Genomic DNA, 135,461 nt, shown 5'->3' with positions numbered 1-135,461 from the left:
GCACAGCCTGATACCCACTGCAAGGCGTAATTAACATGAATACTGGGCTGCAAAATATCTGCAAAATTCCAATGCATTTTAAAACTGCATTTTCAATTCATACTTAGTACAAGTCAAGTGAATGCAAGTGAATTCTCCACAAGAGATTAGTGCCTAATGAAAGCTATAGCAGACCATTACACAACAAGAATAAGTCTCTGAAGAATTTGTTACAATCAGTAACATTTTTCCACATTACAAGATATGTTTGAGCTCTTCTCTTGCAAAAGAGGACATCAGAGGAATCTGCTGTTTGTTAAATAAGAGCATGTGGCAGTAAAATGAGACCTTCACGGTCAAATACAGAAAACAACATTACTCACAGTACCTGATTTAGAAATTGGCTCATGTTAATGCTCCCTGGCTCTTGCTTGTGCTCAGTTAATCTTTACTGCCCACGGCACTGTGAAAATTAACAGTTAAGGTCTATGTTACGTATATATGAAGCACAAGTGCATGCAAAGCCTTCACACAGATGTTTACTGTAAAGACCATGCATGGTTTCACACAAACCTGACACGTTACCTTCCCTTATTGCATAAACATCTGTTTGGCCTTCAGAAGTTTTTCTTTTTCTTTTTTCTGCCATCAGTCAAAATATCATAGGTGAAAAAAAAGTCATGAATAATGTAGGGAAACATTGCAGATGTAGGACGATGATGACAAATAAATATTGTGCATTAAAAATAGAGAACATTTGGCATTTGAATAAAAATAAGAAGAATGTTTGAATCAAAAGCAACATAAGGTTAGAGAAGCATGACATACTGTGGTTGTTTTGAGGCAGGAGGGATCACAGAGTGAGTCAACGTAAGCAAAAGCATCATGCTGGCTCCCGCCCAGTCACACTTCCAGCCTGATTACACTTGATCTTCTAGGATTAGGAGCCTGTGTGGGTTTAGGAGAAATGGGTTTATGTACATCATCAAATGTTACACCTTTGTTTCTTTAGTCAAGGGATTAGACTCATCAAACAAATGTGCCCTGCAGGAAACAATATGTGCATTGAGGGAGTTCTTTTTTAATTCACACAGGCGGAGATAGCGCCATTAGCAAGTCACAGGGATGCCTGTCTTAAGGAAAGCAGTGTGTGAGTGGTGCCCCCCTTGTGAGATGACAAAATATCATGCTAATCCCATTAGAAGTGAAAAGTGCTCTGTGTACTCAATGACAAAACTAGTTTTTGTATCAAGAAAGACTCTGAGGCCATTTGGCAATGCTGATGATTTGCTGAGATTTATTTCTGCCAGCGTCAGGTCTTGACCAGAGATCGAACAGACAGGTGGGGTCACAGCAGCACGGCACCATATGGCGGCAAGCGAGTCACCCCAGCAGCGGTGGTTTGATGCCCTGCAGGCTGTCTAGGAGGTGTTGAACTACACCACATGTCAGCATTGCAACTGTCCCCCCGGCTAACATCAACTACTTCCTCATGAGCTGAATATTATGGCCCTGCAACAGAGCAAAAGAAGACCATTTAAACTTTTGAACTTGATATTTAAAGCTGCATTAAACTGGGTCTGAAAAAGGTTTTTCTGTTGCCCTTGAAGGCTTGGTTACCAAACAGAAAAAACCACCATACTGAAATAATTACATTTAAAATGCACAGCTACATGTTTTCCCAGAATTTGTGTCCCAGTTAGTCTGAATAATCCACAGAACTGTCAACCACTTTCACAGGGACTACTTCTTCAGTAGAAAGTAGTTTAAAACAATGAGGTTTGTGGATTATCCAGGTTTCTGGAAAGAGATATGTTTAAAGCAGCTCAAACTAAATTTACTCCCCTCTATTGTATTGGAGTGTTGGCAGAAATCTCAAGATACATATATTTTAAAACCTTGGGCAAATAAAGCTGCCATATATCGATATCTATCTTTTTTGTGATTTCAGTGGCAGTGGCCTCTAAACTAGTCTTTCAACAAAGGAAAAATGCCTTTCCTGGTGTGTAGTGGTAACTGAAAACAGGAACCCACACTGTGATTCGAATTACATGTTGGCATGGCTGAAAGTGTGAAAAGAAGCTACTAAGAGACACTCAGCGACAGATTTCCCAGAAGAAAAACGTGCAGAAAGATGAAACACAAATGTTTAGAGAATTGGCTAAAATTGGTTGTGAAATGGTCAGAAACATTGCAGAACAGCTGCCTCCAAAATTGCAAGCAGACGGGTCTGGGAGTGTAATGCAAAAATCAGAAAGAAAAGTAATTACTTGAATTAAATTTGAATTTAATTTGAATTTACTGAAATAAATGATGAGAGCTGCTGATAGACATGTTTGCCGTGAACTCACACATTGCACACGTAAGACTGCAGTATGTCCTTTGCACACTTGCTAAACAGTGTTTTTGTTAAAAGCTGTAACACGCAAAGTGGAATTCTCCATGATGCTGTTGAGTACAAAGACGATACACTTTTGTTTCTGATAGCTGCTAAGACTGAAAAACTCTTCAGAGAGGACAACACCATATGCTGAAGAAGCCTCAAGAGAAGATGGAGAATTAACAACAGGCTATCAAACACAATTGTTTGATATAAAGTTAAATTAATTCAGGACAAACAGAAGCTCCTCTCACCAGGCTCCAAAGACAGAATCTAGTTTAAGAACCAACACAAATTCTATGCTTACCAGGGAGTTAGCAAATAGGGAGGGTCCTAACAATAACAGCTGTGGACCCCCGATTTCCATATGTGCTTAAGGTGTGGGGCTCCTTGCGGGTTTGGGCTAGGCCCCTTGTTTTTATTTTATAGAATTTTTAATGTCACAGCATGCCGTGATATTTTTTCCAAATGGGGACGGCACTTTCCTCAACATGACAATGCCCTAATGGACAAACTGAGGAACAACAAAGGGTAGTTTTCACAGTTTAGTGTGGAAGAACTTGGCCGGACTGCACAGAGCCCTGACCTCCATCCAACACAACAGAGGAACGCCTACTGCAAACCTTATCGTCCAACATCAGTGGTCGACCTCACCAAGGCTCCTGTGGCTGAATCAGAGCAAAAGTCTGCATCTAGGTTCCAAAGAGCAGAGGCTGTTATAATCTCAAACTGATATCTGTATATGAATGCAGAATCTGTAGACAAGATTTTGATAGCGGAAGTGTTCTGGTTTCGGTAGTCTGAGTAATATTGACCAATCGCATTTGAGCCGGCTTTGGTTGCATGCAGGTAAACAGTCCGTGTGAAAAGCAAAAGATGCAGGACGCATTTGGCAAAACGTAATCTCGGATCCCATCGGCTATCGTTTGACAACGATTTAGCTTTTTTATTAGCTTTTTGAAATGTATTTATCTGCATTCATATGCAGATATCTGTTAATAGAGACATTATTCATACATCTTATCTTGTGTGCCACCATGTCAGCTATTGATTTAATTAATTTTCCAGCAAACTGGAGTGTTTATTATACTCTCATTTACACACACATCTGTCTCTGTAATATTTCTGTTCTTAACGCATGCAAAAAGTGTTGTTTAATCCACACAGTGCATTAAGTGTTCTGTATTTTCTGTAAAACTGCTGCCAACCTGTTAAAACCCCTTTAAAGAAACCAGCCTACGTCAAATGCAGCTCCTATCTCCATGTATGCGCAGACTAGTATTAATATCAGCGTGCTCCACTTCTGTGCATTCAAATGCATGAACTTGTATTAGTGTAAGTAGCTCTGGTGGGTTTAAACCTTTTAAGCATTGCAGCTTTATTGCCATGCTGTACCCGCTGGGCTACAAAGTGGGCTAAATTGCTACACAGTTAGACAGTCTGTGATATAATTTGTGTGCTGGACGTCATATAATTATGAGGGGATTTTTATCCACATTTAAATAAGTGGTTAAAAGGACCCTTAGCCACAGCTGATATCCAGCAGAAGAATTACAAGCAACTAGTAGTAGAGAGTGAAGATGAATGACACTTTAGTGAAAGAGATGTTAATATGTTGTATAAGAACCTTATAGTCATTTAACCAGAGACATTTTTAGTTCAGTAGACAGGAAAGAGAGACAGGAGAGGGAAGATGGCAAGCAGGAAAGGTCATGGGTGATATTTGAGTCCACATTATGAGCATATGGCTGGCTGCTCAGCCCGCTCAGGCGCTGTAATGTCTCTGCTTGTTTAGCTTTTCTTTCCCTTCGTACTTCTTTTACACCTCTCCCTCACTGCTCTCACACATTTGCTTTACTCTGCCTTTCCCCTCTTCTAACCCTTTCTTAGTATCCTCCTTCCCCCTCCTTCCTCACCCCCAGCCTACTTCCTTCCCTTCCTCCATCCTTCCATCCCTCCCCCGTCATCCCTGCCTGATTTAGACCTTTTGCCTGAGAGGAACATCAGAGCACAATGGGTTAGTGCTGGCTGAGCTTAAATGGAATGAGAAAACCGGAAAATTTCATGAATAGATGCAAACAATCGGCAGTGTGAGGGTGAACGAAGGAGAGGAGGATGAGATAAAGCAGGCTGGGAAGTAAGAGGAGTGAGACAGGGATGGAGAAAAATGGCTGCTGAGATGGCTGGAGATGGGGCGAAGGTCAATGGAGAGGGGGCGGCAGGGAGTGACAGGGAATGATGAAAGTTTATAATTCCAAAAAGCCATTTCAGAACAAATTGTTTCGTGACATTTGTGGTTTCATAATATACTGTAGATAATCCCATACTTGTGTACGCCTATGTGGCGTTTTTAGGAGAAAGGTCCTCAATTTGTAAAAACTTTAAATAACACTCTGCTTTGAGTTTCATATTAAGAGAGTACACAGTATCTTACTAATTTCTACACCCTGCAGTTTTAATAGTGTACACATTTAAAAAAAATCCATCCACTTTAATGTAAAGCTAACAATGTATTTCAAATATTTAGATGACACAGCCATACTTGCAGTTCTTAAGGACAATAACTCAGTCATGGTCTATCAGCACTTCATCTCCCACTTCACTCAGTGGTGCACAGAGAACCACCTACTCCTGAATGTCACCAGGAATAAGGAAGTCCTTATCGAAACCTGCAATAAACCCAGTACCCCCCACTGCCACATCTCCATCAACAGTGAGCCAGTTAAGATGGTGAAGAGCCTCACGTACCATGGAATCACACTGCCAACATCCACAAATGTTGCCAACAGAGCATCAGGTTGGAGGCTATTAGTGTTTAGCTAGCTGGTAAATGTCTTTAATGTCCTTTAACATGTGATGCGTGTTTGGCTGTGTTTGACACGCTGTCCTTAATATTAGGGCTGGTAAAAAGTGAGACTATGTTTTAAAAAAACTAGCTAGTTACCTAATGTTAGCCAACTTTAGATAGCTATTGCTAAGTAACTGACATTATTGAGTCAAGTTTGTTGACTTGTGACTCTTCTCTACTTGTGCTATTGTTACACCATATTTTAGCATGTCACTGATAAGCATTTCAGTGGCTTTATCCCGGTAAACCAAGAAGTAAACATGTCATATCTCACCAGAAGACATGTTTGTTTCCTGCTTTTGGGTCCATCCATTTGCTATGGTGATGTCTTTATTGTGAGACTTAACTTAACTTAAGAAATAACTCAAAAGTCCTCTGACAAAGTATGGAAAGTGATATTCATAAGCAATAAACCCCCCCCTGATCAATTAAATACTCTCATGGATTCTGCTGCTCCAGCCTTACTTGGTCTGGTCAGAGTTTATGGTGGCTAAAGTTAGCAAACACTATAGCCTTAGTATTACTAGTATCACTGTGTAACTGGCATAACTGAATAATAATGATAATAATATCTTTATTTGTAATGCACTTTACATTTGGAGCAAATCTCAAAATTCTACAGTTAAGATCATAAAAGCATGGTAAGAACATCAATATAAAATACAAATAGACAGTGCAACGACTTGCAGGGTTAATTAAAACTCATAAGTTCTGCTAAAAAGAAATGCTTTAGTCCTTTTTTAAAAGTCTCAATAGTTTGAGGTGCCCTCAGATTTTCGGGGAGGGCATTCTAAATCCAAGGAGCGGCAGAACAGAAAGCATGATCACCCATGGTGCTGAGCTTAGTCTTGGGGAGAAGGAGGCGGTTTGAGTTTGTTGAACGGAGGGATCGAGTTGTAGTTAGAGGGGTGAGTAGTCACCTGAGTCAGTGTTATGACTTATGACTCTTCTACTTAGCAACTGTTACACTACATTTAGCATTAACCTGCAGATGTACTTGGGGCCAATATGGCTAGCTAAAGTTACATAGGCTTGCTTAAATGATGCTTCCTCAGTTTGGGTTATTGGATTATCTGACCTCTTCAAACCTCTGTCTTGATGCTACAAATGAACATCCAAGTGATATGACTCAACTTTGTGGAAGTTTTTGTTTCATTAACTTTTATCAGAATGATCAGTCTGATTTTCATGTATTTTGTCTACACCTATTAGGCTAAACTGATAAAATGAACTCCTGAACCTTCAGTACAGTGCAATTCTCAAAGGACTCATAATTAGACACAGACTTCATATTTCCCATGATGCAGCATGCCCTGTCTTCTCTATATATCTTGTTATCTTGTTGTGACCCTGAGGTCTGCCTGAAGCCTCATACTCCATCTGTTTCTGTGTTAAAGAGATACAGCTTCGTTTCTAGAGCGCTCTCTCGCTCTCTCGCTCTCTCTCTCTCTCACACACACACACACACACACACACACACACACACACACACACACACACACACACACACTGACAGACTGACAGTTGCACACAAACAAGTCTCAAAAACATCTTCTGGCATCAGCAGCTACGTAGGGGGTGTTGGTGTTCAGAGGATACTCATGTCTTCATCTGCTGCCTTAAAACACACACACACACACACACACACACACACACACACACACACACACACACACACACACACACACACACACACACACACACATTTCCCCTTTTCCTCACATGCGCAGTCATGCCAGCAACATGCATCCCTTTCTCTTCGTTACATAATTCCCCTCCCCCACCAGCACAATGAGAAGTTATGAACCCAAGTCTGTAACATGCTCCTCACTCCTGTTTCTTCTGCAAACACGCACGCACGCACGCACGCACACACACACACACACACACACACGCGCACACGCAAGCTTTGCAGTCACTGAAACAATGACGTTTCCCAGCATAGAGTCACATGCAGTTGAGTCACAGCAGAGTTCAGCTTGTATTTACATTTAAATAAACACAGTCTTGGTGTGTTTACACTATGAACACCAACTCCCGCAGTCTGACCTCAGAAAACCTGCACTCTGGCCTGTCTTAGCCTCCCGCAAAAATGGGCGATTTCAAGGATTCAAAGAAAACAACAGAGAAGAGGGCAGAAAAGAGAGCGTCTGCCTCAGGAATGAGAACGATTTTCTGGAATTGTGAGACCCTTATGGCAAAGACATTCCGCCTGCAGCCTCTGCAGTCCTAACTGTCTGCCACACTGACCCAACTCCCGCCAAAATATCCTCAATGACCATGTGTGTATGTTTGTTCGCCTTTGCGTGCAGCTTCTCTGTCCATTCACTGGAAGGTTTTGAGCACTGATGTTTACACGGTCTCAGCGGACACAACCAATCTGAGAACAGCTGAACCACTGCAAACATGATCCTTGTGGAGTCGAGACAGATCGGAACTGGGCATTCTTATGCGCTATAAATAGGTGTCTGACATTTCCAATCATGCAAGTGCTTTATGAGCATATTAACAGCAGCATGCAAATTGTGTGTTTTAACTCTAACTCGTTATAGTGGAAAGCATGTACACTGTCATTTTCTGTCAATGTCAGGCAAGACTTCATGGGATAAAAGAAGATTAAATTCCCATCTCCACCTGCTCAAACTACCAGATTTATCTGATGATTTTCTTTTTTAATTATTTTTGGGCATTTTTAGGCCTTCATTGACAGGACAGCTGAAGACATGAAAGGGGAGAGAGAGGGGGGAATGACATGCAGCAAAGGGGCCGCAGGTCAGAGTTGAACCCGGGCCCACTGCGTCGGGGAGCAAACCCATACACATGGGCGCCCACTCTACCAACTGAGCTATCTGGGCGCCCAGTATCTGATGATTTCTATATGTGATCTAAAACATCCATTTTGTGTTTTTCACACGCTAAATGTTTGGCAAATCGTGTTGTCTCTACTTTCACTAAAAATCATCATCCTGACATACTAAGAGCATCCTCTCCCCTACTCTCAAAAACACACAGCTGACATCCTCACAGAGCTGCAGCTCTGGACACACTCCTCTAATCTCGCCTTGCCTGATGACCTCGTTTGATCTCAGCCCTCACACATCACTGCCTCTGAATCCCAGTTATCCTGAGAGACCTCATATCTGTAAACACCAAATATTAACACACACACAGTGATTTAGTGAGAGGCGGCATTGTTCCCCATGTGAGGAGGGAGTACGAGTCAGTATGGGTGCGTGTGCACGTGCAGTGGGGTGGGTGGAGGTGGGGCTCGTCCTCATCCTGTCACTTCCTCTGTTCCTCTGTCTGTTCAGGTTCTGGGACGACTGTGCAGATAAACAACAGACTACAGACACAGAACAGGTTATAGCCTGACTGACAAATGTATAGACTTCTTCTTCACATCACACTGATGGTCACAAAAAGTATTTGCTTTTCCAAAAGGGATACCAGACGTACAAAAAAACAGAACAGCAGAGCAGGCCTCATTTCTCTAAACAGCACCATGATAAACAAGTGCAGTGGATAGACCTGTGCTGCTCCGACAAGATTGAAGAAGAAATATACATGACAAAGAGAGCAGGTAAATGCATATTTTTATATATGCATGGACAATGTATTACTGGAGATATCAGGTCTCATTAAAGGGTCAGTTCACCAGAATTACAGCAAAATCCTAGTTGCCTTTCGTGATATTTTGCCATGCAGATATAGTTCTGCTTGTATTTGAGATTTCTGTGGCCACACCATAACAATGAACATGAATATCTCAAATCTCGAATACCCCCCCCCCCCCACCCACCCAACCCAAACAACATGAGGCCAGACCTGATGAAACCCACTGAAAACAGCTCATATGCTCTACTGAATCAAGCCCTCACCCCAAAGGCAAACTCATCATCTTCATCCCTGCTGGAGTGCTAACCTCCCTTCCTCTCCTCCCTCTTTCCCCATTTCAAACCTTTGCTCACCAAATTCAATTAACTCTGGCTCAATCAGAGCGTCTCTGCACACGTCACGGCTGAAGGTGAAGAAAAGGCGAGCTCCCAAACTAGGCCGTTGACATCTGTGAAGTCAGGGCCGAATGCTGGAGCCTTCAAACTTCCGGAGGCTGGACAGGATCTGGGATTTATGTGACAGGCTGCCTGAAGATGTTAGCATTCCTGAGTGTCATGGACTTCACCATACACCCCCCCCCCAGCCATGGAAGAGTGTCCATCACGGCCTGTCCCCGCTAACCATGCGACCTGTCACAGCCAACACCACACACCTGGCTGACACATCACAGGAAACACAACAGTTATATAAACATCAGAAGAAGACAAAGCACTTTGGTTATGTTTAGCTGCACGAATAATCAAAAACGCCGTCATATAAACTGTACCAGTGAATTAAAAAAAAACACTCAAAAAGAATGCGAAAACAAGAAAATGAATCACATATTAACATGGAGTAAAGTACACAAGAGAACATATTCACACAGAGAATGAGATATATGGAATAGCTTGACTAATGCATTCTTCTTCAATGTCTCCAATGCCACTGAGGGACCAAGAACAGGATTAGAAAGCCTTTAATCGATTATACTGTAGATCTGTGATGATGCAAAGGGCACTGGTGTAGTTTTACACTGTGTGGATGTATGAAATGACACTCCAGCGAGGACATCTCAAACTGTACAGTATGTACGCACAGTCACAGGCATAGAGGAGTACAGGAGTAACACATCAAAGTATTAGTGGTGGAAAGTAGATTGACTCAAGGACTACACTTAAGTAATAATTAATTAACTTATTTACCCATAATTCATTCTCATTCCCTCACCCTGCCTTTCATTGCACATGCATTGATTCTAGTTTGTAGTTTTTTTGTTCAGGGAATTTGATACAGTGGTATTTCTGGCCTGTTCCTATCAGTGGAGTGTTCAGGTGGATCAGACTGATGCAGGGCAGCATAGGAAGGACTGGGTATTCATACAACCTACATTAAATATATGACACACTTCAAATATCAAACCAGGCTCGCTCTTGAGGTTCTGAGTGTGGTGTATGCAATTTTTTTAAGCTTCACTTAATTCTAACTAACTAATGTTATGCTGTTATCTGTACCTGTGTAATGTCATATTTGTATGTTTAATATATAAATGTAAGGAAAACAGCCGCCTGTGTGCAGCAGAGCTGCTGTATGTAATGTGATTGACAGCAGCGCTTTCACAGCCTATCTTGTCACATGTTATCTGGGATGATGGACGTTCTCTCTCTCTTTCTTTTTCTTGCCATTTTTCTCTCAAAGCTGAACATTCGACCCATCGCCTGTCATCATCCTTCAGGATACACAATGGTGCTTCAGGCTGCAGCCAGTGAATATGAGCTTTTACATTCGTAGCAAACGTGCTGGGGAAATGTCCCGTGGGACAACAAAGAAGTCATGTTGTGTTTTAAGATAGACATTGTGCGATAAAAGCTACCATTTGGATGAGGGCTAGACAGTCAAATATTGTCTTGAACTCCTGAATGCCTCTGAAAACTTTAACTTTAAAACCCCAGTTTTGCTGGCAAAACCTGGAAAGGGAACATAAAGTCCGTCACCTGTCTCTTCTGACTGGGAGGTGCTCTTAAGCAAGACTAAACCCCTTGAGTGCTCCAGTGGTGCTGTTGACATGAACTGCTTGAATTGGGCAGCTCTCAGTGAATGTGGATAAATACGGGTCAGTATACAGCAAGGAAAATAAGTATTGAACGCGTCAACATTTTTCTCAGTAAAGATATTTCTGATGGGGCTATCGGCAGGAACTTTTCACCAGATGTCAGTAACAACCCAAGTAATACACACATACAAAGATATCAAAACAAATAAGTCCATACATTACGTTGTGTGTAATAAAGTGAAATTACACAGGGAAAAAGTATTGAACACACTTGCTGAAATTTATTTAATACTTAGTAGAAAAGCCTTTGTTGGTAATGACAGCTTCAAGACGCTTCCTGTATGAAGAAACTAGTCGCACACATTGCTCAGCTGTGATTTTGCCCATTCTTCCACATAAACTGTCTTCAAATCTTGAAGGTTCCGGGGGCATCTTCTATGAACTCTGATCTTCAGTTCTTTCCAGAGGTTTTCAATTGGATTTAAGTCGGGTGATTGACTGGGCCATTCTTACAGCTTGATTTTCTTTCTCTTCAGCATCCTGGTGGATGGCAGCAGATTGTTATCAAGAATGTCACGGTACATTTCTCCATTCATCCTTCAATTATATGAAGTCTGCCAGTGCCAGATGCTGAAAAACAGCCCCACACAATGATGCTCCCACCTCCAAACTTCACTGTTGGTATGGTGTTTTTAGGGTGATGTGCAGTGCCATTTCTCCTCCAAACATGGTGTATGCTATGACAGCCAAAGAGTTCGATTTTGGTTTCATCTGACCAAATTATATTCTCCCAGTATGTCATTGGCTTGTCCAGATGTTGTGCAGCAAACTTTAAGCGAGCTTCCACATGCCTTTTCTTGAGCAGTGGTGCCTTGCGTGGTGTGCGTGCATAGAGGCCATGGCGGTTGAGTGCATTACTGATTGTTTTCTTTGAAACAACTGTACCTGCTTCTTCCAGGTCTTTCTGAAGATCTCCGCGAGTGGTCCTTGGTTCTTCGACAACTCTTCTAAGTATTCTATGGACTCCTAAGTCAGAAATCTTGCGAGGAACACCTGGTCGTGGCCTGTTAATGGTGAAATGATGTTCTTTCCACTTCCGGATAATGGCCCCAACAGTACTCACTGGAACTTTCAGAAGTTTAGATATTTGTCTGTAACCAATGCCATCTGTATGTTTTTCTACAATAAGCTTGCGAAGGTCTTGGGACAGCTCTTTGCTTTTACCCATCATGAAATGCTTCTTCAGTGACACCTTGGTAATGAGAAGCCTTTTTATAGGCCATCAATTAGGACTAATCCAGCTGATATTAATTTGCACTAATAGGGGGCAGGATTGCTTCCTAAATACTGACAGATTTCAGCTGGTTTATTAGCTTCCCATGCCTTTTTACACCCATTTTTTCTTCATGTGTTCAATATTTATTCCCATTATCATTCCACTTTATTACACATAACTTTTGTCATGGACATACATGTGTTGATTTCTTTGTATGTGTGGATTACTTGGGTTGTTATTGACATCTGGTGAAAATTGCATTCCAATTACCCCATCGGAAATATATTTACTGGGAAAAATGTTGACGTTATACTTATTTTCCCAACTGTATGATTTACAGCGAGAGCACTCACCAATAAAATTGCTCAAGGTAAGGGTAAATGGTACTGTAAATATGTGTGGATTTAGCATATAATCTCACTCAGACTGACTCATCACTATGAATGCAGGTAAAGTGAGTCACATTGGAATTTCTCCAAGGGCCATTCAGGGGCCCTTTGTGTGCCACAGAGATCTTACATCCTTTTCCAAGTTTTCACCGTGGCCACAACTAATGCTCCCATCTCTTCTAGCCAGTGCAGAGTTAAAATGAACATTCTTGGGAGCCACGTGAGTCATGCACGGCGTCACTGCCCACGTCTGTGTGTGGGGGCTGATGAGTAATCCAGCTTGGACTGAAGCAGGAGGCGAGCTTTTGAAGCCAAGTCTCAGTGGAGTTGGGGAAATATTAAAGCACAAACCAAGCCAAACACAATTCTAATGCTAATCTAATGCCAGCGATGGCAGAGATGAGTGAGTAAGTCACCTTGGTCAAAATTCAACTGTCTGATTTAGATTTGATCCCATTCAGGGTTTCAATGACATATTATACCGTAATAGGATAGTAGTTCATTAATACAGCCAGCTGAGCAGGAACGAACTCCTGACTCTTGACCGATTGTTGTGGCAGGAATAATCCGCAGCAGAGCGGCTGCAGGAACACGAAAGCACTGATGTAAAATGGGCCTCAGGCTGCATGATCAACAAAGGTTGCATGTAATTCTTACATAAAGTGTATCAGTGGACTGAGGTCACTACTATCAGCTGACCCAGGGTCAGATGGCAGCCAATCCAAACCAAGATTGTTCACTGAGACCGAGGCATGTGGAAAAGAGCGCCTGAATGGATAACTCACTGGTGTTTTCCATTTTCAGATTCATTTTAATTGAACATTTATGTGCACAGAGATATTCATCTCAAATTAAACACAACAATATATATATAAACACAACAATATATATATATATATATGAGAGCAGCACTAAAGAGCTGTGTGTGGATAACTGGGCTGACTCAGCATGTGATGGAGCCCGCCAGTGGTGTAGTCTAATGTATTTTATATATATATATATATATATATATATATATATATATATATATATATATATATATATATATATATTAAGGCGCTGGCATTAATATCACATGCTGAGTCAGCCCAGTTATCCACACACAGCTCTTTAGTGCTGCTCTCCTGGGGGTCGTCAACATCAATGTTAAAGTCACCAACAATAACTACACAGTCAATGTCAATGTAGATGATAGACAGCAGTTCAGCAAAAAAAGTTTGCACTATATTTAGGGGGCCTGTAGATGTTCAAGACTGCAGCTCGACATGAGGAGTTCAAATGAAGAGCAACATATTCAAAATAATAGAAAATTTCCCATAAGACATCTGCTGGCACAGGATAGAATTAATAAACAAAATGGCAACCCCACCTCCTTCCTTATGCTCTTTAATTTCGCTCATAAAACTGTTGGGAGGGGTTGACTCAATACTGCTGCACTGATATCTGATATCTAAGTCAAGATTGGGCTAAAATATTATTCATTCAAAATGATTTACCTGCCAAAGACCTGATGTTTAATAAAGCTACATTTGTTTCTTTTTGTCGTCTTTGTTATCAGCAGGTTTGGTGTTACAAAATGTGCCTGTTTGTGTGCAGTAACTGGGGCGGTAAATTTAATGCCAGCGCCTTAACTGGCGATTTATCAGTAAATCCCAAAAGGGGTAAGTATGGGTGAATAGGGAGAGTGAAGGGAGGAGGAATTACGAGACTGATCCACGAAATAGTTATCAACACGCTGACATTGAGGCTGTGAGGTTTTGTCTTCTTGGCGTCGAAGCTGCTGTGCGTCAGCGTGCATCACCAAAGACCTGGCTGATGTGTGTCGCAAACTGAACCAAAAATGGTCCATCAGTACTACAGATCTGGGTGGAGGCCATCTGACCTGAACACATGCATACTTCCCCGAGAACAGATGAAGTTAGGAATGTTGTTGATCCCTTTCAGATCACAGGTTTTACTGAGCCACGTCGCTGAGTCCCAAGAGTCTGCTGACTCTCTGCTGACCATTGGTCCCACTAATAAAAAAACAAACGTCCAGTTTGTCCTGACAAACAGATGAAAATTAGTTAGCTGGCCAACACTGGAACATTAACAGAAATGTTGATTCATATGTGTTGTCTTAATAAATAGATGAAATTAAAATAAAACAAAATCCTGCCTTAGCCCTTCTGATGGCTCGCTGCAAACATTGGCCCTCACATCTGTAGAATAATTTGATTTGGTTATTGTCTAGCACAACCAGAGTTACAGGTTAAATCCTCTCTTTAGATGGGTTTTTCCCTTTGCTCCACATAACACACCTTTATAATACGCCTAATGTCAGAACATATTGGTAGTAATCTCCGCTTCTGTCTCGTTGTGATGTTTTAGTAGTTCTAACCTGTTTTCCAGTTGTAATGTCAGCGTTAACTGTGGTCTGTGTTGATGCCCACCTTTGGCTGTCCACCACATGTCCGGTGTTGAAGTTGGCTGAGATGAATCCATACATTTTGCCCCATGTCGAAGTACAATCTTGCACTTATCTTTAGGTTTAGCAACCAGATAATCCCAGCAGGTAGAAATCCCATGCAAAACCAGCACATGACTTCACTGGTTTTGTTTCAGTAGTTAAATCTTAAATCTAGTTAAATATTGATTATCTAACTCACCGGCAGAAGACGATGGCAGAGTGTCTTGGAGTTCAGAAGACTTCTCCAGTGTGAATATTCTTGTCTCGGGTGCTGCAATCTGAAAATGTTTGTGCACTTTATCGATTCTGATGAGCAAGGAGGGCAAAGTGCAGTCAAGTCTGTCTGTAGTCCACTAAGCTACCTGTTTGGGTCATGTTAACATTGTAGACAGCAGAAGGCAATTCAAAGCAGATAATTGCGACCCGGAGTTGTCATAAGTTATCCTCCCAAGGATTTAGTTGTTAGACAAAACCTCCTTACATGTGTTGCAGTTTGAGACAGGTAAAATATAAAGTAGTAAAAATAACAGCTAAGCAGAGAGCAAGCAAAAGGAGTGTCTGCACTGTAGCAAAGCAGAAAGGGCATATTGGTAACACTATGTTTTTCATGTCTGTTTTGGTTGAAAATTGTCAGGATGTGAATAGAAGATTCCCAAAAAATAATTACAGTTGGTAATCATAATCATTATATTTCACAGAGTAACGAGGATAGCCATAATCATGCAATTATGCAACATCTACCGCGCACAAAGGCGATGGTGGTAGCATGCTGTGATGATCAACAACGTGATTTAAACAGCTGCTTTTTAATGATCACATTATCACAGTTTCCACACAAAGCACCCTCTAATAAAGCAGCAACGATTTAAAAGACCTACAAATCAGTACTGAAATACATCAGCCATTGCAAGCCACTGAAGCAGAGTGAAACAAAAGTGAAAGGGTCATGCACCGCCCTGAGTGTAGTTCATGTTAGACCTACAGAACACGGCAGCAGCTTCCACATTAACACAAGCTTTTATTCAACTCTCAACGAAAAAGCTACTGTATTTTGCTGTCTGTTTGGCGATCATGGAGAACATGACTGTGTGCTCGCTAACAGCTTGCTTTGCTGTGTGCTATGTGATTATACATGTCTCTTCACATGTGAGTTGCCACGATGCATCAACTTAATTAAAGTGAATGTGCTCGGAGCAGCCCAGAGTCATTCCTGCCCACGGTAGAGAGGCAGTTACATCACTCACACCCAGGAACACACACACACACACACACACACACACACACACACACACACACACACACACACACACACACACACACACACATAGTGCATTTCACTATCTTTGTGGGGACCCGTCATTGACATAATGCATTCCCTAGCCCCTTACCCTAACCTTAACCATCACAACTAAATGCCTAACCTTAACCCTTACCCTCACCCTAACCATAACCTAATTCTATCCCTAATCCTAAAACCAAGTCTTAACCCTCAAACAGCCCTTTAAAGTTGTGGGGTCCAGCATTTTGGCCCCACAAAGCTGTCGGGACCCCACAAGTATACTGGACTCCCGGTTTTTGGACCCCACGAATAAAGTTAAACAAGACCACACATACATACACGCATGCACGCACACACACACACAGCTATTTGAAGACATTTTCCTGCCTGTATATGTGGAATAATATTCTCCTTGTAATATCAAAGACAAATCCCTATTCATTTGCTGTACTTGGTGAAACTCTTTTTATTTTTATAGAGCATTTTCAGAGAGCAGCTTCAGTGGGTTATTCTGTGCTGTGGAGCTGCAGCTGCTGACTTCTGGCTGCATTCATTAGCTCCTGTGTTTCTAGGAGGGTCTTTGGCTAAAAACCGTGTGCAGGCTTTCAGCCCTCATCTGTGTTTCTCCTCCCCCTGAGCTCTGTGCCAGGCTGTAGGAGTAAAGCTCAGACGGTGTGTGTGGTCGCCCCCCATGGGTGCCAAGGGGCACTGGGTGGGCAAAGGGAGGGTGTTTTGGGTGCTCACAGAGCCCGTGGCCCCTTCCTTATAATGTTTTTGCACAAATTTGTCCTCACAAACAAGGGAAATCAATCTTGGTGTTTACAAGTTCTAATTGTTTTTTCCTGAAAGCTAATGTTCCCCCTCTCAAGAATGTGTCTGTGAACGTACAGTTGTGACAAGCCTTTGACTGCACGGTTTTATTTGTAGTCTCCAAGGCATGTCGTGAACCTTAACATTACTCACGGTTGGCTGCAGTTCCTCATGTGTCACAACAGTTTACGGTCTGTCCACTGTGGATGCTCGGTAAGTCGGCAAGACAAAGCCTGGATCATTTGCGAGGGTGGAAACATCGAGACTGAACATTCATTTTCATTTCTGCGACAGGAAATGTTCAGATGTCTTCTCCTCACTTTATTATTACATCTCTACAAATGTCACACCAGGCATGTCAGTATATGGACAGCGTGACTCTTTGTGGCTACAGTGAATTACTTTATGTTTTTCTTTTTACAGATAACTGTGATTATATTAATTATAACTGTGATGAATGCTAACAAACGTGCATGTAATAATAATAATAATAAAAAAATCCAGTTTCTAGGTCCTGTGTGTTCTTAGTAGCTTCTGGTATGGGGAGATGTAGTGTAAAGTTTAGCACTCCTGCTATAAATGGTACACAAGGATGTTGTCTGCTCAGGCAGCCTGCCACCCAGCTTGCCGCTCGTCTATAAAAAGTGATAACAAACAGCCTACTTCTGAATGACAGCGAGCATGACGAGCCTTCAGTGTCAGACTTTTGCTGTGACTCATACAGCGAGGATTCATCAAACCTCACATCATCTGCCAGGCCCCGGCCTGTCAGGAGAGAAGATTCTTTCAAGCTGAACCAACAAACTTTGCACACTAGCATCTCCAAATGGCTGAAAACAGTTTGAACTTCAAAACCCAGAAATAATTTTAGGTAACGTCAGTAATCCAAACCTGTGTGTGTTGCTTTATACCGCAGGATACATTAGTTAGTAAGTCTGTAGACAGAGATGGCTTTTGCTTTATTGCGGCGTTTCATTTGATCAATTCCTTTGGACGGTGTTTTTCAATGTTGATATGTGACATGATGGATGTGACAAGGAGGGTCTGGCTAATCCACACACAACATTCCTGGACAGGAGAAAAACGTGCTCTGGTTTATTGGCATTTCTTTAAACCAATCATAATCGTCTTGGGCGGTGCTAAGGTACGGTGCCGCTGCAAAATAGCCTCGGGAAGGAACTTGTTTTGGTGGAACGTGCACATAGGGAGGCAAGCTCTGGAATTTAAATGGCTGTTGAGTGTGTGATGAAAAAAGATCAATGTAATTTGACTGTTGGTTCTATCTCGGAGGGTGTTTCCCGAATCGACCGGAGTTTAGAATGCCAACATAAAGAAAGTGGAAGGTGAGGGACATCTGGCCGAAAATAAGGGCCATAATAATATAAATGAAAATGTTGTCAATATAGACTAATTTCTGTGCCAGCATTTATTCGCCACGGCCAGCTTAGATCTAGCACAGTCTAAAAGATTAGTGACTTCAGCACAAGGGCTAGCTAACTTGTTTGCCCAGTGCACTAAATAGCCTCATATGGAGAGTTTAGCAATGTGTAATGCATTAAATTCCCTTGTTACACTTCTTTGTGGCATTTCAATAAGTCACAACAGTACAGCATGTTCATACAGTGGACACACTTACTGGATATGAATTTGCTACATTTGTGCAAAGCACTGAGCTAAACAACATACATCAGGCATATCTCTCATGCACTGGCAAAGCTACACAGCCGAGAGAGGGCAACCAGGTCGATGAGAGCAGTCAGACGGAACCAAAACATAAAGTTGCAGACCGTAAAACCCAAATGATGACTTGTGAATAATGACATGAAATGCAAAAAAAGCTCCACAGAGACAGAGCGCATCGCATCATACTCTGAAAGCCACGCCCAACGGAGGGGAAAACAACTCTCCATCTCTCCATTGACTTGTATTGTGTGAAGGAGCCTCCTCTGCAATTCCGTCTGCATGCAAACAACAGGAAAATGCCTAAAAGCTGCTGTGTGGTGGTATTCACTACCAACAGGGTAAATAACCATAACTTAAAGTGTAACTCTCGCCAAAATAAAACCTAGGGTCTTTTTGTGAATGTACCTGAGTCAAACTTTCGTTTAAAAGCATAATTAGGATGGTAAGATGGCGGCGACCGGAAAAACCAACTGCTAAAGTGAGTTGTTCAAAACCTTTCTTTTCAGTAAAATCTGTGTACACAAACAATGTTCTCAATGCTCGAGTTGATGTGTAGAGCCCCTGGTGATACTTCAGCAAAGTTTCATGTTGTGTCGAGCCTTGTTTTAAAAATAGCTATTTTGATGTGATCATAGTAATGCCCCTAGCTCTCCCATTCAAAAGGCCATTCGACCGAAAACGAAAATACGGTCAATATTAAAAGTGGCACTTCGGTCCTAATTATGCTTTTAAAACGGAAGTTTGACTCGGGTACATTCACAAAAAGACCCTAGGTTGCATTTTGGCGATAGTTACGCTTTGAGTTTTTATAAGCTGCCAACCTGAAAAACTGAGCTTTTATCATAGACTGTTAAAACTAGGCTTTTATGAAGACAAAATTGGATACAGACGTGAGGAATCAGCAGGGAGAACGTCTCTATCCACTTTAGCCTTCATCAAAGCTCAGTTTTTCGGGTCGGCAGTTTACAAATACTTAAGTTATGGGTTATTTACATTGTCTGTAGTGAATATCATCACACAGAGGCCTTTAGGGATTTTTCTGTTGTTTGCTAGCAGATGAAATTGACGAGGAGGCACCTTCAAGCAATACAAGTCAATGGAGAGCGGAGAGTTGTTTTGCCCTCCTGATGGGGCGCGACTTACGTGCGCTCTGTCTCTAATAGTGCTAATAGGAACTGCAGTCACGTAAGAGATCATTCTTAGCAGATTTGTCAGCGACCCCTTCCACATTACACGTAATCATTTGATCCATTGTTAAGATTAAAACATTGATCAGAGCAGCTTTAAAGTTAAAGAGAGCATCTTTAATATTTAAATTGAGTGATTTTACATTCTACTCTGATGCGTCTTTTTGTAATTATTTCTGGTAAAGTCTTTCCTGGTGCTGCTTAAATGTTTGTTCCTCTCTTATGCTGCCATTGTCAGCATTTTGAAGACAGTCAGGAGGATAATGTCGGTTGGAGAGTTACTATGTGGAGTGATATAATGGTGGCTCCCAGGGGCCGCGGGGCCCTTCACCCTCTCCTTATTGGGATGTGTGTTGGCACAGTCCCCCCCCTGCTGGCACCAGCGGGCAGGGGCTCGGGGCCCAGGGCAGGGGGAGGTGAAATTTCAAGAGCAAAATGCAAATTCATGCTGACAACCAGTGCAGAAAACATGTTCTCTGCGACTCGGGGAACCTTGATATTTCACAAAGTCAAATGAACATATCAGCCAACACTGCAGGGCAACTATTGGGTTATATAAAGAGGAGGTTCAGAAAGCAGGCCGGTGTTACATCACAGGCAGCAGGGACTTTTTACGTGCAGCTCAGCAGACAAGGTTTGCCTTTGTTGTGGTTGTCATCCTGCTTCTCCAGTCTCCCTCTGTTACTGAGCCATCACCGACTCTCAGAGTGAGACACTGTGAGGGTGAGCCCATAGAGGAGACACACACTGGCTCACATTAGTCCGTCTTTACATCACTGCTGCGCTCTCATCCTCCACATCTGCTGTCGGACCCAGTCCCCGCGTGTTATCTGTCTCCAGCACTGAGCTCCCAAAAACACTATGTGTCTTACAGCTCGGGCTTTGATGAGCAGCAGGACACCGTCAAGGCTTAAGAAGCAGATTCAACCTCAAACTTTATTAATTCAGGCTGCTGCTGCTGTTGAATGCTGTTAAAATGGCTAACCTTGCTTTGTCGGTGGCTTTGCCAACCGTGAACATGAGCAAACTTTTTTTAGATCACGTTATAAATATCACAACACCCTCTACTGTGATAATGTCAGAGTTGTTCACAAGTCATTTTTTGAAAGTCCAAGTCGAGTCTCAAGTCTTTGAACTTGAGTCCAAGTCAAGTCTCAAGTCTTTGAGGGGAAAGTTCAAGTCAAGTCTCAAGTCTCTGGCCAGCTTGTTACCTGTGACGATATATGCTAAATTTAACCTCTCTTTCACATTAGCAAGTGACTGACCTATCTTGGTGCGTTTTGAGATGCCTGATGAAGTTCGACGTTGTTGATCCGGCATCATTTATCTTGGTGCCACACACATTGCATGTAGCTGTTCTCTTACTGCCACTGTTTACAAAGTTATTGAAAGCAAAACTAATGACAAAAGGCACAACTCCAGGAGGACTTGGTGTCGCCATCTGCAATGCATTTTTTGATAAGTGAGTGCGCGCACATAGGCATAGCGCATGCGTTACGTTGCACATTATGGCAAAGGGCAGGGGACATGAGGCTCCTCATACGTTTCCCCAACGTATATGCGCCAATAAAAGAAAATAGAAATACATGAATGAATTTAGATTTAAAAAGCAATAATTGCATGAAAACAGGTTGTTGACGAGTCTCGAAGCTCGAGTCAAGTCTGAAGTCACAGGTTGGGCGACTCAAGTCCCCATCTCTGGATAATGTTATAAAGGATAGATTTACATTTTTTTAACTAGCACTTTGACTTTTGTCGCCCATCTATGACAAATAATTGTGTTAGGAACGGAATTTCTTCACAGCTTATATGGGGAGGAGAAATGATCACAACTGCCAAAAAACTGTTTCAATGCACATATATGCTTGTGGATATTATTTTAAGATAGACTGGAAATTTGTAATCATCAACTATCCTGTCAGGGGTTGGATTAAAAAATGTATGTGTTAAAATAGACATTTTTATTTAAAACATGTCTGAATAAGCCATGAGTTTATTTTGCCTTTATAGCTGAAGATCTATTCCTTCAGTCTTCAGTCCTGATGACGCTCTCTGACTCTGTGACGTCCGAGGTTGGGCTCCCTTCTGTCTTCAAGTCAATAGATCGGCGCTGTGCTAATGAGTAGCTCTGTTTGCGAGGTCATGCCTCCTGCAGACAGACATGAAGAATACACGAGCTCTCGGTGCAGCTCAGAATGAGAAAATCCAAATGTGACGTTAAGACGTCAACCTTTACGTGGCAGACACAACTGATGCTGTATCAGAGTAAATAGAGCATGCAGTTCAATAAACTCCATATGCTGCACATGGCCAACAGGGGAGTGATTCAGCTTGCTCAAACCACCGACAACCCTGTGGCACAGCACATGAGCCTGAATGCAGTGCCCCACACAAGGACAAAAAAAGTGGCACCCATGTCTGAAAGGCTAAACTCCCTGTCTGCGCAAAAGTCCCCAAATAGCTAATTGCGACAGGAAACTGTATATTTTTAGGTTGTTCAGCAAAGTGGTGAGCACGGACAGAAAGAAACGCGACCAAGTGATGAAAAGATCCGTCACTGAGGAGGTGCACATTTGACACAGCCAGCTGCACATTGGCCTGATAATGTCAATATAATTTCCTTCATCTCCCGTCAGCTCGACGCCCGCTCCTTGTCACTGAAACGAGCTGGAAACGGAAACCTTCCACACTCACTCAATGACAGTGCTGGAGCTGTAAAAACAACCCACTCAGTGTCACTAATTCTAATTCAGGGGAATCCATACTTTCTCCCCTGCAATGTGTCACCAACCTGTCTTTAAAGGAATAGGTTAACATTTTTGTCTCACACACTTATTCCCTTTCTTGCGAACAACGCTCACGCCTCAACTAGTATCTACTGTTGTGGTGCACTTGAGAAAAACACATTCAATGTTAGTATTCAGTGTGAAAAAAGTGGTTTAATAATGGATTCACATTAGGGCTGAACGATTTTTGAAAATAATCTAATTGCGATTTTTTTCCCAAATATTGCGATTGCGATTCGATATTCGATTATTTTTTTAAGCTCTTTGTCTTCTGTATTATTCAACAAAGAATAATATAATTTATAGTAACACACAATTACACACTAGACAGTTAAATAAGTAAAAATGCATTATATATCTACACACACACACACACACAACAGTGTATTTTTTTACAGTGCACAGAGGAGCTGCCTCCAGCCCCTCCCCCTCGTGAAGTTGCGTGCTGCCGTCTTGCTCAGAGAGGCTATCGTTACGTTAGCATGTTGCTGGTGTTCTTGCCATGGGATTAACTGTACTAATAAAACTGTTGAAACACCGCGGCCACGCTGCTGTGAAAGCTCCCCTAACGTCATTTATCAGAGTCTGGTTGTTACCCCTCTCAGTGGCAGCTCCTCCACTCATATCTTTATAACGGAGCTAACCGCTAACCGGAGCTAACCGCTAATCAGAGCTAATCGTTGCCAACCGAGCCTTCAGTTCTGTGTGCCTGTATCCATTAACTGCATGTATAGACTCAAGCCCGAATAAAACCCTTAAATTTATTAAAATGGCTGTAAAAGTTTTAAACTACAACTCAGAGTTGTTTGAATGACAGAAATCAGCTCAAGGTACGGCGTAGCGTTAGCGTGCTAGTTGATGCTTTCTCTGCGGAGTGCAGACTGATTTGCTCTCGCGAGTCATGTGACCAAATCGCAGCCTTTGCGATTAGGAAATCGCGTTTTAACATATCGCGATATTATCGCAAATGCAATTAATCGTTCAGCCCTAATTCACATACCGGTGTTAAAAGCCTTAGAAGCCTGGTAAAGTGTCAAAATGACTCCTTCCTGTCATCATGTACTGAGGTGCCCTTGCTCTAGTGTAATGGCGTTTTTCCATTACATGGTACCTGCTCGACTCGCCTCGACACACTGTGCGTCCGTTTTCCATTGCAGATTTTAGTACCGCCTCAGCGTGGCTGGTCGTTATGCCGTATCGATGCACACACCAGCGCACAAGTATAAACATCAGGCCACTTGAGTTTGTTTTACAGTTCTGTGGAGGCTCCACGCAGAGCTTTCGCCGTAGCCTATGTAAAAGTTGCCTGATGTTTATACTTGTGCGCTGGTTGTGCGCTGGTTGTGCGTGGAGCCGGCTGTGTGTGTGTGTAGTTAGGCTATGGCGAAAGCTCTGCCAGAGCCTCCGCAGAACTGTAAACAAGCGGTGCCGCAGTAAACTACTGTGACCTAACGCGACGCACACACAGAACGTGGAAGGTGTGTGTTGCCAGAAGACACATTTTGTTTCAAATTAAGCTGGAGGCAGCAAAAAAAACAGCTGGCTAAACTGTTACAAATAGCGGGTTTGTTCAGGACACCCCCGTCTGTCGCTTTCACGTCACCTTTTCGGCTCGCCTCAGCTCGCTTGGAACCTCGACTGAGGAGGTACTAAAAAAAGTACCTGTTAGCAGGTACCAGGTACTTTTTTTCGTAATGGAAAACCAAAAAAGGCGAGTAGAGTCGAGGCGAGTCAAGCTGGTACCATGTAATGGAAAAGCGCCATAACTGACTGGTTTTACTGGTTATTTTCCAGATGGAAGTGGTTCATCTGTGCAAATATAAAACAGGGTTGTGCTGCAAAAGCTACAGTATGACGGTGAATTAACTGTTAATGCTGTGTGATCCGGGCCCGAGACAGCACACAGATTTGTGTGTCTTTCTGGTGAGTCATGTGGCTTCAAGAAATCTGCCATCATGTAACCCAGCAACAGCACATGAAGCCAAGGCTGGCTGAAAGCAAAAAAAATAAAAAATAAATAAATAAACAAACATGACCTGACACCCTCCTACCTCACCCTCATTCTGTCATACATGTAAATGTGTCAGGTCCGGCTTCACACACAGGACAACAATGCACATGCCAACTCCACAAAAACATGTGCAGCCCTCAGCATCTTCCTTGGGCTCACCCAAAAAAACATTGTGTTGGCGTAATCAGATTAATTCAGGAGCTAATTTGTTGCTGTCAAGTGTGCTGCCTGGCCACAGTCAGTTGCACAGATCCATAACTTATCGAAAGCTGATTAACACATCAACCCTCCTGCTTTTGCCTACTAAGAACACGGAGCCGTGCGGTTGTCAGGATTACTTAAGTGCGAACGAAAGACCAAGGCATCCAGACGTGAGAGCTGTGTGTTAACTCTCACTCCTGTCACCACAAGCTCTCATCAGTGATAGCTCTAGTTGGGCTTTACATTTTAAAATGTATCATTATAATTCAACATATTATATAAAATGACAAGGGTTTACTATACTATGGATATAATATATGAAGGGCTTGGTGTCAGATGGTCTGGAGGCGAGAGAGAATGATAAGATTGTGTCTGTCCAGCTTTGACAAAGCGTCCTTGAACAAGGCATTATGTCAATAAATGATGCAGCTGGCCTGACCTTTGACCCCTCTACTAGAATGTGCACCTCTCCAAAATCGAATGCCTGACACTTGAGTAACTCCTTCACAAATGCAATTCAATCCAAGATAGAAGCTCTGTGTTGCTCCTTTTCAGCTCCCTTGGGAACTCAGACTATACTATGCCTCCCGGTGGTGATTTCTGGCAGTCAGGCGACATCCAAAAATGTTCCCCCAATCGGCTAATGAGCTGTACTTTTTGCCAGTGAGCCGAGGAGACAAGCTGAGTGTGGAGGGGGAAGAGAAGGGACCTCTGCGGCAGGCCCGTCTCGTGCGGCCGTAGCAGGATGGCAAATTGGAGCTGGCGTGATAGGTCCTGACAGCATCACAGCCTTGGCCATGAGCACAAACTGCCTTGCTTACGTAACCAGCCCATTGTTACCGCCCTGTCACGGTCATTAAGATTCCTAGGAATCACATGAATTCCCGTCCACAAACACTTGTTTGCTGCAGCAGCAGAAGATGCAGGGTTTGGGCAAAGTAAGAAATGACAAATGACATTTGAATGAGTTAAAGTGGAAGCACAACACAAATTCAGCGAGACTAAAAGATTTCCGCTCTCATCCCACCCTGTAAGTTACACTGGGGGCGAGTGGACACCCTCCAAAGAGCAGAGCACACAGGGCACAGACAGTTGAATCCAGCATCATGTTAACCACTGTGAACTGCTCAGCTGACATAACACCAACACTCATTCACACTCCACCACCTGTTAATGGCACTTCTGCTATCAAAAGATCGTCACAGGAGGATTTATTTTTAGCTGCACATCTGTAAAGAGATTGGGCTTTGAGACAGGCGAGACGCACTTCTTTAGAGCATCAGTTCACAGTCACTTTGTCTTGTGATCCTCTTCACAGATTGTTCATGAAGTGCTGCTGAATAGTTAGTTTTCTCTTTTCAGGCTGTTTGATGTGATTCAAGGGGACAGGGACGCTAAAAACTAGTCAGCGTTTTATAAATAAGAGAAAACCTGTTGAGAAAATAGGTGTAATGACAGACATCTCAAACCCCAAAGGGGGGGAAATCTACAATTCTTGCTTGGTGCAAAACTGCATTCAAAATTAAATGTTTGTTCAAATTCCCTCAAACCAGGACTGTAGATTTTGTCCTCCCTCCCAATTTTTTCCATTAGGATCACATTGGTAAGGAATCTCTGCATGGCGAGAATGAACAGGAGAAATGATTACAGCGACCAAAAACGATTTCATGTACATATGGGCATGTGATTATTATTTTTAAAAAAACAAACTGTGAACCTATCCTCTAGCATTTGCATTCCATCCATTCTGATCTCGAAAAGGCTGCAAACCATGTTGTAGTTTGAAGTGTTCTTATGGTCTCCATTTTCAAACGTGGATGGGCCAAGAAAATCTAATACTTAAGGGGATATAATATGTTATTTGAAAATCCAGTGTGTTAAACCCTAGGGCACTGTGCATTCGGAACACACACACACACACACACACACACACACACACACACACACACACAGCGTTTCCTATCTTTGTGGAGACCCGTCATTGACATAATGCATTCCCTAGCCCCTTACCCTAACCTTAACCATTACAACTAAATGCCTAACCTTAACCCTTACCCTCACCCTAACCATAACCTAATTCTAACCCTAATCTTAAAACCAAGTCTTAACCCTCAAACAGCCCGTTAAAGTTGTGGGGTCCAGCATTTTGGCCCCACAAAGCTGTCCGAACCCCATAAGTACACTGTATTCCCGGTTTTTGGACCCCACGAATATAGTTTAACAAGAACAAGAACACACACACACACACACACACACACACACACACAATGATGCAGGTGTTCCCACACTGTTCAGATGGAATGATTTATTCATAATCATGATAGCATAATAAAACAATGAACATTGAAAGCACTGACAGTTGAACCCAAGGCCTCTCACACAGCATGCACCACCCCGACCCCAGCGTCCATAGACACGCTGAACATTCCAACGCCAAAGGACTCCCGGCTTCTGAAAGTCCTCCTTTTTTATTCTCTGCCAAAGTCAGTTTTTTCTTGTTTTTTTTTTTTTTTTTTTTTAATCCTTTAAATATATTTTGATATAAAAACAAGCCCATGTATGATGAATCAACCATGTTTGTGAACTGCCTTTCCCCCGACTCCTGTTATTGTCCTGCCCCCCTCCCCCCCCCCATCCACTTCTTTGACTGTATTGGTTTGAGGACGAACATGATACTGGCCCCCAAATCCTCTCTTCCTGTTCACGCTCTCTTCAGGGACACGTGAAAAAAAAAAATCCCAGTCTGATGGGGTGATGGTGGAGGTGGAGGTGGAAGAGACGGCACTAGAAAAAAAAACAAAAAACGGTTTGATAACCTCCCTGAAAAAAAAGAAAGCAATAAAAAAAGATTTCTTAAAAAAGTAATAAAAAAAATCAAAACTACAACAGTCCAGTTGAAAGACGTGCTGGAGGGAAGTCTGGAGCTCTGAAGACTGGAGGCACTTTAGCACAGAGCGAAGGCCCCACACCTGACACCACACCGAGGGGAGGGAAGGAAGGAAGGATGGAATGACAGAGAGCTGGGCTGAATTCATGCAGAGCCACAAGGTGATACAGAGATCTGGGAATGATGGAGGGGGAGGGGGTAGAAGAAGAAGAAAGAGCACCTGACAAACGTGGAGGAAAAGGCCAGCCTCCCCTCCAGTTAATGTCATGTTCAGGAGAGGAGGAGGGGAGGAAAAAAATAAGAAAAAGGATCTTCCAAGTAGGAAGAGGAGAAACTTGGACCAAGAGAGGAGAGAGACAGAGAGAGAGAAGGAGATAGAGAGACAGAGATAGAGAGACAGAGAGAGAGTGAGTGAGCAGCGGCAGGTATAGAAGGAGGAAAGAGCAGTGGCCCATCAAGAGAAGAGGAAAGTGTCCGGCAAAAGCTATACAACACAAACAGGAAAACAGTCCTTGTATGGAAGCAGAGGGCGGCTGGGGGAGGGGGCACAGTATGGCAGTCTCACAGGTCAACAGGCTAGGCAGGCAGGAGGAAGATGCTGTGGTCCCTCTTCTTCTTCTTCTTCTCCTCCTCCTCCTCCTCCTCCTCCCCCCACTTTACAGCTGTGCTGGGCTGTGTCTCGACCCCCTCCTCTCCCCCTGTCACCCCCCTCTGGGCCTCCTCTTCACAGGTAGAGCTCCTTGGCTCTGATATGCTGCAGCTTCTCCCTCAGCATGCGGAAGGAGGGCCGCACAACAGAGTCCAGGGTCCAGCACTGCTTCATCAGGTCGTACACCACGGGCGGGCAGCCGTCCGGGGCGTCCATCTTGTATCCCTTCTCTACCCGGGGCACGACCTCTTTCAACGGCTGAGAGACAAGAGACAGAGTGATGTTGACATGGACTCTCTGCATGATGATTGATATTCAGCTTATGCAACTGACAACGGGACTCAACTGCCACCACGACATCCCAGGGAAAGGTTATTCTTCACAACATCAAATTACTAAATATGTAACTACTGGTGAAGCATGTAGGAATAATTACATTCATAATACAGTACACATTTTCATCACCTGCTCCAGCAGTCTAATGGCACAAATCTAATTATTTTGAGGTCAGCACTGAAGGTACAAGACATCTCACTAATTCTGTACAACAAAAAAATAAACACTGGTCCCAGCGATGAAGCCTGCCACCTGCTGGTATACCTCAGACCTCAGGGAGCCACAGAAGTCTGGTGCTCAGGTACTTACAATTCTAGGGTAAGGCACGCGCCCAAAGGAGTAGATCTCCCAAAGTAGGATTCCATAACTCCAGACATCTGACTTGGTAGAAAACCTCTGTCGGGGAAAAAAAAGGAGCCCAAATTCAGACATTAAATAAAGGCATTCAGGGAGTGAGTCTTGGTTTGTTATTACTATTTCAGGAGTTCAAGTACGGAAACATGAATAGTACGACAAACACAAAAGTAACACCAAATGTGTTCAGTGAGTTGAATCAGCATGTAGGCTCCAAACAGCATGTGCACATCCAGATTTGAAAGATTTTAAGTGGAGAATAAGGAGCAGCAGGCTGTCTCTTAGTCAAACTGCTGCTGCTATCAAACCAAGTCCTGAATGGGATTCCAATCCATCTCAACTGGTAAACAAAACAGGAGCTAAACATTAGATAAAAGCTGTTAAAGCTTTTCTATAAACACATTGGGCCTCATGCAAGAACCTCCTGGACGAACACATTTGGTCTTAATTGGCACGTAGGAATGATTTACGAGAATTTGTTGCATCCGCCAATTGTTTTCGTGCTTAGAATGTTCTCTTAGATATAAAGGAAATTCACAAGTAATCCAGACCTGTTGTACGGGTCAGGGCTCCAGACTGCGACCAAATGGTCGCATTTTGCGACCAAAATTTGAGAGTGTGCGACCAGTAAATTTGCCCCCTTTTTTACACGTTAAACGTCGAAATTTCGGTACCTGAGAGCGCGTAAGCTCAAGCTTATCTGTCCTCTCTGAAAATTGACAGAGAGCGGAGCTCTGACACAAACACACACACACACGCATAGCTGCGGACGGTGCAAACTACGTCGGCTCTGCAGTTTTGTTGAAGTCACAGTGAGTCACGGAAATGCCGATGAAGTGGTTTCAAGTGTGGTTACAGTTTTTCAAAAATTCACGCAGACAGCGTTTGCTGCGATATGATATTAATGGAGAGCCGAAAGCGGTCGCGGTGCTGTTGACTTTTACACTTCCTAAGCAGGCACAACAGTGGTTTCTGGGCCCTGGTGACTGACTGACAGGCTGAGGTTGTAAGGCAAGGCAACTTTATTTCTACAGCACCTTTCAGCAACAAGGCAATTCAAAGTGCTTTACATGAAACATTAAAGAGCAATTAAAAACGGTCATGAAAATAAAACAGGCTAAAAAAGAATATACAAATACAAGACTAAAAGTTACAGTGAGTAAGAAATGAATAATTATTCAATTTAATAGGTTGTAGGGACGGTTTTGGGGGGAGGAGGATTTTGTTTAATTAATAAAATAACAATGTTCTAAGTACATAGGATAAATAGGTTTGACAATAATTTTTACAACTGAAATAACGGTTTTGTAATTATAGAGGGAAAGTACCAAAAAAAAGGTACCGTTGGGTAACGGAACCAAATTTCAGGTATCGGTACCAATATTGGTTCAGTAGTAGCCTAAACAATGCATGTTTAATTTTAAGTTGAATTCATTGTAATTGTAGACTAGAGCTGGTATATATATATTTTTTGTTTTTCATGACAACGATGGTGCTGTCAGTTAACCTATGTTGCATCTTCAAAAGTGACACTGAATTTGAAACAGCACATTGTAATTTCTGCATCTATTATCAAAGTATTTATTAGTAATACAGTGGAAATTAGTAGAAATGTGAATATTTGGTTAGCATGTTGATTTACGGTGTGTGCCCCTAAATTTTCTGGTTGCGCCCCTAAAATTTTCAGTTGGGGGCCACTGTGCTCCTAGTGAAAAAAGTTAGTCTGGAGCCCTGCGGGTCATGTACAGATTGTCGGCTTCTTGCTAAATGTGATGTCAGAGCAGTGTCAACTTTGGTATCAAATTTAAAAAAAAAATATATATATAGTTATCATCCCTGCTTAAGAGTGGTCCAACAACTTACTTACGCTGATACTCAAATTAAATGTAAGTGAAGCAGCTGAAAAGCAACAGCACATTAGCTCAGGTCTGCTACCCGTCCGACCCCTTGTCATCTCTCACCTTCTCTCTTAGTGCTTCGGGGGAGGTCCATTTGACGGGCAGCTTGGCAGTGTCCTGTATGGAGGAGGCCTCCTTGGTGAGGCCGAAGTCGCTGACCTTGGCGATGTTGTCGTCAGACACCAGCACGTTACGAGCTGCCAGGTCTCTGTGGACAAAGTTGTTGGCCTCCAGGTACTCCATGGCCTCGCACACATCACTGGGTGATACAGGCAGACAGGAGAGATGATGATTGAGAGAATAACAACGCATAGGTGTGCATCTACTCCTTAATAAAAAAAAATTAAAAAAAAGACCTGCCAGATGACGTATGACAACTGCAGTGCAAATGTAATTAATGAAAAAAAAAAAGATGGTGAAAGTGGAGGAGAAAAGACAGGAAATATCTCAACATCTTCCTCCTTTACTTGTTTAAAGTTCACGCAGTTAAAATCTAATCCCATCGCACATCTCGAAAGCCCCTGACACACCAACCGGACGGCTGACCGTCGGCAGAAAAGGCAGTCGGACTGATCAGTCTGCTCCCCGAGTTGGTCCAAAAAGTGCCTTGGAACACACCGAAGCGACGCCACCTTGAGCGTACGTTCTGCGCGTATGCGACCTAACACAAAAAATTAAAACCGGAAATGACAACGCGTCACGTGGGTCTGGCTTCTCCGGCCGATAGTAATGGCGTCTTGTTCGAAATACAATCTCGTATTTTACGAAAATAGTTCACTGAAACGTGTTTCTGAAAACATTTTAAGCAAGAAATAGGCCATGCAGTTGCTGAATCTGTCTTCATTTCAGATCGACAAAGGTCAGTTTAAAAGATTTTCGTCAGACTTTGAGAGGCATTTGTCACTCATCCCGCTTGCTATTTCCGGGTTAGTAAGTCCGACTGCCCACCCTCCGACCCAGCAAGTCGGGTCGGCCAAAATGAAGGCCGACAGCTCCTACAACACACATAAATCGACTCGAGTCACTGACCTCGCTAGACTATCCGACGGCCGATTATCAGGTTGGTGCGTCAGGGCCATAACATGTTCATTCGATCATGAAATACTTGGATGCTTGCATTTATGCCCACTGATCTGAGTGTTTACACTTACGTAATGGTTGCACTCATTTTAAGTTGTGCTGGTTACATCAGCTAAATGACTGTTAAGTAAATGAATACTTAAGACACTTGACTTGCAGATAAAGCAGCCGTTAATCAAGGCAAACTGCATGATGGTTGCTTGTGTAAACAAAGGGTTCTTTTATGTTCCCAGTCAAGAGCGTGAAACTGTTCTTCTGAAACTCTATTGAAAACCTGACAGTTAAAGAGCAGCAGTTTAGCTCTAGACCTTGAGCTGGGCTGATCAAACATTTGCATTTTCTACAAATGTACTTGAAAAGAGATGAAGAGGACTCACAGTGAGAACTTGAGTAAGCAGTCTCCACCGAGCACGGTCCGTCCTCGGGAGCGCAGGTAGTCCACTAGGCTGCCCTGTGTTCAGAGGAGGAGGACATTTTAAGCATGGATGGTTCCAGTCAAAAACAAAGTGTTGGTGTATCTTCAACTGAGCTACATGGGAACACACTGTGTTACAACTATGTTTAACTTTTTTAGAGCATGTCAATTTACAAATTCAAACTTTGAGGTTGCTAAAAGCTGGATGGGAGTGTCTTGTCAAGCCTTTTGGTATTTACATGAATCATTGTTATTCATTTGCTATTTAGGTTATTATTATTATTATTAACTTAAATTGTAGTAATGTCTACTTTAGGTTCCACATGTCACATTAAAAGGAATAGTTCCACATTTTTTTGGGAAATACACTCTGGCTGAAAGTTAGATGACAAGGTTGCTACTACTCTCATATCTGTACAGTAAATTTAAAGCTACTGCCAGCAGTCAGTTAGCTTAGCATAAAGACTGGAAACAGGGGGAAACAGCTAGCCTGGCTGTGACCAAATCCACCTTCCAGTATATCTGACCTCTCACTAATTAACATGTGGAATGCTGTTTGTTTTGCGGATTAAACAAACCAAATAGAAAGTTTAAAAATATGTGCGTACCGGTATTTCCAATACTATTATAATATAATAATACATGTTTTTTTTTCAACATGTTAAGGCTTGTAACAAACCTTTGCCATGTACTCTGTGACAATGTAGAGACTGCCCCTCTCCTCCACAATTACCCCCAGCAACTGCACCAGGTTGTTGTGCCTCAGTTGCCTGTACAAAGCAATACAGAAGCAGAAACAAAATCAAGTGTTAGTGTGCTGGAAACATGAACTTGTGGACTCCTGCCTGTCCACATCCCAAAAAATAATGAAAAAGTAACCTGTGATAGAAAGCAAAAGAGAAAGGTGTGCCTGTGTGCGTACACACAAAAAGCAAAAGTTGGAGGATCTTACGTCATGACAGAGGCCTCTGCGATGAAAGCCTGCGCTGTGGCGTCATTTTTGATGCACTTGACCGCTACCTTGGTCCCTCTGTAGTCTCCTACCATCACATCTGACGCGGACAAAGGCAGGGCAAAGTTTTAGGCGATCTTAGTCTCAAGTTATTATGGCTCTGATGTTTGAAATTCAATGATGCAGAGATCCTTGTGAAATTAATCCCTCACCTCCAAACTCCCCTTTGCCAATGGTCTGAAGGAGCTTCAGCTCTTTTCTGCTCAAGGCCCAGCCACCTGCCAAGAGAGGACAGAGAACACTTAGCAGACTTCACAGGCAACTACTCTGACAACTCTCCATTTGTGCACGTATAGGTCCTGGGCACGTGTGTGTATTTCAGGCCTGTGTGTAATGTGTGTAATAACTAACAACAGAGCAAAAAAAAGGGAATCTCCCCTTGCAGGATTAAGAAAGTATGTCTTCTTCTTCAATCATGCTATAGGTCCAATAACATAAATGTAAAACACTCAGGGAAAAGCATGCATTAACAAAAACCCTAATATTGTATTTATTGTCACCACAGCACATTTATACAATTTTGTAAAATGTTTACATCAAAGAACCAGAACTACTGTACTATTTAGAAAACATTACATTTTCATTAGCGAGTTTCACATGTATCTTTTGGTCAGAATAAGAGTTCTTCTTTCTAAATGATTTATCTGTTCTTAGTAAAAAAGTGCTGATTTATTCGAACATTTACCATTTTCCAGTTCTCTGGTGTAAGAGTGAAAGCTGTTTTATGGTTGTGCGGAGGCTCCACCCAGAGCTTTCAACGCAGCCTACGTAAGTGGCCTAATGTTTATACTTGTGCGTTGGTGTGTGTGTGTGTCGATCTCTTTAAGAGAATAGAAGGGCCGGCATGTGTGTGTGTGAGTGGGGAGTGTGTGGTAGAACGAGTGAGAGAGTGACAGAGATTAGCTTCGGAGCGAGCACCGACTCTAGAGGCGTAGTGGAAGAAACAAAGTATCTCCCCTGTGCTTTCTGACCGTAGTCGGAAAGCTGTAGATGGAAAAGTTAACCCTCTCCTTGATTTCATGTTGTTTATGGAGAAGGAGAACCCAGAAATGAGTAGGGGGAAATGCAACGCTACCAAGACATAGCTGAGCGACGTGCTTCGCCACTACATGCGTTGGCCACTAAGTTTAGTTAAATTTTTTCAGAGGTGCACGTCAGGCTACAGCGTAGGGTCTGACGTATGGTCGATATCTCCACTGAAGATCTTTGCCCGAATCCGACGGTCTTAATTTCTATCATTTTACACGGGCTCGGGCTTGCGCAGTAAATGAGCAGTCAGGTGATGCGTTTCAATTAGCGCAAAAATGGATGCTGAGGAGGTGGAACGGAGGCTGGCCTCTGGTGATTACGTTTTGGTTGCACCGGCAAAGAAAGCATGTGTTAAAAAATGTATAAATGACTCATTCTTGACAAAAGGCAAAAGAGCTGTGTGCGTGTGCACCTTTGAATAATGTCGGGCTGTAAACGAGTTTGGGCTTTTAAAAAGCTGTCAATCAAAATGTTCTCGTCGGGCTCGGGCCGAATTCTGTTCGGGCCTTACTTTTAAAGCCCGATTACAGCTCTACTCCACGTACCTACGTACGCACCCAAGGGGTTGATTTAACGCAAAAGCATAAATCAGCCTTGATCCGGGTCAGATGGGTACATGAAGAGGAATGAAGTGTGATAGAGGTGGAGGAAGACGCCGATTGACCTCGGGAACTGGTGAAGCCAAGCAGTCGTCCCCAGACACACAGAGATTAATTACCCTCTGTTGATTAATGCTATTAGGACGAGGATGATAGCGGGTTCTTGTAGGCGATGCTGGCTTTGTCTGCACACTGTGCATGTGCCACAGACTGTATGCTTGGGAGGTTAACGTGACAGTATATAAACACAATGATGTCCCCGTGTGCATTGGTGCCAGTGTCCCTGTAGAGCAGTGTAATGAGCTCAGTGTGTCCTTACTCCTGGAGAACTCGTCCTGTGCTGCCACTGTTCCCTCCATCAACTTGGGTTTAATCAGCCGGGTGCAAAGGCCATCGGCATCTTTGGTGTAATGCTGGGGACAGAGTCAGAGAGAATGAAATGCATTTTCAAAATGTAAAGACAAACGTCATTATGCAAGTGTTAGAAATTACAATAAAAATCCAGGCTGCTATTTTTCATTCTGACTTTTCATAAATCTAATGTTTAACAGTCGTCAGTATGTACTGTAATAGTTCATTCTCACTCTCCCATCTTAGACATAGTTGTATGATCAAGGACTGATTTTCAAAGATGAAATCTGATTGGTGAATCTGTGTACAAGCTTTTGATATGCAAAACAAAAGTGAGGCTGATGTTTCCAACAATGCTCTACAGAGGAACATGAAGGTGGGGATGAAAAGAAGATTCCGGCTAAGAGTTGATATGCAGGGGGGCTCCGTCAATTTAATATGTATGGGATAACAGTGGTGTTTGCCTTCACCAATGCTTTGCATCAATGCTAAAGAGGAGGATGGTTGTCTTGAGGGAATCCCTGCCTCATTTCCGTACAAAAGAAGAAAATAAAATAAGAGGCGATAAGTAGAATGGACACAGTATATGAGCATGTGTAAGGGAAGAGGGTATGAGATAAGCTGTTTGACTGAAGTTTCGGGGCTACTTCTACTGCTTTGACTGGAACAGGAGGTATATTCCACCATCGGAGGAGGCGAGGATGTGTTGTTGAAGAAATGACAGCATCAACAAACTGAGGTGCCACTGCAGAAGCACCGCTTATTTAAGCACTGTGCTCCTCTAATGAGCTGAATAAGGGTTTGATGGACACATTTAAAAATAAAAAGGAAAACGTATAACATAATTTATAATGACATCAAGCCCATGCACCCTAACAATTTGGCAGTGGTTAAGTTCTTTCAATTTATGTGAAGAGTTTGGCAATTACCTCATCGGATAAGGATGGTTTAGATAATCATAGAAAGCTAATTTTTATTATACACAACCATGAACAGAATAAACGCAATTCACTGAAACCCACTGCATCTGCACTGCAATCATACATCGACTGAGGTGACAGGATCAGTCTTTTGGAATGAATGAACCTCTGCTGAAGACTGACAGTATGTGTCAGGCATCTGAAGACGGCTCTAAAGAAGCTACCCTGCTGGGAGCTGTGAAGGTTATTGTGGGAACCAGCAGCAGGAAGAGGAGGAGGAGGAGGAGTGTGTGGGTGTGAGAGAGGTCAATGCATCTGATCTTGGACCCCCAGATACACAGCCAACCAAACAACTTGTCAATATCTGCTCATTATTATGAAATTAAGGATAGACACTGGCATTATCAATGCAGATGTCCCATTTTGGTGAAATTCAAATGTGTAAGACAAACTGTGAATCAGTGTCTTGCTAACAAACATGGGTCATCAAACCTCTGTGTGACCACTAACTTAATAGAGCAAAAGAAGGAGCTACCCCATGGACAACCAAAACAATGTTATACAACTGCAGCATGGCGAATTGACCAAGGAGTGTAAGTTACTGTGGCAACCACAAGGGGGCAGCATGGTGAAGGAGGGGTCCACTCCCCTACATTATTCAGCACTGACGCTCACATATACAGCCACAACCACCCTCTCTATACATGTTTATACAATAACACACATTTGGATTTTCTTCAGTTATGTAGCTGTGTCATTTGTGACATGTGCAGTGATTTCGATATCTTGAAAAACTCTGTAGTTGTTTAACACATTACAATTACTTAAATTCAGTCTTTATTGCATGGAAATGCATTTTTAGTGCACAATGGTGCTGGATAAATCAAGATCTTCCCATATGTAATTAACGCAGAAGGGAGTAATCACAGAGTAAAAATACAAAACGGGCCGTTACACCCTGGTCAATAACACATGGAGCCATCTTTGTTTCACTTCAGCAGTACAGCATACATGTGATTGACATACATACCATCACTGTGGATGGTGTGATTGACAGAAAGATGTATATATGCGTGTGTGTGTGTGTGTGTGTGTGTGTGTGTGTGTGTGTGTGTGTGTGTGTGTGAAGTCTGCTGTGCCAGGCCAATAAGAGCAGGGCAGGCAGAGGAGGGAAACAGTGAGCAAGCCGGATAAACACACAAGAATGTTAGGCATCCTCTCATAGCCTATTATAGAGAGAAAGAGAAGACACAGGGGAATGCAGACAGTGGAGAGGATAAAGACATAGTGAGATTGAGAGAGAGAGAGAAACGTATGGAGGGAAGGCAGATGAAGAGTTTGAGATGGAAAACAAAGAGAGGAGGAAAGAAATCAATATGCCAGGTATACAAGAGGAAACACAAAGAGATAGAGAGAGAAGGAGGGAGGGAGGTGGAGAAAGGAAGTGGAGGCAGAACCAAGCCTGGAGGGTGTGAACAAGAGAGTGAGAGAAGGATAGAGAGATAGCTAGATTGTGGGTGGCTGATAACAAGAATGCACTGGGGATGTAGATGGTCCCAGCGCCAGCTGGCACATTCCTGTCGTCCGCTTCCAACGCCCCGCGAGGCAAAGAGATGAGGTCCAATTAAAAGTGTGATAGCCGCCAATCCAGCTCTTCTCTTTATCCGAGAGGATGAAAGACCTCTCTCTTTCTCTCTCCTACCCTCTGCCATCTTGCCTCCTGTCTTCCCCTCTCCACACTATGTCCTTTTATTGAACCGGCTTTCAGATAACAGGCAGGGAGGGAGAGGATCAGACAGCTTTTCGAAGAATGAGAACATGTACTCGAGTCAGATTTTTAGAGAAACGCCATGGGGATGCAGAATGTGCGTGTGTGTGGGTCTTGGGTTCACAGAGTTATGTAATCATGATTGATCAATCAAATTTCACTAATTTCACTAAATACTAGGGGTGGGGGGAAAAAAAAAAAAATACAGCATAGTATCGTGATATTTTCCGTGGCAATACTGTATCGATACACAGACGCCAAGTATCAATCTATTATTATATATATGTGTTTGTCAGGTTGTCTGCTTGACAATCCCATTTTGCAGAAATAAAATTGAAGTGAGATGAACAAACTGAGAAATTTATCTTTTTAGATAAAACAGATGTTTACAAAGTTTCCTTTAGGGGACATCATTTGAAATTGGGGAAAAATTTGAAGTTGGAAAAAATCGCAATATCAGGCAAGTATCGTGATGATATCGTATCGTGAGGCCTCTGGTGATTCCCACCTCTACTAAATACTGACATAAAGTTGTAAGATGGATTCCAAATCTCATAAGATCATACATATATACAGAAATTGGCAGATATGGACTTATAAAACAGACCTTAATGGCTTCACTACACTGTCCGATTGACAACGAGAAGTGATCCAAGAGATCATTTTGACAACATAAACACTACCTGAAACAAAGTGAGAAACAATGCAAAGTTGATGACATAACTTTTGGGGGAGGTATCTACAGGTACAGGGTATTTGCAGGAATCCTGAAGTTAAATTTAATACATTTTAAGACCTTTTTTAGGACCTTTTCAATACATTTAAGATCTGATCGCCACTTTTTAGAATTGCATCCCCACCTTTGTTAGAGCAGGCGAGTGTTACATACATTAGGGGTGTGCAAAAAATTCGCGATTCAAGCTCTACCGATACAAAATCGATTCATATATTTTTTTTTCTTCTCCGTTTTGTAATGGCGTGTATACTATTGTCCTGAAATGAGTTTAGCTCGCCATTCCCATAGATGCCGCTGTGTCGAATTCACACTGACGCCTGGGCACTTTTTATAATCAAAAGAAGAACGAGTGCAGCAAAAGTAGTTTAGTCGGCGCAAACAGTTTGATTTTGTACTTAAATTAAATGTATTTGAAAGCTGGCCAAAGCTTGGCACTTTGCAGTTTTTAGTTGCAAAAGTTTTTATTTTTGTATGAAGACATATAAAGTAATATCAAACTACAATTAATTTGTTGTGTTTCTACTGCAATCACATAGGAAAAGTAACTACATTTACATACTGTGAATCGTTTTTGAATCGAAAATCGATTTTGAATCGAATCTTGAGCCTAAAAATCGATATCGAATCGTGACATTTTCTAAATCGTGCAGCCCTAACACACATATATGACATTCACATTGTGGAGCCAAAACAGTCCAAAATATGTGCTGGTAAAACTATTTGACTCAGAGGTCTCCAGGGACTAAGTTATGAGGAGGATGCAATATTTGGACATTTTGAATGTCAGTGGTCAAAGGTTTCATTTCCTTACAAATAACTCTCTTTACACGCTCTTGTTTCAGCGGAACACTTTCAGTCCTCACTATTTGTAAGTTTAAAGACAAACCAACCTATTGGCACTGATAATAAGTGGCCAATTATCCTTTTCATCTGCCAGACAGAAAGCCAAGTGTATTAAGGGTATAAAGTAGCCTGGATGCCAGCCGAACTTAGCCCCACCCACAACATTCAAGGTCCGAGTATGACCATGTCAGGCTAGGTATAAAGGGTATTATGTGATGAAAACAAAAATAAATAGGAAATGGCAGCAATGTTCTCCGCTGTCCCTCACCTCAACCAGCTGCATGAGGTTCTCAAAGTACTCCTCCTCGTCAATGGTGAGCTTGCCGTTGTGGTAGATGATGCGGTAATGCTCCACCTTGCCGTCGCAGCTGACGCACAGGGTGTAATCGCCGGGATAGTTGGTGCTCTCCCTCACCAGGAACAAGCCCGTCTCTGGAGGGTAGAGGAGCCGCTCGGCCTGCTCCCGAGTTATCTTCCCATGAAACCATCTACGAGGAGGGAAGACGGGCAGAAAATCAATGACAAGACGAGGGGGAAAAATAAGGAACGACAATGGAGAGACAGTGTGAAGGAGAACAATAAATGAAGGGGTAGAAAAAGTGAAAGGAGAAAGAGTTAAGAAGGAGGAGACAGTGAATCAGACATCAAAATATGACAGGGACAAAGAAAGTGAGGAAAGATTAGGGAAAGAAAGAGAAAAACTGGTCAGGAGATTGTTTGAGATTCCAAAACTGACATGTAATGTTTGCATGCCCACACAGACACAGACACACACAGACACACACAGACACACACAGACACACACACACACACAAGTTGATGTAACAATTGTTGTCTATTAAAAGACGAGTCTGATCCATGTACAGAGATACCACATGTGGAAAAGAACTGAAATCCTCATCTGCTCTATGTCAGTGCTAACAACACCAAATAGGCCTAAATCCTTCTACAGTTCCTTCCTACACCAGATCACAAGTCATTTTTCACTACGCCTGCTTTGCTCGTTTGCAACTTCAAACCGACAGAAGGATCCACTTCCATGTATCACGGCCCACAGCCCTCCTCTGAAATGAGAAGTGAAGAAAAAAAAAAGTGTGCCGGTAATGGGAAGCCAGCAGCAGCACTTGCAGTCAGTTGGGCTCGGGCGGAGCAGGGGTGGGGTCGTCTCGACTCCAGGAGTCAGTAGTGAGAAAGTACATGAACCCAAACAACAGGAAACATGACACACACACACACACACACACACACACACTAAGGTAGAGTCAATAACAGGAAAATGCAATGAGTGGTCAGACGAGGTGGTGGGTAGGATAGAACTAAGTCACCCACTCCTGGCTGAGGTCTGGGACCAAGAGATGAACTGACTATGAATTACTTTATTTTTAACTCAGGCAGGGATAAAAAAGCTGTTCAGAGTTGTGCTGGCTTTAACGTGTTCTGAGAACAAATAAAGCTCTTGCTTTGCTGGCTCTATGCCCCTGCTTCTGATGGTCTGCTTGCAGTTGTCCTGATTCCTTAACATTTCAGCCTCTTATGTATTGAGTTACTTCAAACATGAACACAGTTTGTTTCCTGGGTGTCTGAACGCCGCTGCATTTATTAATCTGCTTGATGCTTCTATATCTGAACACCGGTGATGGAAAACTACAACGACAACAAATTTCACAACCTGCATTGCCAAATCAGACTTTCCCTTTCAGCGAGTTGATCATCATTAATCATATTTTTTATATTACAGACCAACTGCTTTGTATCTTGCATTGAGGACGCACCAGCAAACATGGCTGAGAATAGTCAGAAACTAGGATAAAGTGTTTACATGTGTAATGCACATATCTGGGATACTCCAAAAACCTGATCATAACCAGGATTTTGTCATCCGCTGCTCTTTACAAATCTTCTATGCACATAAATAATCTTCCCTGTCGTTGGGTTTATTGGTATGGGTATTAAACAGAAAAGTGATTGTAACCTGTGATCTGCAAATGTTCAAGTGTAAAGTAGGGCTGGGCCATAATCAGATATCACGATATTCTTGACCAAATACCTTGATGTCGATATTGTGACGATATTGTAGCGTTGACAATTGGTGCTTTAATCAAATATCTTCACATTTTAGATAAATAATCATCAATAATGTGGATATAATGACTTTCTGGTTAAATGCAAACAAAAGAACAGCTAGAACAGTCTGATAAATTCAGAAATTTACATCACTTTACTGTAATTCAACATTTAAAACCAGGAAAAGACAACACTTATTTTCATATTACGATATCCAAAATCTAAGACGCTATCTACTCTAATATCACGATATCGATATATCAATATATTGCCCAGCCTTAGTGTAAAGTATCTTAGATTTTCCAATAAAATACAGTTGAGACTATGACAGAATTGTAAGGATTTGGATATCACTTATCTTCTGCCTGTATACACACCCGGGGTCCTACCGTATCCCATCGATTTATGTCACTCCTTGTGTGAAAGGTCATATTAGCTGCAAACAGTAGCAGCCTACAGGCTCTCTCTATCCATCTTGGCTGGTGAAGAGGTGGTAATCAACGGCTATAATTGATTTAGCCTGCTTTCCCGTGGCTGCCTCTGTCACTCCCTCCTCCTACTAAGACAACAGAGGCCCTTGTGGCAAAGCAGCTTAATACGGGTTGAGTTGATTAGATCAGTGCAGGCAGCTTCTCCGATGGACAGCAGCTCCTTAACTCCCACTAATCCGAGAGCAGGCGCCGAGCGTGGACGGCCCAGAGACACACATAGCCCTTCGGTGGACACACACGCTCTTCTGTCCGCAGCAATAAACTGCAGTTTTCATCCATAACGTCATACCGATTTCTTTTTTTAAAGACATAAACATGTGGTAATCAACTTGTTGGAACAACAACAGGGAAGGAGGAAGTAGGGCAGCAGGGTCGAACACACTACCTTTCTTTAGGGTAGGTGTTGTTATAAGTGGCGGCCACATGGTGGCAGCAGAGAGAACAAGCTGTTAGATGCAAGTAAGGCGAGGACTGCATCTACTGCTGAGTATCAATCAGTCAGGGCGCGAATGGGGACAGAGGACCACAGCTGAACCCTTATGTAACCCAGAAGAGAGGGAGAGGTCTTCTCTGAGACATCTGTTAGTGATTCACATCTAAATCAACAAGTCCCTGTGGGCTCCAGACCGACGGCTTCTGATGGCTTGAGCGTTTTGGAAAAAAAAAAAACACTTAACTATGCAGTGATGTCAAGGGCAGCAGAAGGGACATGAGGGCAGCAAGAGTAACCATGCAAAATGTTTGGGTGTCTGTTCATTCCATTAAGTGAAATCAAAGTAAAATGAATGTGAAAATGGAAATGAGTTGACTGATGGCGGCAATCAACAGTTAATATCCTTTGTGCTCTTTCTCATTAAAGAAAAACATTTATGAGATAAAAAGTTAAAAAATAACCAGAGCTACAGCAAAGTAGGAGCTAGCATTGGAGTTTAGCAGCTCATGCTATTGTTGTTGTGTGTTTGCAAAGCCCTCATAGCTGCACAAGGCTAATTTAAAGTTACTGCTGGGCCTCTTCAGACCACACAGACTGCAACATGCCAGAGTTGGGTGACCCTATGACCATGTTCAAACTGGTGCCGACATGTAGAATGAGTGGTGGTAAAAGGAGAGGTTAACGCTTTCAGCAGCAGTTGATGAAGTGAGACAAAGTCTATTTAAATGTTTCCTGCAGTACCAACAGGATGTTACAGCGGCATACCATCAACTCTATAAGCACAGTTGAACTAAAGACTAACATGCTTATGACTGATCTCTGTTTTTCCACTATGGAACCGGTTCCTACGCAAACGGTAGTATTCGGACCGGATTAGAACGCAAATTTCGGTTCTGACTAAAATATTTTCCCTCTGTCGCTCCAGACAGCGGCAGATTCTTTTTTCTTTCTCCCTTTTACGCCGAGTGGCGCACGTGCCCGCTTGCGACTCGCGGTGTGAAGCGCGTGTCCGCGCTATTCCCCCGACGTGCACTCTACAATCACAGCTGATAGACGGCTTTTTGTACACGCTCCGAAACGGACATAAAAATATCACACTTTCTTTGTAGTCTACCGCTAGCTATCGTAAATGTAGGCTACTTTTTAAATGGCATATTTTCCCTCTGGGCTCACCAAAACGGACGTAAAGGCATATTAACCATTCACTGCACGTGATCGCTAGTAAACATATTACGCTCTGCTAGTCTATCGTTCAGGACAAGACCCTGTAGCCGGGTGGTATTGTCTGCCCTTTCAAACTCATACCTGTGTGTACAGGCCTCTTGGACACCACCTGAGAGAGTTTTCTCCTGTGCAGGACATGCCATAAGTCAGGAGAGGTGTAGTATCTCACCAGAGAAGGAAAATATGGTCATTTTTCTGCAAAAGAACTGCTAAAGTTTGAAACTGGTTGGCATACCAACTCAGCAACATTTATTTAGTTCTTACTTGTTAATAGTGTAACTGTTATTTCTTAAATTATTGTAGTTATGTGTTAGGTATTGTAATTTCCCCTTGCGGGATTAATAAAGTATACATTAGTATTATTATTATTAGGTGACTTAGGTTTACTTATTATATATTTAAGTACTTTAAAACGTTAATATATTGTGAAATTTAAATAATTTTCAATTTTAAAAAAAACTCCATAAAAGAGCCTTTCTTTGATGTCATTTTTCAGTTTTTCAAGAAACGGTTTAGGAATCGGTTAGGAATCGGAATCGTTTTAAAAGTACCGGTTTGGCATCGGAATCGTAAAAATCCAAACGGTACCCAACCCTAGAGAGCACACTCCCTTTAGGGCAGTGATCTTCAACAGGGGGTCCTCGGAGTCATTGCAGGGGGGCCATCCAACATATTATTAGCAGATATAAATCCCCACTGCTTAGTGGCCTATAGATAAGGTAGTCACTAAGGCCATCCAAATATACAGTTCATCCTAAGGATTCACTGTTCCACATGTTTAACATTAAAACATGATTTATAAAAAATCATGCCAACAATTATTAGGCTATTTTAACAGCTTAGTATTTTATGCAAAACAGTATGCATAAAGGCTCTAGGCCACCCTACATGTTATTGTAGGCCCAGTTTAATATGCAACTACATTTAATACAATACATGTAGTAGGTGGTCCCTGCTCCATCTCTCTTTCAGTTAAGGGATCCTTGTCTAAAATGCTTTAGGGTATATGGACTTCATCCTGGGATTATAATGCAAGGATGGGTCATCTTAGTCACACAAGACAGCCCCAAATATTCTCAAGATGCACGTGTCTTTTAGGAAAACAAGAGGGGCGATCAAAAACAACACAGACTGTTCTGTAAAAGCACAACACTAGAAACGCCGATATACAATACCAGTCAAAAGTTTGGACACGCTTAAATAAATATGTTTAAAGATTGGGTCTGACTTTACAAATGCTGCTATATTCATTTCAATAGAATTGATGGTGATGGTGACTATCCCCTTGTTATAATTTGACATTTTCTCACATCTCTGAAACACTGAAATGAAAAACTCCTTTTACTAATCTGTGAAGTTTGAATACTTGTATGTTATCATTTGAAGGATGTACACAAAAGCTTTGTCAGCCTTCAGATGACTGATCTGATAGTTACTGTATGTGACGATACTGCGGTAGCCTGTATGCTCTCGGCTTTCCTGTCTCGCTTCATTTGCATATGCCTCGCATTATGTTTTCCTCTTTTTCATTTCAAAGAGCCCGATTCAAATGTAGTGCACAGCTGGTCCTGACCTCTGTGGTAGTCAGACACAGACAAGAGAAGACACAGTACAAACCAAAAGACTGCAACAGAGGGAATTTCCATCTTTTGATGCTTTGCCTGACTTTTGAAATCAACACTACATTTTCCCTCGCTGCGGGGAACAGAAGTGACCGGGGGTACGACAACTTGTTCACACACTTAAAAAAAGGAAAGAGAGCACATGTGGCAAAGCTGTACAAGACTCAAAACTAGGGCTACATTTTTTTTTTTGATTACTGCTGCATGTCGTCGTATTTACTTTGGCATTACGTATCATTGCTTTCCTAGAACGTTCTTTTCAAAATACTGTTAACATTCTACAGTTATCTGAACAAATGGCAAACCGTTGTTAATGTGTGAACACAATAACCGTGTACTATTTATATTTCAAACATAATGCTTGAGTGTGTGTGTGTATACATGTATGTTTCTAAATGAATACATGAGACATCCAAGAAAACACCCACACCCACACACCCACACACCCACACACACCCACACACCCACACACCCACACACCCACACACCCACACACCCACACACACACACAGGGTTTCTCCTTCATTACCCCTCTGATACTTACGGCATAAGACTGAGCTTCCCTCCCGACTTGACTCCTTCCCTTTTCTGGACATAGTTAGCCGGGATGGTGCCCTCTCTGCCCACTGTGTTTCTTGCTCTGTACCAGTTGGGATCCTGAAACAGCCGAACACACGACAACACAACCTTAATACTGGTGCTAATAACTGACGTAAGCTACGAAGTCATTCTGTAGGTGAGGATCCACTTTAAGACCACTGTTTCAATAAGATATTTGTGGGCATAGGTTGTTGGAGGTAGTGATGGCTGCTGTATATCTGAGCCAGGAGCCAGAGAGTGCCTCTAGGTGAAAGGAAAGCCACTGACTGGGGCTACAAAGCTATTTGATGGAATTATGTTCACTGGGATCTCAGGTTTATTGCATGCCGATATATTGTACTGCATCATGTAGCTCTTTTTTTTTTTTTTTTTTTTCCTTGTCGACGTTAGGGCTGCACGAAATCAGGAAAATATCTAATTGTGATTATTTGGACAGATATTGCGATTGCAATATGATTCATGATATTGGAGGGGAATGATCATTTTTGTATCATTATTCTCATTTTCATTGAAAAATAAAAATAAATGATTGAAGAGCGACTTTTTTGTGAGGATCTGTACCAAACAAAGATATTTTCTTTAGTCTGTAGGATATGATTTGTAGGCCGGGATGTCTGCAGCACCACAATACTTTATTTTAGAATAGTATGACACATAATATATTGCCTTTAACAAATATTGTGCCCCCCTGCGATTTGGATATTGCACTAGTTCATATTGCGATTTTGAAAAGTGCAGCTCTAGTCGACGTACAGTATATTTCGCTAATGCATGACTGCAATTGTTAGCAGCATACCAGTTGATACATTAACCTTTTAGGATATCAGAATTAGGGGGTGAGCTCTTGGTTGTCTTTAACACTTTAACTATTGGTCCATAATCCAATTTAAATTAAATACAAAAAAATAAAGACATTACACATGGCTTTCAGTTACTAGTGCTATTGTTGGCTAGACCATTTCAGTTAAATTAAACTGCTGCATTGGGTATTTCAAGCTAGAAGAAGAAGCTGTCCTTTTACCCTGGAATCATTAATATAAGTTGCTTTCTGAGACATAACAAAAGTGTAATATGAAGAACAGTAGAGGGAACTTTAGCTGTGCTGGTGCTGAGGTGGGTTGTGGGAAAGCAAGTATTGAGCCTTCTGGAGGTGCCATTAATTGAATTAATTAATATTAAGTGGGTTGAGAATGGTACCGTTTGTGTGACAGTCCTGTAGACACTTTTTATTTTAATATTGCAATTGCAAATTTCCAGTATTCAGTACATGATCATTAACTGGGGAAACAGATACTTTCTACATGTATATAATATCGGCCTTACTGTACAACCTCATGAAGAAGTACATTAAAACCTTTTGAAGAATTAACTCTTGGCTCATTCTTTAAATAATGGTCATTTGGCCAGGACAGCAGCTTTGAGTGCTAATTTAGTACAATGTGCAACATTTCCAACATATTCCGAGCCATCTGCCTAATTACCCGGGTGGCTCCGATGATGGTCAGTACATCTCCTTTACAGAAAGGCAGGTCCTGTTCGTTGGCAGTCTGGAAGTTGTACTTGGCTACACACTCTGAACCAGTCGACCATGGTGCCTACATCACATAAGGCAGAAAGGAATCAACATTAATCCCAGTGGTGTAACTCAAGTTTAGTACGAGGAGCTGAACTGACTGAGGTATTTGTGACATACAGGTTACAACACACAGCAACAGAGTCAAAAACAGAGGTAACAAGGCACTGAGGGGGTACGTGGAAATAATTAAGTGGCTTGCAAGTTCTATTTGACAATGTTCTGACATTTTGGTTCAGACAACACCACAGCCTCACAGCAAGAAGGTTGCTTTTCTTCAACATCGCAAAGGACATGATTCATCGTCTGTTGTCAATGTGTTTCTTCTGTGCAGTTAGCTACAAAAAACTCAACAAATAGTCAGAATAAACACTAAATTGACTCGTAACAGCTGTTCAAACACAAAGCAGAAGTTTAAATGGATATTCACATGGACATTTTTACTGATTTTCTCACATATGCCACCAAAATATTAATTAATGGGTAAAAAAAGACATAATTTAACATGGCTAGAGGCATGTCACAGTGGTACTATTATTACCACTATAAACTTCAGCTTGCATTTTCAAAACACGCATGCATAGATAGTGGTGTGGCACAGATCCCTGGCAATAATCTCTGTGCATATACATGCCTGTGTACCCTCAGGCTCTACACACTACAGGCTCGTGCAGGCTCGAGCTACTCAGGCTCGTGCATGAAGGCTGAAGTGCACGAGCCTGAGTGTAGTGTGTAGGGGACCGCAGATCTGGAACAAGCTTGCTGAAAACTTGAAATTGTCGCATTCTGTCACCATCTTCAAGAAAGTAAGGAACCACTGTCTATAACATATGATTGTTGATTATTCGTTAAGTGTTATACTTGTACTGGGATCGTCTGTATTATGTGGTAAATGTCTGTGTTGTGTCTATTGTGAATTGAGTTTTTTAAGTGTCTGTTTATTCTCTGTTGTAGGGCTGGGCAATATATCAATATTATATCGATATCGTGATATGAGACTAGATATCGTCTTAGATTTTGGATATCGTAATATCGTGATATGACACAAGTGGTGTCTTTTTCTGGTTTTAAAGGATGCAATACAGTAAAGTGATGTACTTTTCTGAACTTACCAGACTGTTGTAACTGTTCTATTATTTATATTATATTATATATATTACTGATAATTATTTATCTAAACTCTAAGTGTGAAGATATTCTGTTAAAGCACCAATTGTCAACCCTAGAATATCGCCGCAATATCGATATTGAGGTATTTGGTCAAGAATATCATGATATCTGATTTTCTCCATATCGCCCAGCCCTGCTCTGTTGTATGTTTAATGTTATTGGGCCCCTTCCAAAAAGCTTAACTTAGCTTAGTAGCTTATATGGGGTTCCCCATTTCACGCGTCCTACATATGATCATTGTACCTTCTGAAAATGTTTTAATGATACGATGATGACGTGTGAATAAACAAACTAAACTAAAACTAAACCCCCCACTTCAAAGTCAGGTGGTTGTATAAATCTTATCAAAAGGTTGAGGAGACTGCACTGCCCTACAAAGGCAGAGAGCAAGAACTACAGAAGCAGCGAAGTCGAGAAAATTTTTTTTGAGAAAAAATGTTTTCAGGCTGGACGGAAAACTGTGAAACAGATAAACAGCTTGTTGTAATGCCTTCGTTGTATGCCATAGAATCTACATAACACCTTAATATCATCTTCAGGAATGAGAGGTACAATTGCAGTATGTACAAAGAAAATGTGTTTCGGCGTTCATGTCTATTTTAGTCTGTTTAGAGAAATAACTTTATTTTGATTATTTACAGTCGATAGCTCCTCCCACATGATTTTGGACTCATCCCTACAGTCCAAGGTAACCGACTGCCCTTTGTCCTATGGCTGCTGGGACGGTCTTCAGTCTCTCTGTGAACCCTTAACAGAGATAAATAGGTACGTGAAATGAGTTAATTAAACATATCCCACAATGCTATGCACACAGCTGGGACAACTTTCACCTTCCTTAATCTCATTGATCTGTTGTGTTTTGTGACTTTAGGTAATTTCCAGCGTAGTTTCACCCAACTACGCAGAGGTCTAATCAGCCAGAAAAAAACCCCTGAGTGCCCTTTAAAAACTAAAATAATCTGTGCTCTCTGTGAGGTACATTGTCTGTTCTCTGGCTCATGTTAAATGAAGTCATTATACCACAGTTACAGCCTCAGATTGAATATTTCTTGAAAGGCTAGCCGCACTCATCGTCAGTCACTCTGAATTATGTTGAAGTGGCAGCCACATGCCTAAAATACAAATGGTAAATGACAGCAAGGATAAGGATGCTTGGTGTATTCAGTTTGCACTGTTAGATCGGTACAGTGGGTGTGATGAAAAACATAACACAATAGAGTGAATGAGATCAAATGAGAAAGCCAGAGTACAAAGCAGCAGGTGTGAGTGAGCGGGTAAGCTCTGTGTGCAAGCTGCTTTATTCCTGACAACACACAGTGCAGCTGAATGTGTCTGATGCAATCTCAGTCAATACTGCATGATGAGTTTGGACTGACATTAATTTCCATTTGGTCACTTGAACCAAAGGACTTGAAAACTAGTTTTGCTAGATAGAATATATTGCTGGTGATATTTCCTTAAGGATCTCTAGTAATTTAAAATGTAGCCAAGTGCAACACACAAAGCAACTGGGGCAGAAAACAATGGGCTACATTTAACTGAAAGTTGCATTCACATGTTTTAGAGCCAACGTAGGCTTTCCCTCTGTGTTCTTCCTTAAAAGTAAAGTGCCACTAATTATTCTGTTTTTTTGGGATCTGATGACTGTCAAATACTGTCTATTGGAGATCAACTGTACAGTATGTAGTATTTCATCATTACCTATTCTTAGTTACTTCACCCAACTCTGGTTCAGCTCCTGAGTGACCTACAAGTCAGTTTGGCTTACTGTATTTGCGTGCTCAATGTATTTTTTTGTCACTGGATGCTAATAGACTCACAACACTTACTGAATCTTTGACCTGTTGGTCACAGGTTGGTAAGATGACCAATAGGTCACACTGCTGCCTCTCAAAATAGTCTGGTCCAGAAAAAATATTGTGACCTCTTCAACTACAGAAACCCACTGTATAGTTCTAGAAACACACTATCAAGCTTAAGCCAGAATCACACTGAATCCATAATGCATTTATGTTGTATTATTATGTTATTTTTCATGTATAAACCACAGTTTTATGTCAGGGTCTTGAGGCTCAAATAGGCTGAATAATTCTGACATTCTACGAGAAAAGGGGTGTTGAACGGGACATTCTAAAACGCTTAACGTGAAAAAGCTTAACGTGGTTTAATGTACCTAAACAATGATCAATGACTACCAAATTTCTCTCTCATATTGCTCCTCATAGCCACTGAAAACTGACAAAAAAAATCTTTATCTTCATCTATTATGGACATTATCTGACATTAAGCGTTTGTGCTTCACATTTTCAGCAGGACAGCGGAGCGGCTGTGGGTTGACTCTCCATGGTTCTCATGGGCTTTATAAGTTTTAAAATGACCCTGTTGAACTCAGAGTGAGGAGGGGGGGGGCATGACTTTCAAAACTCCGCACCAAAATGATTTATTATTTTTATTCAGGAATTCAACTGTTATGTAAACCCGAAAATACAAATAAAAAATCATTAAAATCATGAACTCAAGTGTCATTATGAAACACAAAACAAACAAAGTGTTGGTCTGTACAGTAGTTAGTTACATGTAGTTTGCTGCTAGCATGCAGCCTGATGTCTGACTCCCCCCCCCGTGTGAAATACCAAACTCCTTCCTACATACATTGCAAAACGCGTGTTATCAAAATTCGCGACTAATGTTCTATCAGACCATAACTACTCAAGAGTCTGCTCTTGAGACTTTGCTCTAATATTCGGGATCCGGGACAACTGCTTGGATTTCGGGACTGTCACGAATTTTTCGGGACGTCTGGTCACCCTAGTAAACTCTTATGACAAATTGAAGCCTTTTGGCATCTATATAAACTCATCGTTAGCTGCCATCCTTTCTAACCGGAGTTCTTTGCTGCAGTGCTGCTGACTGTGGAACTGGCACTGTTTATGACAGCGCCAAATGGGTTTCAAAGTGGCGCGCACGAAAACAAATCTAAAGTTTAGTTTCATGTGCTCACACAAAACTTTCATGTGCGCACATGAAAGTTTCAAGTGCGCACATGAAAGTTTCACGTGCGCACATGAAAAGGTTTTGCGTGCGCACATGAAACTAAACTTTAGATTTTTTTTCCCGCTCATGTCCCCTTAGGGGCTCCGTACTGTTAACAAAAAATGCACTGGAATAAAAACCAAACGCAATAAAAAAGGAAATTTCGGCCGCAATAATTTCCATTTAAAAATTATCGAGCTCATTTTTATTTATCATGCGATTAATTGATTAATTGCATATTGCGACAGGCCTATCTGACATGATTATTGATTGCGTCATTACAACATTAATTATTAGTTGCAACTAAGATTCACTGTCAAAAACATAATAATAGGGCGCTCAGATAGCTCAGTTGGTAGAGCGGGCGGCCATATATAGAGGTTTATTCCTCGAAGCAGCGGGCCTGGGTTCGACTCCGACCTGCGGCCCTTTGCTGCATGTCATCCCCCCCCCCTCCCCTTTCATGTCTTCAGCTGTCCTGTCAAATAAAGGCTTAAAATGCCCCAAAAATAATCTTAAAAACAAAACAAAAAACTGAATGCTTACTTCAGAAAGCTAGTAAGAAACAACGGATAACAAAAAAAAATGCAATGATTGTAACACAACCTGACTCATGTGCAGGACAATATTGAATTCTCTCATTTTATGTGATTACACTTCCATAAGATTGTAACAGATTTAAAATGTTTAGGTGGATTCCAACCTTGATCTTTTTTAAACTCTAAAAAATAAACAACCGTCACCTGACCGTAGTGGAGCACTGTGGTGTGATAGATTAAAAACAACCCGGATCAATGAGGACATGTGAAGGCAGGATGCAGGAGAGAAAGTAATCCTACTCTGAAACTCGCACTTCTGCGACAGTCAGGTAATGTGAAACCACTAAAACCGAGCCTGACGCTTTGATGGATGCATGCTCACCGGCTATGTGTATTACAGTGATAGATTGCTACAGATATGGGTTTCTGTCAGCACCTCTGTGTCTTGCACGCAGTCTGCATGCATGTGCATGAATGCTGACGTTTGTGTATGTGCGTCAAAACTGACTTGTTCGAAAGTGAAACACATTACAGGAAGCTATTAAGGCCCAGTGGTATGACCAAAAAGGTATACAGTATTTGGCGATTGGTGTTTTCTGTACTACAACTAATGTTGGAAAAGTGCCAAGTGCGAATGGTGTTTGGTGTTTTAAGCCCCCAACGTCGCCTTCCAGGCAGTGCGGCAATGGTTATGTTTAGGGTTAGCTGCCTGGAAGGCGACAGTGGAGGCTTAAAACACCATCGAGCCACCAAGATGGCCCATTGTAAGAATGAACCTCTTGTGATGGTGTGGCTGCTAAGAAGCTAACAGTAGCAGAAGCTGGTTATCCTGAGCAACTCTTTGATAGATGTGCGTTTTTGCATAAAATGTAGAGAGGGTAGTGTTTAAAGCAGCCATATTATGCTCATTTTCAGGTTCTACAGAGTGAGACCTCTTTTCTTCTTCTTCTTCTGTACTATCTTTGATTGCACTTGCACATGCCCAGTAGCTCAGATGTAGATCATGTCAGCTAGCTAGCTCCATAGACAGTAAAAGAAAGGCTGTTTCTACAACTTCGGTCAGTTACAAGGCAGGATTAGCTGGGAGACTTCTAAATGAGGGCGCACATGTAAGTAGTTCTTTTGTAGATTATGGTGAACTTGTGTGTGTTGTAGCAGTGCTTTGCTATTGAGAACGAGGTAGCATGCTAGCGTTAGCATGCTAACGCTACGAGCTAATGGTTGCGGTTAGCCTGCTCGTTTCGGCTTGTGACGTAGAAAGCCGTGCCGATTTTGAACAGCTCACCCAGAGACTGAAGGCAGGACACATTCAGAAACCGTATCTCACTCTAAACAGCATGGATGGATTTTTTTCAAAGTTTGTATGTGTGTGGAAGCACCAGAGACACAACATAACACCCCATATCCCAGAAAAAGTGATTTTTTCATAATATGGGCACTTTAAAATGTGTTTGCCTATCTGTGCACCTGTACACTGGATAGTGCAATGTGGAAAAAAGCAATGCATGCTTCACTTACATGCATCCCAGACATGATGAAGGGAATTGGGCAGCAGGTGTCCTCAGGCAGGAAGCGGTCAGTGTTCAGCTAGTACCATCAGAGCTGTAACAAGAAAAGCAAAGCATTAAAAATACAACAACAAACTTTTTAGAGGCTAAATGCAAGCTGTACACTTTTGGCACACTTTTTGGGTCTTTCTCTACACTAGAGATATTGTGACCGGTTGGTCTTGTGGTCATTGTTTTAGAACCATAAGACCTCAGCTGACAATGGTTATCACATTCCGTATGTTTATATCTTGACATGTACACCCTATTAAAATGGAGAGGGGCATGTCCACAAAAAGGTCACAGGGAAGTACAAGCAAACAATCACACATTGCTTCCCAGGCAAGTAGAAGAACAAACAATTCAAATGTCTGGTCCTCAAATTACCTTTTAGTATTTCACTTCTACATATTCTTCTTCTACAGCTGGAGTGGGTGGTATAACTGGTATAAACATAAAAAGTTGTAAAATGATGTACCATGATATGGATTTGGCTATACTTTGTAGAAAGCCTAATGATAACATGACATACTGTAAGTAGGGCTGGGTATCGTCAAAAAAAGTTTTGATAGCGGTACTGATAGCAATACCGTGATTTCGGTACCGGTTCCTGAACGATTCTTTTTTAGACATCATCTTTATAAAAATCCATTTTAACAAAAAGAAATTACAACATTACAGCACACATGTTTTTAATTTATTTTTCAGCTCCTACTACGTAAGCCCCTCTGCATAACTTAGAGCTTTTCCTGCATGTCTCTACGATGTGTAACGTTAGACAGCCAACCACCAGCATTATTAGATCTTGGTAGAGGCATGCTGCATGCTCATTGGCTCACTGACGCTGATGAGATTTACTCCTTAGGTATTGAGTGACGAGGCCTTTTTGCAATACTCAATACTAAGGGGGAAATTTGGTCGGTGCCTAAAAAGTATTGAATTCGGTACCCAGCTCTAGACATTAGTGACCCATGACCATCAGTGCAACTTACTGCATGGTAACCAATGAGGGTATGCTTCCGTTATATGCTATGACTGAAGACTACACGACAGAGCCAGGACCAAAAGATAAGGAAATGTGTCAGTATGTATGTGGAATAGTTGAAAATAAGCTCTGACTCCAACATGATAAAGTCACTGTCCTTCAGTTTAGAAAAGCCATTGGTGCAAATACATTAAATGTACCTTTACTGTGCAAATGTAAATACATGGTGCACATGCAAAGTGTTAATATAGATGTTACGGAATGGATTGATTGATAAATGGATTGATATTGTAACAGCAAACCACAAAAATGAAACCCCAAAAAAGCCCAACGTTCTACTGCAACAGTCACGAAACAGTGTAGCAAAACACGCGCGCACGCGCACACACACACACACACACACACACACACACACACACACACACACACACACACACACACACACACACACACACACACACACACACACACACACAAACACACACACACCCCTTTGACAAAAAGTTAGCTGCTGATACAGGAATACATCACTAGCTGAAAGATGGCTTTCTAACTCTTCATCGTCATCTTAATCATCTCTGTTTTCTAGTAATATTCTACAGATTGGAATAATCTGAAATCCTTAAACCGGAAATGAGTAGAAAGCAACTCTCTGGTATTTGTACATCTTACTTTAGCAGCCAATAACTAGTCTTTTAAAAGGTAACCTTGATACAGTGACACAACACAGAGAGAGACAGAGAGAGAGAGAGAGAGAGAGAGAGAGAGAGAGCTGCAGACAGAGGGAAGGGGGAAAAAATGTAAAGATAAAATTGTTAGTGATGTGAGAATGTACATAATGTATGTCTCAGTATGCAATGCATCTAAAAAGAGTCCATGTCTGGTTGGTTGGGTGTGTGTGTGTGTGTGTGTGTGTGTGTGTGTGTGTGTGCGCGCGCGCGTGCCTAGAAGAAGTGTAAAAGTGTGTAGCTAAAAGAATGAGGGTGTGCGTCTGTCTACAGGTGTGCCTATATAGACCCAAATCTGTGTGTGTTCTGGTGTCTTTTTGTGTGCCTGAAAAGTGAATGTGTGTGTTTTGTATGTGTCTACCACACAGACCTTGTAAACAGTGGTAATTCGGTGGCGGCATACAAAAAAATGACAACTGTTTAAAAGGTGTGACAGTAACTGAATAAGGCATCCGGCAGTAGCCTCCATTTAAAGCATCTCACTTCCGAACAGCCAAAAGAACAGGAAGTTGAAATGGGGAGGGAGGTGAGTGAGAAGGAGGAAGTAGCTGACACATATTTTCCAGTGCTTTGTGTGAGGGGAGAGGCTTTAGTTGGAGTCCAGTGTGAGCATGGGTACTCTGATCGCTGCCTTACTTTAGATCGACTATAGCCACTCTTAACGGAGTCACGTCAGAATAGATCAATAAACACAGTGAACAAAGCACTTGAACAAAATGAGTATAATTCATCACATAATTTAACATCTCCCCTTCCTTTGATTTCCCCCTGCATGTCTGAGGTGTATACAATTAATAAGAGCCCATAGCCTTCACTTTGATTAGCCTACGTCCGTTTCATGGAAAGTGACGTTTTGTCCACCGAGTGTAAGCCAGTTGTTTTTCCACTTACAAAAGAACCTCAGTGCTCTGTGTAATTTTCGAGCCATGGAAATGATGCATCTCCTTCAGAGGGCCTGGCTGCTGGCTAGCATGCTCCCTGAGAGCATCAATGGCCCAGCTTCACAGCACTGCCATATCCTGTGTTGAAACAGGAAAAAAGCCTAATTGCAGACCATTGCAGATCTGTATGCAAACTGACAGAGCCAAATATATCCAAAGCCAGGCTGCTCTGCTGCACCCAGAGGGCCCCCGCTTCTTTCCCTGTGCCATTCTTTACGTTTAGAGCAGCACTGCTGCAACAGAGCAGCGCGGCTCACCAACCCACAGCCACACTAGCTGGCCAATAGAGGAGAGACAAGTGAGGGCTATTCTTATCTCTCTCCAGTGCTGAGGAATGCCTGCAAGCTATTGCAAGCAAGAGCTTCAGCATCACACTGCTCACATCGCTCTCCTTAAGTTAGTCAAGTAATAGAGAGAGAGGCATATAGCAGACTTAATTTTAGAATATTTCTAATGAAATAAAATATTTATTATCAACTATATCCAGTTTTTTTATAGTGCAACATCTGGCTTAAAAATCATTTAAATGGTTAAATGGGAATAGGCTACAGAGTGTAGGCTACACAGACAGAGCGAGCTAGAGAACGACAGCCACTCCCACAGTCCTCCTTAGTTGGTAATATGATATCCCCACAAGATTTTTGAAAGTAAACAGTAACACGTTATTAACTACCGTTACTTCAGGGAAGTTTAAATTGTTTTGGTCCACAAATGCTCCCACACTGTCGATTTAAGGCGCTTTTTTTGGCCGATGTAAGTCTGAAATGCCAGTTCCCTCAGACATTTTTACAGCTCCTTTTCTTAACGCTTCAGGTCAGTGGCTCTTACACACAAAACAAACCAGCACACACCATGGCAGCGGCGCACACACTTTTAGTGAAGCGATCGCAAGAGGAGATTTCACCGCACACACGTGACTCGTCGTGAGATTCGTTTTCACAGGGAAACGATGCAGGAATCAGGATACCATAGATATAGTAGTTTCTACAGTTCTTACGGTTATGAAACCGTGCGAAAATGGTTGATCCTGACATACCTACTGCCAACACTTCACTGAGTTTCTCACAGACAAAAATATGGTTCCAACACCCATACTGAAAATGAATGCATCGTGATACCATCCATGTTTGATGCTCAGAAAGAAGGTGTAGATACTCCACCAGGTGTTATACTACTGTATAGTGCAACGTCACCCTTGCTATGTAGAAACCTCAGGCTGTGTTCAGTCCAACAAAGGCACTGCGGATCAGGAAGTCTAGTTTGAAGGTTTATCAGACGCCAAGATGCCGCACAACAGTTTATATCTCTTTAAACTCAATTGTACAACCCTGGGAAGTTATTACCGCAGCGATGACATGCTCTTCAGTCTCGATGTTTGCCATGTAAACAGTAAAATTTGCAACGGTGCAAGGTATTTTACAGTGTGTGTGTGCTTTGGATTAATTGGATTGGCTTAGATTGAATTAAAAAGCGTGTTTAGGCTAATGTTGCTCTGCATAGTGGCAACGGTTGAGCTGCAATCGACGGTTTTGCCAATCGCCCGTGCGTTTCATTTTGCCGAAATTAAATCAGGAGCCTTGGATTTTGTTTGATGCATTGCTATTGTTGGTTTAAACAAGGCCTAATAATTTGTATTCTAGCCATGATAAAGGACTAGCTGAGTGCTTGACACCAACACTTTAATCATTTTAATAATTAGTCAAATCTCTAACTCACTCCAGCTACCAGACGTGCCACACACACAAGTGGAAATCGCTTCTTTCTCCATTCCTCCTAATTTTCCCCCACTGTGCAACAGGAGCTGCTGGTGACTGTCATGGCAACACACAGTTATGTAACAGCAGGCTTTGATAACAGACAGTATTATAACTGTTTGTATCTTATGTGCCATTTTCATTATAACTACTATTGTGTTCACTTAACTGTCTGCACAAGTCTTTGTGTTCCATGTGGCGCAACCTTCTGCACTGACACTGCTTTGATGAATCTAGATGAGAGTGATACAGTGAATGTGGAGTCCTGCTGCTCATCCACTATCTACAGTACAATAATAGCAGTCCAACATCACTAACCTCATGAATCAAATTTTTTGGTAGAAGTGATATTTCTACATGGCAAATAATTTACTAGTAAGTGTTGTAGAGTCATAGAAAACCAACAGACCCAACAGTCATGACATGCATGCTGCTCATTCTGTGTAATTGAATCTGTAATTGAAAGGGGCATGTTCAAAATAATAGCAGTGTTGTGTTCAATAAGTGAGGTGATTGATTCTGTGAAGATTCTGTCAATTATGGCCCATATTTAAGGAAGGAAGGAAGCAAATGTTGTGCATGCTGGTTATAGTGCATTTCACACTCAAATACTCAGCAAAATGGGCCGTTCCAGACATTGCTCTGAGGAACTGCAGACGTTGATTAAAAAGTTGATTGGTGAGGGGAAAACATATAAATAAGTGCAGAAAATTATAGGCTGCTCAGCCAAAATGATTTCAAATGCCTTGAAATGGCATCCAAAGCCTGAACGACGTGGGAAAAATGGTCAACTACCATTCGAATGGATTGAAGAATAGCCAAAATGGCAAAGGCTCAACCAATGATTAGCTCCAGGAAAATCAAAGAAGACTTAAAGTTACCTGTGAGTACTGTTACAATCAGAAGAAAGCTATGTGAAGCAAAGCTATCAGCTAGAAGCCCCCGCAAAGTCCCATTGCTGAAAAAAAGACATTTACTGAATAGGTTGAAATTTGCCAAAGGACACATTGACTGGCCAAAAGAGAAATGGGACAACATTCTGTGGACTGATGAGAGCAAAATTGTTCTTTTTGGGTCTAGGGGCCACAGACAGTTTGTCCGACGACCCCCGTGCACTGAATTCAAGCCACAGTACACTGTGAAGACAGTAAAGCATGGTGGTGCAAAAATCATGTTATGGGGATGTTTCTCATACTGTGGTGTTGGGCCTATTTATCGCATACCAGGGATCATGGATCAGTTTCAATACATCAAAATACTTGAAAAGGTCATTTTGCCTTATGCTGAAGAGGAAATGTCTTTGAAATGGGTCTTTCAACAAGACAACAACCCAAAACACACCAGTAAGCGAGCAAAGTCTTGGTTCCAGATGAAAAAGATTGATGTTATGGAGTGGCCAGCCCAATCTCCAGACCTCAATTCCATAGAAAACTTGTGGGGTGACAACAAAAATGTTGTTTCTGAGGCAAAACCCAGTAATGCAGAGGAATTGTGCAACGTAGTTCCATCGTCCTGGGCTGGAATACCTGTTCACAGGTGCCAGAAGTTGGTCGACTCCATGCAACACAGATGTGAAGCAGTTGTCAGAAATAATGGTTATGCAACTAAATATTAGTGCAGTGATTCAAAGTAAAGCAAACCCTTGAGACATTTTTCAGTTTATACAGTAAATGTTTGAGTTTGTAAAGAAAAATGCAAATACTGCTATTTTTTTGAACAGCCTAATATTCCTTTTTCTTTACTTTCTGTAAAGGTATAACACAAACTTGATCAATTTTGGTCATGTTTTGATTTGAAAGTGAATGTGCAGTGTTCCCAATGCATTAATATTATGGAATTAAAAACTATTCTAAGGATTTTGAACATTATTCACTTTTTTTTTTAAACACACTGCTATTATTCTGAACACAACTGTACTTCATCATCTTGTTTCACAGCATCAATATTTCACTGCACTGTGCCTATAAGACAAATCCCTGCATATTCATTATACGAACAAAGCAATGATAACTTTTGTTTCCGTTCTACACCAACATCCAGAATCCTGGAGCCATGCTGCTCTGTTCAACACAAAGCATAACTGCATAGAGCAGCCAAAAAATACCCTATGGCAAGTCTGTCTTTGCTCTAAGCCGTCCAGGCCTTGTTAAAGACTTCTCAAAGGTGTTGGAAGACAAATCATCTCTGAAAAGACAACCAAAGGGGGGAGGGGAAAAGAAACTAAAAGGTTTAAATTATAGATAATCAAACAGTAACTTTGAATACGACATGTTTTCTTTGAAAGGTATTCCGTTGTTTGTGTAGTTCATTTGGGTCTCTATCGTTTCTTTTGCAGCAGAGTTTGATCTCATTATGCAATTTGCTTCTCTTCCTTTATATAGGTGTAATTTGTAAGAATTTAGACATCATTTTACTTTTTGTGAAGAAACAAAAAGTACACGACACAAGCTGCTCTGAGCTGCGGATGAGAGACTGACTTTGATCCGGTGACAGTACAGACAATGATAGAGTAATAGCACATAATTCACAAATGTTAGCACTGCCACGAAACTAAGCTCGTAAAAGCTTTAATCACCATCTCACAATTGCACAAATCAGTCTCCCGGTTCCTTTACAATGGAGCAGATGTATCTCTTGATGGAGTTATGAGCCTTCTATCTTCCATCTTTCAATTTATATATACAATTTTGGACATTTATCTAAAACTATCATCCAGCTCTTATTTGCTGACATCAAGAATCCCAACGCTGTTAGTACTGGACACCATGTGCAGCGTTAAACAACAGCTACCAGTACCACCACACTCAAAGGACAGCATTATATAAAGTAAGCGGTAAACAACATTCCCATCAAATTCCAAGTCTGGTTAGTCAGGTAATGCCACACAAGAGTTATGTGTGCTGCAAAGAGAGCACTATACACACAACACTAAGTGTTTTTACATTTGTGCACATGTGAATGGATTGAGGTAGCATTCACCCTGACCACCAAATTCATGTCAGGTCAGATTCAGGTGTCTGTCTGGAAACTTTTTGGTTTCTGTGGCCGACTGATTTGAAAATGTGAACCTAGTATGTTAAGATGCCTTCAGGTGCAGGCCCAGAGCTAAACATCTGCTTATACAGAGCTAAACATTTTCTTATAGAGAGCTAAACATCTGCTTATAGAGTCCTAAACATCTCTTACATACCTAAATAAAAGTGTAATTTAGTTATATTGAGGGAAACCACTGAGAACTACTGAAATATATGAATTAAAATTGTTAAAATGACTAATGCAATTTGAAAATCAAACCAACTTCTGTGATACACCGTAATAACTAAACACTTGTTTAAGACATTGGCCATTCAACTGTTCCAGTCATTATAATATTAGCAGATTGGTGTGTCAACCTGTGTTAAAAGGTGTATTCACAGCATTCTATAACCATATATTTATATACAGATAGACTATTTTTAACAATGACATAATCCCATCAACAATGTCTTATCTCTTAAAATGTTTTTCTAAGGCAGCATCACAAGTATAGTGCAGCTCTGGCTATCGAACCTTAGCTCAGGCTCAGCAAAGACAGTACAGAGAGTTTGTATGGTAGAGCGTACTGGCAGCCAACTATTACCAACTGGCTATGCAAATATACAATATAAGCTCACAAAACAGCTCACAGTGCTGGAGGCTCTGCAGAGTGGACAGCATGGAACTGTCAACAACAAATGACTCGAGACTGCATCACATTTCCCCATATGTAAAGTAATGACAGCTGGCCTGTTTGCAACAGCAAATGATGAACACATATGAGGCGAATCAGGTGGCGTTCAGTGAACAAATATGATACCCCAGGTTGGAAAATATGCAAATACAGACATGAGTACAAAAGTGAGGTAATGCATTTTAGTGTCTGTCGCCATTTACCTGTCACAGTTTTACGTCACAATACAGAGATTCAGTTGTACTGGTGTCTATTTCTGAAAGAACATATACTTTTAAATTAAAGGCTAAACCCTTCTGTTGTGGCGATTTGTCCTCAGGCTAAACAAAACAAACTATAAAACTTAGAATCAAACCGTAGCAATGAATATTACGCAGGGATAGAAACGTTCATTGTCCAGGCAAAGATGACGTTTTGATGTTTATTTTCCAGTTTTGGTAAGCAAACATTTCAACAAGGAACAAAGGCTTAGCTCAGTTAAAAAACCGTTAGCCCTATGCCGTGTCTACCTGCTACTTCCCGCTCTCACATACACATATACACACACATACACACACACACACACACACACATACACATATATATATATATATATATATATATATATATATGTATATATATATATATATATATATATATATATATATATATATATATATGTATGTATATATATATATATATATATATATATATGTGTATACAGACTTCACCTGGTGGCTCAGGCTGCATGGTACCTTCAAAACAAAAGCCCTAACAGATATATAATGTAACCAAAATAAAGATACTAATGATATAATCAAACATATGTAGCTCTATAATCCAAACATAACAGAAACAAAATAAATTAAAGCTGCAAGCAGTGTTGGACGGGCCCTCGCACCTCCTTGCACGTCGGGGTTACTGGCAGACGCCACTCCTTGCGGTCGTGCATTTGCGCGGCACTGAGACACTGCAAATCGTCACCAATGAAAAGGGAACTCTCTGCTGAGTTCAATGATATCTCACACAATATTCTACATCATACAGTTCTTTAGCTGTGAAAGGGGGCGTGGCTAAAGCATAGGGGGCGGGCCAAACCATGACCAATGAAAATGGAACTCGCTGCTGAGTTCAATGATACCTTACACAATAGTGTACCTCAAATGGGTCATTAGTTATAAAAAGGGGTGTGGCTAAATCATAGGGAGCGGGTCAATCCATCACCAATCAAAAAGGAACTCTCTGCTGAGTTCAATGATACCTCGCACAAGTTGCCAGCGGGGGGCGCTATGACCAAAAGTAAATATTGGCCTGTAGATGTCCTCAGGCCTGGACTCTTGTTGATCATGGGAAATTTCAAGCAGAATGGACAATGTACACTCTAGTTACAGCCACTTTCTGGTTCATCGCTAAACACTCAAAATGGCCGCAATGCCACGCCCACACCGTTTGAAGAAAAGTTTTTCTTTTAATAACTTTTCATCTTTGAGGTCTTAAGATGGCACAGACCAAATTTAAAGTCGATTAGATTAAATCTCTAGGAGGTGTACCACGTTTTGTTAGTCTACATTAAACGTAGTGCAGAGGCTCAATTTTTTTAATTTTGTAGGGGGCGCTAGAGAGTCATTTTTGTGCTCCTATTCCCAAAACCTTTAAAAAACGTCAATTTTCACCAGGCTTGATGCAACAGCCAATTTTGGTGAGTTTTTGAGTATATTAAGCCCCTCAAAAAGGCAATTCATTTGCAGAAAAAAAAGAAGTCCTTCAGTTTCAATAGGGCCTTCGCCGTTGTCGGCGCTCGGGCCCTAATAAGTAAATATTTAACTATTAAATCTGACAAAACAACAAACAGCTCCACCTACACCTATATCCACTTGACCTCTCTGCTGTTTAAACTGTGAGCTCTGGCTTGCAGTAACAATGTTGAGTTGTGTGTGACAAAAATAGCCTGATTAAAGGAAATGCTAAAGGTCACTTTAAGTGCAAACCAACAACAAGTGCAAGTCTGAGGATAAGGAGCACAAACAGGAACCAATGTCAAACAAGTGTTGAAAGCTTGCGGCTAACCAGACTGTTTCTTCATTAAATCACAGCATATTGCAGAAGCAGATGTAACAATTTGAACACATTTATTCCAACATGCTAATATGAGTGTTGGAACATGGTTTGAACAAGAGCCTAGGGATAGGGTTAGCCTAACCCTAACCCAGGGGCCCTCAAATTTGACCCAAATTGGAGGACCACCACACCTAAAGGCACAGATATCTTAATCAAAAATAAACATAACAGCAGAGGTGGAAAATAAGGAAATACATTTACTCACGTTACTGTATTGAGTAGTTTTGTTGTGTATTTTTTATTTTTCAAGTAGTTTTTAAAATCGGTAATTTAAAATGTACTTGATTACGTTTTGAGTGAAGTATTGCATTTCGCTACATTACAAATCCCATCCGTGAGTAAAAAAAAAACCCGGAACCACCCGGAATCGCACCTGGAACCACTACAGTGAGGAATGATCAGCATCTAGGCTGCCTACCAGGCGCCAAGTCTTTCTGTAGGAGATTGAGAACGAGATGGATCAGGCGAGCAACGACGGTTCAGAGACTGTTTCAGTAGAAATGCTAGCTGAAACATCGAATTCTGCTGCCCAAAACGACGAAAATCCTTGGCCACATTTGAAAGACTGAGTTCAACTTTGAACGACTGAGTTGAGTTTTTCATTTAAATTCAAGAGGGCCAATAGTATCATCATGCAATGCCAGATGTGCCTGCCAAAGGCGACTGAACTGGCAGCATTCATTAACTCCACATCTAATCTGCGGAAGCATGTTTTGGTAAGTATTTGTGCATTGGTACTTCAAACGAAGTTTTCATGACTAATAGCAAATTGCCAATTAGCAAAACAACATGTTTCGTGGCATTGCTAATTTTTGTCTAGCACTAGCAACCCGTAGGACAACGTATGTAAATTAATTCACATACTTCTAATGTCATGTGTGACATGTGTTATGTTGTTATTACATGTGTATACATTTATATAGATGTTAATACATTTGTATAGATTTTTCTTTAATTAAAAACTAAATAGTTTGGGATTTATGACCCCTTGTCCTATTTTCACTACCTGGGAGAAATCCCCCCCGCCCCGTTTTATAGTTTTTTTAATGTAACTAAGTAACTTTTACTTAAAGTACATTTTAAATGAACTGCTTATTACTTTTACTTGGGTCATTTTTCAGATAGGTAATTTCACTTGTACTTGAGTAATATTTCATCAAAGTATTGGTACTTTTACTCGAGTACAATATTTGAGTACTTTTTCCACCTCTGCATAACAGTATATTTTTCTGATCATTTTGACTCTGACCGTATGTTCGGCCTGTTGCTGTGTATGGCTCCTCTGACAAATCAACCACGAGTTGATCAGGATGTCTTGGGAAAGTGGATGATGTTAGGTCCCTTTAGTTTCTACTCTTCTTTCTCGCTGTTAGAAGAGAACGTTGAAGGCTAATTGCAAATCTCTAAACAGGACTGCTTTTAAGTAGGGCTGCAGCTAACGATTATTTTTATTTGTTGATTAAGCTGTCCATTATTTCTTAATTAATCGTTTAGTTGTTTGGTCTAAATGTCAGAAAATGGTGAAACATATCGATCAGTGTTTCCCAAAGCCCAAGATGACGTCCTCAAATGTCTTGTTTTGTCTACAATTCACACATTTAGTTTAGGCTACGGTCATTTAATATGCTGTAAAATTTGGACAAATCTGACAGTGAAGCTTTGCTGCTAAGCAGGTAAGAGTAGATATGCAACTACAAAATATGTCCCTCAGAAAACACTTGCCGGAGTGGTAATCAAAATCAATACCGACAACAATTCTTGAGCACATGCTGTGCCAGTTATTTAGTCAGCAGGGACAATTTACCACAAATCACACCACTAATCAAATCTTCCAAACCAACAAAGACTGGATAAAAACTTTGAAAAAGTTTAGATACTTGGAATAAAGATTGATTCCTGTTCCTGGGAGAGATGGCTGAGATTATACCAGGGGGGAAACTAAAGTTGAGGGAGTATTCTGGTACAAACAGGTGCATGGAAGAGACACTGAAATCTCAACAAGAGCAGAGAGTGAGGAGAGCGCTACAAGCGAAGGTAATAAATAAAGGAGGAGATCATGGAGCAAAAGGAGACTGTGGCTTACTCAAGCATTACGACTGTGTGCCTGCCTCTGCCATCAGCCACATAAAACATTTCTAGCCATCTTCATCGTTAGCGGTGGTGCCGTTTTCACTGTCCCACAGAAACCTTTTTTCATCTCTTTGGCTCAGCAGCAAGAGAAGGACAGATGAATGCCGTGTTCTGGGATGAGGTGGTTGCGGTCTTTGAAACATTTATTTACTTTCCAAATGTTGCCCAACACAACCAGACTTCAAGCATCAACCAGCAGTTGCACTAGAGGGATTAGATATAAGTGCCTTGCTTAAGGGTATCTTGCTGTTAATCGTTTTCGGGAGGAGAGGAATGCAAGAAGACATTTCCCTGACACAGATCCACCAGATGGCTCAAAGATTTGAACTAACAACCTTCAGTACATTGCACACTTTTGTAACTAGATCACTTTACTGGCTTTACTCTGGAAAGATTCGACTCAAACCTCCATTTGTCCCGCTCCTTCTAACTGACAGTAAGACATGATGACTTTAGTCGGTCTGAATGTGTTTAGACACACGCCATTTGTGATCAACTCCCGAATGTAACCAGGAATACCAACAAAAAAACACAGAGGTGGCCTATTGGAATTCTAAGCAAGAGGAAAAACATATTCACGTCCTTTCTTTGCAGTAGAGCAAAGGAGTGCGTGTCTAATCCACAGCCGTCGTTCCCTATTTTTATCTAACTGAATGAAAAATAGAGCAGCGTGACACGAGAAACCTCTCCCACGACAGGCCGGCAGACAGACAGGTAGGTAGACAGGCAGCCCTCCTGCCTGCCTCTCTGACGTAACAAGTGACCGACTCGGGCTCGCCACTGATGACAGATTACTAAAGAAGGGAGGCAGGAAGTGGAAGAAAGAAAGGAAGAGGAAGAGAGATCCCTCCCCCGCCCATTCTTGAGCTCTGGGAGGCTGCTGGACTGGAGAAAGCAGAGGGGAGGAAGGGTAGTGGGGACGGCTTATTGTTTGAGCTCTGTGTGCTGTGGTTCCAGTGTCAGCACACACTCAACCAGGCCCGGCTATTTATATCCTCTCAATATCCGCGCAGGCGGAGGCAGGCTGCAGTCGTTTTCATCATTGCATACATTATGGAGACGCTGCATTAAAGAGGCGGCCTGCTGTGAGTGCGCCTGCTTGTACTACTTTTCTTTCAGGAATTCCCCATTTATATTTGGACCATGCTGGGTGTTTTTTTTTGTTTTTAGAAGCACACGTGTACAAAGCACACGTGTACAAGTACAAAAATGAAGGAGCCTTCAATCCGCTGAAAAGAATTATATATAATTACATTTAAATATAAAGGGATAGTCCAGCAATTTAGCAGAGCATTTTTCATTAAATTGGGGGACTTGTTAGAGACAGAAAAAAAAAGAATGGTCAAAGTCGAAGCAGGCGAGGCTGAGATATCCTGTCTTTTAGTTACTAGCCAAGCTCCAAAAACGCTGCACCCTACATGTCACGATCTCTCATGTTAATGATAATCAGACTTAAGAAGGCTACCTCGAGAGCCACATTAGATATTATACAACTGTGTTCATAGGCTGAGTAGCACTCCTCATGACCAATAAACTGAACTTCAGTAATGAGAGCCTGAGTAATGTACTAAATATTAATAATAAGTTGAATTTAAGCATTACATATGCTGCATATTATTCAAATATAAAAAATAAGGAATGACATTGGAATGGTGTTATAGAGGAAGATTGACAGCTCTACTGGAGATCAATGTAACTCTTCTGAGCTCGTCAAACTAGCAATGACGTGTAACATGGCAGACATGGGGTTACCCTCGAAGATTAAAGATGCTGTTGTATAGTTGTTTCAGAATAAACTCCACTAGCCATGTAGAACACAGTAAAGGAATATATCACCCAATGCAACAATAGAACTCTTTCATTCTTTGTAATGGTTACATCAGACTGTCAAGCTAAACCGTAACCATAAATTTCATAAATTCTAGGGCTGCAACTAACGATTATTTTCATAGTCGATTAATCTGTTGATTATTTTCTCGATTATTTCGATTAGTTGTTGTTGGTCTGTAAAATGTCAGAAAATGCTGAAAAATGTGGATCGGTGTTTCCCAAAAGCCCAAGATGATGTCCTCAAATGTCTTGTTTTGTCCACAACTCAAAAATATTCAGTTTACTGTCACAGAGGAGAGAAGAAACTAGAACAATATTCACATTTAAGAAGCTGGAATCAAAATTTTTTTACTTTTGTCTTAAAAAAATGACTCAAATTGACTAATCAATAATCAAAATAGTTGGCGATTAATTTAAGAGTTGACAACTAATCGATTAATTGATTAATCTTTGCAGCTCTAATAAATTCCACCATAAATTCACTAATGGTTCAAACTAGAGCCCGACCGATTTATCGGTGGGCCGATATTAGGCATTTTCCAAACTATCGGTATCGGCATTTATAATGGCCGATAAATGATTCTGATAAATTAATATTTAGAGAAGAGTCCCGCACACTGACCATTACGCAAGCAATAATGGTCAGTGTGCGGGACTCTTCTCTAAGCTTTTGATCTGCTACTTTTGATCATATCCTACTAGGGGTGCACATTATATCGACTCAATATCCTTATCGCACTATCACGTTGCGCGATATTATACCAAAAGTCTCGTCAAAAGTTTTGTTTGCGTTGCACCCCGCCCGACATGTACCCAAAGAGTATAGAAGCAACAAGAGGCAAAACTCAATAGAACGTTGGATTACATTCAGTCCAAGATGGCGGAGCTGCAGTTCCATTGAGTTTCTCCTCTTGTTACGTCTATACTCTTTGACTCACCTCTCGAAAAATACACCACTTGGTAGCGTTGTATTTCCCCCGACTCATTTCCTGGTTCTCCTTCTCCATAAACAACATGAAATCAAGGAGAGGGTTAACTTCTCCTGCTCCAGATTTCCCACCGTGGTCAGAAAGAACAGAGGAGACATTTTGTTTCTCTCACTAAGACTCTAGAGTCACTACTTGCTCCGAAGAAAATCGCCGTCACTCTCTCACTTCTACCTCGCTCTACCACACACCAGAGCACGTATAAACATCAGCTGCGTGGAGCCTCCGCAGAACCATAAAACGAAACGAAAGAAAGGACCTAAAGAGAGCGAAGAGTGGAGCAAAAAGAACACAAAAGTAAGAAAATGAGTGTTGCTCTGGGAGACGACGAAATAACAGAGATTGAAAGGAAACCTGCCTAGCCTACCCCCGGTTGCTTGGCAACAGTAAACAGAAATTCTCCGGTGCTACCTTAAACCACGTCTTAAAAGTTACTTCAGAGGTATTGTTAAGTCACAAGAACGATGTTTTTGGATTTAAAAGTATTTATTTCTCGATAAAAGTAACACAATATATGAGATTAAATGCCAAACATATCAGATATATACATAAATACGATGTCCTGAAGCGTTTTCCGCCATCTTGAATTATTTTCTTCGACTTGAGCCACTGACATACGTCACGCTGCCTTCACTCCGATTGGCAGTCGCTCGTGGCCAAACGGCCACTCCCATTGAAAATGAATGGTAGCTGTCTCTTGTAGCTAATGTGACTGTAGGGTAATGCCTCCTCCTCGGTAGCTTGGAAATACTTTGGTTTTAAGCCAACAGATGTGCATTGCATTGTTTTTTATACTGTAGTGTATATACAACCAGTACAACATGTCCTGTTCTGTAGACACATGTTGGACCAGTCCAATATGACTGTCCGCTGAAATAAACCTTGTGTTGTAAGAAAACTTGTTTTATTTGTTATAAATCTATTTTGATGCGTTTTCCCATAACTTTGGTAATTTTACATATGTTTAAAAATATCGAAATTAATATCGATATCGCAATATTCGTTATCGATATCGCAATATCACATTTTTTTCAATATCGTGCACCCCTATATCCTACGCACCTGCCCGACAAAAGAGGTGTGCAAAAAAGCTTTCTTACGATAAATGAATATTTAAAAAATAAAATAAAAACGGACGAAACACCCTTCAACCATGTTATGAGTGTTGGCGTTGCATAGTTTGTCCACCAGAGGGCGCTCTACAACGTCCCTGTTGACAACACTGATTTTGTTTTTGTTATTGTGTTTTTGTTCAAAGGACTAAGTTTCATTTCTTAAGTTTGTATTTTTATACATTTTATTCAGAACTTTAATATATTTTGATGTTCCTCTGTTCTGTTGTGACAAAACAAACAAGTTTATTTTTAAACTGCATTATCATATTATTTTAGTGAGGACTCATAACTACAAATAACTAATGTTAGGGAAATCGGTTTATGTTTTGTTACGCGTTTCTGGATTTTTTTTTTTTTTTTAATATATATTAGCCAATATAACGGAATATCTTTTAAATCACCAAATATTTGTATCAATATCGGCCTTAAAAATCCTTTATCCGTCGGGCTCTAGTTCAAACCTACTTAGGAGAAATACTGATAATATTCAAAAGCATAACACTAACACAGATGATTAATTGATAATCAAAATAGTTGCAGATTCATTTTATGTCGCTCGACTTAGTAATTATTACTAAGTAATTGTTTCACTTTTCAGCATAGAACTTATCCTCTGTTAACTATGAGTTAAATAAACTAGTATTGGCTTCTTGTTACTGTAAAAAAATACATATTACAAGACTGACTGGCATCATTTCATTTTATTTAGATTACAATTAATCTTCAACTATTTTGACAATCAATCAATCAATCAATCATCGGAGTCATTTTATTTTTTAAGCAAAAGAGCCAAGAATTCACTGTAATTTTCAAGACTTGGAAATGGTGGTGTCAAATTTTCCCCATTTCACGTTTTATGGAAAAAAAGGTTATTGAATAATCAAAAAAAAATAACTGATAATCACTACAGCACTTTCTATGACTAAAGATAACACCCCGCTCATCACAGTAGTTTTATGTTGAGCATGTAGTGATTCAATAAAGTGGAATTAAAGTGAAACATGCTCAAAAGTACAGGAACTAGCACTGTATGTGTGTCGGTGGTTGTACAGACTTGGCACCAACTGTCCATTAGCTATTACGTGTGAGATGAAGAGGCAAACTTGCTGGTGGTGGTATGCATGTGTCGGTGTGAAAAGGCAGAGTTGAACAGAAGGATAGAATGACTGAGGACTACTCTGGTCTGAGTGCCAAAATGATATGCGGAGGCAGGTAGGAGGAGGAAGCTCCCAAGGTGGCGATAAGAGAGTTGGAAGGTGGATGGGATGCAGGCTAAGAGCAAGGGTGTTGTGGGATTCTGGGTGGCTCAGTGCTTTTTTGACAAGACATATGCATGGCAGGTGCTCATGCACACATACACACACTTTTCAGCCTTTGCTTATCCTGTCAATGCTATTGAACTCTCACTGACAAGATAAACATCCACAAAAGTACACACAAAATGCCCTCTAATATATGCTTGCGCGCGCACGCACACACACACACACACACACACACACACACACACACACACACGCGCACCCCAGGAGGTGAGAGAGAATGAGCAAGGAGGACGGGGGGGAAGCTGCTTGCTGCTGCTTTCTTTGCCTCTCCTCCTCCTTTGATGGCAGCACATGACAAGCCCTCCATTCAGACCAGAGGAGGAGACGAGGAGGCAGAGCACGAGGATGGAGGCACAAAGAATGTCATTAGCAGCAGCCACAGCAGGGTGCTGGTACAATATGGCAGCAGTATTAGCGGTGGTGACTGGAGCTCCAAATCTCTGAAATAAAAGAAGCATTCAGTTGCAGCAGCATTGACACCATGGAGAAAAATCTGACTCAGTGGACTAAAAAGAAGGGGAGAGAGGGAGGAGAGAGGCACAGGGAGAAAATGGAGACTGAGAAGCTAAAGGCCAACTCCACATCTCAAAACATACTGGAATACTAGTTGGCTCAAAATAGAGATTATACAGATTATGTGCAGATTCAGTGAGTGCAGCCTCTTAAAAAGAAGGTGGAAACAGACTGACTTGGTTGCCCAAGAGAGAACAAAATAGACAAAAGACAAGAACTGTGCTCTCTCATGAAAAATGAGATACACCCATCAGGTTGTCCCGTTCAACACAAGAGTAGACAGCGGTCCAAATCTGGTGCCATGGAAAACTGTGCAACCGTTTCTGCTCAGCAATAGAGCCCGACCGATATATTGGCGGGCCGCTATCAGGCATTTTCGGACCAGGCTCGGGCTTGCGCTCCGGGTTGCGCGGTAAATGAGCGGTCAGGTGATGCGTTTCGATTAGCGTGTAAATGGATGCTGAGGAGGTGAAATGGAGACTGGCCTCTGGAGGACTTATTTTATTTCTTTGTTCCAACTTCCAAGTGGCCTATAGCCTACGTTAGTCATGAATAGGGTTGGTTACCGTTTGGATTTTTACGATTCCGATGCCAAACCGGTACTTTTAAAACGATTCCGATTCCTAACCGATTCCTAAACCGTTTCTTGAAAAACTGAAAAATGACATCAAAGAAAGGCTCTTTTATGGAGTTTTTTTTAAAATTGAAAATTATTTAAATTTAACAATATATTAACGTTTTAAAGTACTTAAATATATAATAAGTAAACCTAAGTCACCTAATAATAATAATAATAATAATAATACTAATGTATACTTTATTAATCCCGCAAGGGGAAATTACAATACCTAACACATAACTACAATAATTTAAGAAATAACAGTTACACTATTAACAATTAAGAACTAAATAAATGTTGCTGAGTTGGTATGCCAACCAGTTTCAAACTTTAGCAGTTCTTTTGCAGAAAAATGACCATATTTTCCTTCTCTGGTGAGATACTACACCTCTCCTGACTTATGGCATGTCCTGCACAGGAGAAAACTCTCTCAGGTGGTGTCCAAGAGGCCTGTACACACAGGTATGAGTTTGAAAGGGCAGACAATACCACCCGGCTACAGGGTCTTGTCCTGAACGATAGACTAGCAGAGCGTAATATGTTTACTAGCGATCACGTGCAGTGAATGGTTAATATGCCTTTACGTCCGTTTTGGTGAGCCCAGAGGGAAAATATGCCATTTAAAAAGTAGCCTACATTTACGATAGCTAGCGGTAGACTACAAAGAAAGTGTGATATTTTTATGTCCGTTTCGGAGCGTGTACAAAAAGCCGTCTATCAGCTGTGATTGTAGAGTGCACGTCGGGGGAATAGCGCGGACACGCGCTTCACACCGCGAGTCGCAAGCGGGCACGTGCGCCACTCGGCGTAAAAGGGAGAAAGAAAAAAGAATCTGCCGCTGTCTGGAGCGACAGAGGGAAAATATTTTAGTCAGAACCGAAATTTGCGTTCTAATCCGGTCCGAATACTACCGTTTGCGTAGGAACCGGTTCCATAGTGGAACCGGGTTTCGGTACCCAACCCTAGTCATGAATACATGATGTTAAAAAATGTATAAATGACTCATTCTTGACAAAAGACAAAAGAGCTGTGTGCGTGCGGCGCAGTCTCTTTTTTCTTTCTCTCCCTTTTCCGCCGAGTGGTGCGTGTGCCCGCCGAGTGGTTCGTGTCCGCGCTATTTTCCGACATGCACTCTAATCACTGCTGATAGACGGCCTTTTGTACAGTCGGGCTGTAAACGGGTTCGGGCTTTTAAAAAGCTATCAATCAAAATGTACTCTGTCAGGCTCGGTCCTTTTTGGGCCAAACTTTTAAGGCCCGATTACAGCTCTAATTCCTGTTGACAACACTTGTGTTTAAACCTTTAAGTTTCATATCTTAAGTTTGTATTTTTACTATATACATTTTATTTATCAGAACTTTAATATATTTTGATGTTCCTCTGTTGTGTTGTGACAATAAAACAAACAAGTTTATTTTTAAACTGCATTATCATATTATTTTAGTGAGGACTCATAAATAACTACAAATAACTAATGTTAGGGAAATCTGTTTATGTTTTGTTATGCGTTTCTGGATTTTTTTTTTTTTTTTAAATATATATCGGCCAATATCAGATTTTTAAATCACCAAATATTTGTATCGATATCGGCCTTAAAAATCCTTTATCGGTCGGGCTCTACTCAGCAATCCTCGCTGAAGTTACTTCTAAATATAATGAATTTCACACATTAGCAGATACTGCATGAATTCATTGACGAGTCAGTATTGGCAGAAAATATGATGAAATAAAAGAAAAGTAAGTTGAGTGAAGCTGCCCTGCTACATTTCAATTTCAATTTAAGACACATCTTTTTCCAGGGAAGCATATTTGAATTTGAATCAAGAGTTCACACACACAGAGAGAGAGAGAGAGAGAGAGAGAGAGAGAGAGAGAGAGAGAGAGAGAGAGAGAGGTAGACAGAGAGAGAGAGGTAGACAGAGAGCGAGAAAGAGAATAGGAGACAGAGAGCTAGAGACAGCACAACAGACATTGGGGGATGTAGAAAGGAGGATACAGATGACACAGAGAGAGAGAGAGATGCTCACAGATGGAGAGGACAGAGATCAGGATAGCAAGGGCATAGCAACAGAGGAGTTAGAGGAGTGGAGTAGAGAGGTGTAGACGACAGAGGGTAGGGACAGACATGAACGTGTTGAAGACTGCATCTGCTGCTCCTTAATATTAACAGCAGTCATCTGTCAGTTCCAATGCCAACCATGAATAATAGAGGCTCCACCCAGCTATGCCAGCACTCTGAATTATTAATTAGCACACAGTGTGGGGCAATCTCCACTATGGGGTACAGGCACATTTGCCTGCTTAGACTGAACCACATGTGTGAGCTCACACACAGGAAGTGAAAATGTGGTGTGCACAGATTTAACACATGCACATTCTTGCATGCATATTCACACACCGACAGGAAGGGAAATGATTGTATTCTCTGAAGCGTAGCAGGTTTTTCCCTTAGAAAACTCCTCTGGTGCAGAGCTGCTGATACATTTTACATTTTACATTTTGGGCAACATCAAAGGGGATCTCCTTAGAATAAACACCGTTGTTAAGGTCACGTCATATTACCATTTGAGAGTCAATGATTAATAATAGTGGAATTATGGGCATTCAATCAACACTAAAGATGGTCTTTTGTGTCCGTTGCTGAAAATATCATTACACTAATACATAAAAAAAAAGTATTTGTTTCTGCAAATTTTTAAGAGATGAAAGTGATAAACTGCCCGAGCAATATCTAGCAAATTAACCAGTTAATAATTATCACTGTTTCAGCTACAATAGTACAACCCTAGAGACAATGTTAACTAGGCCATTAGTTTCTTTTCATAGGCTAGGTTAAGAAATGTAGCCTAATTAGCTGAGAGGAGAACTGTCTGACAGATGTAAATCAGTGCGATGCGTGTGTATGCTGGGTATAGGTGAAGGTCTGAGGGCTGGTTGTGTGTCTGTCTGAATGAGTGGGAGTCAGAGATGAAACACTGTGACATCACTTCTCCCCATATACAGCTTTTGCCCTAGTTTTAGCCCTTATTAAAAATCACACCACAAACAACAACGATTCACATGGAAACCCAATCATGTGCACACAGGCAACTCCTACTCGTATCGCCGGCTTTGCATCTGTTGCAAGGAGTACCTCACGTAGAAGACAGATTCCAGTCCACACCTCTATTGTTCAAAGCAGAAAACAACTAGAGATACTGCCTAAAACGCTGGTATCGGTATCGGGAAGTACCGGAATTTGTGCAACGATCCGATACCACGTAATAAAGCCCTAAAGAAAATTTATGTTAAAGTAGTTTATTTATGTTCTTTTTCCGTTATAACGGACTGTCAAACTGGATAATAAAAGAAAGTTCTGGGGCGTTCATTGTTTGTGATTGTTCATGTTTCACAAAGAGTTTAAATTGAGCCAGACCGACAACAAAGATAGAAATAATATCACATCCATACAGGGATAGTAGTATACGGTTGTTAAAACATAATAAAATATATGACACACTGGTATCGGATCGGTACTCGGTATCGGCCGATACGCAATTTCAGGTATCGGAATCGGTATCGGGAAGCAAAAAATGGTATCGGGCCATCTCTAAAAACAACTCTGCTTCCCCACACACAAAGTCAGACAACATAGCCTAGCCTCTGCTAGCATCAGGGAGGACAACAAAGCACATGAGCTGAAGCAGAAAAAAAAGCGGAGTTAAAGTATTTGAATGTGTGTGTTATACAGAGTTTTGTGAAGGCTGAAAACATGAGTGAATGATGATGATTCGGAGTTTGTTGTCACCTGTAGAAGAGAACATTGGGTGGTAAGGTAATGGTAACGATGTTGGTGAGAAAACCCAGGTAGACAGTGAAACACGCAAGAGGGATCACAGAGGAGAATTTCTGCTAATGCAGAGCCAATGTTTGCAGAGGCAGCAACTGCAAGTCTTGCCTGTGGAGAGCAGGGCTCAGGGATTTCTTCAGTAAATTCACAACGCACGCACGCACACACACTAGGGGTGCATGATATAGCGACTCAATATCATTATCGCAATATCACATCGCGCGATATTATATCGAAAGGGGTTGCAATATTTTGTTTATTTTGTGGAGCGCTGCGTCCCGTCCGTTGGCTGTGTGGCTTAGTTGTGTTCGATTTAAAACCCGCTTGAAACGCCATAATGATCATTGGCCAGTTACCGTGCCACTTGCACCTGTTAGCACACATCAGCTAGGCCTGTCACGATAACACATTTTGCTGGACGATAAATTGTCCCAGAAATTATTGCGATAAACGATAATATTGTCGTTCTGAGACCATTTTCATCTACTATAATGATAATGGCATAATAATGCAGGTACACCTTTTCAAAGATCAATACACTTTTATTTCTAAAGAATATTTAACACTGGAACTGGAAGACATTTTAAATATCCACAATATCTTTGATCTCCTTTAGTATGTCGTCTTTCACGCTGTTGTACTGTTGTGGAATTGCCGTTTGTGACACGTATGTTCTCCCAGGCAATTCATACTGGCTGTCAAATGTTTGCAGCATTCGTCGAGTGTTTGTTTGTGCAATAGACTACAGACTCTGTACTACATTTAACAATTATTTATTAAACACTAAATATTACATAATATATAATTAATAAATTATAAAGCAGCTACTTTCTTCTGCTCCTCTGCTGTCTGCAGGTCGGAGCTTTGCGGGGACGGGCCGAAACCCACACAAACCCACACACACCCACACCCACCCACATACACCCACACACACAAAAACTGGCGCGCACGCACCAGACGCCAGCCACCACGTCACTTCTGTTCACTGATATCGTTTATCTCAGGCTAATTAATTAGCTAGTAAGTGGTGATTTTTGGCAGCCAGCCTTCTAAAAGAAAGCACAATGAAATTGAATAACCGATCATTAACAGTTGACCGACAAGCAGGTAACGGAGTCTCAGTTCAACGTCTGGGAGCCTCTGACACACTTTCTGCACTCCGTATCCGCGGACAGCTGTAGGCTTTTACCGGTTAATGTTCTGTGCATTGTCGGACACATGCAGCCACTTTCCTGAAACCGCTTGCGAGACTGACAAGTCCACAGCGGCCTGTCTCCACCTGCAGGTTGTCAACTGTGTGCTTTGGAATGAAAGGGAGAAAACAGGACGCCGAGTAACACGGCGGATATCGCTCATATTCTTTTTATTTATTTATTTTATTTTTTTGAGGGCGCCTTGCGCACTGCAAAATGCTGCGGGAAACCCTGCTCCAACAACTAGCGTTTTCTCGGTCTCTCTCTCTCCGCCAGGAGTCCCGCCTCCCCCCACACAAAGACCATGCGACTGACAAGAGGGTTCACTCCTCGTTACGCTAAGGAACCGAGAGTGGTCATCCAGTCTCTTTGGTAGAGAGAGAGAGAGAGAGAGAGAGAGAGAGAGAGAGAGAGAGAGAGAGAGAGAGAGAGAGAAGGAAAACAAACAAGCATGCAAATGGAAATTATCGCGGCCGGAAAAATTATCAAGCTCATTTGTTTTATAGTGCGATTAATTGATTTATTGACTATCGCAACAGGCCTAACGTCAGCGCACGGGTCCGCTACGTGATAAACCCTATGTAGCGTACCACATGTGTTGATATTTCGAGAGTGACAGTGTAAGTGAAGAAATAGATAGAGATAACTAAACGGAGCGAATCAGAAAAGCGAAAGAAAAGTTGTGTCCTGTTCTCTTTATTTATATATTTTATACTGTCCAACCAGTAAAACATGTCCTGTTCTGTAAGACATGGTCCTTATTTATTTATTCATGTTATACCAGTCCAATATGAGCGTCAGTTTTCCCATAACTTTTGTAATTTCACGTTTAAAAATATAAAAATTAATAGCTATATCGCAATATTCATAATCGATATCGGAATATCGCATTTTGTCAATATTGTGCAACCCTAACGCACGCACACACAATTTTCAGTTGCAGCCTTAGTTATTTCCAATCATCCATTAATCTCTCAACTATTTTTTTTTAGCAGAATACTGAAAGCAGCAGAAATGCAGAACTGAGTACACTTTGATATCAGTTTATGTATCGCGAGAAATATCACGATATTCAACATTATCGCATATGGCAAATTTTCCTGATATCGTGCAGCCCTAATGGACACCTGAGCAAACATCCTGACCTAGCATTACAATACACAGTTAAACACTGCATGACACAGGCTCTTAAACATGTGCAAGAATAAGACTTCAGCCATGTGCTGAATTCACCAACAACACACCATTTAATGCATATAAATACTGTGTATGGCCCTACGCCAATGGACTGGTCCAGCAAAATTGCTTTAGACAAGCATATAAACAGACTGGTACTTTATTACAGCAATAACATCATAGTGACAACATAAAGTGCCTCCTATGCCAATAACAATAGACGATCTTCTGGTTTCCTGGCTGAGCTAAATGCATGAAGCATATTTGGCAAAAAGCATACAAATAAACCACAACCTGACATTTATTCAAACTCAGGTTAACTCTAAAACAAGTCAAGGAATATGCAAGGAGGAGTTCTGTGTATCCTAAATGGTTGGTACATTCTTAGGTTCCCCTGAGACTCAAGACAGAGCTTTGCAGAAACTTGAGAGGGGAGGCTTTATTTTCCTCCGATGCTGACCCCATGGTCTACTCAGAGACTTGGACATCAGAAAAAAACAGCAGATGTGTATGACAGAGAGTGACCATGTAATAATATACTGTACGGGTCTGAATGGGTATGAGTGACAGAACGCGTGTGTGTGTATAAGTCGTAATAGGTACGAGACTGGAATGAGTGGAAGTGTGTGGATGTAATTGTGAATGAGTGAGTGAGAGAAAAGAAGTGAAAGTCAACGGGTTAGCAACGTCGGCATCGACTATAAATACAAATACAAATCACTACGAACACTCAACTGCAGTAATCCCGTTTCCTCAATTGACCGACACCATTTGCTGGAACCGAGAACTGAACAAGCACACTTTCATGTCGAAAGGCAGAAATAGATGTGATGACTTATAACACACTAAAGAGCAGAGCTGCTATTTTACACATAAAAGGTCATATACAGAGTGTGGCTATCACGTCCCAACTAAATTGATCACGTAATAAGATGTACTGGGTTGTGGGTGGCTTGCCACCTTGGCTAAACAATTTCCGGGGAGAGACCCAGTATATCTTTGTTGGTATATTACTAATCAATACAGCATAGTATCGCGATATTTTCCGTGCCAATACTGTATCAATACACAGATGCCAAGGATCGATCTATTATGATATAAGTATTGGTCAGGTTGTCTCCCTGACAATCCCATTTTGCAGTAGAGATGGCCCGATACCATTTTTTTGCTTCCCGATACAGATTCTGATACCTGAACTTGCGTATCGGCCGATACAGAGTGCCGATCTGATACCAGTGTGTCATATATTTTAACAAGTGTATACTACTATCCCTGTATGGATGTGATATGATTTCTATCTTTGTTGTCAGTCTGGCTCAGGTTAAACTCTTTGTGAAACATGAACAATGAATGCCACAGAACTTTTTTATTATGCAGTTTGACAGTCAGTTATAACGGAAAAAGAACGTAAATAAACTACTTTAACGTAGATTTTCTTTAGGGCTTTATTACGTGGTATCGGATCGGTGCATAAACTCTAGTACTTCCCGATACCGATACCAGCGTTTTAGGCAGTATCGGAGCCGATGCTATCGGAACATCTCTATTTTGCAGCAATGAAATTGAAGTGAGATGAACAAACAGAGATAGAACAGACGTTGACGGTTTCATTTTGGGGACATCATTTGAAATTGGGAAAAATTTGAAGTTGGAAAAAAGGTCATAGATTGCAATATATCGCAGAATATTGCAATATGTTTAAAATCGCAATAATATCGTATCGTGAGACCTCTGGTGATTCAGAAGTGGTATTAGGGTGCATGTTAAGCTAATAAGCGAGATGAGCAGAAAAACTAAATAAAAAGCCAGAAGAGATAAGAGACAGAGTGACATTATTGCTGAACTCCCAACACTGCTGTTGTGTTTTACAACCGTGCTTCATTGTGACCCATGTTTATGTCAAACTGTAGGAGCCTACTGCCTTTTCTGTTGTACACTAGGTAATACATAATCATCAGTATTACATGATCCCCAGAGCATACTACTACATCTGTATCACATTACTATAATTTGAAATGACCTGGCTGCTGTGGAATGGATACTGAGCACAGGCATGTAGGCTATTGTATTCAATGCACATACAGCGGTTTGAATTTCTAAATAAATAAAAAAAAGATATTGTTCAGTCCCTACTGATGCATGTTTAACATCCAGGTGCCAATGGCCTACATGTGGAGCGGGGCTAGCTGGTAGACATTGTTTGCAAAAAAAGCCCAGGAATATAAGCAGTTAACAGCCAATCCAAATACATAATCAAAATACTGTAATTGAGTTATCAGATACTGATGACAGCCAGCTTCTCCAGTGACAGCAAAACATCTTATTTTGCATTTTAGCTGCTACCCTTATAACTGACTGCGCAACAAAATTGAAGTATGTTATGTTGTATATAAAACATGTCAAGCAGTGATTGAAAGGTAATGGGCCACAGCACCAAGATGACATAATTGTGTTCCTTGGATTTCCGTGTATGATAAAATCGTCAAGGATAAGACCTGAAGAATTATCTGCCCATTTTTAAATCCATGGTGCTGTATCTATTTATGCATCCAGCTACCTACCTCTCAGTAAGTCATGGGGCTCATAAGCTGGTGGATCAGAAACATGTCCAGATGTAGGCCAAGGTCAACAATAAACATCTCTACACTGCCCAGGTTTAATCTCTCAATTCAAAACATCAGTAAATAAAAAAAATCTTTTATTAAAAAAACAAAACAAAAAAAACAACAATGCCTGGGGGTAATTCTACACAAAAGAAAATATCAAGTAAAAACTTCTTTTAATAGAAAATACTGTATTAGAGTAGACCTAATTCAGGTCACTTTACTTTTCAGTACTGTCTGTGACATCATTAAAACAGAAGCATCTACAGTGTGTGTGTGTGTGTGTGTGTGTGTGTGTGTGTGTGTGTGTGCATCTTTGAAGTGCATCAAATGACTCATTTCACAAACACTACTCGGGAGTGCTTGAAAGGGCAGATAAAAGAGGAAGCTCTGAAGCCTCCCTGCTGAGACAGGATTCATCATCATCATCATCATCATCATCATCAGTGATTCATTACGTATTCTTTTTAGGTCTTTCACAATAATGGCAGCATAGTTTAATATGTCTTTGAAACGGCATCAATTTTGAACTGTCTGCACTACTTCCCCTTTATCTCCCCATATTGGCCTAAATATGAAGGCCTTAAGAGAACCAGGACACAAGTGTTGTTGTGTGCAGGGAGACCATCAGACAATGGAGGTAAGCAGGGGAAGCCCCACATATAAATGACATGTTGGCACAGGGATTTGGTACAGGCCACTTCCTGCTTGACCGGAGAATTTGTGTCTTCCTGAAACATTTATTGTATGTGGTAAATTACAGCTCTTCCCAAAGTGCACTATAATATTGTTTACATCACGCGAGCTACTGTATATATATACATTGTGACATGGTACAACAGTAAATGGGTAAAAGGACCAGGTGGTTTTTGCAATGAAAAATCCTTTAACTCCGTATTGACCTAAAGCAGTTTTGTTGATTTGCAGCTTTCCTCTCAATGGCCTCAAAACAACTACAGATATTAAAAAAGGGACAGCTGCTTCCGTATAAACTGCGTGGCAAAAATCACTACCAATCACACATTATATATCATGATATCGCCCAAATGTTTAATAATATGGTGTTACAATTTATGCCTTTTGCTATGACTTTGAAATGCACATTTTGAGCAAATAGTGCTGTTTTCCAATGCACATAGGCAAAATAAAGGCAGTTTAAACCTGAAACATCCAAGACAAACCTAGCTTTTCAAAACAGTATGAAAATAAAGTAAGAAAAAAAAGTAAGGTTGGGACATGAGGCTTGAGAACATTACGGTTCAGACCATCAATAAATGACCAGACCAGCAAATCAAATCGCAATTGTTGGGGGAAAGAGTGGAAAAACTGAGCTTTTTCCAGCAGGAAATATCGGAGACAAGCGGCACATTCAGTCAACGTAAGCTTTGTGAAAGGCATAATTCATGGCACATGTGGGATAGCGAAGGCAGCGGCACTGTTGATCAAAGATCATGGTTAAGTTTGATTGGCATTGTATGCAAAGCTTCAGATTGCAGTTAGTTAATCATCGACATCTTTGTGTGTTGATAGCGTTAGTTACTTTATCAAATTGCAGTTGATTCTGCGTTTATTCCCCCCCACTGATTAAGCCCAATTATATCATTTTAGTTAGTGAGGTATTGCACTTTGGTGAGAATTTGACTGTGAAGGGCACACGGGAACAGTGTCCCACTGTGCATATATTTGTTTGTTTGTCTATGTTGAGCACATTTATATACAGGAGGCAGCTGCTGCTTTCAAAGCCTGAATTTGATAATATCTTCTTCTTCATCGTCGTATCAGCATCCTATTGTAACACGATTAGTTGGCTGTCCAATTATATCCCATTATATCCTTTTCCGACCAACACAGTTACACAGGATGAACCTGCATCTGTGGTCAATAAGAAGGAGTCTCTATTGATCATCACATCTTGCCTGGTGAGCCCCATCTCAACCAGGGCTGAACACGGCCGCACACTGGCTTTGAACCTTGTGACTGATGTTTAAATAATATCCTACCGACAACAGATTAGTCCAAAAAAAAGCACGCAAAGAAATGAACTAGAACACTTAAGTTGCAGTCTAAGATCTTTATGAATGGTGACCACTAGTAATTTCACCAGTGCCAGTGCTATTTGACTGAGTTAAGTATAGATATCATATGTGCATCTCCCAAATGAATAGATGCTCCAGGCCTCGGCTTTTCTGCCTGGATCCACTCAAAAGGAGGAAGTGTCCAACTGTTTCCCTCAGCTGACATTTCTCCTCCTGCCCATAAATTCAAATCAGGTCTCGCACAACCCAAAAAAGCAGACTGATGTCATCCAGCCGATCTATCATTGCATCGTGCTGGTTTGGACCATGGGGTGGCTCTGGTTATAGGTGGCGGTGGTCAGTGAGGGATGAGGAGGGACCCATAGGCCATATTAAAGCTGGCGACTTGGTAGTTCTGGTCGATTTATGCCTTAGAGCTGAGGAATTCTTCACAATGCCGTTTCTAAATTATCACCGCAGGTAGAAAATCGGTATGTGGATAATAAAACATCTCAGTTGCAGGTTACAGGAACTGGTGGGGGTCTGTCTGGGTTTTCATCTGATAGGTGAGGCTCCTTATATGATACCATTAGCTCTTAGATGTAGGAAGCACAAAAAGAAGATTTTAAAGAATAAAAAATAGGAATAGACCGATTATCAGCCTGGGCCGTTTTTTGGCAGTTTGAAGAGTATCTGTGTCTGTGTTTTATTTGTCTGATTAGGGGTAAAGTTCATACATTAAAAAGTGTTCTACTTTGGCTCGGCTACAGCTCTGTCCCTCTGCTTCGGTTTCACTCACCACTGAGTCGGACTTAATGTCCCGCCCACAACACTGTCTGACTATCTTTTACTGCGTGTTACGTTGAAAGTTTCTAATTTATTAAATAATTGCTTAAAGCATTTAACAAAGTTTTGTGTTGGAGTTTGTAACATTCCAAAACCTTAATTTTGACTTCATTTTCACTGTAAATGCATATATCCAAATATCTGTTATCGGTTTCATTAACTACTAATAATCGCTATCGGCCTTGAAAAACCAGTATTTTTGGCAATACCGTCGTTTGTTGACAGCCGTGTATTGAGTATACAGTATTGCAACAAGCATTGTTTAAAATAAAAAGTGTTTTCTTTGATGTACAGTGGATGATGGAGACCCTAAACTTTTTAACACCACCACAGGTCCAGTAGCAACACATGAGCAGTACGAAAAGGAACAATAAACAATGAGATATCACTTTTCTAACATGGCAAATTCTAGAAATGCTAAAATGTTGGATTACCATTATCTTTGTGAGAAACAGCTCCCAGAGGGGGAATCTCTGGAGGCCGCGGGCGTAGTGAAAGACTGGCTGTGTGTCAGGCCTGCGGCTCTACTCATTGCCTACATTGTGCAGCTAGCCAGCAGGCGTGGCAGCAGCAGCAGCCTCCCGGCCTTCAAGGAGCTGCCTGAATGACCAGCCGCTGCCCAGATGGAGAGGCCTCGTCGAGTTTGCGTGCAAGATGGCAGCCACAATGCCACTATTCCGCTGGGCAGCATGATCTCTAGGAAAAAAGTGAGGGGAGTTGCCTCCATCACAGCTCAGCAGGTGCCGACCAGAGAAGAAGATACAGGAGTCACACAGCCGTGGGAAAGATATTCAGGACCAATAATGGTTGGTTTTTTTTGCCTACATGCACAAAATGGGTTTGTGAAATAATATAATCATAATTGAGTTTAATCTATATTGCTTTACAAGGCAAAACTCATATCACACTGTGAGAGTCTTAGAGATGATCAAGGCAAAGAAAAATGACCTGCAGACTGTGTTGAAATGGCAGTAAGAGCTGAAACAACTGGTTGGTTAATAGATTACTCAACTGACCAAAAATGAATGAGCAACTATTTTGATAATGGATTAATCAAGTCGTTTTTTAAGCAAAAGTAGGGAAAATTGTACAGGTTCAAATGTCTTACATGCGAATATTTGCTGCTTTTTTTAATCAACCCTACATTATTGTAAACTGAGTATCTTTGGGTTTTAGGTCAGCTGAACAAGTACCAAACAACTAATCAAGTAATCTGGATAATAATCAGCAGATCGATTGATAATTGAAATTATCTCTATAATTGCAGCCATAATAGGAACCCATATGAAATAAATAAACAGTAATGTTATTATACTATTTATGTATAATATATTTCCTTCACACTACTGCTACTACCACATACTGATTAGTAGTATGATCAACAGGAAGCACAGCAGTATTCTTTATAGGAAGTGGCCAGACAGTCATGTCTGCGACCCACAAATCAAAGATTATCTTGATCGCTTATCAGCTGAGAGCAAATTAAACTGTTGTACACCTCACATACAGTATGTATGCATGTATAGAGTATGGTGATGTGAACATATTTTGTCTCTACATACATTTAAAAAGAGGAAGAACTGCAGGTGCCGTGCAGATCTGCTGCCGGTTTCACTTTCTATCACTCATGCTAAACAAGTAGACCGTGGCGCTGCTCACCACTTTGCATCTCGCAGTGACTACAATAAACCTGGAAACTCTGAATGTGCACATCATGCCTTATCAGACACAATAAAACACATCATGGTGTGCACTGTGTGTATCGGTACAATGACTCACGCTAGGGCTGCAACTAACGAATATTTCTCATAATTGAGAAACCTTTTTTTTATTATTAATAATTGTTTTCTCAATTAAATCGATTCGTTGTTTGGTCGGTAAAATGTCAGAAAACGGTGAAACACGTCGATCAGCGTTCACCAAAGATGATGTCCTCAAATGTCTTGTTTTGTCCACAACTCAAAGATATTCAGTTTGCTGTCATAGAGGAGTGGAGAAACTAGAACATAGTCACATTTAAGAAGCTGGAATCAGAGAATGTTTACTTTTTTTTTTTCAATTAAAAAAATGAAACTAGGGCTGGGCGATATGGAGAAAATCAAATATCACGATATTTTTGACCAAATACCTCGATATCGATACAGCAACGATGTTGTAGTGTTGACTATTGGTGCTTTCCCAAAATATTTACACAATGAGATTTTTGATAAATAATCATCAGTAATGTGGATATAATGATTAAGTGGGTAAATGCAAATAATAGAACAGCTAGAACAGTCTGGTAAGTTCAGAAAATTACGTCACTTTACTGTAATGCAGCCTTTAAAACCAGGAAAAGACAACATTTATGCCATATTACGATATCCAAAATCTAAGACGATATCTAGTCTCATATCACGATATTGATATAATATCGATATATTGCCCAGCTCTAAATGAAACCAACCGATTATAGTAACCGAAATAGTTGCCGATTAATTTAATAGTTGACAACTAATGGGTTAATCGATGCAACTCTAACTCATACACTACTAACACACTATACCAGGCTGCTGAAATGCAGACAGCCATGAAGTAAGTTGTGTTGAGTGCATCTATGCCGAGTGATAGAGCCTACTTTGCAGAGTATGTCTCGCACCATCTGTGATTTCCTGTTGCTTGTGAGTGTCAGTATACTGTTAAGCTCTGCACCAAAGTCACCAACAATAAATCCTCCTCTGTTATTGCACTTGCTGATTAAAGAGACAGCGGACATTAGAGAGAAGAGGCTTGAGGGGAAAAACGAACTGAACGCGGTCATTGTGTTGAGGTCAGCAGGGCCTTGGACATGCTTCAAATGTGCAATGAGATGGTCAGTTTAGAGACAGAGGAGCCATTACTTCCCTGCTGAGCACATAGGACATGCTCAGAGCTTAACATAAGACAGTAACACAGCTCAGCTCCTCGCAGCTTTAAGCATCGACCAGACAGCGATTTAGCCCCCTCCTCATAACTCATTGCTAAAAAATAAAAAAAAAATAAAAGAGTGGAGCTGACATGTAGCTGGGTCTGCAGACATGTCCTGTCACCTCTAGTCCTTGTCAAGCTGCACCTCGATTAGACAACTACGATCTAGCCATCAGTTGGTCAGTGAGATGTGGAGGGAGCTATTGACAAAGAGAAGACAAGAAATGAAAGAACTTAGTATGGTTGAAGAGTTAATCTGCAAGTCTTCTGCCACTTTACTAGATGAGTCTGGCTTCACAGATGGAGAGCTGTACAGTCTCGCTACTGAGACCAGGGCTGAGTCACGCTGTGTTTAGAGGACTGCTAAATTACACAGTGGGCTAAAATTTGGGTTGTGCACCAAAATAAAAAAAATAAAAAAAGGCATTTGTTGCAAGTACCCCCAGCACAGACCGTTGGAGGCAGCAGGTTAGACCTGACAGACGCACCATATGGATTCCTAACATGTTGCAGTCTGGTTAACCAGATTCCTCTGGGGATAATGAATGCCAAGCCCTCACACCCCCACCTGGCTCAGACCAAATTTCTCTAATAGAAAACCCAAAGCTATCATGCTGCTTCATCAGCACTCTACACTCCCTGTAATCAGCACAACAGTTAGGACAGGTGGGCATCAAAATGAGATAACACTATCTGGTAGCAAAGAAGAAAACAACGGACACCTACTCTGTTTTTTCTTTTTTTTAAATCACAATTCTTTAGACCATTATGCACAAAATAATTGTAATTCTGAAGACAAATTTTCTGTGGTAAAATCAAAAAGTGTAATGCAATTATCCAATCAGACTGTCTACTACTTGCAAATGTCTCCATCCAGATTATAATGCAAAATCCAATTGCTGCCCAGCCTCAAACTGACTTAAAATCAGTTATTAAAATAGGCAACAAGACCTGGAGGGATGATATTTTAGATTTTGAGCAGTAACATGTCAGATACGGAGATAATATGCTAATCGTAAGATTTGTTCTCTGACAACAACCCAGGAGTAAGATTGTAAGTGATTAGGCGTGTTACAAAGCAGAGCAGTCAGACATGTTTCCAGTGCATGGGAACACTATGTAAAGTAAATGGGAACACTATCTAAAGATATAATGCGCTACAGACAATACATCACTTTTGTCAGTCATGCCACAGCTTGCAAAAGGTATACTACCTTTAACATTTCAGTTAGACAGTTACCTTGAATTGATACATGAGGAACTAACAAACTGGCCAAAGCTGCAGGGATGGCAGGCGTTGTGCTGGTCTGATTCATGAAATACCAACATTTTACAAAAGCACAATTTATTTTTAATGCATTTAATGTTCTTTAACCTGAGTGCTTAAGTGTCCTTGAGCAAGACACTGGATGGTGTTCAGTATATTAACCTGACCTCTGATCTCCCCATGGAGGGGTGCAAAAGAAAAACTATTTCCCTGTGGGATAAACAGTATGATCTTAACAGTGTTTTTCAATTGTCAGCTGTAATTATAAACAGGACGACTTGTTTGAAGCACTTCTACACAATTACAGTGACATGTATGTCAAACAAAGACAAATGCTAAAGAACATAATAATGGAAGACACATTAAAACAATATGAGTGGAGAGATACGGATCAGTGTTTCCTCAACATGGGGCTGAACCTCAGCTCCCAGCCCCCCCTGCTAAAAATACTGGGTCCATTATCGGACAGGTTCATTAGTATACTTGGTGCTCTTCGTCCGCATTTCCCAGCAAAATACAAAACAATACGAAAAGGTCGGACCAGAGTATTGGTACATGTCTAATATGCACTTGGTAAGTATTTCAACGATACAGTAACTGTCCCTCCACAGTCAATTTAACAACCTTTTACACAAATCCAAAACGGTAACGTTACATCCGCCTGTAACGTTAACACAATGCTGCATGGTTCCTTGCTTTGCTGACTCCCAGCTTTATCTTTGGGCTTCCCTGCAGTACTGGACCACACTGGGTCAACAAATACTTATGGAAGACACATAATAGAGTAGAAGTAAAAAGGTAAAAACCACAAAGCGATAGCCGCGAACAAGGCGTCCGACTATGGAACCAGCGGACAAGAAGGTGGGTGACTCGGAGGTTTTGGGCACAGCCGCAAAATCGCCCCGTAAAAGAACATAATTGTATATAACGTAAACGAAAACGTCATTTAACGGCTGCCTTGTTTTGTTCGTGTTCACTGCTCTACAGTCAATCGTAATGAATGTATTGGGGAACGGACTGGAGGGGTATATATGTCTATGGTAAAATCTGTTTAGAGCTAGCATAAATAGCGTCCGATAATGGATCTTGACGTTACATCGTATGTTAACTAGTAGCTAACGCTAAAGCTCTCACACTGGTTTAACGTTAGCTCTGTACAGTGAAAACCGTTTATCATCACATGTCAAAGCCTAGCTAGGTGAATGTGTAGTAAACCACAGACAAATACAGAATACCAAGCCCAACAATGACATTCCCCTGTGCTCTATCCCGGAGCTAAAAAAAAAAAAGCAACAACAACACAACGAGACAAAACAGTGACTGCGCTGTGGGTAACTCACCCAAAAGATACCACTGTAGTCACTGTGTCGACCAGATGTTGCTGCAAATTAGCGGTGAAGGCCCATTAGGATGACTCCTGCGGTTGGGGGGCATCCAGGTTTAGCGGCGTTAAGATAAGACAATCCCAAACGTGGCTTTGATTTGACGGTTGTCCGTACTCTGCGTGCATATGTGTGTACGTTTGCGTGTGTGTGTGGCGATTAGCGAAGCTCTGCGAGGCCTGCTGCTGGAGGAAATGGTCTCCGCTCCGTCAACGGAACACGCATGCGCAGAGGAATAGCACAGCCACAGGGCGAGCGGTCTGTGAGCACAACCGTGTGGCCAACAGGTGCGACTTTCAACGGATGGCAGACTTGTTACTTGTTTCAAACCGGGTAGAACCATGGTAGTCTACATGTAGTAGAACAGAATACATGTTGTTGGTCTTACTGTATCCAGGTATCCGCGTAGTAGCCTAATTCAGTGCAGTATGTTCAAACTAGACTTTTGATTGACATCTCACTGAGGATAATTGATGTGGCCAGTGTTGTTGAAATATTCCATGCAGTTATTATAAACAGCTGTGTAGTAGCAGTAGAATTATAAGCTACTGTTACAATACCCTTTCTGTCCTGTTACACATTGAATCGCATCAAATATGATACAAATATATAAATAAGTCCCCTAGGGCCCCCATGTTCATTGTGTCACTAGCAATTTGATTCACTGCAAATGGGTTTGGAAACATACACTGCATTATTACGTGTTTAGTCTGCCTGTTTAAGGGCCCCGTGGAAAAATGTGCACGCTGAACATTCCTAAATAAATATGTTTAACCAATTACAATACATCACAATAAATATGAAAAGGGATCCAATAGTGGCCTCCTTTGTGGGTTAATCTTAAACTTAAAACATATCATAGCAGGCAAATCAAAGGTATAACTAATAACATAAATGATGGCTCTATCTCCGTAAGCAATAGTTCAGTAAGCAAATATGCACAAAACGGTAACGTTACATCCGCCTGTAACGTTAACACAATGCTGCATGGTTCCTTGCTTTGCTGACTCCCAGCTTTATCTTTGGGCTTCCCTGCAGTACTGGACCACACTGGGTCAACAAATACTTATGGAAGACACATAATAGAGTAGAAGTAAAAGGTAAAAACCACAAAGCGATAGCCGCGAACAAGGCGTCCGACTATGGAACCAGCGGACAAGAAGGTGGGTGACTCGGAGGTTTTGGGCACAGCCGCAAAATCGCCCCCTAAAAGAACATAATTGTATATAACGTAAAAGGTATAACTAATAACATAAATGATGGCTCTATCTCCGTAAGCAATAGTTCAGTAAGCAAATATGCACAAAACCAATTGCCCTGGAAGTACTGTAGAACATCTAAATGAAATGCAGCCATAATGTTATTCTGCTTACACCTGAGCTTATAATACTATGTTTTATTAAAAGGGCCACTGATATAAGTGAGCACTGAATGTCACTAAGCACTGGATAACACAACAGTCCAAACATCAGGCCTTAAAGTCAAGTGTATGGCAGTCCAAATACCTATGTTATGGAATTTCCAGCTTATGGACTCATGCTACAGGTGCTGGTCATATAATTAGAATATCATGAAAAAGTTGATTTATTTCAGTAATTCCATTCAAAAAGTGAAACTTGTATAATGCATACATTCATTCCACACATACTGTTATAGTTCAAGTGTTTATTTCTTTTAATTTTGATGATTATAACAATATATAATAATATAACAACTAATGAAAACCCCAAATTCAGTATCTCAGAAAATTAGAATATTACTTAAGACCAATACAAAAAAAGGATTTTTAGAAATGTTGGCCAACTGAAAAGTATGAACATGAAAAGTATGAGCATGTACAGCACTCAATACTTAGTTGGGGCTCCTTTTGCCTGAATTACTGCAGCAATGCGCGTGGCATGGAGTCGATCAGTCTGTGGCACTGCTCAGGTGTTATGAGAGCCCAGGTTGCTCCGATAGTGGCCTTCAGCTCTTCTGCATTGTTGGGTCTGGCGTATCGCATCTTCCTCTTCACAATACCCCATAGATTTTCTATAGGGTTAAGGTCAGGCGAGTTTGCTGGCCAATTAAGAACAGGGATACCATGGTCCTTAAACCAGGTACTGGTAGCTTTGGCACTGTGTGCAGGTGCCAAGTCCTGTTGGAAAATGAAATCTGCATCTCCATAAAGTTGGTCAGCAGCAGGAAGCATGAAGTGCTCTAAAACTTTCTGGTAGACGGCTGCGTTGACCTTGGACCTCAGAAAACACAGTGGACTAACACCAGCAGATGACATGGCACCCCAAACCATCACTGACTGTGGAAACCTTACACTGGACTTCAAGCAACGTGGATTCTGTGCCTCTCCTCTCTTCCTCCAGACTCTGGGACCTTGATTTCCAAAGGAAATGCAATATTTACTTTCATCAGAGAACATAACTTTGGACCACTCAGCAGCAGTCCAGTCCTTTTTGTCTTTAGCCCAGGCGAGACGCTTCTGACGCTGTGTCTTGTTCAGGAGTGGCTTGACACAAGGAATACGACAGCTGAAACCCATGTCTTGCATACGTCTGTGCGTGGTGGTTCTTGAAGCACTGACTCCAGCTGCAGTCCACTCTTTTGTGAATCTCCCCCACATTTTTGAATGGCTTTGGTTTCACAATCCTCTCCAGCGTGCTTGTACACTTTTCTACCACATCTTTTCCTTCCCTTCGCCTCTCTATTAATGTGCTTGGACACAGAGCTCTGTGAACAGCCAGCCTCTTTAGCAATGACCTTTTGTGTCTTGCCCTCCTTGTGCAAGGCGTCAATGGTCATCTTTTGGACAGCTGTCAAGTCAGCAGTCTTCCCCATGATTGTGTAGCCTACAGAACTAGACTGAGAGACCATTTAAAGGCCTTTGTAGGTGTTTTGAGTTAATTAGCTGATTAGAGTGTGGCACCAGGTGTCTTCAATATTGAACCTTATCACAATATTCTAATTTTCTGAGATACTGAATTTGGGGTTTTCATTAGTTGTCAGTTATCATCAAAATTAAACGAAATAAACACTTGAAATATATCAGTCTGTGTGGAATGAATGAATGTATACATTATACAAGTTTCACTTTTTGAATGGAATTACTGAAATAAATCAACTTTTTCATGATATTCTAATTATATGACCAGCACCTGTATGTAAGTTGAAACAATGGTGCCCAGGTGTCATTCAGGTCAGTGTCCAACATAACCTCATTACCTTTCCAGGCGGAGGGATACTTTCCTTTGTACCATAGATGACGGGAGACGTAGCAGCTGTATGATTAGACAGTGCTGCTCACCCTGCCAGCATGAGTTTGAATACACCTTCAGGAAGACAGGAATTTCAAAAGTTGGGATGGCACCACACTGTACTGTGTAATCCTAAATTCTCCTCAATTGGGAATTCATAAAATGCTCCTGTGTAATTCATCAGAGTCTCCCGAACCTTCTTCACATATGTGAAATGAGTTGTGCTGCTTTCCTTAACCTACACTGGGATAAAGCAGGTCTTACTTTGCAGTGTTTCTATAATGCTAAACCAAACCATTTTGTAAACATGACAGGCTTTTTTCACAGAATATATTTTTGACGTGTCACACTAGGGAAAGCACAGGTGGCTGAATTTCACTAAGCTTCTTCAGTTTCAGGGTCCTGCGCTCCCTGGCTCTCTGTCATGACTTACTGGGACATTTGAATGGAACAGAGCCATCATTAACGTCATTAATGACACCTGTCCTTTTCCTGCTATGACAAGTCAACATGTCTGCTTTTCTGGTGTAAAAAAAAGCCTATTAGAATGTGTACAACTTAATTGTAGGGATACAAGTATTCACATTTCCTGAAGTAATACATGTCACTGCCAGAAACAGACTCCACTACAAGTAGTCTTATACGGACTAGTATTATGGAATTATGTAGATAAAAAGAATAAGTAAAGTAACTCACCATGCAAAATGGCCCCTTTCATAATTACATTACTGGCTAACTATTGCGACGCATTAATGTGTAAGTAGTATGTGAATGTTGCAGCTGGTTTAAGGTGGAGCTCCCTCACTTCGAGGGACACCTAATTACTCAATGAAATCCCGACTGTTTGCTGTCCTGGCTACTAAATGGTGGAACGAGCTCCCCATTGAAATTAGGACAGCTGAAAAGTCTACATATCTTCCGCTGCAGGCTAAAAACACATCTCTTCTGACTGCACCTTGGCTAAGAAGATGATGGTTACAACAAAAACAAAATTGCACTTACATGTGGCTTTGTAGTTTGGCTTATTTGAAGCTAATGTACTTTTATATGATTCTTGCTGTTCTGAGTTTGTACCTTCATGGGTAAATGCACTTATTAGAAGTCACTTTGGATAAAAGCATCAGCTTAATGAAATGCAATGTAATGCTATTGGATCTATAACATGTTAAATTTGATAAACTAATCCTTGATTTTGTATTTTAACTCTTCATATCCAAATTAGTAGTAACTACTAAACAAATAGTGTAAATATACTCAGAGTTAAAGTATGTATGTATGTATGTATGTATGTATGTATGTATGTATGTATATATATATATATATATATATATATATATATATATATAAAAATAAGTAAATGATTACATTTGAAGTTTGAATATATGGAATGAACCTTGAATATATTGACTGAAAGTGTGAATATATGGAATGAAAGTCTGAATATATTAAATGAAAGCCCGAATACATGGATTGAAAGTCTGAATATACTGGAATATATTAAATACAAGTTTGAATATATGGAATGAAACTTATTAAATGAAATCTGACGTCATCAATGTTCTGGCGCCATCCTGTGTTTTCGATGAGATTAATCTGTACGGAGGTTGCTGCAACAACTGTGACACTATGAGCGAGTCAGCACGAAATCTAGTATCAGCAATTCTAAATAATGAAGACATCATTAACACCCTGGCAAATGCATGTACAGGCCAACAATAGTACTGGTAACCGTATTCAAAACCGTTTTACTGTCGAAGAAACTTATTCACGGTTTCATCATGGAAGACCGAATGTAGTAAACCTCACGGGCCAGCCAGTTCCTGCTTATCAGGCAAACGTTAATATAGAAAAAACCTCAACCTTACTGGTGCCCCCCACACCAGCCCATTCTACAATCTTCGCCGTTTTGAGTGAACCTGGATTTCGTGCGGACTTGCTCAGTGTCATACTTTGGCAGCAAGGTCCGTACGGATTATTCACATCGCAAACACAAGATGGTACCAGAGCTTTGATGAACAGATTTCATACAATTATATTCAGACTTTCATTCCATATATTCAGACTTCAAATATATCATAATATCCATCCAGCCATCCATCCATGATGTTTATCAATGAGATATATTTGCAGCTTCAAATGGTTTGCCTGCTGCGTCGTTTGGTTTTACATGTTTTTAGATCATACTGTCCATAGGCTATCTTTAGCAGTCTTGCTTACTTACTTTGTGCTCATCTCCGCGGCTTTGTCAGAAATAACCAAGCATGGTGGCAACAAATAAGTCAAAACCTCAGGTACAAAATATTTTCAAGATTTTCCAGAGTTTACTACACTCCTAAAAAATGTGAGATACAAACCCATCGGCATTAAACACTTATTTTGTATTGAAATGCCCCCCCCCCCCGGCCCCTCACACTAAATTATTTTAAGACTCCTCGCCAATCAAACTTGCAAGGAATGTGGAATGTTTTTAAACGTGATTGCTTGATTTACAGTCATGATCAAATCAGTCTTTGCTGCAATAGAGAAGAAAAATAATAGTGGTTCTGAGAACGAGCAGGAAAAGAGGCTGGAGTGTGTTAAACTGCCCGTGTTTCCCTGAGTGAAGGTTTTATTTCTATTAATATTCAGATATATTACTCAGAACTTCGTAGAAGCCCCAACAGCTTAAGCTTCATCTAAACGTTAAACACCTGGATCTGGGCAGTTTCTAGTTTTGGGCAATCTCTCAGGAGATATATATATATAAAAAAAAAGTCCAATTTTCTTAAAGAGCTATTAATTAAATAACTCTTGTTCACCACAAATTCCTTGATTCTTGTTTTACTATTTTTGTCAGAGCAAGCCAAGGCTACTACTTAAAAAAAAAAAAAAAATGTATCACCCCTTCATCACACATTCAGTCCAGAGACTGCTGACCTTGCATTGAACGATTCAATAAATCCATAGTAGTTCTAAAAGTTAGTTTAGTGAGAACCCTGCAAAGCCTATCAATCTGTCATTTATAACTTACGACTACAAGTTTTTGACTCTCAAGTTTTAACTTGAAGTGCTGTATTTTGTTAGCTACCAGTCTAAAAAATGAGGCTATCCTTTTACTTACGGTAAAGTTGACAATTTGCCGATCTGAGGTTATAACAGGAGATCACTATGCTGACCAAAAGAGAGGAAGTGGTTATTTCACTGAAGGTGGCTGAATTTAATGTGTGAAAATTTCACCACAATTTACTGGCTATCATCTCTAGATATTAACTTGGTCCAAGATGTTTTTGGTCCTTGGAATGTCCTCAGGGGTGCCTGCTACCACTTTTCATTCAGTGGTTATAAACTCATAACTATCGTGCTATCGGATTTAACGTAAATGTAAAGTTTTTCCATTGCTCATTCATTCGTTCCTGAGATGTATTCCCAAAATAAATAAAAATATATATTCCGTGTAATATCCCCTTTTCAGTGAAACATGTTACAACCATTATTAGACAAAACATACCCATTTAAGTAAGTAAAAAAACTGCATTAAATTGAAAGACAATGGACATGGAAATCAACTGTGGGCCAGATGAATGGCAGATTCGGGTTGGCAGACGGCTTTAGGCTGAGTTGTGCACAGGGTCACGACCAGACTCCACATGCAATCTAAAGGAGGAAACAGGAACTGTGTCTCTGCTGCTCTGACTGGTCACAGGATCAGAGGTCATAGATAGACTCACAGTGGTCAGCATTTTGTAAACATATTCACATCATCATGGAGCCCTTATCAAAACACACCAAAGAACAGGAAACCTTTCCCTCTCAAAAACAAGAGGTGTCGCACGCAACGTGCGGCAACCCCGGGAGTTTCCAGCGGGGAAAGACCAACGCCATATGATTCCAGACGTGTCATGAAGTTCTATACACTTCGTAACAAAATATTGTTTACGTCATATAGTTTGCTCTCCAGCTATTGCCGCATACACAATGGTACCTTTACCCACTGTGGAAAAGCAGACCATTCCCTCCTATTGTTCATTTGTAACTAAGCAATGTCAGTGGGTACTCTGTTATGCCGTGTGCAGAGGAATGACAAATTTACATCCAAAGGGTGAGTGGTAGCTGATTCCAACTTCCTGGAAAATCAGTTTAGGGATGCCAATGTCACAGAGGTAGACCCTGCTCTCCGTCTCAGCTAAAGGTAGTGGAAGGCCCAAAAAGAGGGTCCACTTCGCCTCGACAGTCTGATGCTCGCCGCTGACCGCAGGATCGATACTTAGGACTGGAGCCCGGTTCTGGTTGGCCCATTCAGCAGCTGATTGGTACCAGGTCTGCTCCCTCAGCATTGGGTTCTCGTGGCAACCCAGGCAGTTGATGACCAGATCAACAGGGCTTGTTGGCAGGTCTGGGACAGAGGAAAAGGAGAAGAAAGAGACCCATAAAGTTGGTGAATGCAGTGTTTCAAAGGTGCCTCACAAAACCATGAGAGAATACATTTTTGGTGCAAGGGATCCCGCTAAAAACAATCTTTTACTGTCTAACATAAAATAATTTCAAGTGTGCAGAGTCATAAATGATCGTCAAAAATGGTACAACTTGCCTTAAATGCTGCTGCTCCACTAGAGGGCAACATTTATCTGTGCTGGTCTGTTCCAACAGAACAACATGAACTGATCCTATCAAAGACACTCTGAATCATGTTTCACCACATTTATCACCATCACTTTGGACACAGATCAGCCCATACATCTAGCATGGCCCTTTCCATCAGTGTCACTAAATCCTGAACGGACAGGGATTTTAATTATCTAAAAACTCTGTGTTGGTGTGTTCTACCTTTGACGCCGGCCACTTGCTTGCTGTTGGTTCTGCTGTAGAGGTGGACCTCACTGGTGACCGACTCCTGCATCTTGACAAAATTGGGCAGGAACAGGATGACCTCCACTTCGTGGTTGGCCAAGTGTCTACCACAGCTGATGCCCTGGGCTCCCTGGATGTGTGGCCCACACAGGAGGACCACAGTGGGCCTCTGGTGGACATTTTTTGGTGTGAGTCTGGGGACATTCATGAGATTACTTCACAGACAAAGTACAACTAATGTAGTATTCATAAATTAAACAATAAATATGTTATCAAACAAATTGCATCATATCCACTATGGGCTGATTACCAACCCTAATCCAGTCTCAGTCAAGACAACAGAAGACATGATTGTTTAAAGACACCAGGGAGCCCTTTATACTGCCAGTGTAAACATGTGGTATTCTGAACCAGCATGCAATATCAACTCGTACTGTGATTCAATCACTTTAAATCACTACAACAAACAGTAACCTACAGGTAGGTTGAAAACATTTGATTAAAACAAAAAGAAAATCCTGGCTCATCTTAATTCTGTTTTCAGATAGGACAGAACTAATCTATAATAAAAAAAATGTTTTTTTTTGAAAAAATTAACAAACGTTAACAATAACAAAGCAAGTGTTAGTGAAAAGTATAGAATATGCTATGTTCAACAAGTCCTTGGTAGTGTGGTATATTTACTGATGTTTGCAATTTTAAAACTTTTTATCAGCTTTATATTGGGATTATTCATCTTTCTTAGTTAAAACAGGGACAATGTTGCTCACAAAAAAAAAAAAAAAAGAAAATGTTTCAAACAGTGGAGGAAGACATTTACTGTTATAATAATAATAAGTTGTCCATATATTGAAGATTGATCAGAGCCCTGATTTTGCTGTTAGACCCTATCATCCAATCATGGTGCTATTTACAATAGCTAGCCATGCAACAAAAATGTAACTGGTAGCTACGTAGAACTTTGAGGTAAATAGAAAGCCAGTTGGTGAGTTTACTAACTCCTGTTATTTATTCTACCTGCTTCATTTTGTATTAAAACTGTCAAACAAATCACATGCATCAATAACTTTTGTTGAAAAACAAAAAACGTCAGTCCACTAGAAGGTTCTCTATTGTGGTCATGGGCACTTTGGTGAATTAATTGGAAGCTTAATTTCAGCCTTGAGTATCTGTTCACTTTATGACTTGTATGACAGGGGGGATAGGGAAGTAGTGAAACACCATTGTAGTGTCTGTGATTCTGGTAATACAATATAAATGTACACTTGATCTGAGCTCACAGCAGTTCCAGTGTAAACTTGAGACACAAGTATTACAGTGCTAAATTGATAAAAAAGGATCTGAGACAATAAAGCTGTTGGTTATATGAGCCTCTGTGCTGCCGTTTGATCTTAAGTAGGACTACATCGCTCATAAAAGGTAAACAATACCAAACAAGGTTGCTTCACTGTATTAGGATGTTCGTGACCTGCAGTGTGACTGCTCGCTGTAGTGCTCTCCTAAGAAAATAATCTCAGAGGGGGGTCAAGGTTAATACCCTGTAACTTATGTAGAAACATGGCAGTAAAGATGATTGCCATGGAAACTGGAAAACATGACATGAAAACAAAAAGTTGGACAGACCGGCTCTAATGATTATATAACTACTCAGACAACGATGTTTGGCACATGGTTGCACATACCTTTTCTGATTATACCATGGCAGCGGATATTTAGAAACTGGCTAACTTCATTCTTTTACACCCTTATCAGACATTGATAGGCCGCCCCATGGGCCGCCCCCGGGGTGGCTGTGGCTCGGAGGTAGAGTGGGTGCCCCTCAACCACAAGTTTGCCGGATCAATCCCAGGCTCCTCTGTCCCACATGTCAAAGTGTCCCTGAGCAAGACACTGAACCCCAAGTTGCTCTGTGTAAAGATGGCGCCGCAGAATGGCGACACGGTGTGTTGGAGCGCTCTGTTTTGTTTTGTGTTTTAACTTTGTTTCTTGCGATGGTACCCGTATCTCATTCACAAGTGAAGAGCTCGTGAACTTCAGGGCAACAACACTATCAGACTTACTTCCCACTTTTCTTCTCCCTTCACTGGAAATTTTGGACATTCTGGTCCAAGGTGCGCTCAACTTTGCTCACGCAGCGAAACGCCGGAGGAGAGGGAAACGGGCCGGTGCGCTGGTGCATCTCCGCCAGCAAGGATTACGCACACCGTTACCTGGAATATTCCTCTCTAACGTGCGCTCTCTGCCCAACAAAGTGGAGGAATTACAACTGCTGTTGGGGGGAAACAGGGACTTTTCTTCATCTGCTGTTTTGTGCTTCACGGAGACGTGGCTCTGTGGATTAATACCGGACTCTGCGCTGCAGCTGGCAGGCTTCCAGCTTTTCAGAGCGGACAGAGACACGGACCTCTCCGGCAAAACTAAGGTGGAGGAATCTGTTTCTACATCAACAGCGGTTGGTGCAACGACGTGACAGTGATCCAGCAGCATTGTTCTCCTGACCTGGAGTATTTCACCATAAACTGTAAGCCTGTTTATTCACCCCGTGAGTTCCATTCATTCATTCTGGTCGGTGTTTACATCTCACCGCAGGCCAACGTGCAGGACGCGCAGCGCATGCTTGCCGACCAGATACTGTGTGTGGAGCGGACCAACCCGGACTCCCTAGTTATTGTCCTTGGTGACTTTAATAAAGGGAACCTCACTCATGAACTCCCTAAATATAGACAACATATTAAATGCCCGACCAGAGAGGAGAACATTCTGGATCAGTCAGGGATGCTTATCACGCCGTCCCCCGTGCTACACTGGGACACTCTGACCACGTCATGGTCCACCTGATCCCCGCCTACAGGCAGAAACTAAAGCTCTGCAAACCTGTAGCGAGGACATCAAGGAAGTGGACCAGTGAGGCTGTGGAGGATCTCCAGTCGTGTTTGGATTCTACTGACTGGGATGTGTTCAGGACTGCTACCCACAGTCTGGATGAGTACACAGAGGCTGTGACGTCATACATCAGCTTCTGTGAGGACTGCTGTGTTCCATCAAGCACCAGGGTGAGTTACAACAATGACAAACCCTGGTTCACAGCCAAACTCAGAAGGTTAAGGCTGGCTAAGGAAGACTCGTTCAGGAGTGGGGACAAAGACAGATTTAAAGAGTCAAAGTTTAGCAAATTTAGCAAGGCAGTGAAGGAGGCTAAACATCGGTACTCTGAGAAGCTCCAACGCCAGTTCTCAGCTAATGACTCTGCGACTGTCTGTAAAGGACTTCAGATCTCTGCAGATCACCAACTACAAGCCTAAAACCCCCCACTCCTTCAATGACCGACACCTAGCCAATGACCTGAACGAGTTCTACTGTCGACTTGAAAGACAAAAGGAGAGTCCTGACACCATCCCCCACGACACCTCCCTACAGCTACAGCCACTGTGCATCACCTCCACCTCGCCCACCTCAGCAGGGTCCTGGGCCCCCCCACCAATGCCCTCCTTAAAGGTCCCCTCCACCTCCACCCCCCCTCCCACCTCAGTGACGACTCTCTCCATTCACGAGAGGGACGTCAACAGACTCTTTAGGAGACAGAATCCCAGGAAAGCTGCTGGACCGGATGCTGTCTCCCCATCCAGCTTGAAGCACTGTGCTGACCAGCTGTCTCCAGTGTTCAGACATTTTTAACACCTCACTGGAGACATGTCACGTGCCAGCCTGCTTCAAGACCTCAACCATAATCCCTGTCCCCAAGAAGCCAAGGACCACAGGACTTAATGACTTCAGACCCGTCGCCCTGACCTCTGTGGTTATGAAGTCCTTTGAGCGCCTTGTGCTTTCTCATCTCTGATGGAGACGAGTCCGCCTACAGGTGGGAGGCTGACCACCTGGTGACCTGGTGCAAGCAAAACAACCTAGAGCTCAGTGCTCTAAAGACAGTGGAGATGTTTGTGGACTTCAGAAAGAACCCAGCCTCACCTGCCCCCATCACCCTCTGTGGCTCCACAATTGACACTGTGGAGTCTTTCCGCTTCCTGGGAACTACCATCTCCCAGGACCTCAAGTGGGAGCTGAACATCAGCTCCCTCGTGAAGAAAGCACAACAGAGGATGTACTTCCTGCGGCAGCTGAAGAAATTCAACCTGCCAAAGACAATGATGGTGCACTTCTACACAGCCATCATTGAGTCCATCCTCACATCCTCCATCACCATCTGGTACGCTGCTGCAGCGTGTCATTCGGTCAGCTGAGAAGGTGATTGGCTGCAATCTGCCGCCGCTCCAGGACCTATACGCCACCAGGACTCTGAAGCGTGCTGGAAAGATTGTGGCTGACCCCTCCCACCCCGGACACAAGCTCTTTGAGTCACTCCCCTCTGGCAGGAGGCTGAGGTCCATCAGGACCAAAACCTCACGCCACATAAACAGTTTTTTCCCCTCCACCACTAGCCTTCTAAACAAGGCTCGGAATCCACCCTGACTCTCTCCACACCCCACCTCTCATGCCACTGTACCTACTCTGCTGTAGCGTTCCTTTTTACTACTTTTTTTTAACTTTTTTTACTACTGTTTAACTTATTTTACTATTTATTTAAATTTATTTTATCGTTATTAATACATACTGTTATATAAACATATGTTTATCCTTATATTGTTTATATTCTTTTTATCCTTCTTATATTTGTATGTGTGACATGCTCCAACAACACCATGACAAATTCCTCGTATGTGCAACGTACTTGGCAATAAAGCCCTTTCTAATTCTGATGCTGATTCTCCGCGGATGCTGTATGTATAGCTGTCCACTGCTCCTGATACTTAGGATGGGTTAAATGCAGTAATAGAATTTCACTACACTGTACTGTACTGGCTGTATGTGACGATTAAGAATAAAGTTTGATCCTTTGATCCTTTTGATCCGTTATACCACAGTGCTATTCTTTACCTGTTTGGTCCGCCCAGCAGAGTGAGGGCCATCTGACTAGAACAAACACCGATCGTCTCCAGCCTGCGCTCAAGAGACAGGCCCCAGCGCTCCGCAGCTGCTAGTAGACGCTTATGAAGCTCATAGGGCACGCTGGGAACCACCAGGCCTGAATCTGCAGAGAGAAAGAATGAGGTGAGATAGATAGCATTTTAATGCGGTTCTATACTTTATCATGTCTAATGCAACAGAACATTAGAGCGTGAGCATGACAGGGTGGTTTACTTGTTAATAAAAACATCTTCCTGTTCTAGCAAACACCTGCCCAGATTATATGTCCTTAAGCAAGACACAAGGCACAAAAATAGAATTTCTCCACTAACAAAAGTCTGTCATTAACATTCCACCATTGCTATCTAAGTCATCTCAAGCACATGCCCAAACCAGGCAACTCAACCTTGCATGGCTTGTTGGTAGATTTTATTCTACCGATAACATTCCCGTAAAAATGATCCATGTAAGATTTCTGATTTTATGACAGTGGGAGTTAGTACTGGGAGACATTTTGCTAGAATAAATGCCACCAGGTATATATTTTAATGTATGCCTAAATCTTGAATTTCAAAATGACGACAGAGAAAGACGGAGCAGTATATATCAAATTTAGATAAAGTGTAGGAAATCTAATTTGTCTAAAATTAACTCCTGAAAAAGAAAGCTGAAGAATATTCACCCGCATATTTTTACTCTTACATCTTCCATTGGAGTGGTCTGACATGCAATATATTTCCAAATTAGACCTGAACTGTAATACATCTTCATAAGTACTGTGTAATTTTGCAATTTATCTTTGTTAGTCAGTCATCGGTGCACCTTGAAAAACAACAGCTGGAGTAGAAGTGAAACCTAGAAACCCGACCTCTAAGATAACGACAAACGGTCTACGGATAAACACACAAACACATTCTCCAGGGAAAAGCCCTTCCTCCTCCTCATGACCCGATCTGTTCTCATCATGGAAGACTCTCTATTTCCTGCGCTGTTTGTCACTGCTGTCTGTGGCAACAAAGGGAAGACTGTCAGTCTTTACAAAACATGACAAACATGAGACAGCCAGAGTGAGACGCCTATTCCCCCGCAGGTCGTCAGTTCACACGCACCATCACGTGGTTTCTGACCAATCCCCAACCCTGAGCTCTGGGATGAGGCTACACTGGGGTGGACCCCCCACATCGGCTGCTGTCTCAGTCAAAACATACAGCAGGTTGGCGTGACAAAAAAGGGACAAACATCATATACACTGTATGTATATTTATATATGAACACCTGCACCTGTATCCCAACAGCTCCTGGTGAGAGATTTTTGGGGGGGGGTTTGCTAAACATGGGGGAGGCATGGTGTGCTATGGAGGGCTAAACAGTAGATTCAACTGGAATATGTCCCCCAACTTAATTGCACTTGGCATTTCAAGGAATGCACAACCTTTTTCAAAAGATCATGTCTTTGATGGAGCACTTAATGAAAACACTGTCAAAACTCTCTACATTGCCAAGTCAACAAATTCAGTGCACCTACAACTACAGAAATTCCCCCCTTTTGACATTTGGGGCCAAACTCAGATATTGTTTTTGGGCGTAGACAAAGTCCATTTGGCAACAAAAAAGCTACGGCAAACATGTTTGTTTTAGGGTTGTGCTTGCCTGACAAACATACAATACATACACCACATACAACACTGAGTATACCCTTTCTTACTTGCACAAATAGCCATGTAAGACTTATTAACAACATGGGAGGGAAACAGGCTCATGAGTGCTTTAAATCCCCCTCACTACACCAGCTGGACGAAACAGGAAGAAATTGAAGTGAATGAGGAACGATCTTCTGTCCCTTAAATGTTAAGGTAGCCTTCAACTTGACACTTGAACCATTACTGGCCAGTGATGGAGGACCGGCTGTATGGGGCAGCTACCAGAGAGTCAAACAGTAAAGGACTGAATATGTGCAAGAAGGTGATGGGCCAATTGCATCACATGGACCCGACTTTGGGCGGGTTAATCTATTTTACTGAAGAGGCCTGACATGCAGCACGACACTGAGCACTGGTTTCAAGAATTGTGCAGATGTTGACCTTTTGTATAAAAAAAATGTTCTTACCAGGTCAGATATCTAGTAACTACATGTGGATTGGACGTCTTTAACCACTATTACATTTCCACTCACTACCACCATCAGATTAAGCTTTTTTCACCTTCTCTTTAGTAACCATCTTTCTTTTAAGAAAATGCCTCAATACCATTGTTTTTATCTATTATTTCTCTATTAGAGAATTACAATTAAAACCTTTTATCACTGTACAAACTGAAGTGTGTGGAACCTTTAAAGAGCCTTTGCTAATCCCTAGCTGTCTATTGCCCGTGGCACATTAGAAGGGTAATGAAAGTCAAGCTGGGGGAACTGCAAGGCTCAGGATCCCTTTGATAAATAAAGCTGCTGGGAGGTAGTTAAGTCCTTAATGGCCCCCTACAGATTTCTGGCCTGGTAGCTGAGAACTTGGTGGCCTCATTGGTGTGCACAAATTCACACTGACACACACCCCTTTTCCTACAGCACACACACAAAAATCTGATGTGAAAACACATAATAGAGACAGACAGACAGACAGACAGACAGACCGACACACAGACACACACACACATAAATTACATATAAATACGGAAACTCATGCCGTGCATGACTGAAATTCTTGCTTATCTTTAGGTTGGTCCTGCTCCCTTCCCACAATTCTTTTATTGATACCGCACAAAGACTGCTAATATGTTTCATTGGGCAACTGAAATGCCATTCCTCACATGAGAGATAAGCAGAGAAAAGTCAACTGCCTCTTGTCATGCAAACTGCTGCCTTGAGTGCCAAGATCAGAGGAAGGTGCATGCACCAATTGCTTTTTAACCATCCTGCCAGGTGCGCTTCTTAATAACTCTCTTGCTGAAGTTGCCGCTACCAAAACTACCCACCCACATGCCAATTCCTCCTCCTTCAAACTCCTACACAAATGAAGTGATTTAAACACACACACACACACACACACACACACACACACACACACACACACACACACACACACACACACACACACACACACACACACACACACACACACACACACGTGGTGCGAAAACAAAACTCAACAGTAAACTAGCTAAACCGGGTAGCCATTAGTATGCAGCAGCACTAGAATAAACTGAGCTGGAAGTAATCCTTCAAGCATGACAAGGAAACCGACGGGACTGAAAGCAATACACGCTGGCTGGATGCGGGCCATGTGTGACTAAGGCTTGTGTTGGGTTAGGGAGGGTTAGATGAGGCTGTTCCATTCCTCTCTGCTGCACCGCAAGAGTTCAACTATGTTGAGCTGCACTATGACGAGGTAGCAAGATGACGGTGAATTAGTTCAGTGGGGCACAGAAAAGAAGCTTAATGCAGTAATCTGTGAGATTCCTTTTACAGTTTTGGTAATTTCTTTGGTTCCAACAGTTCGTTGTTGGGATAAAAAAAAGAGTTCTCTGCGCTTCTGCAGACCACAACAATCCGGTGCAACCAAGGCAGGACAAAACAGTGTAAAGTAACAAAAAATTGCCGGTGCAACACTTGTCGATGTCTTCTTACTTAATAGTTTTATTTCTTAAGGTGCATAACAGTGACTAACGTTTCGATGTAGGGTTACATCTTCATCAGAGTCCTTCTCAAGCTCGTTGTTGGGCTTTATGCGCTGCGTTTTGCACAAATCACTCATCAAACCACGTAGCATACTGTATTTCATTGGATTTTCTGTTAGTAAAGTTTGCTTCCTTCAATTTGTCTGTTCAGCCATAGTGAACATCACTACTCAGGTCAATAACTTGATTTAGCAATGATTGCTGTTGCTGGACAATGAGCTTTCCATCGACATCAGGACAGTCAACAGAAACTACATCTACACCTACGGATCTGTTCAGACCGCACCTTGGCCCATAAATAAAAATACAAAAACTATCTATTACCGTTTCTAAATGTTGCACTCGAAGCATTTCAGCATATTTATTGAAGTGTATATACTTGCAATTTTTGGGTTGTATCCACATAGTTGCAGTTATTGTTAAGTCATATGGATAAAAACCTCGGCTAAATGAATGCAAGGCAATGTAAAAAGTTTTTTAGCGAGAAGCCATCATCGGCCAATGATGCCAATCGGCTGATGACGGCTTCGAGCTGAAACGCTTATTTTAAAAAGGTAAAGTCAATATGAATTTGAATATGAATTTTTTGATTCTTTCGCACAATTTATGATCCCACACACCACTATATAACACTTTCTGGAGTTTAAGAACTTTGTAGAAAGAGAATCCTCCATCAGGTGAAAGTCATAAAAAGGTCTATGGATCAAAACGTCAAAAAACTGCAGCTTGAACCTTAAAACGCATCACTTTACCTGACAGCCAGGGTCCAAAATTAACTTCTTCGTCCACCAGCCAAATGGCTAGTCAATGTTCACATTTCACCAGCCACTTAATAGAGTACCATTGTTTTTTTGGCTGGTGAGTGTAGCAAATCTACCAGCCACTTGCATATTTTACCAGCATTTGGCTAGTAGATGGTGCTAATTTGGAACCCTACTGACAGCATGCAGTTTCAAGAGAAGATCAAAACACACAGAGGTTCACATCTATCCCGAGGTCACTGGGTTATCACGGGTTAAAATATTTTGTGATGACACGCATTTCTTTTGTATCCTGCTTTCTCCAAAGTGATACAGCAGAAATAAAAAAGACAAACGAGTAAAACCAGCCGACAGTTGGCTTGGTTGCAATTTGTGTTGCTGCATGGCTTATCTGGGCTGAAGAGGTTTCACTGCACAGCTGGAATCAATCACACCACAGGAAAGCAGGACAATAGCAGAACTAAACCTACACAGATTGGAACCTTTACAATTAACAATAGTCCATAGAAACGGGCTTGTCAAACACCCATGCCAGTGTGCTTTGGCAACCCTAACATACAGGCAGGCACTTTGTTTTTCTTTCTCTATTCTTGTATTGTTGATTATCTGTTTACTGGCAAAGATTCCAGGTCAAGAGCACTGAGGTTTGTTCCTGCTTCAGAGGTGCTGTTTATGTAAGGCTGTACAGCGGCATGCTAATTACAGAGTGCAGAGGATGGGGATTATGATGACAGCCCTGGGAAGCAGATCTGCCTGTACAGTAAGAAAAGGAGGCTCTGCTTGGCAGCTGTCTGCTGAGTGGCAGACAGCTGCTCCCCGCTGAGCTGCTCTGTGTTACCACAATCAGATTGACAGACAGTATGGGATACACAGCCTTGTTCCAGTCCTCCTAGTCCTGTGATTGTTCAGGACAGGGGAGTTACTGCGTATAGAACCTTGAATGCTGACCAGAGAGCGAGAGTGTATCTGGACCAGCCAAGAGAAGGGCTTTTATTAAGCATCACGATGGGGCTGATTGGTCCAATGTATGCCTGCTTCCCCAAATTAATCCACACTGGCCCTGCAAACTACCTTATCTTGTTACCAGACAAAGGTGGATTTTGATCCCTCTACTTGTAGTATAACACTTACTCATACACCATACTAGGGCTGGGCACCGAACGTCGGTACTTCTATGGCACCGAAAAAAATTTTGGTTCCAAAAGTGTCTGAGCGCAAGCTTATCTGTCCTCTCTGCATACTGACAGAGAGCGGAGCTGACTGGCGCACCCCTATCCAAAAGCACAACCAGTTTTATTAATGTTACTCTGAGTGAGCAGTGTTACCAGAATTTTTTAATTTTCATAACTGTTTTGATTCACAATTAAGGTGGAAAATAAAAGTTTTGTGTTTAATGTATTTTTGTTGATGTTGAAATGGATTTTAAAACATATGGTATAGAAAAAACTATCGTTACGTAACTGGCATCGAAACTGAGGTATCAAAATTGGCACCGGATCGAAAGATTTTGAACGATGCCCAGCCCTACACCATACAAGTCAGCCATTTCTCCAATACCACCCACCCTCCACCTTCCCACTGCTCCAGGTCCTACAGAGTGACTCTAGGGCCTGTGTTAGCATGCCATTTACTTATCCTATGTCTGTATTAACCAGTTATGTAACGCTCAGGTTCCTAAAGTGAGTTCAAGTGTGAGAAAGAACGGGTTTATCATCTTTGTGGGCCTAATTGCAAAGGAGGGCGGTGTGGGGATTCAAAAGCCATGATAAACAGTAAACAGGAGGATATGATTTCAGTCAGCCTGCCACAAGGAGACCTTTCTCTGACCAATGCATTCAATGAGACTCCCCGTTACCGTCAAAACAGCTTTTTTTTAAGATTCTTTTTTGGGCTTTTCCGCCTATAATTTGACAGGACAGCTAGGCGAGAAAGGGAAGAGAGAGGGGGAAGACATGCAGGAAATCGTCACAGGTCTGACTCGAACCCTGGACCTCTGCGTCGAGGCATAAACCTCTCAGTATATGTGCGCCTGCTCTACCCACTGAGCCAACCAGGCCACGTAAAAGCTCAGCTTTACGTGCGAGTGTGTTCGTGTGTGCTGTATGATATGAGTGTGCACATGTGTCTTGTTCTCACCGGTACAGTACTCTTTGCCCCCAAGCTGGGGCACTGTTATCTGTCGGTATATGACGGGCTTCACCTCCAGAATATTCTCATCATGGCGATAGGACAGGGGCTTATGTTCGCCCTGATTGCTGTGAGGCCGTGTCCTGTTGCAGGTGGTCCCATCAATCTGGGAGAAGACAGCGGCTTTGTCGAACAGAGCCAGGTTTCCCTCAAAGTCAAAGTCTGTATCCATGTTCTCATCAGTCCCGCCTCTGAAGCACTCGTCATCCTTTGGCCTCATCAGCTCTCTTGCACCTCCATTCCTCACACTGTTTTTCCTTTGTGTGGCCTGTGTCACCCCTCTGCTGTTAGATGAACCTGTAGAGACTAGAGAACACAGAGACATTAAGATCGAAGTGATTATCTGATTATTTCGACCCCACATGAATGCCCTATCTTGTGATGTTAACGAAAGTGAAAAGTAATTAGTGCATCTTAAAATCTCTGGTCTTGAATTCAACCAGTGAATAATTAATTATAATGAGACATTTTTGGCAAAACCTAACTTAAAGTTCCCCCATTTAGCTCTATAAGCAGCATATAAACATGTCAGAATGGTAGTAATGTAGTTCTAAGCAGATTAATGTATTTGCTACGACTTTAACTCCTCCTGTGGGCACCTATAAGTGGAGACTAGTGTATAAACAGATAATTCATTATAATATAGTAAAATACATAATATAAAATATATGTTTGTAGTTATAATTGCTGACAAATAGTGTACATAAATAAACACTATTATTTAAAGCTTACAACTACATAAAAGTATGTGATACACTACAACATTTATTAAATGTTTATATACTACTTAGAAATGCTAAAAAAAGGACTTAAAATTATTTTCAATTTAAAAATAATTATCAGTATATGCATGAGTTCAACATGTATTTGTGAGAAAACACTGACACTTTACAGAAAAAAGATAAATCCAAAAAACCAAAGTAATAACATGGAAAGGGCAATTGTAGTTCATGGGCAGTGAAAATGGTTCCCATCCAAATGTTGTTTTACACAAAATTAAATTTGTGAGGAAATACCCCAACAACATTATGGGAATCGTAACCTCACATACAGTTAAAGCCAGAGAGTAGGAGGCTTTGCTCTGGGCTACCACAGGCCCATTTTGGCTTTAATCTTAAAACCAAAATGCACAGATTACCCAGACATCCCCCCATGTCTCAGCTCTGCTCACATCCTAATCACCTCTGAAAGGAGTTATGAGCTGTCTTACTATACATCATCGTGTTGTGAATAGTGTAATCCACACACAATGAGTTCCTGCACTCTGCAGTTTCAAATTCTGGCTAGATTGCTCCTTTTATCTTGTGTAACTCTGACTGGTACTTTTCTTATCCTCTCCCGGTTAGCAAAACACCACAGACACACAAATCATACAATGGCTGACTGAGCGGTACTCAAAGTTTACATACATGTAGGCACAGACAAAAAAACTAAATGAACAGAGAACAAAAAAAGAAAGAAAAACTGGAAAAACCTGGCCTTCAACCCCAACCACGCTGAGCTCTCACGCTAACAGAGAGACAGAGAGGCACAGTCGCACGCTACTGTCACTGTGACAGCTAAGGTACTATGGACTCTCTCACGCAAGACACTGGGAGGCTCAGTCATAGTACACTTGTATTGATACTAAGCCAATAACCAACATTAAGCTAAATCGAGACCTGCCTCAATACCACAACACGGCCTTACAACCACTACTACAGACCTTCCCAAATATAAGGTCATATTAATGTGCCTAATTTCCCTCTGAACACAGGCACACGTACTACTAAGTATTCCTAAGTGATTTACTAATTATAATTATAAGTAGCAAGAACAACATTATTAAGTCTGGTCTAAAGTGTTGGGGAGAAGGGTGGTGAGTTAGTGCGTTTACCTGTGTGAACGGAGATAAAAGCTACCATGCGTATTAGCACAAATCAACAATGTCTTTATTTACAAGGAAGTGTTTTGTCATGCTAGTAATAAAAAATCTGAATGAACTGGGCAGAGCTCCAAGTCAAACAGGCTAATGAATAACAAGTAGGGAGACAGTGATCTTTACTGTGTTCACTTAAGACAAACTCACCACCACAAATTAGTACAACTATACAGGCCAGGAATATTTCACACTGAAAAATGGGTTATGGCAAAAATTGCACCGTTAAGTACATACATATTATAAAACAGTGCTAAACTGTGAAAAACAAATCAAATTAGGGAATATTTAGTACTATTTTTAAATGATCTCCCAACTAATCATTAAATATTTGATATGCATTTTTCATTACAGTCCCTAGCATTTTCAGATAGCACTGCTATATTCAACTGCTATATTTAACCTGTTTGCAGTATCCTGTAATGTTACGGTTGATTAATGTTATTAGGGACAGATGAATCAGCTAAACGGGTATGGATAAAGATAAACAGTAGACTGACAGTGTGTAAAACCTACAGGCCACAGTGGGGGTAAACGCATTGAAATGTAAGACTAAACGGACATTCAGCCAAGTGACTGTGCGTGTCAGTAACGTCCAGCCAAGAAAAGGAAGAGAGAGCTGTCCCACTCTACTGAAAATAAGAAATGTGCTTGTTGCTGGTTTAAATGAAGGAACCAGCTGAGAAAATCTGAACATGAATCTGCAAGTCACCACTTCAGTAACTACAGCTGATGTGCCTGCGAACAAGGCACTTAAAACCACTAAAACACACAAGAGTTGCTGTGCGGTTAATGGTGGAAGTCTGTAATCAAACTGGGAAGCTCTCAGTGTGAATGTATGGAGCTGCATGAGTGTGAAGCTCAACAAAACGTGGGTGCCCAGCAAAACCTTTCCAAGATATACAGTATAGAGGTTAAAAATAAATCTGAAGCAGGGATTTATGGGGAAAACACTAAGCTGCACACAATTTTACTCCATATACAGAGGCAGCGAGCTGGTTATGGGAACGGTTTTCATAAGGGCAGAGTCTTGGGGTCCTCTTTCAAAATGCCCTTTTAATGAGATCTGTTTAAGTCTGATGGAATTCAACTCTGCATCATTCACAAAAGCAGTTTCTAAATTCCCATCCTACTCTCCCAGAAAGATAAATGGCAGATATTCAGAAACCATTTCTGGAATCCGAGATCTTGTATAAGCAACGGCCCACCCTGCTTTCTCTTCTTTGTGGCCGGGGGCTTCTTGGGAGCATGGCATTGCGTGTGAAAGGACCAGCCCTGCCCAAGCCACTCAGCAGTTTGGCCCCATGCAATTTGGGCATTAGCTCCCTGGCCACCAGCCTGAGAGCTGGAGATTAAAATAAAAAACTCAGAAAGTAAACATTGCTCCCACAATTGATATCGCTTTTGCCTTCCGAGCACACTGGGACAACATGGCTTCCTGTCGGGGAGGGGGGAGGGGGGGTTGGGGGGTTTCCTGTGCTGCACAGGAGCGAGGGAGAGGGAGGATATGTGGAGAGAGAGAGAGGACAGGAGGGTAACGAGGCACGAAAGCCAGGCTTTGCGTAACCTTCTGTTTAGGAGCAGACACAGAGAGGGAGGGGGAATGTTTATTGATCTTAGTCACACACATATTGTAAAGAGGAACTTTGGTACAAGCCTTTAGCACGCTATGGGAATCCCAGGGGGGAATTATAGCAAAAAAGTGTTTGGTCCCATGCTCAAGCTTCTGAATAGGAATTAGTGACACACAAGGAGTAGGAGCAGAGACTGGGTCAACGAGCTATGAGTCTTGCTGACAAAACAAAAATTGCAGACTGCAATATGAACATCAACTTTTCATAACTGATTTTATTCTCTCCAAAAAAAAAAAAAAAAAAACAACTGGCTTTCTTTTGTGCTAGCTTCATCTTCCATGCACAGGAAAGTGCCAGAGCAGAGGTCGTTTTTACAACCAAGCTCAAGAATATTACACAGTGTCCATTAGCCAATTCTATTGACCTCTGACCTTTCCATTGTTTGGTGATCCTGAGTGTGAAAGTGAACTGGCTTTAACTGATTCTGGCAGAGACCACAGAGCTGTCCATGCAGTCTTCCTGCTGACTGGATGTTGACAAGAGGAAATGCTGTTTTTAGCCTTTATCTAATCAGTAAGGTTGGGTAACACATTCTGATGTTTACAGCTACATGTACAACTTGGGACTTGGACAAAAATGCAAATATGTGCATTTCTGTATCAAGGTGTGACTGAGACGTGACAGCAGAACTGCCCTGACAATCCATGATATTTTGTAGTTATTTGGATTGTTTTATTCAATCACATTTTGGATATAAAATGGGTTCATTTTAATTCACTTTACTACTCAGTTTCTTTTAAAAAGACAGTAAAATTGAAAGTTAAAATGTCAACATTTTAGAGGTTTCAGAAATGACCTAACAGCGTGCACACAACCTTAAAGCCAATCTGAGCATGTGCAGAGCTCCAAATTATCAAAAGCACTACATGATACAGCATTTTTAACTTCAAGCAGCTACTGTAACTGTACGTATGACTCATAATACATTCTCAAATGACTCAAGACATCTGCCAAAGAGGAACAGTGGTCACAAGTTGACCCTTATTATGACTGTAAGACACTGGAAAAGACACCTCCTTATGATCAACACCACAAACCACGGCACCACAAATTACTACAGAGGACTACTACGGAGAAGAATAAAACACTTCTACTACAATGTTTAAGCTCTTATACAAACAATAATATAAGCTTCACAATAGTCAAAGGTTTTGGCTCGGGCCAAGTGTTCCTGTTACTTTGTCCCCCCTTTACTTAGATTAATCAAGCAGGTGGTAACATAAGTCAATAACACTGAAAAAAACTCACTTTTTATATTTATTACATTAAACTAAAAGTTATTAGGGCCCGAGCAGTGAAACTGCAAGGACCCTATTGTTTTTGGTCAGATTATTATTTTTCCAATTCCTTCGTCGCATTTTTGAGGGGGTTACAATGCACGAAAACTCACAAAAATTTGCACACGTGTCACAACTGGTGAAAATTGCAAAGATTCAAAAAAATACTCATATGCACCACTAGGTGGCGCTATTGCAGAATAAAAAACGCGTTTGGCCCTATAACTCCCAAACCGTACATCGCACATTCAAAAACCATATATCTTCACGTTCCCTGGATCCAGCCCATTTCCGCCTAGACTTTTATGCGTGAAAAATCGCGATTTATTGAAAACCTACTTTGCCGAACTCCTCCTAGACCGTGCGACCGATCTGCACGAAACTTGGCAGGTAGCCGGACCTGACAAAAAGTTATCCAAAGAATTTTTATAGGATAAAAATTGCACATATTACACACAAACTAATTTGTGTAGCTAAGTATGACAACACCAACTTTGCCATATCTCGACCAAAATAATTGCTATCAACGCAAAACTTAAGATTCTTGTTTGCCATGACCCTCTGGAGGTGCCCGACACATTTTACGAAAATTGGCCACTAGGGGGCACTACAAGTACATAAAGTTTATAGCTCATGAACAGCTCATCCGATTTTTACAAAAGGGTTGTTCTTCATGGCCGGTTTAGCATCTGTCCAAAACTTGGCAGCAATCGGCCATTAGATGGCGCGGTTTTACATTTTTTTTAATCAGCAAAATATTGATATATGGGAAACATACTTTGTCTAACTACTTCTGTGGCGTGAGTCCGATCGGCACGAAAACTTGCATATAGACTCGGAGGACCCTCATGACAAAATATATCAAAAGAATTTTGATAGCTAAAACAATGCGCAAGTTATGGAGGACCAACTTCCCGTAGGTGGGTGTTGAAACAGGAACGGTTGTATCTTGCACACGGCTATTCCGATACACAAAACTTAAGACAGTTGTTCCTCATGTGCCAATGAGGTTGTGTGCCAAATATGGCATCAATCGGACTTTAGATGGCGCTGTTTTCATTTTTTTTTTAATTAACTAGCAAATTTGCTTTATGCAAAACCTACTTTTTTTTAACTCCTCCTAGAGCGTGAGTCCCATCTGCACAAAAATGTACACGTAGACTCGGTGGACCCTCATGACAAAAAGTTATCAAAAGAATTCTGATAGCTAACATAATGCGCAAGTTACAGAGGACCGACTCCCTTTAGGTGGGTGTAGAAACAGGAACGGTTGTTTCTTACCAACATTTATTCCGATTGCCACCAAACATGACACTGTTGTTCCACATAGGGGCTTGAGCATCCATGCCAAATTTAGAGTGAATCAGCCATTAGATGGCGCTGTTAGAATTTTTTTTATTAATTAGCCACATCGCAATATATGGGAAACCTACGTTGTCATAACTCCTCCTGGGCCGTGAGTCCAATGTGCGCGAAAACTTGGATATAGACTCGGTGGACCCTCGTGACTAAAAGTTATCAAAAGAATTTTGATAGCTAATGCAATGCGCAAGTTATGGAGGACCAACTTCCTGTAGGTGGCTGTTGAAACAGGAACGGTTGTATCTTGGCAAAAGTTATTCTGATTTACATGAAACTTTGAATATGTTGTCTAGATGTGATATTGAGCCACCCCCTATACTCTAGCCACACCCATGTACACAGACCACGCACCCTTTCATAACTTGTGAACCGTTTAAGGTAAACTGAGAGGTATCATTGAATTCAGCAGAGAGTTCCCTTTTCATTGGTGACGATTTGCAGTGTCTGAGTGCCGCGCAAATGCACGGTCGCAAAGAGTGGCGTCCGCCAGTACCCCGACCTGCAAGAGGCGAGGGCCCGCTCAGCGCTGCTTGCAGCTTTAATTATTATTATTATTTTCACCAAAGCCGAGCAGTGTCCAACGTACATTCAACCCTGGTCAAGAGGACCCATTTCAGGTCATCTGTGTTGATATTCTAAGTATTTCTTAACTTTACTCATTTATGTTTGTTTTCTCTTTTATATTGTTCTTCTGCTTTCATATTTTATTTATTATTTATATAGCTTATATTGTCACACATTGTATTTCTTCTTATATTTTTTTGTAGAGCTGACTGCTCAACAATTTGAATTCACCTGTACAGCCCTGTACCTGTGCAAATGGCGATACACATCTATTTTATTCTAGTGGCCGGCCGGTGTGCGTGGGAGCGGGGAGTGAAGCAGAGGGACTAGGCTCTGTGCTGCTGCTGGCTAATTTGGGCAAAGCTGCTTTGTTGTACCCATCATAGCAACGGTTTATACAGTATATCCGGTTTCCTTTTATGAATGACGAATAGATTACCGCCTCCTGCTGGCATGGAGAGTTATTTCTTCTCATGCAGGCACAGAATGTACGTGCTAGTTGGCCGTCGACTGAAGTCTTTGCGGTGTGTTCAAGTGCAACTTTTTGGCCAAGACACCGGCGACGTGAGGAGACGTGAGGCTACGCCACAGTCGGCCCTCGTTGCCACTAATTCTATTCCAAGTATGCTTGGTGCGTGAGCACCATTTACACATCGAAATCAGTGATGCTGAGTGACTTTGCATTTTCAGCCTCTTTGGTAGCAACTTTCTGCTGTGTGTCACATTTCCTTCAGTCTATGAACAATATCTATGTTCTGTTCCTCAACAGAGGAGTACTGTATATTCATTGTTGTGGAAAATTTCTGTCAACAACAGTAAAGTGATTTAAAAAAATAAGATGCAGCTTCACAATGATTAAGCAAAATCTTTAAATAAACTGGGCTTGTCTAACCTATGAAAATCTACGTCAAACGTCATGCCCTCCTTTGACTCCTTGGTGTTCACTTGTAGCAGCTTGTTTAGCACATGCAGTGTTGAGTGTCACAGGTTTCAGAACAAAACTTGATGTTATTTGCTAAGTTAGCAAACTTTGTGTATTCATTACTCATTAGAACAGCAAAAAGATGTTAATATGAAACAATTCAATCATGCTAGCTTAAATTAAAAAAGGACTAGAATTCCAAGTATGTCCAAACTGTTATGAGATATTCTACAACATCAGTAACTTCCCTCACTTTCCGCTTTCTTTAAGTTAACTTAAACTCTGGCCGGATCGAGCAACATTAACCGAAACCTCTGAGCAACATTACAGGCTGAAAATGGCAAGTTTTAAAGAAACTTTGGATCGTGCAACGAGGCAGGCCTGCTTGGTTCGTTCAGGGAATGACCGTAAAGATTTACAAAGAATACGTTTATGTTACTCTAACTGGGACATTTTGGGACCTATTGGTGGGGATTTGCTATGGACAAAATACACATGGTGATGGTAAGACACTGGTTACGTGTAACCATGTATCCAGCTAATTTATATAGCTCACGTTACTGTATTGTGGTAACAGTTAACTTCATTTAATATTGTGATGTGGCATTTGCGGGGTGCAAAAGTTCCACCTAAACATTTTCCTTCCCGAGGCCATATTGAAGAGCCACGCTCGCTGTGTCCGGAGCTTAGCGCTGCCCAAGACCATTGTGATGGGTTTAAAGAAATGAAAACAACCCCTGACTGTTTTTTCCTCCTATCCAGTAGTTCGTGCTCCTGTTGCCAGAACTTCCTCTGCAGCGCTGCGGAGACAGGTCTGGCAATGCGAGACTAGGCATCATAACACTCAAAATAATGTCAATATTTTTTTTACTATAGTCTCTATCAAAGAAAATTAACTGAGAAGTGATTTAACCCCAGGTCATCCATCTACCTACCTCTGCGTAGGATGGTTATTGGAGCAGTGCTGGCATGAGAGCTGCTGCTTGTTACATGAGGGTGAGTGACTCTGTTACTCTGAGCATGGCATCCTGAAGGTATGAAGCTGGGTTCTGTTGCAGCTTCCTGACCAGAGCTTGACTTGTTGACTGTATTCTGGATATCTAGGAACTTTAGCTCCTTGATATCCATGGCACTAGAAGACAAAACAAATGAAAACTGCATTCAACAGGACCCTAGACTTAGATTTTTAGACACAGTCATTTTAACTCGGCATGCCGAAACAAAAAACATTGAGACATGGCCTGTTTAGCCTATTGGGTGGGAAAATCCATTAACATTTAAAGTGCTCATGTTTTGCTTTTTGGCTTTTCCCTTTCCTTTACTGTGTTATATATATCTTTTTTGTCCAAAGTCCACCCCAAAGGGACTTACCATCTCCAACAGAAAACACTGTTCACAAACTGCTCTATTGTAGTCCAGCCTTTACTTCCGTGACAAACGTGCATCACTTTGTAAACGTTATAATGCTCGCCTAGCTGCTAGTGTGGCACGACCTCATACTCTGCTTCCGATTAGCTAGTAGTCCTTACCTAGGTACTGCGCATGTGCGAATCCCAACAAAGATGGAACAGAGGTGCGATGTCTCACTCTGTAGCTAAAAAGGAGAGCTCAACACACAGGGTGAAAAGAGGAGCTGCAGCAATGTGCAGTACAACAAAAATATGGTGTTTTTTGAAAATTAAACCACGTAAACCTATTCTGGTACAACCTATAAATACAATTATGAACCTGAAAATGAGCATAATATGAACACTTTAAGGGATAAGGGTTTCGTTTTCATACCTCCACAAAAGGCTGCACATTAGATTTGGTTAAAAGTAAAAAAATCTTACATGCATGAAAACTGATCTCTTGTTCGTCAGCCCCTTCCACCAAATGTCATTTTGACCTTTAACCACATTTTGACACTAAAATATAATCTCCTTGGTGGTGGACAAATCTGATTCATGGCTGCATGCGGGATACAGACATTAGGGCTTTTTTGTTAAAACTGTAGGGAGGGGAGTACAAACATTTGACTACTGATGTTGTAAAGCCTTCAACATTGCCTAAGGTGCATTGGTTAAATCTGTTGATGACAAGAGGAGAGGAGAATCAAGAGAATGTGTCAGCATCTTTCTTTCACATTCTTTCTTACCTGAAAGTGACCTCAGGAAGAGGACATCTGATCCCATTGTGATAGGGCTGTCTCAGTGAGATGGTCTGGCTGGCGTGATCAACAGATGACACCTCTCCCTGATAAACTCCCAACGTCACCCCACAGTTTATAGACACAACACTACCCAACCAGTCTGTGGCCATTCTGTTCACTGCGATCCTATGGTTCAAAAACATAAACAAGAGAAATGATGATCAACCTACAGTATAGCAGTTCAATTACTTTCAGCCAGGGCTGTAGCTACAATTGAGGAAAATAATATTAGGGTTTTAGCAACCTGCGAGAAGATACATTAGACAGTTTTCAAACATACACATTGTATAGGCTGATTCGAGTATTTCAGAGTTAATATATTAAAATTGGACACTTTTAGGACAATAAATAATTAAAAGGATTTTTAGGGGTCTTCTATTTGGTGTCTTGTAGAAATTGGGGTTTGCCATTTATGTTTTAACATTAAAACATAATTTATAAAACCATGCCAACAAATAAAAGGCTATTTTAATAGTTTAGTATTCTATGCACTAAAAAGGTATAAAGGCTTTATGCCGCCCTACCCATTATTGTAAGCCCAGTTTAATATGCAATTCACTTTTATACAATCTATGTAGTAGGGGGTCTGCTTCGTCTCTCTTTCAGTTAAGGGGTCCTTGGGTTAAAAAACGTTGAAGACCCCCGTGCTAGATTATTGTTGCCAAATGTATCAACAAATGTTTTAAAAACCCAATAACGTTATACATTAAATGAAGACATTATACAAATTGACATGATCTTCTGCCAGAAATAAATAACGTTATAGTTTAAATGAAGACATTACACAAATGATCATGATCTTCTGAAATAATTAACCATGCCTATCCAGTGAAAAACTTAACAAGGCAACTTAGTCTCCGAGTGTTCTTCAACTTCTCAATGGGAGCAGCAGACTTCGGTCCACTAACTTTATGCAGCACCTGCTTTTAATTAAATTGGTCCACGCTGCTCCCCTGCAACGTAATTCGTAATTTAACGTTACTTCCATCCATAAATAAGAGACTATGGCGATTCAATTCTAAATTACATTTTAAATTGGGATAACTAATTGATATCTTAGTGATTTGGGATGCTGCCTATTAAAAACTAGTCCTAATTAAGCTCTTCGTTTGTGTCAAACTTAGCTACGTTACCGAGCATTGTGCAAATGAGCTATAACGTTACCGCTAGCTATGTTAAAGGTTTTTCGCGTGAACCTCCGAGGTAGAGTTAACTTTTAAAAACTTGGGGGTAACCTAAAATAGCATCCATATGAGGGCAGTGTTCAGAGAAATATATGGAAAATCACAACATTAAGCACCAGTAAGTTGAGCTGGCTAGCTGGACAGCTAACATTAGCTTCGCTTCTGTCCGCACTGTTTGCTTTTTATCTAAGCGGACTGCTATAAACTTGTGGCGAGGGCTTACTTTTTTAAAAAGGCTACTTAACCAGAGTGTGTTCAGTCGATAACGGATATATGTACCTTGTCGATAAATCTGTAGCGAAGTGCCAAGGAAAGCCACAGCTCCAGCTGTTGGTTGTGTCGTTTTCCGGGTTGATACGTAACGTCACTTCCTGTATCTTCCACGTGGTTGTGTTGTGATTTTATTTTCTCTCTCTTTAAAGTTTAAATCCGTTCACGCCAGAGCTCACAATTTGGTATATTCTGACATGGTTTTAACACATAGGCTAAGTGACTTATTTATGTGATTGTGTGTGGGCGAATTAGTTTTCTTTCAAATCAAGAAAACAATAGGAACAAGATCATCATTAAAACATGTTTTATTTGTGTGGCTGATTAAATGATGCTTCATCACATACCATTACATGTTATACAATCATTGATACATAAAATACAAAATTGTATAATAATATATTCCAAAAATCACTGGAACTCTTTTGGTGTCCTGATAGTTCATGTAGATGCAGAGCAAAACTACTGTATTTCACCTCAACCAATACAAACGATATAGGCACATAAAAAAATTACTTTTAAAAAATACAAAAAACTTGATTTACACACAATGTCACATTTTGGGATACAAATATAGCTTCAGTGTCTTGCATCCACATCGTAATGGAATCAAAATAATTAGCTTATTGTAAAAGGTCTCATAAGGTCCTGTTCAGAAGAAAACAATTTAGGTTGCAGTGGCCTGAATAGTAATGCCTATCCAGTAAAACATACTGTGTCTCAAAGATGAACAAGGCAACTTAGTCTCTGAGTGTTTTACAACTTCTCAATGGGAGCAGTTTAGTTTACAACACAAGATAACCAGGTATCTCCTTTACTTCACTGAGAAGCACCAACCACGTGCAGGAATATCTCTTAGACAACCAAAAACATGACAGAGATACTGTATTTCACACGAACCTAGACATCGCTGACAATCTGCAACAAGCACATTTCACTTATTTGCTTCAATGCCATACGCTCTGTAGATCAAATTCGTCATCCGGTGCCTTACATTCTGAGACTGTTATTATGACAGTGACCATTACAGCGTTAGAGTCAACATATACCACATATTGTCATACATACATGCATACATACATGTACATTATAAATAGCTTCACTGCTCATTCCTCACTCGCATTGTGGCTCTCAGGTGGCAGCGCTTGTGCTTCATTGTGAGACCATATTCTGGGGTCATGTCCAGTGGCTCTCCAGGCACATTGTGGAAGCGCAGCTTCTGGACAATGATTGCCAAGAAGAGGTAGACTTCATTTCGTGCAATGACCTCGCCGATGCAGCGGCGCTTTCCCATGCCAAAAATCATCACCTTCTCCCCCTCCACCTTGTTGACCTCAGTGCCATCAGCGCTCAGGAAGCGTTCTGGGTTGAAAGAAGACGGCTCTTTCCACAGCTCACTGAAAAGTGCAGAGAATGAAGAAATAAAGATAAGCTGCAAAAATAACCATGTCAATTAAAAATATGCAGGTTTATGATCCGTTAGAGGACTGCTGCTTTTGTCTTCCTTTACAACTACCAATGGGGTGCCCTTGAGCAAGGCCTTCCTGTGCTTTAACAGCTCTCTTTTCTGGGAGTAATGGGCAGCTCCATAGTTTAAATGCCAAGTCAGTAAGCTTCAACTGTTTCAATAAAGACAAATAAATAATAAAAAGAACTTACGGATCATGGTTGATCTGCCACTGATTGATGAAGACACAGGTGTCTTTGGGAATGTAGTAGCCATTCAGAGATGTGTCTTTTGTCGTGCTGAAAAAGAAGAAGTGTTTATCCATTGTGCATTTACAGGTTTATATCACCCACATTTGTGCAGCTGGGATAGCTATGTCTTTGTTCTATGTTCCTATGCTGTGCTCTGTGAGAATTTACATATCATTAACACATCTGACAGAGATTAACCTCACCAGTGGGGGATAGTGAAGGGTAGGAATGAAGAATGGCGAAACAGCTCAAAGATGAAGGCCTCGAGAAGCGGTAAGTTGGGTTTATCAGAGAGAAGAGGAGTGCGATCCAGACCCACTTTGTCCTCTGAAAAAAAGAAATAATTTACTATTACTTCAAGATGAGGATTGAGGTTGCATTTTACAGTCCTGTCCCATGTTTTTACTTGATTAAAGAATCACAATGAAACATTAGGCTTTGAGAGCAGCAAAATGTGCCTGCCTGCATTACTTTTTTACCGTTACTCAATGCTAAAATAAAAACTGTCCTGTGATATGAATGGAATATCCAATGACTATCTTGTCTATAACAGCTGTACTTACTCAGTTCTTGATAAAGCCTTTCCTGTATCTCTGGGTACGCCACCAAGTACATCACTGACCAAGACAGGCCAGTGGAGATGGTGTCAAAACCTAGAAGAGAAACGCAACTTCTGTAAAGACACTTGTCTGTTATTTATTCATGAAGCAGTCACTTCTGATCAGAAATTCAACCTACCAGCTCCAAACAGGTCATTGACAATCCCTACAATCTTCTCATCTGACACATGGACATTTGAGTTCTCATCCAGCTTCCTGTCCTCACAGTGATCAATGAGGGAGTCTGTGATGTCACGAATGTTGTCCTGAAAGAAGATGATCGGACGAGCTCAATAAGTCTTTCATACATTAAGTGATTAAAGGGGAAACAAATTCACCTCCTTTTTAACTTATTATGTATTCATTTATATGTAAACACTCTTTTAAATGTTATTTTTTTGGCCCTGTTGGTCTTTGAATAAGAAGCAACAGCCCCATGTAAGCATCCAGGTGTGTTTGTCGATCTCCATCTAACAAACACCCTTCCATGTTTTGTTGTGTAAGAATAGCCATGTCTGAGGATATTTTGAAGTCTTGTTCCAATAAAAAAAGGTAAATGGTAGTTTTTACACATCTGAACTTGAAAACGGGTCGAAACTGTGGAAGAAGAATGGACTAAAGACATTTTCATGACTTAATTTAGTGTGTGGCGTACCTTGTCATAGGTGGCATAGTGCTCGCTGACGATCCTCTGCACAAACTTGTTGAAGCGGGCATTGATGCTCAAGAACTTCTTCATTGTTGGGCTGGGCAGGATTTGAAGAAAAGGGATGAAGTCTGCAGGGTTACCGCTTCCCGCCACCTGGCCAAACTCATCACTGAGGTTAACAAAGCTCAACAGCTCCTGGTCATCGTGGCTGTAGCGTCGGCCGAAGCACATTCCACAGATCACATTAGCAACGGAGACAACAATGTGGCGGAAGGGGTCAAAGCTGCCGTCAGCCTTCATGACGGTGTTGAGCTGGTTGATCAGATACTCTCCCTCTTTGCAGATGTGTTCCTCCAGCATGCAGGAGTACTCTGGAGTAGTGCCCTCCAGGTTGGAGAAGGAGCGCAGGGCGCTGTAGGCCAGCTTCCTGCGGGCACGCCAGACACCGGCCCGGTCTGTGCTGAAGGCCAGACTCTTGCCATCATTGATGAACTTGAAGCTGTACAGGTCGGGTCTGCCCGCAAACTCCTCCCCTTGCTTGACGAGAGCCTGTCGAACTGTTTCACTGCCGCTCAGCACAACCACAGGACGCATGCCGATCTGGATCTGGAAGATGTGGCCGTAGCGCTTGCTCATGGCAGTGAGACTCAGGTAAGGTTTGCTGCCCATCTCCAGCACGTTCCCAATGATAGGTAGGGGCTTTGGTCCAGGCAGCTGACGGAGCCCCTCAGGAATCTCAGTGCGGAAAAACTTAAGGATCAGGTATACCAGACACACTGTTATCATAGCAACCAAACTCTCAGATACCGACACCGATCCAATGAATGGTAGAATCATTAGCACCATGATGACAACTCCTTTTTTTGTGTGGCTTCTGCACAACCTGAAAATTAAATAGGAGGGGCATTAGAGTAGTGAAGGCAGGGAGGAGGACAAATATTGTGCAACATGTTGACTACATGCACCATAGACTTTATAGTAACTGAAGACTGTCACACGGTATATGTTTGTTATTAATTGGCTCCATAGGTTGCACAAAATCACATCTTACAAGGCTATGCAAAGTAGGGGGCTATCTAAAGTCTCATAGAATACAACACAATGATTAAAAACGAATTAGCATATTAAAGGTTGCAACCAGGGTTCAAAATTAGCACCATTTACTAGCCAAATGCTTGTAAAATATGCAAGGGGCTGGTAGATTTGTTTCACTAACCAGCCAAAAAAATAATGGTAATCTATTGAGTGGCTGGTAAAATTTGAACATACAAAAAAGTTAATTTTGAACCCTGGTTGCAACTGCAAAGAAAACTCCTAATTATCAACAGCTATGCTTGCAAAATAATGTCCACTGGGCACTCTGCTCTTATCTCTGAACACTGCCTGTTCAGTTAGAAATCAATCTGTCTTCATACACATATATTAAACTTACCTTAGTGGAATGGTAATAAAGTAGAAATCCCAGAAGTACTTTTCAAGATAGTACAAATTTGGTTTAGTAGAGACAATGTCCAAGTTTACTCTCTCTCTCTCAAAACAGAGATAGGCTCTTGCTTTATAGTGTGCTCCACAGCTTCATTGGCTGCTGTTCATGACGTATCTCTCTCTCTCTCTCTCTCTCTCTCTCTCTCTCTCTCTCTCTCTCTCTCTGTCATGAATGAAGTTTAGTACGGAGAAAAGGTGTGTGTGTGTGTGTGTGTGTGTGTGTGTGTGTGTGTGCGCGCGCGCGCGCGCGCGCGTGTGCGTGCGTGCGCCTGCCTGTGCGAGACCAAAATTAGTTTGAAACTACATGTCACTGAATGAAATGCATTTCACAGTTGTTGAACGAAAGTTTTAGGCGTGCAGGACTTTATAGCCTGAATGCGTATGATGTTTTATAGTGTTTGGACAGATAAACCTACAATAATAGACATCACAGGTAAGTATCATTTCCACCACTATAAAACTACAATCTCTGATAGCACTGTTCATTTGCATACATGTCACTACTGTTCTGCAGGTTGTTTTCAACAGATTTTTTATTTGTTATATATTTGCGGTATTTGTGCTATATACGTAAAGGCCGCATTTCATTAAAAATGCACTGCCTATATAAAATATTCTTGCTTTGACCTCGGCTGATGTTGAGTTCACTGATGCATAAACCTTTTCCATCTAACTTTCCTGTGATCAAATAATGTAATCCACTCGGCTATGATATCTCATAAAGGCTAATTTGTATTAATTTATTTAATTAAGAATTAATTAAGGCGATGGCAGGTTGGGTGCATCTCACGCACCCCTGTGGATCACGCTGTCGCTCAGTTAAGCCTTTGATGACGTGACATTGTGATTCCATTGCATTTCTGCCTTTGAAGTCTATCCTGTAGTAGGCCTATTAAAAATTAAGATTTGGGTGTGAGATTTATGCCAACTTCCACGGCAACCACCCAGGCAGCTTTCAGCATTCCTGATACACAACGGTGAAATGCCATGTCGTGCTTGTACCTGTTAAAGGCTAGTTCTCCGCTGGAGTTAAAGATTGACCAGTTGCGTGAGAGCGCAGTGTTCAAACCCTCTCCTCCCCTTTGAAGAGGATGCGGGGGAGGGGGGCAGCACTGCTGGAGTGCAGGGGTAGATGAGTTCAACACCATTTGTCCCCTTTTCAACCTTTTATACCCAGAGAGCTTTTCTCTAGTAGGCATTTACAACACCGCTTCACATCTGTGCCTTTTGGGGGAATCAAAAAAGCATAATAGCCTATCTGAAAATAACTTCATTTGATAGATGAACTGAGAAATGAGAATTATAAACCATTACTAATTTGTTTAAAAACTGTTACATGTCACACCTGGGATTTGCACAGTCCAACCGCTGTCGTGTGGCCACTCGAGTCTGTCCGGAATTGTTTATCAGGTGTTCAAACTCAAATCTGTGACATGTTAAAGTTTGTGACTTTCGGCGATGGAGGAAAAACTGGTGGAAAGGCGAACAGAAAATACACCAAACTGACACTCAGTTTCTACTAACACGACTATCAAAATGTGCGACTGTCTAAATAACTTGGTGAAAGTATGTGACCATGATGAAAGTAGGATTATTTGCCTCTTTCAAGCTTCTCTATTCTACTTTGTGTGTATTCACAGTAACCTATACCTAGTGGTGGAATGTAGCTAAGTACATTTACTCAAGTACTGTACTAAAGTACAAATGTGAGGTAGGCTACTTGTCCTTTACTTGAGTCTTTACGTGCCACTTTCTACTTCTACTCCTCTACATTTCATAGATAAATACTTTTTACCCACTACATTCACCTGACAGTTTTAATTACTAGTTACTTTATAAATTAAGATTTTTGATAAAAGAAAAAAAAAAAAAACAACAATACGCCTAAAGTCCAGCTGAAATGATTAGTCGATTAAACACTTAGTTGATTGACAGAACTGTTTGGATCGTTTCCAGTTTCTAAAATGTGAGGATTTTTCTGCATTGATTTACTTTTTTTTAATACTTTAAGTACATTTTCCTGATAATACTTACATACGTTTACTTAAGTAACATTTTCAATGCAGGACTTTTACAGAGTATTTTACAATGTGGTATTAGTAGGCTACTTTTACTTAAGTAAAGGATCTGAATACTTCTTCCATGCAGCTTTTACACAAACTCACTTGTTTAAAACAGATATAAGACCAAAGATGAATTTTTATGGTAAATCCTACTTTATCACCAATAACACATTTCATTTCATTTATTTATTTTTTCATTGACTGAAATGCTTTCCTTTTATTTATGTATTGTCTCATTTTTGGCAGTGGAATGATGTGAGGTTTTTCAGTTACGATACTTGCTTTGTTATATGGCTGCGTTTTTTTTCAGTCTCAGTCATCCTAATTTAGGTCAAAATAAGTTGATTTTCACTAAGCATTTGTTACTTGCATTGGTTACGTTATGCTGGAACTGTACCTATGAGAAACCATATTATTAAAGATTCTGAATATAAACTGTCAGAGCTTTATGTTTTTTGTTTTACTGAATGTGGACATACAATTCAGATATTTTTAGTCAGTCTCTCGTGGATTCTGAGATTTGGCTCAGACAATATGACAACGGATGGATGAAGGACTAAAGTATAACATTATCACGTAGGCTATCGTCATGTCACTTCTCTTAAAAAAAGCATCAAGAAGAAAAAAACACTCACACTACCATTCAACATCTTTTAAAGGGAATCTATATAAGACATGACACACAAAGAACATATTTCTTTAACAATGTGAATGCTCATTTTAGAGCAAAACTCACAAAACATGACTCCAACATGATCCGAAGGCCCATGAAAGCAGAGCGTGCTTTTTAAGGTGGTGTGTGATGTAGTGAAAGCTTCAACCCTTTTCTTTTATTTAAAATATTGTAATTATGCAAATGGAATAGGATTATCTCCTGAAATTAGACATAGTCCTACATTGATCCAAAAAAAAAAAATAAAAAAAAATATTGCTTTGTCGTACGGGCTGCCAGAGGTGGGCTTATATTGTAAACAGAAGAGCCTGATTTATTATTTCCAATTCCCTTTCAATTTTTGAAGATCAAGTGACGAACAGTCATGGGGTGAGCTATTTATTTATTTTACAATATAGCCCTTTAGGATAAAAAAAAAAAAAGAAGAAAAAAATGTGTTGTGGGCGCATCATCCGCTGTGTATTTGAACTCATGCTAGAAGTTACTTGTTTGTGTTACATACATTTCTGCTAAAAAAAAAAAAAAAAGTTAAAGTTTGGTCGGCGCTGATCCTCCCGGGCTGTGTGTTGACTCCCCGGGGACTTGCCGTGCGCCGCGGAACTGCGCCTCTGGTGCTGCAGGTTGCGTGAGAAGCGGAGCTGGCGTCCAGAGGGGAGGGTCTCGCTCTTCTGGACAATCCTAAATCTGCTTGGTCAAGTCACGCGAAGGCAGCAGCCTCTGGAAAAGACACAAGGGTCTTAAACTTGCAGAACAAAGAGCGCAGGACGCGAGACTCTCTGTTTTGCCCTGCTTGGGCACGAAGGTGCACATATTTGCGCGCTATAGCTTCTGTAATTGCGAGGATCTTGGGGCTTTGGAGTCATGCAATCTGCCACTTAGGCTTCATTCATTTCAGTCATGCAACACGGTAGCGCCGGACTGAGCAGCCACACACATGCAGGCGAGAACCCACCAAACGACAAAAAAAGTTATGGGAAATAGAACTTTATTAAAACAATAATGTATTTTTTTGAATATTTTGAGAAACCCTTAATTTCAGAGAAAACTCAGCTCATAACCCAGTTGTTTAATATATGCTTTCCACCAGACACAATACATAAAAAAGTCATATTACAGCTGCAACAATATGCCAGACTGCCTGCTGACAAAAAACCTAACAATAAGGCTGTGTGCTGTCTGGTTCTAATGGACACAATGCTGGTCCTATAGGGAATGCCTTTGGTGACCTCCTGTTGCTCTTGTGGGTCAGTAGTTAAGGAGAAACCCATGTTTCAGCAGTGTTAAAAGTGTTCAAAATATAAACCCATGAATGGAGAATTACAGACTCATTTTAGTACATTGCACTGGGCTTTATACATTTGAAATCAAGAGCAATGTCTCCAAATAAACTCCTGTTATTGTGCAGTATTCAGCTATCAAAGGGATTCTGATCCACACAGTGAGTGTGACTGTGCTCCTCAGGGATGAAATTGAACCTAATTAAAGATGAATGTGACTGTGGTTGTGGAGCCTGAGGTGAGAGCCCGGCTGCATTCTCAGTGGGCACTCAGGCTGCAGGAGTGTGTGTCAGATCACAACAGGTGAGCGGCTGGAGACAAAGCAAACTGTAAATGTCACACAAGAGGGCTGAAAGCTTTACTTTGCCTATTAAAATTCACACATTTGATGCGTTTGGCACTTAGTCCTCTCATCAGCCGAGCTTCAATTTCTACAGCTCGGATGTGAGGCAGTGGTGAGATTCTGTGTCGAGCTACTTTATTAAGTTCTTAAAAAGATTAAATAGATTACAGGCTACTATATAGGAAGTGAAGAGTAGTGCTACTGTGTAGATTTGACCACAGCCAAAGCAGCGGTGGGTCGTGTCAGGATGCACAGGATGAGCTGGAATGCAGAGCTGGACGCCGGCCTAGAGGTCTGTGGTGTTAGTTTGCTCTGTGTTCATTTCAAAGTACTGGGGATGGGGGGGAAAAAAACAAAACAGGAAAAATGTTTTGCCCTCAGTCATATACCTCTCAAAGAATTCTTGGAAATAAAAGCAGGTGTAATGACTGTGAAGGTTGTTAGTTTCACCTCACGCAAAGGCTGTCACGCACACACCTTCAGAGCACGTGTGTACCTGCGTTACACTGTGTGAGTGTCTTAGCATACCGCCTCTGTCAGGAGGTTGTTTTTCTTTATGTGGTTTTCATGATTTAGCATGAGCCGACTGAATGCTCCTCTACAGGTTGTCATAAAGCTATAAAACCTCTTCAAAATATGTAGATAAAAATACATTCAAGGCGGCCAAGCCAAAACAATATTTTCTAGCATTTTACACCCATTTGCCAGTGTTCCTTATTTATTGTTTATACATATACAAATACTTTTGTAATATTAAAACATCAAACATAAATTACTTTTAAGATAAACATGTACTCCTAAACCGGCTCAACATACCCCTTCTATAAAGTCATCTGACCATGTTACCACATCGTCCCTGACAAAAAAACAGTTTCATTTCTGTGTGGTGGTGGGGTTCTTGAATAATACTTACTTAATACACAACACTTCCTTAATTAGGATCAGAACCTTTTCTCATGCTCTGACAAACAGCTGCCCTGCTGAAACGTTCCCAAACAATACGCTGCAATGTTGATCTGATCCGGAACTCTGCTGTATGGATGAGCTGGAATCTTCAAGGAAGTGGGAAAACAAAATAGGAATTTCCCTTTTAGTGATCTGTCAAGTATCACATTCAATTCTGAGGTCAACAACAGGCCTCTTTCGCAAAATTACACGCGCACATTTGCAGGTATCCCAGCTGTATTGGCTTTATTTCATATCTGACTTTTTACTGTTGGACCGAATCGACAGAACACTGAGTCCTTACTCTTTGTTACTTGTAACTTGATGACAGGTAAGTAGTATTATGCTTCCATCAAAACAGGGGACTCATAAGTAGTTACTTAAAAACTGTTATCACTTATTACACATTGAAACAATGCATTAGATTACTGAATATTCAACAACAAAAGCAATGAGCTACATTACTTGTTACTTTACTTTGTTACTCAGCACAGCTCCGTCAAAGGTGCCTTTAAACAATTTTACTCCAACACGGAGAGACCAAACAGATATTTACCCTCCATCTTACTCTAAGACAGCGAACAAGCTGACACCCAAATGTCAAAGTAAATGCAGTGTAACTGGGATTAGTAACTGTAATGTAATTACCAAATTTCAAATTGCAATCCCATTGCTGGGTTAAAAAAGAATCAAAAAGCAGCAGAGGCTGAGACATCCTGACTTTAAGTCTTCATCATTGATGACACCCTCCCTGCCACACCACCAGGGTTATTTTCTTTGAACTTTCTTTCCTTGAAGCTTCTGCCAAAGCCACAGAGCACAAACAGTAGCCTACAGGTGTTTTCACAGTAGTACTCCTCATGATCAGAAAATCCTGTATAAAACTGGTGGGTTGCCCCTTTAAGGCTTACTCTACATTAATTGATGACAGTTAATTGATAATTGAACCATGTACAGTTGCTCTACTATCAAAGAAAACAATAACTTGACCAGATGGACATGAGTGAACAGGCTCCTGGCCTTGCGTGTGCCTGATCGAGCAAACCTTAATAGGATTATTTCGGACTGCAGGTCATGACACCTAACATGAATGTTGCCTATGACCTAATATACATTTATAGCACATACCATTCACTGCAATGGGGACAAGAATTAATATGGAGCTAAGACTGGAATGATTGGCTCACTCAAAAGACGCACATCGGTTACATTTTTGCACATTGCCTCATGCTCCTTAAAACGGCATTTGATGTTTTTCTGTACACATCATTGTCTTATCTGCTGCGTCGAGGAATAAACCTCTTTATATGGGTACGCGCTCTAACAACTGAGCTACGCGAGTGACTCAAAGTACTCAGTTTGACAGTAAAAAACAACTCCTTGTTGCATGTATGGTGTAAAACTTCTTGTTTCAGTGCGCCACTCTGACTGAGTGGTGCTTCAACATCTGTTGAGTTATACACACATATACAGTTATTTTGATTGTATTGTAGCTGCAACTGTTGTAAGTAACTATAGCTGTTAACAAAATAGTGGTGTAGTGGAGTAGAGGTATAAAGTAGCATAAGATGGAAATACTTGTAAAGTACAAGCACCTCAAAAACCACGATTAAATACAGCGCCTGAGTAAATGTTTCTTTGGACTGTAGTAAAGTTCAGTCACCAAGCCTTCAAAGACAATTCATCTCATTTCCACCACTCAGTGTCAAACCTGGAGGAAGCTCATATTCATAACAATGTAAGAAATAACACTGATTATAGTTGTCTTGTAATATTAGCAATGGTTCCAAATAGTGAAACCATCTACTGTAATTTGAATTTAACAGATTCACGTGCAGAAAATATTGAACAATAACACCATAGAGCACAGCTTGCGCGCACGCACACACACACAAACACACACACACACACACACACACACAAATGTTGGCTCAGTATCAAGCTTTATTCCACTGATGCTTGAAAAGACTTGATTCGTCCTTTTATTTTAATTTTATTTTATGTAATGCACTTCATACGTATACATCAACATTACATGACAACAAAGGTAACCCAACATGAAGCTTTTTTCAAGGTATAGGTCACATTATTACAGTTTTTTTATCGCTTTGGTACTATTATTGCAACTATGTGGTACAATTTCACAACTCTTAGTACAAAACTCCAAACTCATCACCCTTGTACCACAGCCAGTCTTTCATTCAAAACTTACCATTGTTTGTCATTTGGATTGGAAACATCTCTCACCACACAACCATTCATTCAAAATATAATTTTTTTGTGCAATGTCATGAGAACACATTTTTTTTCACCAAAACACATGATATCTTTTCAGTTTAGTCGTTTTAACTACCAGTGAATCCTGTAACAAACAATGCAAGATGCATGTTTTAAATTGCTGTTAGAAGTGCTGAAAGTAATATGCTACAGTATACAGCGTAAAATACATTTTATAGTTTTCACATTAGGTAATACACTTACAGCAGTATCAAACTAACGTGGAAGTTATACTTTAAGGTTCAGTGTTTTGAAAAAAAAAAAAAAACACATTTTGGAGGCTACTGGGTGTTCACTAATTGATCTCAGGAGAACTGAGACATGATAAGACAGTGGTTTGTCAAAAGGCTAATGGCTGGCGCACTACTTCAGAGGACAGAGACAGATGGATCACTTCCATCAGCTCAGGTTGAAACAGACAATCGATAGATAACAGGGTCAGGGTGGGTCACCCCGTGCGCACCAAAATCAGCTGATGAGCAAATGCTGATAGGTATTTCACACGCAACCATAAACTCAACACAAGTGAATGATGAAGTTTCCCTGAGAGGGAAAATACTTTTTCACATATTGTGTTTGTGTAGCCTGTGTGTGTGTTTGCATGGCAGGGAGAGAAAGAGCTTGCGTGTGTGTGTGTGCGGGTGTGTTTGTGTCTATGTGTGTGGGCGGGTGGGTGGAGGGTACTGGATCACCTTCCCTTCCTGACAAGGCATGAATTCCAGATTAGTAACTGAGCTAATGGCTTCCCCTCCCTCCCATCCCCACAACCCTCCGTCCTTATGCAAGCCAGTATATGCGCTCTGCGGCAATAACAATAGTTGCGTGCGGAAGTATCTCGGTCATCCATCTTTCTGTCACCTCTCCCTCGTTCGTGGAGCACGAAGGTGTCATAACTGAGTGTAAATAGCAGGCAAGGCAAAGGAAGTCACGGTCATAATGGGAAACCTTAAGATGCTTTTCTGAGAAGAGTCATGACCCACGCAGCAAAAAAAAGTACCAAAACCAGACCAGACACGCAGTGCGTGTGAGAATATTAGTCTTTTTTTTTTTTACGAAAAAAAGGGAAAAAACACTTTGAGTCAAAGCATCAATGGTCTGCATGGCAAAATGTCCAACATTGGAGTCACCAAATGAAGTAGTTATCTGCAATAACCAGAAATAACCAGAACATAGAGACTATCAACATATATACTTATATATATATCTGGTATTATGTTTTTCTTTCTCCAAAAATCCTATCAAGTATCAATCGATCAAAATATATATTTTTGTGTCTGTTAACAACACATAAAGTCCAATGTTTAATAACGCCATCTATCTAAATTTTGGGTGTATGATGTTGCTTTCCTGCTTCTCTAAGGTTTCTTTATTCCAGAACACAAAACCCACATACAATGGGCCCCTTTGGCTTCATTTCATCTGTGCATAATAATAGCAAAAGCAACTGACAACTGATTATCATACTGTATTCTAGGGATAGTATAAGTTTTATCAAAAAAGTAGAATAAAAAAAAAAAGGCATAATAAAGCCGATAAAAAGGCCTTATTTATTTCTTGATATAAACAATTTTCACACTGTCAGTGATAGGCCTGTATATAACTTATGGGATTAAAAAAAACAGTAAACTAAATTAGAAGTCTTCTTAAAACATGTATTTTGGACTTATGGAAGATGTATTTTTGACAAAATGAGAGAAAGAGTTCCCTAAATTAGGACCCCTAGCCTATATTAGAAACTTGGCCAGTGATAGTGAGCCTGTGGGTGGTAAGTTTTGTGGTGGTGTGACAAATCCTGCCCCATCTCATACTCACACACACACACACACACACACACACACGCACACACGCACACACACACACACACACACACACACACACACACACACACACACACACACACACACACACACACATACCATCAACCCAGTGCTGCAAAAGAGTTAATGAGTGAATTGAGGTCATGATCATAATTAACTGTCTGGCCATGGCCGCATGCTGGCGCCATGGTAAAAAAATAAATAAAACTTGTCTCCTATCTCCCAGGAAAACATTTAAAGCTCCACTAATTAATATTTGCTAGATTGAATAAAATAGCATACTCACAGAGACAACCCCACATAGAATACTCACCTCACTCTGCAGCTCTAAATATATATTTTTTTTCATTGATTTTTGTTTTTGTTTTTTTACGACACATTTACACTGTGATTCTGGTTTCCAGCAGCAGCAGACCACTGTTTTCATCAAAAGAGCTAGATGGCGAAGAAAGTCAAACAGCAAAGCAAACTAAAGAAGTGATATGTCAGACTGTGTATGTGACAGCATGTTTTTCTTCTACTGCCCTCCTGTCGCCAAAAAATGATGGCAGCTTTAAACAAAAGGATTTGAAGTGTA

At 41.2% G+C, this 135,461-nt stretch overlaps 3 protein-coding genes across 5 annotated transcripts; all 3 read right to left on the bottom strand.

Moving 5' to 3' along the window:
* Nucleotides 1-27,212: 27,212 nt before the first annotated feature.
* LOC116037544 (tyrosine-protein kinase CSK) lies at nt 27,213-90,315 on the bottom strand. Of its 2 annotated transcripts, none has more exons than XM_035999258.1 (13): nt 90,040-90,315; nt 54,067-54,150; nt 47,715-47,828; nt 46,178-46,290; nt 40,068-40,287; nt 35,501-35,594; nt 33,706-33,771; nt 33,494-33,593; nt 33,221-33,311; nt 32,504-32,577; nt 31,110-31,305; nt 29,104-29,190; nt 27,213-28,716 (listed from the first exon to the last, which is right to left on the bottom strand). In XM_035999258.1, exons 2-13 carry the CDS (start codon nt 54,079-54,081, stop codon nt 28,534-28,536), a joined length of 1,353 nt encoding a protein of 450 aa, XP_035855151.1. In that variant the 5' UTR covers nt 54,082-54,150; nt 90,040-90,315; the 3' UTR covers nt 27,213-28,533. The 2 variants fall into 2 exon arrangements, with proteins under 2 accessions (XP_035855151.1, XP_035855152.1); XM_035999259.1 differs by lacking the exon at nt 90,040-90,315 and adding an exon at nt 59,834-59,846.
* Nucleotides 90,316-95,636: 5,321 nt separating this feature from the next.
* LOC116037543 (enhancer of mRNA-decapping protein 3-like) lies at nt 95,637-121,155 on the bottom strand. 2 transcript variants are annotated; one of them, XM_031281446.2, is made up of 7 exons: nt 121,068-121,155; nt 119,551-119,730; nt 118,349-118,545; nt 109,686-110,042; nt 103,090-103,243; nt 98,134-98,351; nt 95,637-97,702 (listed from the first exon to the last, which is right to left on the bottom strand). In XM_031281446.2, exons 2-7 carry the CDS (start codon nt 119,712-119,714, stop codon nt 97,368-97,370), a joined length of 1,425 nt encoding a protein of 474 aa, XP_031137306.1. In that variant the 5' UTR covers nt 119,715-119,730; nt 121,068-121,155; the 3' UTR covers nt 95,637-97,367. The 2 variants fall into 2 exon arrangements, with proteins under 2 accessions (XP_031137306.1, XP_031137305.1); XM_031281445.2 differs by lacking the exon at nt 121,068-121,155 and adding an exon at nt 120,896-121,024.
* Nucleotides 121,156-121,348: 193 nt separating this feature from the next.
* Nucleotides 121,349-125,643, bottom strand: LOC116037587 (cytochrome P450 1A1). The gene is made up of 7 exons (XM_031281527.2): nt 125,437-125,643; nt 124,011-124,887; nt 123,495-123,621; nt 123,320-123,409; nt 122,960-123,083; nt 122,718-122,804; nt 121,349-122,455 (listed from the first exon to the last, which is right to left on the bottom strand). Exons 2-7 carry the CDS (start codon nt 124,848-124,850, stop codon nt 122,158-122,160), a joined length of 1,566 nt encoding a protein of 521 aa, XP_031137387.1. The 5' UTR covers nt 124,851-124,887; nt 125,437-125,643; the 3' UTR covers nt 121,349-122,157.
* Between the last annotated feature and the right edge of the window lie 9,818 nt (nt 125,644-135,461).

The sequence above is a fragment of the Sander lucioperca genome, chromosome 3 (assembly GCF_008315115.2).
Source record: "Sander lucioperca isolate FBNREF2018 chromosome 3, SLUC_FBN_1.2, whole genome shotgun sequence".
NCBI classification, from domain to species: Eukaryota; Metazoa; Chordata; class Actinopteri; order Perciformes; family Percidae; genus Sander; species Sander lucioperca.
The sequence above is the reverse complement of the archived record's forward strand: the minus strand, read 5'-3'. Positions and strand labels throughout refer to the sequence as shown.

What these genes read in the sequence shown, in the direction of transcription:
- LOC116037544 (XM_035999258.1), bottom strand. An exon ending in CCATCATCGGAGCCACCCGG is followed by an intron (nt 46,291 to 47,714) that starts GTAATTAGGCAG and finishes CGGCTGTTTCAG; the next exon opens with GATCCCAACTGGTACAGAGC. An exon ending in TGCTTACTCAAGTTCTCACT is followed by an intron (nt 31,306 to 32,503) that starts GTGAGTCCTCTT and finishes TGTATCACCCAG; the next exon opens with TGATGTGTGCGAGGCCATGG.
- LOC116037543 (XM_031281445.2), bottom strand. Translation starts at nt 120,939, where the DNA reads ATGTTAGCTGTCCAGCTAGCCAGCTCAACTTACTGGTGCTTAAT. An exon ending in GGGCAAAGAGTACTGTACCG is followed by an intron (nt 103,244 to 109,685) that starts GTGAGAACAAGA and finishes TTCTCTCTGCAG; the next exon opens with ATTCAGGCCTGGTGGTTCCC. An exon ending in CTGCTGGGCGGACCAAACAG is followed by an intron (nt 98,352 to 103,089) that starts GTAAAGAATAGC and finishes GAATGTCCCCAG; the next exon opens with ACTCACACCAAAAAATGTCC.
- LOC116037587 (XM_031281527.2), bottom strand. Translation starts at nt 124,850, where the DNA reads ATGGTGCTAATGATTCTACCATTCATTGGATCGGTGTCGGTATCTGAG. An exon ending in CCCTTCACTATCCCCCACTG is followed by an intron (nt 122,805 to 122,959) that starts GTGAGGTTAATC and finishes CTTCTTTTTCAG; the next exon opens with CACGACAAAAGACACATCTC. An exon ending in TGGCAGATCAACCATGATCC is followed by an intron (nt 122,456 to 122,717) that starts GTAAGTTCTTTT and finishes TGCACTTTTCAG; the next exon opens with TGAGCTGTGGAAAGAGCCGT.